The sequence below is a fragment of the Lissotriton vulgaris genome, chromosome 6 (genome assembly GCF_964263255.1).
Source record: "Lissotriton vulgaris chromosome 6, aLisVul1.2, whole genome shotgun sequence".
Classification (NCBI taxonomy): domain Eukaryota; kingdom Metazoa; phylum Chordata; class Amphibia; order Caudata; family Salamandridae; genus Lissotriton; species Lissotriton vulgaris.
In genome coordinates this window covers 1,100,347,169-1,100,491,347 of record NC_141694.1, presented here as the reverse complement: position 1 = coordinate 1,100,491,347, position 144,179 = coordinate 1,100,347,169, and the positions used below count along the sequence as shown (strand labels likewise).

The following is a 144,179-nucleotide window of genomic DNA, read 5'->3' as shown; positions in this document are numbered from 1 at the left end:
ATGATGGGACTTCACCCATTTAAAATCACTCCATTGCGTGACCTGTGTGTCCCACTATGATTGTCTGAATTTGGCCTGCAGATCGATAATTTTGGTCAATTGGCTACCTCCTTCACCTCTTTTTACATTGCCAATGGTGTTGGCCTCAAGATGTCCATGAGGGTGGGCACTCTTTAACGCATACATGTGCACGGATGACCCATCCAATACAGTACCTACCTTCTGGATGCTCTGCGTGAAGTTGTTTGGGACGGCGCCATCGCCAGTCGCGAGGCCACGCCCACCGAATAGGCCACGCCCACCCCGCCCGCCTATAAAGCACTGAACACTAGTGCGCCCTGCAGATAACACTACCTCTCAGGCGGAAGCCGGAGGGATTGAAAAACGATTTTAAAACTGCTTATTTCTGATTTATGTCATTGTTTTAAACTTACTCACTTACCCTGAGCTCTTGTTGAGTTTTCTGACTACCGCTATCTCACAAGCAGCGGATTTAGCGCTGCTTCGTGAAGTTGTTTGGGACGGCGCCATCGCCAGTCGCGAGGCCACGCCCACCGAATAGGCCACGCCCACCCCGCCCGCCTACAAATGTGCCTTCCACGCAAGCGCAGCGGACGAGCGCAGCGGGAGCGCCTAAGTCAAGCCCGTCTGCGCCCGTCTGCGCCAGGACCCGCCAGGGGCCTTGCAAGAGGCCTGAGGCACGGTCTACCTATTCGGGGGATGCTCTACGCCATCTCAACAGGCCCGTTCCATCTTCATGCTCCCAAGTACTAAAGGGAGACTCCCGCCTTACTCACTGTCCACATTGCTCCTTTAAATACACCCCCTCTATCATCAAAGTTCCCACTCAAACGACTATAAACATGGCAATGATCAATTGCAGATCACTACCCAAACACGCCCTTGAAATAAATATGATTATCGAAGACCTTAATCTTGAAATACTGTTCCTTACAGAAACGTGGCTGACACCCAACTCAGACGCCGACATAGTCCAAGCACTTCCCCCAGGATTCAGTATCCAACATCTTGACCGTCCCAAAGGTAGAGGTGGGGGCATTGCTGTCATCTCCAAGGATTCAATACCATGCCGTTTCCTTGACAGTCCTCTGATAGACTGTGAAAACGTTAATTTTACCTTACAAATCTCCCCTTGTTCCTCTCTTTCTGGACTCCTTATTTATCGTCCCCCTGGTTCCATGGGAAAATTCCTTAACTCCCTCCTAGAATGTTCCTTGGCCAGATCTAGCGCTCGGACCAACTTCCTCATTTTAGGGGACTTTAATGTCCACTTTGAAGACAGCAAAGACAACACGGCCTCAGAACTGATCCAAGACTTGGCCTCCCACCAATTGCATTTACAGAACTCCCTCCCTACTCATAATCGGGGGCATTTGCTCGACCCCATATTCTGTAATTTCCTTGACCTTGTGACCAGGCCCCCCACTCCTGTGCCATGGTCCGACCATCTACTTATTCCTTTCAGTTGGCACATCTACCCCACACCGCCGCAAACCCAAGCCCCCGGCAGACCATCCAGACCCTGGGCGAAATTAGACTATGTTAAATGGAATCAAGCCCTCGAGGACACAGTCCCTACCCTTAGCTCAACCATCGACCTTGCTGATAGGGAATTTGCATCCTGGATTACCAATTCTCTAGACTTAGCTCTCCCAAAAAAACCTCATTGTAAACCAAGGACAAAAGCAACCTCTCCATGGTTTACCCAAGAATTACGCCTTCTAAAGAAAACCTGTAAAAGAGCAGAAAGAGTCTGGAGAAAAGACTTTAATCCCACCAGCAAAAATAACTATAGACTGATGATTCTCAATTATAAAAAAGCTCTGAAAAACGCACAAATCTCCTTTTACAGCGAGAAAATTAGCGAAGCGGCAAATTTGTCGAGAGAGACGTTTCTCACTCTGAAAAAGCTTCTAAAACCCCCCACTCCCCCAGCTGTGCGAGATCCTACATTCGAACACTGTAATGAGTTAGCCAACTTTTTTGACTCTAAAATTCAAACTATACTCAAACAACTTCCGCCTCTTTCCCCCTTAGATCCCTCCACCCTCCCCACCTCCCAACATCAGAGCAATGGCATGGAGCTAAGCAAATTCCAACCCATCAACGCAGAAACTCTTGGTGTTTTACAAAAAGCCCTCAAAAGCGGATCGCCCCATGATCCAGCCCCGGTGAGACATTTTAAACAGGTGGCCCGAGCATCTTACCTCCTATGACCAACTTGCTAAACACCTTCTTTGAAGCTGGTATAGTGCCCACAACCTGGAAAAAAGCGGTGGTGAAGGCACTCATAAAAAAACCTAACCTTGACCCGGACAACCTGGCTAACTTTAGACCTATATCTCTCCTCCCAGGGATTAGTAAACTGGCGGAAAAATACATAAATTCCCAGCTTTCACACTATCTAGAGTCCAATGAGTTGCTAAAAACCTCCCAAACAGGCTTCCGCCCGGGACAAGGGACAGAAACAGCTATGGTGGCGGTAGTCGAAGAAACCAGGAAAGTCATCGATGCAGGAGGATCAGTGGCAGTGATCCTCCTGGACCTAAGCGCAGCATTCGACACCGTCAACCATAGCATCCTTGCCCACCGCCTGGAAAACCTCGCCATCACTGGGACGGCCCTCAAATGGCTAAAATCCTTCCTCCACAACCGCTCCTTTCAGGTGGCAGATGGAGACTGTATCTCTAGGGAAACCCCGATACGTTGCGGAGTGCCTCAGGGCTCCTCTTTGAGCCCTACACTCTTCAACGTATATATGGCACCCCTTGAACAAATTGTCGTCCCGTATGGCATTAAACTTCTGACCTACGCGGACGACACACAGCTGGTTGTCTCCCTGAGCCAGTCTGAACCCCCCACTATCGATCTGTATTCCTGCCTGGAGAATATAGTCAGCTGGATGAGCGACTCCCATTTAAAGCTCAATGGGGAAAAAACCGAGCTAATGGTACTAGGCAACCAGTCCCTCTTCCGCCCGGAGTCCCTATGGCCTCCCAGTATGGGCCCACCACCAATCCCCAAAACTGATATTAAAAGCCTGGGGATTTGGTTGGATGACAAACTCACTCTCAATACTCAGGCCAAGAAAACCGCAGGAATATGCTTTGGCCTGCTCCGCTCCATCCGCAAAATTCTTCCACTCTTACCATTCCAGTCAAGAAAACTGGTCATGCAGGGCCTCATACTGTCCAGACTGGACTATGGCAATGCCTTATATCTTGGATCCCCAAAGAAAGTCATCTCCAGGCTTCAGGTGGTGCAAAATGCGGCTGCCAGAATCCTTACTGGCACCAAAAAACGCTGCTCTGCCAAACCTGCACTCAAAGAACTCCATTGGCTCCCTGTGGAACAAAGGGTGCACTTCAAGGCCATGTGCCTAACCCACAAAATCCTGCATGGAAAAGCCCCTCCGGTCCTGAAAGACCTCGTGACTCCCCACACGACAACCAGAACCGTACGCTCTACTAATGCCCACCTGACCAAAATACCCATGATTAAAAAATCACGTTCTGGAGGTCGACAATTCTCATTTCAGGCTTCAAAGATGTGGAATACTCTTCCACCGGACCTTCGGTCCCAACCTAATCTCCTAGCATTCTGCAAATCCCTGAAGACATGGCTGTTCCCTTGATCTCTTCCTTCCCCTCCGGTCCCCTCCTCTGGAGATCACAGTGGATTTCTGTTAGCGCTGGGACGCTCTCGGGCAGCCATGCGCTCTATAAATCTCCAAAATAAATAAAAATAAATTCCACGTTATGAGATGGCTGCCTTAGCTTTAATCAATAGTTTTAAGCTTCTCCCCCCTTCAGAGATGGCTGCCGTATATTTATAGACCTGTGGATGCCACATGCATTCAACGTTCTAAGATGGCCCCCACCGTTTTGACCATGAGCTTGTAGCTTCAACCCCCTTCAAATACGGCCACCGCATGTCCCCCGACCTTCCACTTACGGGTCGTTTCCCTGCTACTTAAACCTACTGGCTTCACACACCTCGCTTTCTCCCAACAAGGCAGAGCGAGGGGTAGGTTCCCAGCACCTGGTTCCAGGAAAACTGTCAGTAAGCAGTCCCCACTGTTCTTCCCCTTCCATCCCCCCTTTGGCACCAGAGACCTATGCTACTTTGGCAGGATGCTCATCCTTGGGCAACCTTCCATCTTTGCTCATACCCATCGTGTTTTTATCTTCCCCCTTTCTCTCCTCAAAACCAGCATGACGTTAACTTTTGTAACAATCATTGCTCTGCCTAACTATTGATGAGGCACGACTTGAACCTGAATTGTGTGAGTTTCATCGCGCCATTTCCTACGGCGGTTGGTTACCACCAATGACACCAGTATATTTTGTATATGTCACTTATGCCACAAGTCTGCTTATTATGTTTGTCTGGCCATGCACCTCTTGAGTTGCACTAACCACTTGGGCATGTGGTAGTGGCATGTTTTTAATTTCATTATTGAGGCATTATTACTGTATGTGCATACCTTATTCATTTACCGTTGTTTTTCTCTCTCTGTTTTGATTCTCATTAGGTTGGTCCCATGATGTGTATTATTAAGGTACCTCATTTAAAAGTCATCAGAGTGATTGGTTCATTTTCCAAACCCAACCACCCATTTAGATAGTGCACGAAGATTGGTCCTGAAGAATTTCTGGGTGATTTAACCACATAAGGCAAGAAACAGGTTGACAGTGACTACACACATATAGACAACTCCGACCATTATAATCAGCGTTATCCCTATTCAGGTTTTAATTGAGACGAGTGGGCTCGCAGATTAAAAAATGTAATGTCTTTTTATACACAAACACCAGCTTAGGGAGTTTATTTCTGTAAAAGAAAGTGTAAGTGTTTGGTGAATGGTCTTCAAAATCAATGACGGGCCATGCAGTACACATATTGCACCTTGATGGGAACCACCATGAAGGTGGTTGCTACAAGGTACAGAGATGATAGCTGGGCTTCTGGCCATCTCTGAAATTAGTATACAGTAGTTTCTCAGGGTGGCAGAGGCAATGTTCTCAGCCACCATGACAGATGGTGAAACATGTACTAAAGCTTATAACAGGCCCTTCTTTTCTACCCTTGTAAGGGCCATGTGGGAGTATTGTTGGCTAAATTACAGTTTCTCCACTTCGCAGTGGTGGCCAGCATGGCTCGCGGGTGTCAGGGCAGTTGCGAGCACTGGTGAAGGGGGTGCGAAGACGGGTGACGAAGGGAAACGGTGCGCAATATGAACAAAAAAGTTACCTTGCCGCGTCAGATCCTGTGTCTCTGCTCCTGCTCTCCTCGTCGGACAGAGGCGACTTGCAAAATTGTGAAGCCAGAAATACCAGTTTTTTAAAACAGGGATCCTAAAAATAGTTGCAGAGTACTGTGTTGGGTTCACCGCATGGTACATTTGCATGTGAATTTACCATGACTGTGCTGTAAGTCTGACCCAGTACCATAAAGTTAGAAGTTAACTCAAATGGAATCGGTAATTACAGTGTGGGACCGCTTTTCTGGTTGGTAATGTCACACAGAATTTGGATACCCATGGGGTTTAATATACACATGTACCACCTGCTCTGAGGAGGAGGTACATGTATCTGGGGACCACTAGGTTAAATGGAGAGTGAGGAAGGAGGGATGGGTGGAGTAGGAAGTGAAACGGAAGGCTATTTCTGATAGGGGAAAGCATTGCATGCATCCCTTTCTAAAAATAGAAAACTGAGAATGAGGCTTGTCTGCTGCCACAGCAAAAGCCTCATGCAAGTTTACCATGGAGAACTACTGCACAGTAAAATCAGGTCTGGTTCTCCCCTTCCAAGAAAATGGATGTGGAAAAATGGACCCACTCGGAATCAAGCAGAGCTCAAGTCCATTAGGTAATTCTGCTCTGCCAGTGTGGTAATAAGGGCCAGAATATAATGTTTGCACCATTATTTAAGCAAGTATTTTATTACTGCACCCTATGCACAATCCCAGCTAGGATTATTCCTCAGTGCCACCTGGGCACCAAGATTTCAAGCCTGAGTTACATATACAGCGATACAAAAGGGGATGATGGACGGAGCGTTTGAGCAAATCAAACACTCACCCCCAGTCAATGATCTGGGTTTAATCCATCACCATTCTTTAGCTCACTCAGCAGCCCCAGTTTAGACGTGGCCAATTGCAAATCAGTCTGACCCTGTGTCTCGTGGGAACAGTCCAGCCCGAACTGCCAAGCCATGTCTTCCCTGGACCGGAAACAAGCATCCTGAAAACGGTTTCGGATTCATAATCTTTATCAGCCAGGCTATCTTGAATCCAGTGGCCAAGTGAGCAAGGGACTCACGTCCGAGCATACCCTGCCAATTTAGGGCGAACAAAGCGATACAAAAGGGGATGATGGACGGAGCGTTTGAGAAAATCAAACACTCACCCCCAGTCAATTGATCTGTGTTTAATCCATCACCATTCTTTATCTCACTCAGCCACCCCAGTTCTGACATGGCCATATGCAAATCAGTCTGACCCTGTGCCTCATGGGAACAGTCCATACCGAACTGCCAAGCCATGTCTTCCCTGGACCGGAAACAAGCATCCTGGGACCGGTTTCGAATTCATAATCCTCATCAGCCAGGCTATCTTTAATCCAGTGGCCAAATGAGCAAGGGACTCACGTCTGAGCATACCCTTCCAACTTAGGGCGAATAAATCGATACAAAAGGGGATGATGGACGGAGCGTTTGAGGAAATCAAACACTCACCCCCAGTCAATTGATCTGGGTTTACTCCATCATCATTCTTTAGCTCACTCAGCCACCCCAGTTCAGACATGGCCATATGCAAATCAGTCCGACCCTGTGCCTCATGGGAACAGTCCAGCCCGAACTGCCAAGCCATGTCTTCCCTGGACCGGAAACAAGCATCCTGGGACCGGTTTCGGATTCATAATCCTCATCAGCCAGGCTATCTTGAATCCAGTGGCCAAGTGAGGAAGGGACTCACGTCTGAGCATAGCCTGCCAACTTAGGGCGAACAAAGCGATACAAAAGGGGATGATGGACGGAGCGTTTGAGCAAATCAAACACTCACCCCCAGTCAATTGATCCGGGTTTAATCCATCACTATTCTTTAGCTCACTCAGCCACCCCAGTTCAGACATGGCCATATGCAAATCAGTCTGACCCTGTGCCTCATGGGAACAGTCCAGCCCGAACTGCCAAGCCATGTCTTCCCTGGACCGGAAACAAGCATCCTGGGACCGGTTTCGGATTCATAATCCTCATCAGCCAGGCTATCTTGAATCCAGTGGCCAAGTGAGCAAGGGACTCACGTCTAAGCATACCCTGCCAATTTAGGGCGAACAAAGCGATACAAAAGGGGATGATGGATGGAGCGTTTGAGCAAATCAAACACTCACCCCCAGTCAATTGATCTGGGTTTAATCCATCACCATTCTTTAGCTCACTCAGCCACCCGGGTTCAGACATGGCCATATGCAAATCAGTCTGACCCCGTGCCTCATGGGAACTGTCCAGCCCGAACTGCCAAGCCATGTCTTCCCTGGACCGGAAACAAACATCCTGGGACCGGTTTCGGATTGAAAATCCTCATCAGCCAGGCTATCTTGAATCCAGTGGCCAAGTGAGCAAGGGACTCACGTCTGAGCATACCCTGCCAACTTAGGGCGAACAAAGCGATACAAAAGGGGATGATGGACGGAGCGTTTGAGTAAATCAAACACTCACCCCCAGTCAATTGATCTGGGTTTAATCCATCACCATTCTTTAGCTCACTCAGCCACCCCAGTTCAGAAATAGCCATATGCAAATCAGTCTGACGGCTGATTAATACATTGAATAATTCTAAAACAACAGAGCTTAATTGCTTTTATAATGCTGTCTTGATAGTAAAATCAACTTCTTGGGACCATGTATTGCTTCATGTTTTTTTATTTATTAAACTTTTTATTAAAGCAAATCGCAGAGACATTCTTGCAGATCAGAATACATATCAATTAGAAGGTACAGTTTCTTAATACGCATCAGTTACAGATCATAACCAACAAGAATTTCATTGTTCCACCCGTCTATGCATCGCCTTATCTTCTGTTGGTGATGTGCAAATCTTGCCCCTGAACGAGTTCCACCCCTTCCGGTCCCATCTCTTAGGGCATCCCTGCATTTTATAGCCTCCTTCTCCACTGTCATGCAGCGATCCATTTCCGCCATCCAGTCAACCGTTAAGGGCCGTGTGGCGAATCTCAGGACATTGCAATGGCTCTTTTTACTAATAGGTACCCCAGTGCCACCCACTGTTGCTCTATTTCAGTCAAATCTGTGGCCACCCATATGTTCAGGATCCCCTACTCTGGCATCAGATTGATTTATTTTCTTAACGTGTCCCTCATCTTTTTGGTTGCGCTGTCCCACAAGGGGCGTATCACGGGGCAGGTTCAGAGGACATGGTAGAAAGTGCCATCCTGACCACATCCTCTGAGACATAGTGCATCCGCCCTGCAGCCTATCTTAGCGAGGAGTACCCCGGAGAGATAGGAGCGATGTAAGATTTTTAGTTGTATACAACAAAAGCAATGATTTATCGCCGTCTCTCTAGGGGACATTAGTGCTGCTGCCAATCTTCATCAGTTATGGGCCCTAAGTCGACCTGCCACTGATTCTGGAGAGTCTGGAAGGAATCAGGCAAATTATTACAAAGCTTACGTTATGTACAAGACACCGGCTTCTTCAGGAGTGGTTTGGAAAGTAGGCGGTCCTCTAGAGGAAAAGAGTCTGGTATGGAGGACAACTCTGGGATGGTAAAATACCGTCACTCCGCATTTTTTACTCCGCATTCCTTTACTCCTCATCCCATAATAACGCAGGTACCTTTACTCCGTATTTTTTTACAACGCATGCCTTTATATATTATATGCTTTTATCACGCATGCTTTTACAACGAAAATCGTTGTAAAAGCATGATTTGTAAAAGTATATGTTTTAAGGTAAGTTGTAAGGTAAGTATATGGTTTTTGTTTGGGGTTTTGGAGTATATGTTTTTTGGGTTCAGGGGTATTTTAAGGGTGGGTTTGGGTTATGGGGTGCAGGGGTATTTAAGGGTTAAGGGGTACAGGGGTATTTTTAGGGTTCAGGGGTAGGTTTGCGTTTTGGGGTACAGGGGTATTTTTAGGGTTCAGGGGTATGTTTGGGTTTTGGGGTACAGGGGTATTTTTAGGGTTCAGGGGTATGTTTGGGTTTTGGGGTACAGGGGTATTTTTAGGGTTCAGGGGTTGTTTTGGGTTTTGGGGTACAGGGGTATTTTTAGGGTTCAGGGGTAGGTTTGGGTTTTGGGGTACAGGGGTATTTTTAGGGATCAGGGGTAGGTTTAGGTTTTGGGGTACAGGGGTATTTTTAGGGTTCAGGGGTATGTTTGGGTTTTGGGGTACAGTGGTATTTTTAGGGTTCAGGGGTTGTATTGGGGTACAGGGGTATTTTTAGGGTTCAGGGGTAGGTTTGGGTTTTGGGGTACAGGGGTATCTTTAGGGTCAGGATGGGTTAGTGTTTAAGGGTGCTGGGGTATTTAAAGGGACTAGGGTGGGAGTCGTTTTTAGGGTGTATAGGGTAATTATTAATTAATAAAAAATAAATATATCTATATTTTTATATATATATGTATATATACACATGTGTAATATTAATATAGTTCTAAATATAATGTAATTTTAAAGAAATAATGTTTCATTTTAATTAAAAATATATATATGTGTATATATATATATATATCCATAAGGTACCTTTATCCGTTAGAATAAAACGTCGCCGACACTCAGAAAGTTGCTGTGCACAATAGATTTTAATAAGGCAGGAAAACAACGAGTTTCGCTTTACAGCTTGATCACGTTTACAAAGTGAATCACCAAACAATTGTCCTTTTACGGTTTCTCTAAATCTAGAAAGAGGACAAACCACCAAGTGTCTAAAACATAGGTAACTTCATGGCAGACATGTTTGAAGGAGCAAAAAGAGTTGTGCACGTATTGTATTCACGATATAACTTAAATTAATTGCAGTTGTCATCAAAAACATAATATAAGTGAATGACAGAAAAGCCAAGCAAAACACAAATAATATAGTTGTTAATTTCATGTAATATAATTGCGTTCTAGCGTTCGGCCCCATGATTGTGAGATACAAAGTTTTAAAGCTTTATCAAATGCACAGAAACATTTTGCTTGAGTGATAGTAATCTCAGCGAATAAATCACAAGAGGCCATGCCCGAGTGGGCAGACGTCCCCGTCAGAGCAGCACACGATATTCATTCTAGTGTGAAAAAGTCCAAGCCCCAGTGGGCGACTGAACACAAATTATTTACAATGACTGCAATTAAGGTTCTATGCAAAGTCCAGCACACGATGTTCATTTTAGTGTGAAAAAGTCCAAGCCCCAGTGGGCAAATGAACAAAAATTATTTACAATAAATGCAATTAAGATTCTGTGCAAAGTCCACGCCCCAGTGGGCAAATCATATATATAACCAGTCGTGAGATGTATATCCATCAGAGGAGTGTTTCATGACCAACGCTTCCACTAGTTTTCAACGCAGTTTGCTTAGCTAGGTTTACTTACTCCAAAGTCAGTCACATCAAATCATGAGGTACCTAAGCAGAAAATATCAGAGAGGGGAGGGGAAGTTAAAACATTTTAACTAAAATGCTATGCAGACAGTATAATCATTTCATATTTACAGATTCATTCAGCAAGATGTACTGCTAATTCTTCATGCAAATTCAATCCATTGGGGGTCATACTCTCAAAGTCAATGATGTAACGAGACTCGAGTTGTCGTAATGCAAGTTTGTTGTTGCCCCCTCGTGTGCCAAGGGCAACTTTATCTATAACTACCATCCTCACTAGATTTTCGTTCTGAAAATGATGGCTTGCAAAATGGCGAGCAACCGGGTACTGTAGGTTGAGATTTTTAATCGCCCTTAGATGCTGAAGGACTCGTTCTTTTGCTTTCAGAATAGTACTGCCTACGTACCAGAGGTTGCATGGACAGATGAGTACATAAACACAATAGGTTGTGTTACAGGAAAGGGTCTTTTTGATCAAGAAAGTATTGCCTGTAGTTGGAACTGTAAGTTCCTTGCAGTTAGTGCTATTCCGACAGGCCTTACAGGATCTGCAACATCTGAATCCTGGAGTGTCTATTGGCTCTATTTTATCCACCACAACATTCTTGCTCAAGTCGTCTTTCAGGGATCTGCATTTCCTGAAAGTGATCTGGGGGTTGTGGCCCAGATAAGGTTTCAAATGATGATCTGTTAAAAGAATACTCCAATGTCTGTTCTGGATTTTACGGAGATCCTGTGACTGTGCAGAGTAGGTGGTAATGAACCTCACTTTTTCATCATTTTCCTTGATCTTGTTGGGATTGAGAAGTTCATTTCTAGTTTTGGCATCTACTCTTTTACAGGCTTGGGTGATCGTTTTGTTTCTGTAAACCCTTTCCCGAAATCTGTTACACATGACTTCCTTCTCCAGTTCAAATGTTGCCGCCGTGCTGCAGTTCCTCTTCGCCCATAGAAGCTCACCGTACGGGATGCTGTCTACTAGGTTTCGAGGGTGAGCACTTCTGGCATTCAACAGACTGTTGCCACCTGTAGGTTTGCGATAGAGGCTGGTAGTTATAGTATCACCCTGTACCTCAACTTTAATGTCCAAGAATTCAATCGAGTCTTTCTGGATGTTTTCTGTGAACTTCAAATTAAAAGTATTTATGTTTAAGGTCTTGACAAAGTCCCTGGCTGCATTGATGCTTCCATTCCAAATCATAAAAATATCATCGATGTACCTAAGCCACAGGGCCACTTCGTTGTTAAATTCGGCTAGTTCATTGGACACCTGCTCCTCCCACCAACCCATAAATAGGTTGGCATAACTAGGGGCGAAGCAGGTGCCCATAGCCGTGCCCTGTGACTGTCGGTACATCTTGTCATCACACATAAAAAAATTGTTGGTCAAACAAAATTCAATGAGAGTGACTAACATTTGGGAATGGCCAATGTAGGAAATCGATCAAGTCACCCATGTTTGTTATGCCGATAATGTCCCATTTATCGAAGCCCACATGGTGGCAGAGCAGCCCCAGTTTCTGCGTGGACCAGAGTGGTGTAGATTTTGTGAGTTTATCTGCCCATCCCAAACAATTAGTTGCTTGGAGCTAGATGGCCACCGTCTGTGCCATGGGTCCGAGGTAACGGCCCTTACTATAGAGGGCGCCTAGATAGCCCTCCCTCCTCATCTGATACTTTTCTAGGTGAAAGGTTGCGTTCAATGGGGAGCCGTGAATCCAATGGTTCGTGGCTACCAGTTGTGTGACTCATTAGTACAAGCAGAGGTCTGGAAGGGCGATCCCTCCATCATACCACCTCTTGTCAGCTTGCGGAGGGAAATGCGAGGTGCCCCGCCGTCCCACAACAGAGTCCGGATCTCACCCTCTATAGCAGTGAAGTATGTGTCGGCAATGGAGAATGAGCAGTTTTGGAGGACATACAAAAATCTAGGGAGTGCAAGCATTTTAAATAAGGCCGCTCTACCCAGGAGGGACATGGGCAGTGTTCTCCAATGCTGGACATCTTCTTGCAGTCTTCGGAGAATATTTTGGGGTCAGCAGTAATATATATCCCTAAATATTTAAAACCTTCAGTAGGTACTTCAATTTCATATCTACGCGGTAGTTTGGGTGGGAGGCCATGTAGCACATACAATACCAAAGTTGGTGATGATATTAAATAGGCTGTGAAGTGAGGCTGGCGAGATGCCAAATAAATCAAAATATCATCCGCGTACAGCGATATTTTATCCACTATGTCTGCACTACATCTCATGCCACGTATGGGGACATCACAACGAATCCAGTGCGCGAGCGGTTCCAGGGTCAATGCAAACAGGAGGGGGGGCAGGGGGCAACCCTGTCTAGTCCCTCTCTGTAAATCAAACGTGCGCGATGTGCGGTTATACACTCGAATTTGGGCCTGTAGAGCGGTATATAACAGTGCCACACATTGTCAAAATCGAGGGCCGAAGCAGAACCTCGGCAGGACCTCAAATAGATAGGGCCACTCTATCGAATCAAACGCCATGTTGGCGTCTAACGTCAGTATAACCACATCCTCTTGCAAATATGGTTGTCAGCTCAGGACGTTATGGACTCGACGAATATTTAGGGCCATGTTACGGCTTGGTATAAAACCGAATTGGTCCTCGTGAACAAAGGAGGGGAGGACTGTAATCAAACGTCACGCAAGGAGTTTAGCCAATACCTTCGCCTCCGAGCTGATTAAAGATATGAGTCGATATGAGCTGCAATTTGTCGCTGGTTTACCAGGTTTATGTATGACGACAATAGTTGCTAGCCTTTGATCCAGGGGAAGGACGCCCTGCTCCAGACTTTCGTAATACATATTTTTGAGGTAAGGAGCTATTTTGGGGGCCATACCCTTTAGGAATTCAATTCGGATCCCATTGGGTCCCATTGCTTTCCCAGAGTTAATAGCAAATATAGGCCTCTCGGTCGCTATCTGAGATTGTGGGGAGAGTCATTTCTTCCAAAAGTTGACGGGGATCGCTAGCAGAGGTGGTAGTTTTTGAGGAGTGTAACTATCCTCCCACCTTCAAGCAAGAGTTCTGGGACCCACCTGACCGCTTGATCCAACCACGCCAACATCTTACCGGCTCGTTCACCTAGTTCATATACTCTGTGGCGTGTATGGAGGATTCTAGCCTGAGCTTTTTTCCTAGCAAGATCGTTATATTCTAATTGTCTGTCACGGAGAGCAAGGGGTGTATGCTCAGAGGGGGAGGTGTTATGCATGGTTTTGAGATTCAGCAAGTCACTTTCTAAGTGAGTCAGGTGTGCATTTTGATTCCTAATGTATCCTACTTTTAATGCCCGTGCACTGTCTTATAAGCATCCCAGATGGTGTTGGCGGAGTCAACAGAACCAACGTCCTCATTAAAATATTACTCTGTGTGTTCGATCAAGTCATCCCTAATATCTGGAATCGTAAGGAGCCATGGGTTAATAATTATAGGGCTTGATCCTTGTGACGATAAAACATAAGGTCAGTCACGAGGGGTGAATGATCAGAGATACCGCGTGGGAGGCCATGAGGGTGCCTAAATAGTTCGATGTCAACCAGGGATGTAAAAAGATAGTCAATGCAAGACATGCTCTTATGCGCATTAGAGTGGTGAGTAAAATAGGCAGCACTAGGGTTCAATGTACGCCAGATGTCAGCGAGACCTAATGCATGAGCGAAGTCGGTCATATATGTGGGTTGTCGGGGGAACTGCCTTTGGGGGGTGTCTATCTAGTGTCTCGTCCATTACCATGTTGAAATCCCCTCCCAATATAAGAATACCTTTGGGGGAGATCCAAAAAAATTCTGCCCAGGTCTTCTAATGCAGTCCTACCCAGTGAGGGTGGAAAATAGACTGATATTATGTTAAGTGGTCTGCCCATAGCCCCTCGAGCACTGCAAATCTACCCTGCGGATCACTCCACATCCGAGTAGGTGTAAGGGCGAGGTTTTTATGTACGAGTATACCCATTCCTCTAGATCCCGATGTAAATCCTGCGGGGACCAGAAGTGTGTATCTCCATCTATTAAGAACCTTGCAATTGTTCCCCACTAAGTGCGTTTCTTGAAGCAAAACGAGATCTGGGAGATGCTGTCTGAGGTATTGTAGAACTATTCCCCTTTTTATCTTACTACCTAACCCATTAACATTCCATGTCATAATGGATATCTTCGTAGTTCTCGTGTATGTCATGGCGAGCGGTAGTGGAGAGCCAGGGGGGTAAGTGAGGCACGTGTTAATGCTACAGATAGCGCCCTCCAGCTAAAGGGCCAATATGACCCATGCTTATCAGCAAAATTCTTCCCACCCCAGTCCCCAGGGCATATGGACCTGTGGCTGAATCAATTTAAATTACATATGTGTTCGTCTGAATGCTCTGTTGAAAAATAACCATAACAGCAAACAACCCAACTGTCCCCCTTCCCCCACCCCTTTCCTCCCTCCCTGCCCCCCAGCCCGTGGAATTACAACTTCCCACACCCCAACATGGCAGAGTGCCTGTTGCCCACCCTATCATTGGAAGGGTGCCTGGCCAACCGCAATCACCCCTTGCCTAATGCGAATTAGTGTATTTCACAGCACATTGGAAACATTGCTTAATAGACCGATCAGCTGCCAGGTAAATTTTAGGAGAAAGGCAAAATACAAACTGTTATGCGCTCAAGTCACTGAGACGCGGCCCACCACGAAACGCGGTGCTTCATTAGTGTTCTTAGTAGAGTCCTGGGTGGTTCCCACTTCTAAGCCGTAGAGGACCACGGAAGGGTGTAAGAGGGCCTCCCATAGAGTCAGCAGGAATAAATAGGAGGTCAGTGTGGTGGTTCACTGTCACCCCGTGGGATCATCTTCCAGGTGACGGTCGTTTGATACCAGCGGAGCCCGCTGGCTGTTGCGTAGATCCTTAGTGTCGTTACCATCCAACGATTTCCCAACTCGGCGTCATCCTTCAAGCTATTCCCATTCGTCTTCTGGAGAGAGGAAAAACCACGATTTCCCCTCGGATTCTACTCGGAGTTTAGCCGGGAATAACATAGAGTACTTGATCTCTTTATCACGTAGGGCTTTTTTGACCGCAGAGAAGCTGCGTCTCTGGGCCTGGACTTTGACTGTAAAGTCTGGGAAGAAGGTGACATATGCGTTATCAATCCTGATCGGCGGGCCCGCTCTTGCTGTTTGTAGGCTGATATCCCTATCTCAAAAATTAAAGACCCTCGCGATTATAGGTCTAGGAGGGGCATGTTTTATGTTTTTGTCTGTATAGGGCATATATGTAAATCTTAGATCTGTGAAACACCATTCTGTTCACCTATCAAGTTGGCCAGACCATGAGAATTTGATTTCAATTTTAGAGTTGTGTATTATTAAATTGGTTTTACTGTTACAAATTGCACTACATTTTAATATTCAGGAAGAGTGGTTGTACTCTTAATTAGAGGACCAATATTTTATGCTCTATTTATTTTCTAAAGGCATATGACATGATGGACCATAATCACCTTTTGTCTCATTATTTAACATGGATTATTGTCAATGTTCTTTTGTCTTTAAAACACTCTCTTGATTTCCTCACTTGGCGAAAAACTCTATTCACAATACAGTACAGGTCAAGTATTAATCTGTTCCTCCCACCACACAACAAATAGGATAGTGAACATGCAAAGTATTTGTTCCATAGATATTGGTTCTCTCTTGATAACCAATGAAACCAAACCAAATAAAAGAGATTTTGTCCTACCAGGGCTAAAAAAAAAAGATTTTTTCAAGATATTGTTTTCTACATAAAAGGGTGTGCAACTGAAAGGGATCCATATTTTAAAAATCTAGGCAACCGGATGGAGCATACAAACCAATCCAACAGTGCATTGTCTGAAGCGCATGTGAATTTCCACACTTGGTGTCAGACTAGGTCTCTATATGCTTTTGGTTAATCCTTCTAGCAAATATTTGTATCTTGTCCCTGGAATCTGAGAACTAAGGTATAACCACGTGTCCACAGAATGGCAAAAATACTGTTTTCGTGCTTTGACCCTAGAGATAGCGAGGCTGAGTATTCATAGCATACCTTTGAAGTGTATACAGGGCAGGAAGTCAACTGTAGGTAACACTAGAGTTCACCACAAGAAATAGATACATATAGTGGTGTTTTGCTTTCACCTATGTAGAGACAGGTCAGAAGTAATTCTTTCACCTTCCTTTTCAGTATCAAGAGGGAAAACGATGTGCATTAATGTCAAGGTGAATCTGGTATGATAAAGAAAATCAGAGCTTGTGCCTCAGCTCTAAAGTGGCAAAGAAGCAAATGATAACATTATCAAATGTGAGTGAAAGTAAGACAGAATGTAATGCCCTCAACATGTCAGCGTGGAAAATAAAGACTTGGAACCTCTTGAACCTGTATTTATCAGTCAGGATGTTTGTTCATTTTGGTGTATGTCTCCCTACGAAATAAAGATGGCTAAGACAGCTCTGAGAATCTAATTTCAGAAGAATTAAGGGCCATATTGTCAAGAAAGGGCAATACATTATCGCCACTTTTATCAGCAGGAAACTGCCGCTAAAGCGGCGATAATGGGCTTGATAATATGCCCTTGTGAATTCCCATAGAAGCCCAGGTTCTGGTGTTAACCTAGGCTTCTATGGGAATTCACAAGGGCATATTATCAAGCCCATTATCACCGTTTTAGCAGCAGTTTCCTGCCGATAAAAGCGGATATAATGTATCGTCCTTTCTTGATAATATGACCCTAAGTTACCAACATTTTGCATTGTTTTAAAAATACCCTTGGGTTGGCAATTCTTCTGCACCAAAAATGAAAGAGTCTGCGGCACAATAATTAATAATTAGAAAACCTTGCCCACCTATTTTTTTCCAGGGGAAGAAGTCATCATCCCAATTGACTGCTAAAAGGAGGGCAGAGGCTGAAGCCTTGATAGAATTCCCATTGACCTATACAAGCTCTGTCTAAAAATTACAGGCTTTAGATCAGCAGACTAAAATCCTGTGGTCTCAGGATATATTCTGCTAATTCTGCCTGACGGACGTGATCAACAGGTCCTTATCACGGTACCCGATGCTTGCCCGTAATTCTGTCATCCTTATAGGAAATTTTGTTGTGCAATCTCCATTGCACTCACATTGAGAGCCAGCGAACATACAAATATAAGCAACCTGTCCTCAAGGCTCAAGATTTTATTTTTGGCATGAATCTTTCTAAGACTGGTTGACCTTCAGATCAGTCTTTTCTACTTACCATCATATAGAGTGAAGTCCGTAGTCATAGACGGGCTGCCACATTATTCAAGAAGTACTCAACAATTCTATCAGCCTGTTTTGCCGATTTAGCTTTGCATCCCTGGATCCCCCATGTAAACCCCTTATCGGAACCACAAGAGATATATAGTTGATTTGTTTTTTTTGGCTTTCCTGATGAAGGCGCTGTAGTCACTGAAACACACGTAGAAACGATACAACAGGATCCATTCATGATTAGAGCGACTTAATTGTCTCTCAATTTGGACATATAAGCTATATCATTACTCCTTCTGTGGTTTATTTCAAATAAACCATTGATTTTTTCAGACATTGAAGGGTTTCGTTGTTATAACGGTATGTCAATATCTTCTTCAATTGCATCATCTAAGTTATATTATGTTAAATGAATTCTATCTGTGAATATATCTACACAACATGAATATTTGATTTAAATTGTCCACTTAGAGACATGTATGCAAATAGGAACTTCTGTCATGTTCTTCTTTGTGTTTTTAACTTTTGCCATTTAATATTACAGGCAGGACATAAGATATATTTTTGAATGATTTGTATTAATAAAATACTTTTTTACACTGTTCAATGGTGATCACTTAGCCCTCTTAACATTTCATTGTAATTATGTTTCATAATGCAAATTAGAACAGCAATTGCCTAGGGATTTGTTATTGACAATTGTATTTTCCCTGCCCTAGGAATAAGTATAAATAGCAGGGGTTCCTTATATACGCACTGGTATATTCTGCTATCTACATGGCAAGGGACTGTGATGAGCCAAATAAGCCTGATTTACTAAGCGCAGAAGATGTATTACAAGGTAATTCTGCATATTTTAGAAGACTTAGTCAACATCTTGTGGGCTATCTCACAGATCCAGGCTGGTTTCCACTAACATCATAGTACAGTTAATTAGGCCTCTTGAAACAACATGTTTATTTCAAAATGCATAACACTAAGGAAATTTCCCATGCACATTGCCTTTGTTGACTTGAAATGTGTATATTCAAAAGCATCCTTAGGAAACAACTAAAGCATTTTCTCAGGACAGTTGTAGTGCTCCTAAATCTTCTAGATGTTATTCAGTTAATTTACACAGATAATCTCACTATGATTAGTTATGGTGCAGGTGGAGAGAAAATGTGCAATTTGAATTCTGTTACAATAGTTAACCGTTTGCTGCTGGCGTCGGCCAAAGGCCGTTGCAAGCACTACCTTCGTAGTGCTGCGCATGTCCGTTGGCCGACGCGGCCCCGCCTGCGCACAGAATCGCCCGCACCACGGCGGATTTTACGCCGCGGTTAACGTGTTAAGAAAAGATGTAGCCTTGGCCCCTGCTCTTTTATTTATCAATGAGCTTCCTTTACGATTGTCCACTTTGTTAACCTTAAGACCCTAGGAGGAAAATGGAAGACTACCCTGCCTTTCGCCTATGTCTTGGCTATATATTTTAAAGATGTTTGCAGAATTCTCTGAGGAAAGTGGCATGATAATAAGTGTAAATCAAAGTTTAGAGCCCTCCATAGATTGTTCAGACCTACTTTGACTCTTATTAAACTATCCGGAGCTATAGCGGGAAATCACCAGGCCTCCCTCCTCTCACAAATTATTCATACAAAAAAGGCCTGACTACAAGAGAGTATCTTCAATATAGCTCTTGGAGACTGCATCAAACGTGGGAATATCACTTTCAACCCACTATTTGGCACCCTGTCCACTTTTTCGGGGTCCCAGTACATTCTTTACTCATGTGTTGTGGGAAAGGATTTGCGTGGTTGGACACTTTGACTAACAGCGGTTTGGGTGTTTTTAAAGTTTTTTTCAAGGACTTTATTAGATTGAGAGTACTGGGACTGCGAAAAAGTGGACAGGGTGCCAAATAGTGGGTTGAAAGTGATATTCCCACATTTGATGCAGACTCCAAGAGCTATATTGAAGATACTCTCTTGTAGTCAGGCCTTTTTTGTATGAACTACTTTGACTCTTAAACAAGTTACTGTTCAAAGAATATTCAAATTTGATTACTTAAGGAGCCAACTGAAAGATAAAACTAAGAGCTTGATGCAATTACAGATTTTTAATCCAGTGTCGCAATAGAGAAAGGATACATTGTGATTTGTAAATGTTGTAATATAAATTTTGTGACCTTTTGCGAATCATTAGGAAAAGCAGCTTTGGAATGGGTATCTCCCTTCCTAATGATTCACAATGGAATATAACAATGATTTGCTTATGCGGTTGTGATTGCAAACTATTGATTGGATACTGGCGCTTGTATGAGTGGAAGCTGTCCATGAGAAAAAGCTTCCACTTTGGTAATGGGGGCTGAAGATTTTGAGACAGCATGCTGCAGTCTGAGGTTTGCTGTATGCTACCTCTGTATTCTTGACATCATCTCTGCATTTATTTTCTATTGCAACCTGTTAAAGAGGCAGAGATCTCCAAATAAAAATGGCAGTTTGTGATTTTGAATGCAAGGCTGGAAGTCTGCTGTCCCTCACAGGCTTCTATCCTTGCATTCTGTGACATTTCAGTAAGATACGCAAGTAGAATGGTCAGTGTGCAAATCGTTCTTAAATTCTAATTCCTGGAGCGAGCCAAGTACTAGGAACAAGAGTGGTGTTGTCCTGATACAGACTTTGATGTTTCTTTTCTGGAACTATCACTCTCTTTGGTTAGGAAAATGCATATAATCACGCTTAAACATTCTCATAAGAATGACAGACAAGTATTTTCAGTACAAAAGCGTTATATAAGGAATTAATGAACAATTTACAATACAAATGCCATGAGCAAGTTTAGCAGCAAAGCACAAAGATCATAAGTACAAACAACTCAATACAGTTCTAAATAAAATCTGGCATTGATTTGCCTTTTATGGTGCAGGAATGGGGGTCTCTCTAGTAACAGAAATCCACATAATTTTGTAGGATTTTAGACAAGCACGTTTATACATTCTGTGAGAAAACATAGTTCTCAGGTTTTGGACCAATCGGAGACAAGCTAGAAGAAACATTTTACTGCCAAATTCATTTGAGGATTCTCTCAGAATAGCAATACATTGAGATTCAGTCATTCTCACTGCCTTAGTGGTACAGTTAACCTGATACATTGTTTTAGCATGAGCTGCGATGCCGAGAAGTGCCCTTGATTCAGTTCAATGGGAAATCTTTCCTGAGAACACAGTCTGCTTAGTCATGGAAACATAGCACAGAAGATGGTATTAGTCCTCATGTGGTATACAGTTATGTTGAAACAAGATGGAGAACAATGTAAACACAATTTAATGTTAACATAAGCTCAGTTTATAATGCTCTATATTGACAGCGAGTCAACTCTCACAGTCACCCCTCTGATGATTTTAATAATCACTCAAATTCTTTATTTCAACACATCATTCATCAGCTTTGGATTCTTCTGATTAGCTTCTCCCAGGTCCTTCAGGGTGTCAGAAAGTTTGATGTGTATCTCAAGTCGCTTTGACTTTCTACCTCTTGTTGCTGACAGCTTCTTATACCGACAATTCATCCCCATCTGTGAGGAAATTTCTTTGCAAAAAATGAGCACACATGCATTTCCAATTAGTATGATCAAGAGAGGGGTTAGTAGCATCTTCACTACCAAGCCACTCTCCTACCTTATCAAATCCCTTACCAATTGATCCATAGAATGATCCTAACACTTCCCAGGCACCTGATTCTTCCAGTATGGTTAGTTCCTGTGTTGTGTTCATGATGTTATTAATATAACTACCAAGCTGCTTATTTATACGAGGAATGTATGCACAATATTCCCAAACATGAATGACTTTCCAAACGCTACCTTACTTTGTGAGGAGCAAATCCAACTCAAGGCAATTTTGCATGATCATATCTCTCATGGCAAAAAATTCTTTATTGATCACTGTCGGTGCGCCGGTGGTATTAGTTGCAAGTCGATCAACTAAAGTTGTGTGATAGCTGGAAATAGGCTGATTTATCACACACATAATAAATGCTGTTGATGCTAACTTCTGGATTAGAGAAAGTTTCCCTTTTACCAAATAATTATGTTCACACTCACTTCGCCCTAACTTCTCAACTGCCTCATTCCCTCTGGCTGCCATATTATGCATAATGATCCTCTTTTGGTGACTTCAATGCTTAATCTGGGATGCAGTTCCTTTAAGATCTATTTACCTTTTCCATTTATGTGTTCTGCACTCGTCTTCCCTTCTCCTCTTTCTTCACCTATCCTTTTCCATTTGTTCAATTTATCTACAAATACTCTACCATCTTCGTTAATTTTGCAAGTTACTTTATGCAAGGTATGATTAGTAATGCTCATGTTAGTCAGAGTGGTAAAGATTTTCATAATATACTCACACTGATGGATTAATTTCGACCCTTTGTCGGGGTGAGAAATGTGTTTAGTAGCCCACAAATACATTTTTTTCCATCAAAACCAGAAGAAAACAGTTTAATTGAACTTTGCTGATAAAACAGATTTTTGAAAACAGAGCAGGAAAATGAGTATGACAGAGGTGGGTGAAAGTAAGCTGCTCCTTCAGCTTCAGAAGCGGGAAGATAAGACCAGACAAAACCGTCATCAACCTCCATGACTTTTACATAATCAGACAACATTTGATAACACACATTATAACTGTATAGGATCTCATGCTGTGGGATATGTGAAACCTTGCTCTCGGATGAGGGAGGGCTGGCTACAGGGGTGAGGGTGAAAATGTTCAAAACGTGAGATTTGTGCCCTCCCAACAAGTAAACATCCAACAGCCTTCCAATCATATAAAGTTAAATGACAACTGCCAAATGTATAATATAATTGTAATTTTTCAGTGTGACTGCACCATGTTTATCTTGAATCAGATCAAGTAAATCTCCAATAAAAGGTTAGTCCTCTACGTTCTATCCTATTTTCTCTACCCTATCTCAAAATCTACCAAGATTTGGATTCTGCGTTATCTGGAGGCCTACGGAGCAATCGACCTGTGACCATTATCCTAGCTCTCTATTCATCCTTTTGGCCTTTTGCCAATTGTTGGTGTAAAGAGGTCTCATAAATCACTTAGGGAAGGATCACTTGTCCTGCATAACCTGGGTATACAGGTGATATATGTGTATGTCCCAAGATAAAAAACCCTTATGCACGTGTGAATTGGATCGAGTTAGCGGTATATCTTGGTTCTCCGCTGTTCATTCACGTGACTGCATAATCATTGGGTTAGTTGTTATGCAACCTCCACCCGGAGGTATTTACCCTTGGTTAAAAACAGTAGTGATCAGTGATGAGTGGTAGGTGAATTAATCTAAAATACTCGGACAGCCAGACTTCTTATTTATTATTTCTGGATTCGAGGAGGTTGTCAAAAAATGTATAGATGTGCGTATAGGGGATGATTAGGATTCTTACGCACTCAATTTTCGTGATTATAAAAAGGTCGACATGTTTCAGCCCTTGGTTGCCTTGTCAGGTGATGTGGGCTTTTTTCAGGACCATCTGAAGTGTAGTGGTGTCTCATATATAAGAACTTATTATGATGAAAGGTGTAGCAAAGTGACATAATAGTCCTTCACCTCAGGGAGGTCTCGTAGTACCTGTTAAAATAAATGGTATAGAAAACAAAGGGGGAGGGAAAGTGGGTTATAGGACACTAATAACACTTAAGTTACTACAAAATTTCATTTCACAACTGGAAAATGGCAATACTTTATAGAGCACATACCAATCTGGCCAATGACACACACTCATTACCTGCTTTCACCCATGGTAGTCGTATTGTTTTGTCGTAGTTGGCAAATTTTCCCTACTTATTATGTTTGGTTAAAATTGTTCGTATTCTATAAACCCTATTAGGGCCTTATACATTAGCCAGTTGTCATCTCTTAATAATGGGCATTCGTTTGCACTTTCACTCAAATCATTCGATACTCAAGTGGTGTCACCATATCAGATGCACAATATTTAAATACGGATATTCACATTACCGTTTTTTTCACTTTTTTCTTGGGCTCCTACTAAGCATTCATTCACAATTTCCATAATGCCCAAAGTATCAAAAATATTGTGTGCTCATGGTTAATGCTCTTGAGGCATTCTATATGGTAAGCGATAGCGTATATAGAGAAAGGTTTGCCTGCTCTTAGTATCGGGCGTAGCCATACGTGTATATTCTCACCCGTATCATTCAGCATTGAGATGGTTATCTTATCATCCACTGTTACAGACATACAGATATTCATGTATACGTTTGGCGTAACTCAATTTAAAGACGTTTGGGCATTGGGTCAGTTTTAGAACCACTTTCCCAATTCGCGGACCAGTATTTGAAACCTCTGACACAAAAAACTCCCATCTACCTGAGAGACACAAGAGATCTTCTCAATCATTTACAACAAGTAGCCTACTCAGAGGAAAGTATGATCTTGGTAGGGTTAGATGTATAGAGTCTCTACACCAGTTTTCCACAACAAAAAACTCTGGATTCCCTTGAGAGACTGATCTTTAACATGGCCTGGGACTATAAGACTCCAAGACACTTTGTCCTTGAATGTTGCAGGCTTGCACTTACGGAATTTTCTTTTCAGTACAATGACAATCTATACAAACAGTGCCACGGAACATCGATGGGCAGCACATTTGCCGCTAGTGTGGCAGGATTATACGTCAGTAGCTTCAAAGAAACATATGTCAACAACACAGACAATCCTTTTCAACATCACATACTTTTTTGGAAACGCTACATTGAGGACATTATCCTCATATGGGAAGGAGATATGGAAAGTCTGAAAAGTTTCCACTCATGGATCAACACCAGGGATGAATGGCTGAAATTTACATACACTGCCAGTAAACAGAGCCTTGACTTTTTGGATATCACCATCTATGTGGAGAATAATACCTTACACACGAAGACATTCTTCAAACTCACTGCAAAAAACAGCTTATTGTCCTTTAATAGCTTTCACCCTCACCCACTAAGGGAAAATCTCCCTTATAGTCAGTTCCTAAGACTGCAAAGAAAATGCAGTAAAATAGAAGAATACAAGATCCAAGCCAATGAGTTGTGCAAGAAACTTGAGGCCCATGACTACCCCAAAAAAGGTGATCAACAAATGCAAGAAAAGAGCAAGGAACCAGAATAGAGAAGGCCTACTGGAGAAAACAGAGAGAGCCCCACAGGAAGACCTAATGACGTGTGTGACCACCTATAGCGCTGCGTCGAAAAACATAAAGAAAATCATAAACAAAAACTGGCGGATCCTTACTTCTGCGACAATAACCTGGCCAAAACCTAGATTTGCGAACAAAAGAACTCGTAACTTAAAAGATATACTTGTCCATACTAGACCTCCACCAGCAAAACAAAAACAGAATGTCAGCCTGTGGCACCATCCACCAGTGAAAGGACATTTCCCTTGTGGCTCGTGCTCGGTCTGTAAACTAACAAAAACAACAAAAGAAATACAACTCCTACCGAACCTGAAATGGACAATGAGAACTCATACGAATTGTAATACAAGCCATGTAATATACATGATTACCTGTCCATGTAACATGTACTACATAGGAATGACCTGCAGAAAGGTAAAAGAGAATCTGCGAGCATCGCAGCAACGTAAAATGCAGAAAGATTACAACAAAAATGTCCAATCATTTTTTGGAGGCAGGCCACACAGTTGATGACTTGAAATGGATCGTGTTGGAAACACTGCTTAACAAAGACCACAATGCGGAGCGTACCCTGTTTGAAAAGGAACAGAGATGGGTTCACAGATTGAAAACAGACCAAATGGGATTGAACGATAATATCTTGTGGTTGAGCCTGAACAGGTTGTCTTGTACTAATTTCTGCAATTTAGAATCATTAAGGTTCACCAGTTATTGATTTACATAATTCATTTATGCCCAAAAGACTATTGCGTCATTAATCTCATAAAACCCCTCAATCAGATCGTGGATTTATTGGTTTTTAATAGCCAAAATGTCCTTAAAGCGTTAAAAAACGCCACCATAACTGCTGTATAGAATTATTCCACGTGCTGAAAAAAGAAGAGAAGCTATTTAACATGCAAAGACTCCCCTTTTACAAATCCTACTTGTGCCCAACAACATCGTATGTTTACAGTGTCATTTCCAATCGCCAAAAAATGGGAGATTTTTTTTGCTGATTTACTTGACACAAAGAAAATATTCTCAGCATAGTTTTTCTTTCATTGTTCACGTCACAAGAATATTGGTCTAAAACACGGCCCCGGAAAGCATTCCTTTATCCGGGTCCAGAAAGGCAGTGTCAGCACAAGTCGTGCTTGAGGACTTAGCCACAGGTAGCAGGAACGCGATGCTCCAGGTAACAACAAACCGCAATGTATTACCCATGCTTGACTTGCAATGTGTTATTAATGCTTACAGCAGGCTTCCCTGACCCCCTGGATCCAGTTGAAGCTTGAACCAGCGCAAAAGAGGTATGTGTAAAATCGTGCCATATAAATTCAAAGACGCCTGATTTTGAACGCAGATGAACCTTCTCATATATACGCTATTAAGAATGTATGGAAGTAAGGAACACAAGAAACTTTGAGATAACTTGCAAACAATCCCCGAGTATATTCCCAAGATGCTTATCAGCATCTTGGGAAAAGTGATACCAACAGGCAGCGTGTGTCTTTAAATTGAGTTACGCCAAACGTATACATGAATATCTGTATGTCTGTAACAGTGGATGATAAGATAACCATCTCAATGCCGAATGATACGAGGGAGAATATACACGTACGGCTACGCCCGATACTAAGAGCAGGCGAGCCTTTCTCTATATACGCTATCGCTTACCATATAGAATGCCTCAAGAGCATTAACCATGAGCACACAAGATTTTTGATACTTTGGGCATTATGGAAATTGTGAATGAATGCTTAGTAGGAGCCCAAGAAAAAAGTGAAAAAAACGGTAATGTGAATATCCGTATTTAAATATCGGGCATCTGATATGGTGACACCACTTGAATATCGAATGATTTGAGTGAAAGTGCGAATGAATGGCCATTATTAAGAGATGCCAACTGGCTAATTTATAAGGCCCAAATAGGGTTTATGGAATACGAACAATTTTAACCAAACATAATAAGTAGGGAAAATTTGCCAACTACGACGAAACAATTCGACTACCATGGGTGAAAGCCGGTAATGAGTGTGTGTCATTTGCCAGATTGGTATGTGCTCTATAAAGTATTGCCATTTTTGCAGTTGCGAAATGAAATTTTGTGGTAACTTAAGTGTTATTAGTGTCCTGTAACCCACTTTCCCTCCCCCTTGGTTTTCTATACCATTTATTTTAACAGGTACTACGAGACCTCCCTGAGGTGAAGGACTATTACGTCACTTTGCTACACCTTTCATCATAATAAGAAGTTCTTATATATGAGACACCACTACACTTCACATGGTCCTGAAGAAAGCCCACATGACCTGACAAGGCAACCAAGGGCTGAAACATGTCGACCTTTTTATAATCACGAAAATTGAGTGCGTAAGAATCCTAATCATTCCCTATACGCACATCTATACATTTTCTGACAACCTCCTCGAATCCAGAAATAATAAATAAGAAATCTGGCTGTCCGAGTATTTTAGATTAATTCACCTACCACTCATCACTGATCACTACTGTTTTTAACCAAAGGTAAATACCTCCGGGTGGAGGTTGCATACCAACTAACCCAATGATTATGCAGTCATGTGAATGAACAGCCGAGAACCAAGATATACCGCTAACTCGATCCAATTCACACGTGCATGAGGGTTTTTTATCTTGGGACATACACATATATCACCTGTATACCCAGGTTATGCAGGACAAGTGATCCTTCCCTAAGTGATTTATGAGATTAGATATACAGGAAACTGGACGGATCACAATTTCCTTCTACCTCCTGATTTGATTCAGTAATGGTGTAAAGAGGTCTTCATCACAACAAGTCTTTAGTGTCATGAAAGCTCAACTGAATCAGTCAGGCAGTCATCTGTGTCAAACTTGATTTTTGCGACATATGTCCAGTCTGGACCTGAGTATTTTCGATCTACCTGTCTTTCTTTTTTAGGTTGTTTAGTATGGTTCAACTTCAGGTCTGTGTCAGCAGTGTCAATCTGTTCCAACTCTTCTTGTCCTTCTGGCTCACAGCCTTCCCTAATTACCTCTGGTCTCATCTTGGGCGTTAACAGTTACTATCTAAGGATGGTCGTTCTTGGCCAACCTTCTTTCGAAGTGTTCAAGATTTCTGGCTCTGACGGAGCTGCTTCACCTTGAGGTGGAGCCTCCTGGTTCTGCTCCAACTTCCAATGCTCTTCGAAGTTGATTTGATAGGTTAGTCTCAGCCTTCCATGAATTTGTTGTAGCCTATGCATATCCTCAGTTCAGTGATGGTATCACAGTGGTTGCTAGAAAGACAGCATTCCCATTAGTCTCAGGCTCTGTATGCTGCTAATCTGACGGAGATGATGGATCTCCAGTCTAGTCCTCCTCCTCTTCTTTCGAAGCCTCAGACACCTCGAACCTAGGGCAACTTGAGAAATTTGCAGATTTTGACTCTGCTTCTTAACTTTCGTGTTTTGCTCTCTTGATATGGGAGGCATGTATCCAATTTGGCAGACCAGCACACTTGGCGGCAGTGTTGGTGACCAGGATCACCTAATACGCAGGGGCGTAACTTCAGAGGGAGTCTTTGGGGTATTACACCCCTGAATAAATGTATTTTTTAAAATAGGTTGGGTACAGGGGCTTTGAGTTGGGTATTGTGAGGTATCTGTCAGATTTCACCAGGATGTTTTACATACACAGACAAAAACATACACGCAGTCTCTCTCTGTTTTGAAAGTCCTAATTTTTTTTTAGCAATTTTACAGAAAAATATTTTTCTCTCCCTTAGGTCTCCTACCATCATCATCAATTTCTTCATTCCATTAAAAAAAAAAATCATAAAAGACAAATGAATTTAAAACAGAGCTCAAAGATTAACCCCAGGCATCATTTTATGCTAGCTTTAAGAACCCAGTAAGATATTGTAAAAGCATACTGTAGGTGTATTTAAAAACGGTAAATATAATAATGCAGGCCTAACTTGGGAAAACTTCCTTGTCTTTAAAAGTGGTCTTAAAAACTTGTATTGTAAGTTATAAAATTTCGCACAGATCATGACAGTATGTAATGTATCAATAAACGAAACGTTGTCACAATCACATAGGGCAACTTTGAGCCCTTGATTAACCATGATTAAAAAGAACTAATCATGGGAATAGGTTTAACCTGAAATATATCAATAAGCCTTGCTGGTGGCGGGACAAGTTTCAGGTCAGGTATGGTTCAAAATTGTTGCGGTTTTTACTAATATTGCGTGTCACACCAAGGGGGTCATTAGGATGTCGGGCGGATTGCCTCCGCCAAGCTGGCGGTGGCCACCGCCGGCATGGCGGAGGCAATCCGCCCGACATCGCTGCATGGATTACCCCCCGCCAGATTAGGATGGCGGGGGGGAAGGCGGCGGGGGGGAAGACCTTCCGCCGCTTTACCGCCGCGGTCGCCTTGCGACCGCGGCGGTAATAGGAAAATATGATGGCTAGCCATATTACGATGTCTGCATGGATGGGCCTTTCCGTGGCGGCAATGCCGCCACGGAAAGGCAGGCGGTGATTGCTGTGGGGGCCTCCTGCGGGACACCCTTTTGATGCTAGTGTTGGGGGAGGACAGGGGGGTACCTATGGTACCCCCCCCTACATTTGCATATGCAAAGCAGCAGGCACCACGCGGTGCCTGCCGCTTTGCATATGCAAATGCGTGCACAAATGTTTATCATTGTGGCGGGCGGTGCAGAGTGCACCGCCCGCCACAATGATAAACATGTAGGATGTGCCCGCCACTGTGGCGGGCACATCCTAATTCCCCCTACGGGACCCCCGCACTTATGGCGGGCGGTCCCGTTCTCCGTTAGGGTGGCAGGCGGACAAAGTCTGCCCGCCATCTTAATGCCCCCCCAAGAGTTTAAATAATGCAGTGTCCTCGCGATCTGCTGCCATCTTGTCCCTAAACGCTTCTGCTACCCATTTGTGATCAGATCAGACATATAAATTGGGCATCCCTAGGGTTATCATGTTATGGGAGATATAAGCCAACCATGAGATCAATGAGGGCTTGTCCATGTTCAAACAGTCTTGTATAATTAATCTATTGAGACCAAATTGAAAGCTAGAGTTTTAGAGGGCAGAGTCGGAGCTGTTCAATGATATCACCTAATCCCAATTCTTCATGCACAAGTTCATAGGGTACACTTTGTGATACTCCCAAAAGGCCCCTTAGGAATTTATTTTCCGCTATTTTAATTTGGCACTGAGCCACAGCCCCAATATTCCACTGCAATAACTGGCTATTGGGATGCACTGAGCCTTGAAAATTTGCACAACAGATTTCATGTGGGTGCGCCTTGACTGGCGTGAAAAGTCAGCTATGCTGAACATAGCTCTATTAAAAGACATCACAATATAAGTTATAAGTGGATGCCAATCAAAGACAGAATCCAGTTGAACCCCTAGATATCTAAACTCGTCTACCTGACTAATATTTTCTCCATCTACTATGAATTTCATGGTTTTTGTTTTAGACGAGCCAAACTTCATCACATGTTATTTTGCGAAGTTGGTGGAGAGGTCAAGGCTGTTCATAAAATCAGTACAAAGGATAGGGAGTCTTTGTAAACCCTTGGCCGTCTGGACAATTAAAACTATATCATCTGCATAAAGCAGAGGCGGAATTGAACGGCCTCCCACTTTGGGAACAACCAAACATCAGTCGCTCAGTGCTTTTTCTAATTGATTAATATAAAAAATAAATTTAAAAAATGCTAAAATACGACCCTGACAAACCCAACGCAGCAGTTTAAAGGTCTGTGAGCATTTCCCATTGGGCCCATATCTTACACTAGCTGAGAGGCCCTTGTGTAGATCCTATAAAAAGTAAATTAGTGCAGGTTCTACTCCCATCATGGTCCACAATTTGTATCGAGTAACTCTGTTGAAGCTAGTACTCCTACCAATCCACTCTTCTCTCCCTTTCCACTGCCCCTTAGGGCCCTCTCATGAACCCTGCTAGTGGCATAATGCATTTTAACAGTATATGTCAGCATGATTGTTGGAAAATCTGAAGCCCCCCCAATCTTACTGACCATGCTATGCCCCTGCTAGTAGGGTCCATGCCAGTGCTCTTCCAGGCAAATCTTGTGAACATGTTTCTTGATTTGGACCCTGTCACTTGTGTTCAAGTCATGCCCTGGAGATTCTCGGACAGCTGGAGTAGCGATTTTTAGCTTATGAGAGATAGAACCCACCACGTCAGACAATCGTTTGCAGTTCTCGAGGTTCATGTCATCTATGATATTCACTCGGGTAGTTGCCGGGACAGAGGTTATTTGCATGGCTCTCCACATCAATGCTTCATGTGGCAATAAACCAGTTCATTTACAAGGGGTACTTCAGATACTCATGAGGACTAAAGGAAGGGGGCCAGGACAGTTAAGCAATGTAGAGATGGAAGCTTTAGTCAGTTTAGCTTTGATTGTCCCATTCAGTCTTTCTACAACTCCTGTGGTTACCGGTCTGTAGAAACATTTGGTCAAGGCCTAGGGCTGTAAATATCAGCTGTATGACCTCATTCTTAAAGTAAGTTCCTTGATCTGATTCAAGATGAACTGGCTTCCTGAATTGCGGTATTAACTCCTGCAACAATAGATTGGAAACTGTTAGACTGTCACGTTTCTGGGTGGGATCAGCCTCAACCCAAAGTGAATACAAGCACAAGGTTATACTTCAGCTGATTGCAGCATGGCATGTCAACAAAGTCAATCTGAAAACCATCAGATTTTCCAATGTTACCCATGGTCAATGCAACTTTGTTGCCTACAATTTGCCTTTAACAGCTCATACATCTTTCACACAAATCTTTTGCCATCATTCTGAAGCGGAGATTAAACCAGTGAGGACGGAAAGTAGATTTCATTCCGTCTCTTCCTACATGAGTTGGACCATTCATGTGTCTCATCATGGCAGGTAAGAGAGAATCTGGAAGAACTGGTTTTCCTTCCGTTGGCACCCAAATATCTCTGGCATCCTTTGCGCATCCCATCCTTTCTCACTTAGCCTTTTCTATCTCTGGGGCAGCAAGTTGTAATTCCCTCAACTCACTGAATGTGTGCACAGTACTCAGCAACATATTGGTCACAGTCTCTACCTCTGTGTTACATGGTTCATCTAGGTGAAAGGTATTGGACTCAAGAACGCAGTGTCGGGCGACAACACCCGCATAACAGTTGCCGCTGGTGACAAATCATTACAGCTCTTATATGTAGCACACTTAACCACGGCTGTTTCCTTCTGCAATTTGAGGGCATTTAGCAAATGTGAAACATACAACCCCTTTCAGAAATCCCTGCTCTGACCATAACTGACCGAAGTCATGCACAACACCAAACTCATATTGGCTGTCAGTATAAATTGTAACTCAAGAGTCTTATGAAGTATAGCAAGTTTCTGTAAGGGCTATCAATTCATCTGCTTGCGCAAAAATTACATGGCACAAATAAGAGGCTTCCACTACTTTGCTCAAAATACATACAGCATAAGCAGCTTTTTGGATGCCAGGTCGGTCTCTTAGAGAAGACCCATCAACAAAGAGGGTAAAGTCTGATTCAGAAAGTGGAAAATCCAGTATGTCAATCCTTGGTTTTGTGCATAACTCAGTTACACTGACGCAATCATGGTGACAGTCACCCTCATCCTCTCCCTCTGGGGATGGTGATAGAGAAGCAGGGTTTAGTGTGTTACATCTCCAAATGGAAACACTCTCAGCTGCCAAGATGATTCTCTCATAGTGGGTTAGGCAGCTATTGGCAAATGCTGAGATCTGGTGTGAGTCATGAGGATCTCAATACAGTGAGGTATCATCACAATCAAAAGATTGCCCATCTCTTCTGTTTGCATACGCTAAGGCTAACCGCTGCAACCACTTTGAGTCAATCAGGCAACACTGTGGGTACCAGATCAAGAGTACCTGAAAAATAGCAGATGGTACGCTAGGTGTCTCTATGGGCTTGTGTTAGTACAGACTGTGCACACCCATCTCTTTTGTGACAAAAGAGCACAAAGTCTTTCATATAGTTGAGAATTTCAAGAGCGGGTGAAGTGCCAAGCAAATTCTTAAGCTCCTGGAAGGCTTTCGTGTTTTTTTCATCCTTTGGTACTCAGGTGAGACCTTATGCCTGTTTTCAGTCAAATAGTTGAGTAGAGCAATAGTGTCCTGTTTGCAAGCTTTAGCCATTAAGGCGATCAGGAGATCATCTATGTATTGGATTAGTGTCGAGCAACAGGGCAATTACAAGTGTTCTGGGTTCATTTTAAGAATCTGGTTGAAATAGGATGGTTTCTCTGTGTACCCTTGTGGAGAGCCATACCACACAAGGGTCTTCCCTTGGAACCAGAATGTGAAAAGAAACTGACTCTCTTCATGCAACGATCATAAATCACCCTGCTTCTGGAGGGATTTGGAAGAGAATCACGTCAAGGTTTGGAACGCATTTGATAGCATGGAACGAAGATTTGGTTAATCTTTTAAAGGTCTTGAACGATTCTCCACTTTTTATTTGATTTCTGTAGGGCCATAATTGGGGAGTTACATGGGCTCCCGACAACCTCCTTAAAGGTCCCTTGCTCTGTCATATTCTCAATGACAGGGGTGATGCCTGCAATGACCTCTGGGGTCATCTTGTATGGGCGAGTCTGCGAGTCAGCAGTATTGGGTCAAAGGGGAATCTTTAGAGGTTTGGCATCTATGATCAATAAAATCTCTTTTCTGGTAAAATCCCAGATCTCTTCCTTTACTGACCCCTTAAGTGTATTGGCAAGCAGTGGAGGCTCCTCCACTAAGGCGGAGGAGTGTTGCCCCGCTGCGCAAAATGGAAAAATAAAATGACACTAACGTATCGTTATTATCATTTTCTTTTTCCTATTGAGTGCAGTCAGTGGCCTTGTTCAATGTGGGGCAGGGCAGGGCTGGCCAGAGCAGAGGAGGAGTGGTTTACACTCCCTAAGTGTGCATGAACTGTTTGGCCTGCCCTCTTGGGACGACTAAGCAATTCATGCGCACTTTGCATGTTCCCCACCAAGGCGATCAGACCAATCACAACGCTGCATTACTAATTCTTAATTAACACCCCACCACCCCTGTCTGGTAGTAGCAGCTTCCGTTGGCAAGTCCTCGGTAGTGAGGAATGGGTATAGCCTGATGACAGGTTCTGATGACTGTAACTTAAAGTCAGAATCAGCCACTAGGGTCTCAATTCCAACCCTATTCTGTGTGGAATATAACGCAATTGAGTTTAGAGAAAAGATCTCGACCCACAAGGTTTACAGTACTAAAATCACAGATTACAAACTGGTGTTGCACTCTAATGTCTCATATTCTTACTGGCACTGGGATAGTAACTTGAATTGCGTTGCTGATTTGTAATGCTAACAACATTTCCCAAGAGAGGTAGGTCAGGGACCTTAACAATTCTAACTGAGAACAAGTGCATATCTCCAAAGTTTCCAAGTCGTCTTTCAGTTGTGCAAAATTCCTGTATCTTGTTCTTGGCCCTTTTTGGCTAAAGTTCCTTAAACTTTTTTTTTCCTTCCTCATAGACCTTTTTCTGACATAATGTTGCCGACTTAGATGCTTTGGGCACTTTGCCGCTGCTGATCAGTGTCAAAGTGCAAGTGTTACCTGTATAAAGTGTTATGGTAATTGGTTGTCCATAATTAGTATGTTTGTCTTACTAGTAAAGTCCCTAGTAAAATGCACTATGTGTGCCAGGGCTGGTAATGCAAATGCTACTAGTGGACCTGCAGCAATAATTGTGCCACCCACACAAGTAGCCCTACAAAGAGATCTCAGGCCTGCCACTGCAATGCCTGCGCGCAAGTTGTTAACTGCCTTGTTGTCCTGACAAGTCCCAGTCCTTACCTTTCCTTTTATGAGCTTCAGACACCCCTATAGTAGGCCCAAGCCCTCCCTTGGCAGGGTGCAGTGTATGTGAAAGGTAGGACATGTACTGAGGTGTGTTACATGTACTGACAGTGAAATAATGCCAAATTCGTTTTTCACTGTTGCAAGGCTATCCTGCCCATAGGACAGAATGGGGAATGCGGTGTCACATGTTTCCAGCATATCTTCCCATAGGCATAAGATGGAGAGATGTAGTTTAGTGTGCCTGAACTCAGAATGTAATTACACATCTTTTTGTGAAGATGGTTTTTAAACTGTGTGCTTAGAAACCACGCTTTTAGAAGTGGCTGATTTCTTGTCCTACACCATCCTGTGTGCTTCTGACTGTTTGTGTATTGACCATCTGGGTTTGGATGTGACAGGTTCTGAGTGTCCTTACCTCAGAGAAGGGTAGGTGACACAGCAACAGGCTGGCCTGCATTTGATGTGAGGGGGAGGAGTAGCTCCCCTGGATGTGAAGGGGCATTGTTGCTGCCACAAAAGGATGGTTCCACCTCCTGCTGAGCGTTTGGGGCCCAGACCTGCACTATCAAAGGAAGAGGGTGTGCACTGACAGGAAAATACCCAGGTCTGGTTTGGACTGGGGTCAGAGCCTCCTGCACACAAACACTTCAAAGGCATTTAGGGGTATAAGTATGAGAGCTGAAACAGCTGAACTCAAGACTGAAATCCAGATTGAAAAAGGATTGGACCTACTTTGTGATTAAGAGGAACCTCTGCCAAAGAACAGCTGAAGAGACTGAAGAGAAGTACTGCCCTTGCTGTGTGTTCTGGGGCTGGCCTGCAGTTTGATGATTTGACTAAAGAGAGGACAAGGGACTTTGCTGTGTGCTGTTTCCCCCTGCTTGTGAGGACTTTGCTGTGTGCTGTGTCCTGAAGTAGCGTGTCTCCAAAGGCCCGAGGAGAGCTGGTCACCTGTTGTGGAAACTCAACCATGTCTCAGCGACGCTTTGTGCATGGTGCTTTTGCATGCCTGAGACTGCCGTGTGGTCCGGGGTACTGTTTACGAGCTGCCACATGATCGCATTGCCCCCACAGCGTGAAACATCGTCCACGCTGCTGTGTTGCTGTTTGTGGCCCGAGCCGACCCCGTAACTGAGGCTGTGAGTGAGGATCACTGCTGCCGGCCCTAGCTGCAACTTTCTACAGGATTTCTGGAAGACTGTCATGCGTTTTCCATGGTACTGTTTACAAGGTGCCCCATGATCGAATTGCCCCCGCAGCATGAAACATCGTCCACGCTGCTGTATTGCTGTTTGTGGCCCGAGCCGTCATCGTAACGGAGGCTGAAAGTGAGGATTACTGGCGCCGGCCAGAGCCGCAATGTGCTAAAGAATTTCTTGAAACTAAGAGAGCTGCAAGGTGAAAGGGATCATGATCGTTGTTCACCTAGAGGAATCTGCCCAAGATAGTCAACTACAGAGAAGGTAGCGCCGTAACCCGTCCAGTTACAGCGTCGCCTAACTCGGGACCTGCAATGTCATCGGGGCCACCCAGCAGGACGTACGATGAGCGGGGAGAGAGAGCGAGGCAGCGCCCCCCACCAAGGTAAGACTTGGACTCCGAATGGGAGCCGCAAGTGTGTGTGGCCTGGGAAGGTGTGCAGGAGGAGTACAGGAGTGCTCCGAGCTCTCTTCCGTTGCACCACGTTAGACGCGCTGAGTCCCCGAGCAGCCCGTACCTGCCCAGCAGTACCAGGGCCGCCCCTTTAAGCTCATGATCGTTGTCTTTGGTATTGGGGCCTAGTAGGGTCCTGAGTTGACCGCGCTGATTGGCGTACGCTTTATTCCTTGCATTACGAACTGCCTGATTGTTGCATTACGGATCACTGACACAATATCGACGGAAAAAATATCGACCTACACAAAAATCGACGTTGGAATATCGGAAGCAAGAATATCGACAGCCTATCTCCAACATGGTAAGTGCAAAAATATCGAAGTTAAAAATATCGTAATTAAAAATATCTGGGTTTTTTTTAAATAAAAAAAATGTAAAATAAAGTCAAGTCAAGTCAAAAGATCTTTATTCGGATTGTAAAAACATCCATAAAGGTACATGACAAACACAGCAGAAGTATTAACATGGTCTTAAAAGGTGAATGAACATAAATAAATAATCGCTGGCAAAATTACAAGTTCATAGCAATAATTAGATTTATCATGTGCAAATAAGCATACGCTAGTGCAAAAAATACAATGTGCAAAAGTGCGTAGTGCAAATGTCTCAATCAATAAGTAGAGAAGCACGAGACCGGACAACTGCTTTAAGAAAGCTGCTCACTCTAAGAACTGCTTCATCCGTCTTTAACATCAACAAGTCATTAAAAGCTAGTTTAAAAACCAACAAAGCATTTTTTTCTACAGTACGGTATTAAAAAGTGCTTAGTGTACATTCCATAAAAACCACAAAAAAAGGTAAAATTAAGCAAACTTTGTTTTCCGCCAAGGTTACAGGGACAGCTTAAATTTTCCACGTGTTTGTTATAGCCTAGTGGGAAGCAAAGTAGATTTATAATGCTTCCATCCCTGAACCTAAATAGCAAACTCCTATTCCACCTACCTAATTTTATACGAAGATAACCCTGAGGCAAGGCATGAGGTTTGTCGCACAGCTCCATAAGGGAGATATACCTTAGTGTGGACGGCTTTGCCAAGTCTCACCTTTCCCTCTCTTTACGATAAGAATCGTACAAAGCCCTTTTTATTAAATTCTTATGCGAGCAGTTAATTAGTTGAGGGGAAGTAAAAAGATGTCCCTGCCCCACGCTCGCTAGGTTTTTTTCAACAACCCTAAGCCAAGGTATAAGGTTAGCCCTCTCACAACTTAGGCAGTCCAGGATGATGTCACGAGTCAAAGAGGCAGCGGAATTAATCCAGATTTTTACCCAAAAGAGGGCAGGTCTTGATCTTACACAATCCTCTATATATGGCAGATTTAATTCCCTGTGACACACATAAGTTAGAGCTGTAAAAATTCCCCCCAGAACCCTCTGACAGAATCTGTTTTCTTCAAACTGTAATTGAGTACAGTTCGAGTAACCCCACACCTCTGCGCCATAAGTTCCTACAGGTAGGCATTGTGTTCTGGAAATTTGTAGTAATGATATAATCACATCTGCCTGGAGAGGTTGACGGAGGGAAGTTTAAGAGTGTATGGCTTTACTTAGTTTATTCCTTCCCTGGGCGACATAAGGCTGCCAAGATCCAGTATTACAGAACAATGAACCAAGATAGGGAAAAGTGCAAGTGCTTTTTAAAATATTGTCCCCTGATAGAATCTGGGTTATTTTATAACTTTTAGGGCCACGTGACATAATGAATGATTTCTTAAAATTGGTACACAGGCCCAAATCAGCCATATATGTTACAAATCCAGAGATTAAAATACGCAAAGCATTGGGTGTGCGGCCCATAAGGACCGCATCATCCGTAGCAAAGGAGTGCGGGACAGGATTGCCATTTACTTGCGAAACATCATTAGTTTGCTTACTCAAAGAATCACTCAATTCATTAATGTATAAAATAAAAAGCAGGGGGGCCAAAACACAACCCTGTCTGACCCCCCTGCCAATTAAAATATCGTTAGACACTTTGCCATCATTGTTAATGCGGACGCGACCTGTCAAATTACTATGAAGATGTGCTGAAAAATAAACTAAGGATTCGTCTAAACCATAATTTAACAGGACTGACCATAAACGAGAGCGATTAACAAAATCCAAAGCAGAACTTAAGTCCATAAACCCAAAATATAAAGGAGATATTTTAGCAATAGTGTATTTGGCCATGAGTAAGTTTAAATTTAAACATTGCTCTACCGTACCCACTTTACTTCTGAAACCTAACTGGCACGGGTGTAGAATGGTTTTTTCCTCCGCCCAGGTTCTAATTCTATTGAAAAGGACCCTGCCTAAAACCTTTAACGTGTTGTCAATTAAAGATATGGGGCGGTAGCAGCCAGGGTCAAGTCTATCGTTTTTTTTGAATATAGGCACAATAGTGCTGCTAGACCATGTTTCAGGAACAGGGGTACAGGATAAATTGTTAAAAACATTGAATAGCAGGGGAGCCCAAAAGTCAGGTTCAGATTTGATTTGGTTGATGGCTAATCCATCGGGTCCCGGGGCTTTATTCCCAGCACTTTCAGCGATGGCATCTTCCACCTCCAACAGTGTAATAATCATAGGCCTGGCTAGTGGGGCAATTTCTGTGGGGTGCCGGGAGCATCATAGATCTTGGAGAAATGTTCGACCCACACATCCCCTGTTATGTTACAATTAATAGGCGAGATATTAGAGCCCAGTGATCTTAGGTTTTTAACCGCCCTCCAGAACCCAGCGACATCTTTTAAGGCTGCAGTGCAAACAAGAGAGTCCCAATGGTCTTTTAATAGCTCTTCAGATCTGATTTTTAGGGTGTATTTATATCTAGATCTCAGAGTCCTAACCAGGGCCAAATCACGCGGTTCAGCAGTAAGAGCATGAATTATCAAACCACCTGGGATTAGTGTTGTTATGAGCTGGGGCCGGTTTAGAAATGTCATTCTTTATGGCCTTACAGAGTTCACAAAATGAGGTAACGATGTCTGGCCCGGGGATGTCAGTTGATAAGCAAACCGGGGCTAGTGTTGGATGTTTTTTAATGACTCGAGTCAAAACGCCCTGGTTGTCTATCCCCTTCCAAACCACCCTCAGTCTGTCTGTTGATGCTGTCAAATTTTTTGCTCCAATTTCTACTATCTTCCCCGGTTTTTTGATTGATTTAAGACAAATTAAAATTGGGTAATGGTCACTGTAGGTGGTCCTGATTACCTCCGATTTTAATAAAAGGTCCCCAAGAATCGGAGAAATAAATACATAGTCTATAGTGGTTGAGCTCCCACGCCCAATATAGGCGGGAGCGGGCACATTATCCACACCAATAGCTGTTATCTCCATTATGTCAACTAGGTCGCGTGTGGATAACAGATCAAGTAATTCGTCCCCTCTCTTACAGGGTGGGATTCTAGGGTGAATATGTGGTTGAAATCACCACCTATGCAGATGCCATCAAACCTACCATGTTTTTTTCCCTCCACGACTTCATCAATAAAATTAAAAAGTTTTAGGAAGTTGGTATTGGGGTGGGTTGTAAAATCGTTATTATAGAAATTGATAAGGCATAACCTTATCCTGCCAATATATCTCACCGCCATAAAATCTTTATTGTTTGTCTGTAATGGATCAGTTTTGGCGGCAGCCGTAATTTTAACCCAGATAGATAAGCCCCCACTAGGGCGCCCGATGGGAGGGGCGGGTACAATCTGGTTATGGCAGCTGTATCCTTTATGGAGTATGGGACTCGTACACCAAGTTTCCTGCAATATTAGGACATCGAAGTTGGATATCCAATCAATCCAGGGCTTGATTTTGGTTTTTGCATTAAGGCCTGCAATATTCCAACTCAGGATGGACAGATCGTCGGACACTGTGGGGGAAATATGGCTAATGGTACCAGTTGTGAGAACAGGTGACGCCCTGGGCCTACCAGATGAATTAGGCAATATAGCGATAAGGCTGGTTGATGGGTTTCCTTCAGGAACATACATGTTAGTATAATCGCTAACTACGTTATCAGAAAGAATATCTAATGCTCAGTCCAGGCTGCATGTTTCAGCTAGTGCGGTGTATCTACTTAAAAGTGGAAAGGGCGGAGGGCCTGGGCGAAAATGTCTTAGTGGGGGCCTATAAAAATATCCCAAAGGCAAGGGGGTCACAACAGTGGATGGACCCAAGTGGTTGTTGTTATGGTTGAGTATGTATTTAACAGTGCCAGGGTGCCTGAAGTTCACAACAATACAATCCCAGTTGATGTTTTTACGTGAAGGGCCAACCCAACTAACTCGGCGTGCAGATAAAATTTCATTTGAAATGTCATGGCCCACCCCCTTATGTTTGGTCAACCAGTCGATGCACTTATTGTTCAGCTGGACCCAAGACTCACCCAGTCCATCCTTAAGGGGTGGCACATCTGCCAGTACTAAAACGTATGGGCAGGCATCAGGTGGTAAATGGAGGGTGGGTTCCTGGTATTTTATAGGTCTGCTGACAACCGGTTGTCACTTACCCCCATTGCTTGTGCTTGGGGCCACGGTTTTTAAGGTAGATGTAGTAGGGGCCTCATTCCGTGTGCTACCAACTGTCGTAGTGGTATGGGAAGGACCAGCTACTGCGGGAGCAGTGGGCTTAGGCTTGGGCTTAACTATTGGGGCAGACTGTAGTGTTGCCTCTAGATGTGTTGTTAGTGTTTGGTGTGCTACTAACAGTTTTTGGCCCACCCTTTGAGCTGCTGCTGATAATGGGTCCACCACACAGGATAGCCTTGCTAGCGGACTCTAAATCTTGCAGAAGACGGTCACCCCTCATCTGATCGAGGCTGATCACCCCTTTCCTTTTTACCTCTTCCTTTTTCACAAAATTTTCGAGTTTATCTAGTCTTTAAAGACAGTATTAAATTGTTTGATCAATTGACTTTCCAATTGTTTAAAAATAGTATTGACAATAGTCTCAATAAAATTCCCATTGGGCTTAGATTGAATGATGCTTTCAGTTAATGACTCATTCTGTGTGCCCAATGAGTTATAGTCTGCTGTAGAGTAATTTGGGGAAAAATCCCCCTCAACAGGTTGCGAGTTTCCTATATTAGCAGTGGTCCCCCCGGGCTGTTGCTGTTGCTGCTTCCCTCTGGTCCACATACTCTGGGGCGTTGGTTGGTTCTTGCTGCTGGTAGGTTGCTTCCTCTTATTTGTTGTGGATTTCGACGGGCCCCTTTTCCTTTTTCCATCGACATTCTTATTACTCTGGGACGGGGAAGCAATGACAATCTGTGCAGAGGAGTCAGGCTGGGAGTCAATAGTTATAACTGGGCTACCACCCCCTGGCGGTGTGTCCAGCGAAGTCACCTGAGTGGTGGGTTTCAAGATGGTAATTACTGGTGAAAGCGGTACAGTATTGGGTGGGCTTGTATATGAGGGCTGTAAATGACTATTGCTGCAGCCCAAAGACATCCTCCTTTCGGTGTTAGCAATTTCCTCCTGGACCATGTTAAGGGCGTTCTCCAGAAGACAGTCAAAAGAGGGAGGCAGAGATGGGGGATTTATAGAGTCGGGCAATATGGAAGTAATATTACGTTTGCCCATTGTCACTTTTCCCGAACTCACCTCTTATAACAAGACTTAGAGGGGGGCCCGCCCGACCTCTGATGTCCTCTGAGGGCCACAGAGGGCCCGCCCTTTGCCCGGGCTTAGCCCGGCGCCGCCCGCGCGCGTCCCGCGATGCGAGGGCCCCCGCTGGTTATGAGCGCCTCCGGGCGCGGACAGGGCATCGGCGGCTTCCTGCTGCAAGTGCTGCTGGGACCTGTAGTCCCCCCATTCAGCGGCCGCGCCAGATGTCAGGAGGCTAACGGCGGCGGGGAGAGACCGGTCCAAATGCAGGGAGCTGGCTGCGCAGAGCCCAACACGGAGTAAAGCTGTCCCCCGCAGTCTGCCAGCAAAACACGGTATTTCCAGCAGCAGCGGCCCCCGCAGGTAAGTGGCAGCATTCGTCGATGTAAAACAAAGTAAATAATACTTATAAACCAAATAAACTAAATAAACATAGTTAAAAATATTTAATAATGTTTAAAATTTATAAATAATACATATACAATAATATACCATTAACTAAACATATACATAAAAAATGTAATATATACTTACTTAATAATAAGTTTTAATAATTATTTTAATAACTTATAAATTATTAAAAACTATTATAAATTACAAATACATCTACACACATCAAACAATAACATAAATAAAAAGTAAATAATTATATTTAATACATTTAATAAATTAAAAAAATTAAATATACTTTCAATATTTTACACATTAATAATATACTACTTTATCAAAAATAATAATACAAATATTATATAGCTAAATAAATAAAACTACTATTCAAAGTCCCAAAAAAACGACAGTAATGATAACATTAGATAGCGTAACACTTAAAATTACTATTCCAACTTCAGAAAATGCAACAGTGGGGAAAGCGTTGGATAGCGTAGGGATACAAATTACTATTCCAACTACAGAGGGGGCAAAAGTATGGAAAGCATTGGATAGTGTAGAGGTAAAAATTACTATTTCAACTCCAGTGGAGGCAACAGTAGGGAAAACGTTGGATAGCGTAGAGGTAAACATTACTATTCCAACTCCAGAGGAGGCAGCAGTAGGGAAAGCATTGGATAGCGTAGGGGTTAGAATTACTATTCCAACTCCAGAGAGTGAAACAGTAGCGAAAACATTGGATAGCATAGAATTTAAATATAACATGCTTATAAATTTTTTGCATTTAAATAATAAATAATTAAATTTTTAAATAACTCTACATCATTTACGAATACCCATTAATATTTATTAAAAACATAATTATAATTGAATAATTAATTAACAATAAATTACCAATAAATTCACAATAAATACCAATAAATATTAATTAATAAATATTAGTCACCAAATAATAATCATACAACAATAAAACATCTTTCATTACAAAACAACTGTCATCATTTAAAATTAATTCACAATTAAAAAATATTAAACAATTTTTTTTTCATACCAAAAAATTCTTTTTATGAAACATTGATTACCAATTAATTAAAAATAATTTCCAATTCATAGAGAATAATTACCAATTAAAAACATTAATTGTCAATTAACAAAATTCATTACCAAATAAAAAATTCATTACCAAATAAAAAATTTGCCAATTAAAACCATTAACTACCAATTAAAAAAATTAATTATCAATTAAAAAATTAATTACCAATTGAAGCCAATTTTTACCAATTAAAAGATTAATTACCAATTAAAATAATTAATTATCAATTAAAAAACTTAATGGCCAAATAATTAATTAAAAATAAAATATTTACTCATTCCAATAAATAAAAATACATCATTAATTATAATTAAATTACTTCCCACCCAATTCCCCTATAAACCCACAACCCGCTACAGAAATAAACACAAACATTAATTAAAATTAATTGATAATTCCTAAAAATTAATAATTAATCTAGTATATTTAAATCACTTCCCACCCTATTCCACTATAAATCCACAACCTGCTCCGGTACTAAAACATAACATTTACTTAAAAAAACATTATTAACATATAAAAAATAATACACATATAATTTAAAACAAGTAAAATACTTAACAAAAAAAATTACAAATACATAATAAAATACATAACAATAATACAAATATCGATAGTAGTAATTTCGATATTACTTACATCGATATAAAAAAATCGATATTACTTACCTTAGAGTCGATATTCTGTCCAACGATATTCTTGACCTCGATATTATGTACCTTCGATATTTGCAACACAATATTTTTGTAGGTCGATATTTCAAACTCGATATTTATACTGTGCACCTTGCATTACGAATCGCATTATTCTTGCATTAGGAATCGCATTATTCTTGCATTACGACCTGCATTTTTCCTGCATTAAGGACTGTGTTATTACTACATTACAAACTGCATAGCATTGCAGTAGTACTGCATTAGATCATTGTGAACTGCTCATTAATACCGCAAGAGCCTATAAGTGATTGCTGGCCTAATAACCGGCAGAGTGATATATTACGAATATGCATATGTTAGATTTCTATCATTTGGTCTCATCGTATTACTTTTGATAAAGATACCGCTACTTTTATACAAATCGGTGTGGTGCCCATTTGTGGTGTTATCACTGTGTTACTGGGGGTGTAGTTGCAAATACTTTACACATTGCCTTGGAGATAAGTCTGGCTGCTCGTGCCAAGCTACCAGGGGGTGAGCAGGGGTAATCTAAGAGTATGTCTCTCCTTTCCCTGTCTAGAAGCAAGGGTCCCTATTTGGACTAAGACACCTAGCTCAGCCAACTAGAGACCCCCAGTTCTAACACTGTCATTAACATTTTCCCATTGAAGATTAAAATCCCCAATCAGAAGAAAGTGTTCAATTAATTATATGACATGTTAGGGTCTCAAGCAATTATAAGCTTACATTCATTTTTTGCCAGGTGGCCTGCACCAAGCTTGGTGGTGATGTAAACTCCATAAAAGTCACAATTTTACTGTACATTTAGTACTTAGGTTTCAGTTCAAAGCTGTTTTGTTTGGATCAAATCCACTAATCCTCTGGGTCACGATATAGCTATCTGAAAGACATTTGGCATATTCTGGAAAAATCCTAGACATCCCTGGAAGATCCTCTGTACAGTGCTATGCTGCCTTTTGGCTAGGATTGCAAACATTCCACATACATACATACATACATATTCAGAGCAAGACACTTACCACAGTTAACCTACATCTAGACATCATTGTTGAATCATGGACGGGTCTATTTATAGAGTGCTACGTCAACTATTACACATTTGATTCTACTCACACTTTTCGCGGAATGTCGGTGATAGTTCAGGCATCAGTTGCTAGGTAAATATTTAATTGTCCCCTAGTGAAACAGTTTTTTTCTGGTTGAGGGTGTTTGAACTGCTGATCCCAGCTTAAATTGGTTTAGTAAGTGACAAAAGTCAACCAGACTTCACCAAATTCAACTAAAAAACTAGGGTGGCAAATTAAGTGGCCCCAAATCCTGCACATTTTTCTCTAAAGCTCAGGAAAACGTATTGCATAATCTTTTTTATACATCAGATGCAGCAATGTGTTAACAATGGTGTGTGCCTGTATAGACACCAGATATCTATGGGCTTCTATAATGACTAACGTTGTATGGCCAATGTTAGTAGTGTTCCCATTGTCCTAGTATTTGAGAAACTTGTGGAGGTGCATTCAACATATGTGATTGATAAGGTCTTTTGTGTGACTGAGCAAATTCTGAAATCTATCTTCTTTTGTCTTGTGAGACTGTTTGAGAGGACAGGCATTTTTGAAATTTGGGAGGGGTATCACCCCTGCCTCTGTATATAGTAATACCGATTTAACTTTTATGGAATCAACTAACTGTTTTGCTTTTCTGATAATATGTAATTATTGTAGAGTTGTTTTTTATACCATAAGTTTATGTATATTTTGGAAGCCCTAATTCAAGTATGTCCAAAATTCTCAGCTTTTGTTATCATTATCTTCTGACCATGGAATGCAAGATAATTAATTGTCAAAAATTGTGAGTTTCACATAATAATTTTTGTCAAGGTGCATCCAGTTTGGCCTCGGTGTTGACCGGCAGCCAACATTGATTACATATGACCTACTTGGAAGAGGTTAAATTGGCTGTCTTTTTTACACATCAAGTGTTACGAGAACATCAGAGGACAAGATTGAATTGGTATGTCCCAAACACAAGCCAGAGGTGTGAATCATTGGACTTGCTAGTGGTTTTAGGATACTGTGGGAGCAATCTGGGATGTCAATTGCACCATGCTATTGGGAGCAGTAGTGAAACAACATTCCCTTTGAAATAAAACAATCACAGGTTTTCAGAATAACCAAATTAGGTTATGGACCATCTTCTTCAATGTGGCTTAATGTCTCATGGCCAAATACAAAATGAAAAATCTATCGACAGAATGTTGAATAATGTCATACATTCAATCAATCAATCAATCAGTGACACTTATAAAGCGCGCTACATACCCGTAGGGTCTCAAGGCGCTGGGGGGGGGGAGCCGCTACTGCTCGAACAGCCAGGTCTTCAGCTTCTTCCTGAAGGAGAGGTGGTCTTGGGTCAGGCGCAGGTCGGTCGGGAGGGAGTTCCAGGTCTTGGCGGCCAGGTAGGAGAAGGACCTTCCTCCTGTAGTCGCTCTTCGGATGCGGGGGACGGCGGCGAGGGCGTGGTTGGCTGATCGGAGGTGGCGTTTGGGAGCGTAGAAGTTGACTCGGCTGTTGAGGTAGCTCGGGCCTTGGTCGTGTAGGGCTTTGTGTGCGTGGGTGAGGAGGCGGAAGGTGATTCTTTTGTTGACGGGGAGCCAGTGAAGGTCTCTCAGATGTCCGGAGATGTGGCTGGTTCGTGGGATGTCGAGGATGAGTCTGGCTGAGGCGTTCTGGATCCGCTGGAGTCTCTTCTGGAGCTTGGCGGTGGTACCGGCGTAGAGGGCGTTGCCGTAGTCCAGTCGGCTGGTGACGAGGGCCTGGGTGACGGTCTTCCTGGTCTCGGTGGGGATCCACCAGAAGATCTTCCGTAGCATGCGTAGGATGTTGAAGCATGCCGAGGAGACGTTGTTGACTTGCCTGGTCATGGAGAGGGAGGAGTCCAGGATGAAGCCCAGGTTGCGTGCATGGTCTGTCGGTTTGGGTGCGGTGCCCAGGGCGGGAGGCCACCAGGAGTCATCCCAGGCGGAGGGAGAGGAGCCCAGGATGAGGACCTCCGTCTTGTCCGAGTTCAGTTTCAGGCGGCTGGTCGTCATCCACTCGGCTACCTCTTTCATCCCTTCGTGCAGGTTGGCTCTGGCGGCGGCGGGGTCGTTGGTCAGGGAGAGGATCAGCTGGGTGTCATCGGCGTAGGAGATTATGCTGAGGTTGTGTTTGCGTACGATGGCCGCGAGGGGGCTCATGTAGACGTTGAAGAGGGTGGGGCTCAGAGATGATCCTTGGGGGACTCCGCAGATGACTTCGGTGGCCTCTGACTTGTACGGTGGTAGGCGGACTCTCTGTGTTCTCCCGTCGAGGAAGGAGATGATCCATTCCAGCGCCTTGTCCTGGATTCCGACGTTGCTGAGGCGCCGTACTAGGGTGCGGTGGCAGACCGTGTCGAATGCCGCGGAGAGGTCTAGGAGGATGAGGATACATTCACCCTAGTGCAGAGATCTGGGCCTAAATCCATAGTTTTGTTGCTCCCCGTTGCATGCCAGTTTAAACCCAGTATATTGTTTTGCGTAAGTTAGCATTTGCTGCGCCATTTTGTGTCCAGGCGCCATTTTGTATTATGATTGAAACTTATTCTTTGCTATTTCCGAGAAACGGCCTTCTCTAGGTTATGTTTCTTTGGAGCTGAGTTCTTCCACACTAATGAATGCACTGTTCTTATTAGTGCATACCTTTCCTATAGATGTAAGCCTTCTCCCACTTTTCTAGTGGCGGGCACAGGCGGAATGACCTTGACTGGTAGATAATGTTGTAGTGTAGTTCCTATTTTCCCTATAGGCCCTGCGCATTGGAATAACATAAACAGCAGTGTAGACATAGGACTGCGGTCTTCTAGGTCTCTACTGACTATGTTAGACTTAATTTAGGTTTGCGCCAGCTAGCTCAGAGGTCACTGGAAACTTTCTTGACTGAATAGGAAGTGATCAGCTTCCCTGGCTCAGACAAGGAGTGATTCAGCTTCCGACAACCGCATAAACATGACAACTTTGCTCCTCAGAATAAGAGTCAATCTCTAGAGTCGTGTGAAACAATAGACAGCTATTTCACTCAGTCAGTTGTGCAGATTTTACTTTGACCAGGATGCAGAGAATAGAGAGACGGGCGTTTTCAATAAAAGATATTATTTATTGAGCAGTCTTCCTTCTCATGCAAGAGAAATGAATTGCCACAATTGCAAGACTTGTTATTTTGAAAAGTGCGTACAGTAAAAGGAGTATTACGAAATAATACTGTAAAAGCATTGATATGGTTTCTTAGCCATAAGATGGTTAAAATGAATAAAATATATACATTCATATATACATTGGCTAACGACCTCAACTGGTGCTTCTAACTACGCCTACCCCAGTGTACCTGACCTAAGCCTAATACATGTGAGGGAGTAAGTAGCAGTTTTAGTTAAGTTGATTTTGCCAAGAGTTTGTTTCAAGAATTCTCTCTAAGGGTTTAGTCAGCCCCGTACCTCTGGAATAGAATGCAGGAGGTCTGGTATCTCCTCTCAGGACCCGATATCCCAGTTACCCGCAAGGGTAGGCTGGAAACGCCGGAGCTGGATTTTCTCGGCAGGAGAAAAGACAGCGTCTTTCTCAGCACGTCAAGGAGGAGGGGCAGCGTCCGTGGGCTTCTCGCATCTGCTGGGCTCTGCAAGGGACAGCTGTTCTGCTCCAGTATTCACCACCACCGTGTGCTTGCTTAAGGCAACGTTGGTATATTTATACCTGAAAGGTGCCGAGTTTGACGTACGTTTTTGGACATAAGACGTCAATAAAGATGTCACTAAGAACTGGTCGTTCTTACAGTGCTCGCAGGAGTTCTATTACTAATCAAAACAAAGCAAGCAGGGCTTTCCCAGGTTGCTGGGGGGTTTGAGATGTCGAAATAACTCAGTGTTATCTAGGAATCTAAGGAAGTGGCTTCTGCTGTGTCATGGACTGTCATGAGCTGCAGAGACGAGTTACTGAAATATGGCTCTGATCGTTTATGCCATTATAGGGATATGTATTGATTATAGCCGTATAGGGGCATGAGGTCACAATATTGATCGGGCTCCTAGATAGAACACAACACCCACTCCACAAATTTATGTCCATCAAATTACTAAAAACTAAAGCAATAAGAAGCACGTGTATTCCTACCCACCCCAAAATACATTTTGCATTTGAAATGGTGTATATGAAATACATGGAAATGAATTGGTACTGTACGTTGTCAAGCATAGTAATCATTCAAAAAAAATATTGCATATGTAATCATTTGAACGATTCTGCGAAGAATTACACATGAAAATTCTCTAAATACAGAAAAGAAGGGCGAGACTATTTCATCACATATAAATGCAATTGCTGTAAAATGTGCTAGAGGCTAAGGTAAAATTTTGTCTCTAGATCTACTAAAAATAGAAGCTCTGTTCTTTATGAATAGTTCTACTTTAAGCAAAGGACGTGTGCCAGGAAAAACAGGTAAATATTTTGGAAAAATTAATTTCATGGTGAGCGGGGAAAAAATAGTTCAAAACGTTTTTCAGTAGCTTTTGTTTATCAAAGCTGAAGGCCGAATTCAGAGTTCATGGGAACGCCGTGTGCCGGAATGTTTTTCCAAAAAGCTATTGTTTCTGTTCAGGGGAGAACATCATTTCAGACCGGCTCGCAAAGAATTGGTCTATATATTCAGGTGACAGTTCGACCAAGTTCGATAATGCTGTAACTTGGCAGTTGTGAGAATGATTGCTATCATCGATTTCAGGATCAGCAATGCTCACAGAAGGTCATACCTGGGTGATGCTGCTTTCATTTCTTGCTTCACTGCCACCACCTAGTCGTAGTGCAGGAGTCTCAACGAATGCCTTCATCAGGATTAGTAACCGCTGGGGACAACACGATGCGTGAGCCATTACTGGACTTAGCAAAGTATCGACGTCCATTGGTATTGCTGATGGTAGTGCAAGACAGGTGTCTAACACGCATTCCTCTCCGCATAGTATACATCGAAGCACAGGTAAGATGCAGGTCTGCCATATAGGTCTGAATGAAAGAAACCAGGTCATATTCAGATCTCGTAGCCGAGCTATCCCAAGGACTCTAGTTATGCGGTCCCGGTAGCGTATTGCTAGGATCGTTTCTTCCATCCCTGCCGGAGTCATGTCTGCGTTTTGGTTTGCCATATCGGAGCAGGAGAGTCAAAAATAAAATGCCTGCTACGAGTCCCAAAAGTAGTGGTACGCCGCCAAAAATCGAATGTACAAAATTTGGAAAGATACCCAGGATCGCTTCAAATGGTGTTAACAGTCCCGAAAAAACTGTATTAAATACATTCGAGATACCACTGGCATTCGACATATTTAGTATTTGGCTGAGCATTTCTTTGAAATGCACCGGGCAATTTGTTGATAAAAGTGCATGTATCTCTGCCGCCGTCCTAGCAACTTGGAGATCATACGTCTCTTTTGATGACGAGATGGGCACTGTTGTCTGCAAAAGTACAGACTTCATTCTGCTTAAAGTATCAATTCGTATAGAAGAGATATTCAAATTAGGCCAAATCGGAGTCACTGAGTCTCCAGGGCCGTTTGGATACAATGCTTGCATACAGCAAGTGACCATGGAACTCACGCTTAAGAGATATGCTTTCCCTGGCACCAAGCCACAACAGCTGTGATCCGTTATTAGGACGTAACTCCCGTTAGAAAGTTGCCTAAAGAATGGCTCTATTTGTGCTGCAGGTGTGCCATGTTGGTGGCATGAAAGGTTGTTTGAAGTACCCTCACAGGCCCCATGTAAGTTAATACCTTGGCACAAAAGTATACCGCTTAGTGAATGTTTACACTCTTTACCACTAAGAAATACATTTTTGTTGTTGTTACTATAACATGTGTGTGTATAAGGTAATTTCCATGATGACTTAATGTATCCTTTACCCAACTTTTCATATTGGCCTGCCGGTATATATTCAAGGCAATTTTTAAATTGGAAAGTTGTTATCGGAATTTTGATAATCCTGTGTATTATCCATTCAATGACAGGTCTTTCTGACATTGTCAATGGTAATCTCTCAAGTTTTTCGATGCTCAGGATTGTATAGTCTGCTCCTTTCTGTGCCAAACTGATTTGTTTATCAGTAAGGTTAAAGATAGAAAACAATGACATTGTGTTGATTAAACGCCATGGCACATAGCCTGAACGAAGATTTTGCAACGTCCAGCCTAGCTGTACAATAGAACGTAATTGGGACTGGCCATGTTGTAAAATTAGCAAGTCCTGGTCTATTATATCAATAGCAGATGATACAATACTGTCCAGTGAATATATTCTGGAGGACAGAGTCATTAAACCATTGTCCACAACAGAAAGTGATTTTTCCAAATTAATACGATCAATTTCTCGTATTTTCTCGGCTGTTTCAATTTGAGTTTCTTTCCAAGCCTCGTTGTATGCCGCATATATGCTGGTCGCTATGAAACGTTTTTGACGCTGTTTGCGTGGTCCCATAATGAAATCGCGCAAGTCAGCACCATCTTTAAGTAAAGACAAGTGTTGCTTAATTTGTGCCAGTGTGGATGTTTGTAGCCATTCAAGGCAGAGTTTCCCTACACTGTATGTTGTTACTATCCCTGGATGTTGTCTCTGGGAGTATCTAGGGTCTGGTCTGGACATTTTTAACCCCTGTATTTTGTTCAGGAATCTATCTTGACAGTTATTCGTGTCTGTAGGCCAGATTAACCACTTTTTCCAATCAGGATGTGTTCTGTTTTCGTTTAAAATTTGGGATACGTCTAATTCAATATCTGTGGTTGCATTATCAGGTATTGGCTTTGGAATAGACGGTTTGTTAAGGTCTTTAATCTTAGCTAGGCCAAGACATGTTGTTTGTTGAATTGTGTCATTCAAGAACATTATTTGTTCTGGGATTATGCAGGCTCGAAATAATGCTTCTAGGCCTTGTACCTGCCAATCTTTTGTACCCCAGATGGTTTTTGTTTCAATGTTATTTTTCCAGAAATCAAAACCAAATGTAATCATTTTTTCATAAAATGCTTCTGAATATATCAATTTAGTATTTGTCAGCATGGTTTTCGTCCCTGTTTTATCCAACAGTTTATAATAAAATGTTTCTGCATTACTCGTGTTAAACCCTGAGAAGTATTGGAATTTCTCATAGAATGTTATTGAACTGCTTTTAGGTGGAGTAGCGCAATGTTCCCATTGGTTATATTTAAAAACATTTCTAGGTTGGTCAGATTTATGTAAGTAGTGGTCTGCATAATGAGTAAAACAGTACATCTGTTCATAATTAGATGAACCTTGTAAATAATCATGTTCTGTGAATTTTGCTGACAGCACCAAAGCTGACATCATATCATTTATACTTTTAAAGTCCCAATCATCAGAGAATGTACTTGGTTTTACAAAGTCACTTAAAGAAACCTTGAACTGGTGAGGATATTTCAAGATCGCGACCGGGCCATATATTTCATAGTCTGTCTTGTCCCAAACTACCCCGCCGGGTATTGGAATGGCTGTGACATTTACTGATGATAGTTCTCTTTTCTTGACGTAAGATGATCTGTAAGGTTTCAGAACTAAGTTGATGTTCTGACTTGCTGTGTCCATTGAACTGTATTTTCCCTCAATGAATTTTCCCAAACAAAGTACCATGATGAGCCAAAGCAGGAGGAAAAATACACCTAGCCCTATCCAAAATTCTAACCATGGAGAAATAAGATAGGTTTCTTTGAGTTGATGAAAGAGTTCTGTTGCTTTTTCTTTAAAAGTCTTTGTTTCTGGCGTCACTTCAGGGTCGCTTTGATCTTCAGAAAAGTTGTCGAAATTGATGAAGTAGCCAGATGAAGTTCTGTCGATTGTTGGAATTGTTTTTCCCATTTGGCTTTTATTAGCACATTCTGATGCCACATCATTGTAGACTGGTGTTTCATGACGAACTGTTTCAATCTGTGTTTCAAGAGGCACAAGTTCCATGGCGTTTCTGCATAGTCCTTTTTTATTCACTGTAGGTTTATCAAATGCGATTAGTCTTTCAGTTTGAACCTCTTGGATACTTGCAAATTTGGGTATTCTGTTACTTCTTGGGAGTCCACTGGGCCTGCTGTTGATTATAGGCCACATGATTGTGGTTTTACCAGGTCGATTGATACAACTCTGTTCTCCTTTTTACCAGCAAGGGGCGGTAGTACTACTGATCTTGTTCCGTTGATTGCTAAGACAGGTACTGCTTTTCTGTAAGAAGGCCCAAATTCCTTCTTCACCGCTATTTTCTCTCTGACCAGATCCCCAATCTTTGGAATCCAGACAGGTCTTGCTGGGACAGGTGGTGTGTCTTCAGTGGTGATTGGCTGCTGTTTTAACTTTATGTTGCTCAGGGCTTTTCTTGTTTCATTTAAGTCCTGTAAAACAGCCAAACGATCTTTGATATCAAAGTCTTTATTCTTATCTTCTACCACTGAAGCAAGACTATCTAAGTCCTGAACATGCATTCTAGTTCCGAACAATAGTTCGTGCGGGCTGAAACCTTTTAGAGAATTTCTTGGCAGGTTGTTAAGACTACGTTGGACACTTATTAAATGTTTGACCCACCCATCACCCGAACCTAATACCTTTGCTGTTATAGATTGCTTTATGTCTCGGTTTTTTCTTTCCACTATGCTATCTCCCTCAGGATGAAATGGACAAGAGAATCGCAATCCAATGCCCATGCTGGTCATGGCCTCCTTATAAGCTCGAGAGCTAAAAGCAGGACCCTGGTCAGAATGAAGCATGGCAATTGCGTATGTGCCGATAAAGACTCGCAGATCTTTTATAACAGTTTTGGCGTCAGTCGAGCGCTGGGGCCACATTTTTAAAGTGAGTGTAGTCTTAAACAATTAATAGGACGCTGGATTGCATGTGTAGATAGCTCTATGCTACCTTCATACAAGGTCATGGCATTACTCCGCTTGACTCGTTACTGCGGTCTCTGTCGCAGTCTGGACAGCTCTTTACAAATTTATAATGGTGCAGGCTCATCCCCGGCCACCAGTATGCTGCTTGTAATTCGGTCAGAGATTCCTTCATCTGTTTGTGCCTTGGACCCAATCCCATATGTGCGTCTGCTATTAAAAAGATTCTCTGGTTCGTGTTTGGAATTACCCTATCTCCCACTCCAGGGATTCGAGCAAAAGGAACGGAGTTTGCATCAATTACGTATGCATAATTGAGTGGATAGTTCACAGGTAGTGCTGCACAGTTGCCTTTTGGAACTGCCAGCATGGTTTCCCCGTCTATGTATTTTTCTGAACGCTTTTTTGTGGCTACGGAAGCCGGTTTACTTGCTTCCGCATGTGGCTGTATTAGCCAATGATTTCCCTGCAACGTGAACGCCATCACGTCGATGACTCAAAGTGTGTATCACGTGAGTCTTTTGTAGTTCTTTATTTAAAAGAACTACTTGTTTCCAAAGCATCTTATGCTTGATTGTGGCACCTGTGTCATCCTTGTAATCATTTTGAACCCAGCTCTGCAAATCATTATTGTAGGAGTTGACGCAAAAATGTGAATCGCACACGATTAGTGTCGGGAATTCACGTTCGGCATTTTCAAGCGGCATCTTTAAAGATCTGATTTCAGCTCACTGAGACGAACATTTTCTCAGTGATTCAGTTTTTGTTATTTTCGGTCTGAATTTACCGCAGAGCCAGCAACCTTTAACAATCGCGCAGGCTGCATCGTAGGATTTATCTTCTACATTGTAATGCTGTACAAATCTGTCTGTATACATTATACAGGAGTACTGTTCTTGTGGGAGAATTTCGATTGGCAGAGGATATTCTTTTTCATATTTTAAATCATTCAGTTTTATCATGTGCAGGGCAAAATAGTATTTCACGTCTTCTGCAGCAAGAGAATTTTCCCACTGTATCCATTTCGGATCCAGTGACACTGTAGGCAGGTTTACTGGACTGAATAGTGCCTCGAAGGCGGATTCCGCTGTAAGAACAGTGATCCTTTTCCCTTGTGCTAGTTCTCGTTCCTTTGCTATAGCAGTTTGCACGGCCTTCACAGTATTTTCTGTGATACTGAATGTTTTTTCTGCTTGTGTGTACAAATGTGATTTTATAAGCCATTGGTACCGTTTCTCCCTCATTAGAGGTCAGGTACGTGAATCCGCATCTTCCTGGGATGACTCGGATTACAAGGTTGCTTGTATTGTCACGTGTTTCTAATTTTGTTTTTGCTAACATGTCTGTTTGCAGTGACCTCAAAATTTCTGTGTGTTTTTGAGTCCAGTTGATTGGTTTAAAATCAGGTTTAATTAATTAATGCGTAGTTTAGAATGTAAGTTCTTCCGAAATTCAGGAAGCCTAGAATCGATTGTAAGTTCTTCAGCGTTTTTGGTGCTTGGAGTACAGCGCACTTCTCTAAGAAGTTGTCCGCTAGGCTTTTTCCTTCACTTTATAATTCGTATCTTAAAAATAAGACTGTTAGATGGGCAATTCTTGACTTTTTAAAGTTGAATTTGTAACCCTCTGCTGCGAACCCAAGTATTATGGTGTTCACTCTTTTCAAGTGAGTATCCAAGTCGTCGTCTGTGAGATAGATGTCATTGACATAAGATAATGCCTCATCATCATAGATTTGTAGTAACTCCGTTACTCTGGCTGAGAATAGTCCTGGGCTGTTCTTGAATCCCTGTGGGAGCCTACAGAAATTTTTCTGTGACCCCATTATTGAGAAAGCGGTCAAGTATCTGCTTTCTGGTGCAATGTTTTGGCAAAAGAAACCATTGGATATGTCTAATGTCGTTTTGTATTTTTTGCGAACTATGTTATTCATTAGTGCCGCACTGTGCGAATTTTGTACCGCAAATGTTTTGCAACATGAGTTAAGGTAACTGTAGTCCAAGACTAGACGATATGAATCGTCCGGTTTGGAGACAGGAAACAAAGGATTGTTCATTTGAGAGGTGCATGTTTCAATTACCCCTTGGTGATCAAGTTGATCTAAAATCTCCCTGACCTGTTTTTTAGCTTCTTGCTTAATTGGGTACTGCCTTTGTGCAGTCGGTTGACTTTTTAACTGGATTTTATGAGGAGGAGAGTCCTCATCCCATCCTACATGATTTTTATATAATGCTGGTGCCTGGGCTACTGCCCATTTCCTTGCATATATATATTTAGTGTGAATTGGAATGTGATCTGAGAAGGCAGGCATAATCATTTCTTCGCCATGAGGGCACTCCCTAACAAACTCTGGGGGCCAATCTTTCTCGGCTAACAGGATGTCATAGCCTTTTGAGAGGTTATCCCAAAATAGACCCCTTATTCTTCTAGTCTTATCTCCCTCTATACGCAGTGTTATTTCGTATATCTTATGAGGTTCACTAACTCTGGTGTCTGTAGTTTCTACTTTAATGTATTCATTTGTTTCCACTGTCTCCAGATGACTCATCAGGATCTTGCGAGCTATGGTGATTTCTGCTGCACTGTCTAGCATTGTCTGTGCCCACTCTCCGTTTTTCAGCTGTGTCCTCAGTATTCTCGGCATGTTTGATTACTCTAATACTGGCTACCTTCTTCCTTGGGAATTGTAATTGTTTACTTTGAGCAGGTTCCTTGTCTTTGGACTTGGTGTGCTCTTCCCTTGGGTCTGACCGTCCTCTTCTTTCCGATTTCTGCGAAAAAGATCGAGAGGGACGTGTATCAATACTTTGGTATCTATCAGGCTTTTTCAAGTTATCCCTATTTCTAAGGTTATATCTGTTCTCAGAGTGCTCCCTCTGGGGAGACTGGTGTTCTCGAGTCGGAGTTCTTTCCCTCCGTCGAGGAGACCTTCCTCTGGACTGGAAAACTTTTTCTTTGGGAGTGGATTGTTTATTTCCATCCCAGCTCTTTTTTAGGAGTGTTTAGATTATTTTTAATAAATAATTTTTCAGGATTTTCGAGTAGTTGGGGTTTTACAGGTTTCCCACCCAAACTATCTCTACCTAATTCTTCATAGCATTTTTCTATAATTCTGGCAAGCTCAATTGGTTGATCTGTTATATCTGTTTCTTTCGATTTCTGGCGGATCGCCACAGATGCTGCTTCTCCTTGTATATTGGCTAGTAATATAGCCGAGACCTGCTTGAAGTCTTTCAGTAATTTCATACCAAGAGTTAAAGCAGGTTCTGGACCGTATTCATTCTGAATTTGTTTTAGCACATCCGGTATTACCGCCATGGACGGAACACCATGTGTTTTTGTGTAAATGGAAGCAAAGACTGTACCTTTTTGTAGGAAAGGTTTGGGGCCCCTGTCTTAAAGGATGAACCCTGGCAAGGTAAAGTATTTTTGGGAAAGGAAAGAACACACCGGGTTATGTGTACTAATTTTATCTGAGTATCTTAGACATGTATATAATAACTCATTTTCCACTCATAGAGATCTATTTGATGTTATTTATTTTTTGAGTATCTTTGATATTCTTTTCTCTTTATGTTTCTTTTTTTATCTCCTTGTTTTATCTTTTTTATATATATATTCTGAATTATTTAGTTTACAAAAGACATTTTCACATACAATACATTAGAATAATTTCACATAAAATTTGAATTATATAAAAAACATCATTCCTGTTTGTAACTTCATATAAACGCAGAATTAAATCCTTCAACGCGTTTCGGCGGTCGCCTTCGTCAGGAAATCTGCTTTAGTCTTTATTATCATACCCGTGGCTTAATAATGTGGGCATCATGGCTTCCAATAGATTTGCTATTTAGGTCTGTGTCAGAGTTAGCATGAAAACAGGCTTTATTTCTCAAGCTTGGGTTATCATTAACTGTTTATATGTATATATCCGTCTTGAATCCGACGTGGCAACTCTCTTCCTAGTTTGCCAATGCAGGTGCTCTGGATGTCTAGGTTATTCCCTTATTGTGATTAAATTGATCCAATCAATATGCCGCTTCTGTTGCCTACGATAATTTTCGGATTATGGTTGCCACTGAAAACGTATTTTAACCTTTTATAAAAAGTTGTTTACTTATGCTGGCTGAGCCGGTTAAAAAGAATGCTCCTTCTGATAGTGCAGGATTTTATTTCTGTGTGAACCGTTCTGATTTTTTGAATAACGGTGGTCCTTGTAGTTCCTTCGGGTCGGGATTGGATTTCCAAGCATTTTTCTATAATTCTGGCAAGCTCATTTGGTTGATCTGTTATATCTGTTTCTTTCGATTTCTGGCGTATCGCCACAGATGCTGCTTCTCCTTGTATATTGGCTAGTAATATAGCCGAGACCTGCTTGAAGTCTTTCAGTAATTTCATACCAAGAGTTAAAGCAGGTTCTGGACCGTATTCATTCTGAATTTGTTTTAGCACATCCGGTATTACCGCCATGGACGGAACACCATGTGTTTTTGTGTAAATGGAAGCAAAGACTGTACCCCAAGTGTCACAGTCCTCCATTGGAAGGCAGATAGTCAGAATTCTGTGTTTCTCAATAGGGGTAGTATTCGGAAATACTGCCTCTATTTGAGTAATTTTCTGTGCTAACCAGAAAGGAATTTGTTCCCGTTTTGCGGGAGTTTTTCCAAGACATGATGTTTGTTTTGTGGTGTAATTTTATTTGTGTTCCCCTGATGAGGGGTCAGCTGTGGAACATTAACAGCTGTTTGGACTGTTGCAGTCCGCATTACATATTGGACTAACTGTCTATGTATTTTAATCAGTACTTTTAGCTGTGTTAAAAGTTCTTCTCTTGACATTTTTTCAATGTCTGGATGTGATGTGTAGCTGGCTAGAACCGGCCACGTTGCTCCTGGTCTACCTAGTGGACAGAGCCTGGTGATGTGATCATTATGTTTTAGGGCGCCTTTAAACCAGAGCAGGTGCTCTTGGTATTTTAATGGGATTTCAATCTCTTCAAAAGGAGCGTACTCCTCCGGTGGTTCCTCTATTTTGTAATAGTGAAACTCGTGTGTTGTAGCGTCTGCCGCTGGAAAGTTTATCCAAGAATAGAATACCTCTGTCTGCCGATATTCGTGTGCCTCTATCACGAAAATGACTGTACCACCTCGTTATGTCAGTCCGTTTTCTATAAGTTTTGAAGTTATAGATTTTCTTATGTTTGCCAGGATGATAATCGCACCCGGTTCATTAATCCCTGTAACATCAGGACCCTGTTGATTCGCGTCTACTGCGACTTCATTGGTTCCGTTGTTATTGCCATTTACTGACATTGTATTAATGAAGGTTTGCAGAGCAGGTTTCCAAGGAAACAAAGATTAGGTGCACAATATTTTGGAACACTGTATCCTTCAACGTTGACTGCACCAGAAACTTTACATAGGAATCTCTTCCTACTAAGTTCCGGTGGATTTTAACCTTTGACCCACTCCAGACGTCTATTGGAGTATTTACGGGAGAAAGGGTCTGTGTGAAAAAGTACGACTGAGTTACTCTAACGTCTTGCGTTAGTTTTATCGCCTTACCAAACGTTGGGCACCATGTAGTGTAGTTCCTATTTTCCCTATAGGCCCTGCGCATTGGAATAACATAAACAGCAGTGTAGACGTAGGACTGCGGTCTTCTAGGTCTCTACTGACTATGTTAGACTTAATTTAGGTTTGCGCCAGCTAGCTCAGAGCTCACTGGAAACTTTCTTGACTGAATAGGAAGTGATCAGCTTCCCTGGCTCAGACAAGAAGGGATTCAGCTTCCGACAACCGCATAAACATGACAACTTTGCTCCTCAGAATAAGAGTCAATCTCTAGAGTCGTGTGAAACAATAGACAGCTATTTCACTCAGTCAGTTGTGCAGATTTTACTTTCACCAGGATGCAGAGAATAGAGAGACGGCGTTTTAAATGAAAGATATTATTTATTGAGCAGTCTTCCTTCTCATGCAAGAGAAATTAATTGCCACAATTGCAAGACTTGTTATTATGAAAAGTGCGTACAGTAAAAGGAGTATTACGAAATAATACTGTAAAAGCATTGATATGGTTTCTAAGCCATAAGATGGTTAAAATGAATAAAATATATACATTCATATATACATTGGCTAACGACCTCAACTGGTGCTTCTAACTACGCCTACCCCAGTGTACCTGACCTAAGCCTAATACATGGGAGGGAGTAAGTAGCAGTTTTAGTTAAGTTGATTTTGCCAAGAGTTTGTTTCAAGAATCCTCTCTAAGGGTTTAGTCAGCACCGTACCTCTGGAATAGAATGCAGGAGGTCTGGTATCTCCTCTCAGAACCCGATATCCCAGTTACCCGCAAGGGTAGGCTGGAAACGCCGGAGCTGGATTTTCTCGGCAGGAGAAAAGACAGCGTCTTTCTCAGCACGTCAAGGAGGAGGGGCAGCGTCCGTGAGCTTTTCGCATCTGCTGGGCTCTGCAAGGGACAGCTGTTCTGCTCCAGTATTCACCACCACTGTGTGCTTGCTTAAGGCAACGTTGGTATATTTATACCTGAAAGGTGGCGAGTTTGACGTAAGTTTTTTGGACATAAGACGTCAATAAAGATGTCACTAAGAACTGGTCGTTTCCTACAGTGCTCGCAGGAGTTCTATTACTAATCAAAACAAAGCAAGCAGGGCTTTCCCAGGTTGCTGGGGGGTTTGAGATGTCGAAAGAACTCAGTGTGTTATCTAGGAATCTAAGGAAGTGGCTTCTGCTGTGTCATGGACTGTCATGAGCTGCAGAGACTAGTTACTGAAATATGGCTCTGATCGTTTATGCCATTATAGGGATATGTATTGATTATAGCCGTATAGGGGCATGAGGTCACAATATTGATTGGGGTCCTAGATAGAACACAACAATGTGTGCCCGGCTTTAGAACCGAATCTTACTCCTTTGTAATTTACTGTCCAGCTGCATCTCTCTGGAAAATTGAATGGTGGGCATGTTTTCATTTGTTCTGAAATGTACATAATGTATCATTATACTTGCTGATGTCAGTCCCTCTGCAGCACTCCTTAGCGGAGGCAGATTGGGCTCCGCTCTGAGTGTACTCTGAATAAACTATTATTAGTTTATAGTCGCTACTGTCTGACCGACTCTTCATTCGTGACCTGAGTGACCCGAATCAGGCCACTGCCTTCACCAGCAATATCCAAATCAGTCTTGACCTTGCTCCCAATGGGAACAGTCCAGCCCGAACTGCCAGGCTAGGTCCTCCCTGGACTGGAAACAAGGATCCTGGGACCGCTTTTGGGGTTTCACCCCTCATCAGCCAGGCTAGATTGACTGCAGTGGTAAGGGGAGCACGGGACCCACATTTGGGTATACCCGTCCCGCTCGGGGTGACAAATGCAAAAAGAACAATTGATCGACAAAATGTTGAACAATGTCAAACATTCACTCCAGTAAAGAGATCTAGACCTAAATCCATTGTTCATTTTGCTCCACATGACATTCCAGTTACAAGCACCAAGTTACTCTCCACTTTAGGTACAATCGAAATTTCACAGTACCTTTGGGTGGAGTTCTGTTGAGTCTAATTGATGTAGTTTGTATGTAGAATCCTTGGGGTTTCCATGTACATGGTGCCTGAGCCGGCAGACAAGGCTGGAAAGAAGTATGTGACCTTGGGTGACCATACGAGGTAGGACATGAGCTAAATATTTCAAATTTGTTCATAAATATTTATACCTGGAGTTAATACTTACTTCTTGATCGTGTGTGTGACATGAAATAGTAAGGTTGAATATTGTGCGTGGCATTGAAAGCTTTTACATATTTTGTGGAGTTATTTGTGAGAGTTCTACCACTCAGCCCTCACGTACAGTGCTTGAAAAGTGAAATGAATGTGCAGTAACAGGATTGCTGCAAATTTATTGTATGTAACATATTCATATATGGATGTGTTATTACCACAGATTTAACACATGGATCTAAAATAGGCCTTGTATCTTTGTTGGTTGTGGTGATCTGCTCCTTTATAGGTTCCTTGTTAGGGTCCTGATCAAAGAGCATGTTCAACGCTACTTTGTGTCTTTTTGGTTCTGCATGTTTCCTTTCCTTTTTTGTCGAGAACGAGAGAACTTATACACTAGCTCTTTTACTCTTTTAACTCTCCCAGAGCTCTCTTTCATCATTCCTTCTTTACCGTTGCTTCACACCTCAATTTTACTTCACTCTTCGGCCGTCCAGCACCTTTTTTTCTGGAGCATGCCTTTTGCCTAATTTACAGTTATGGAACCTGTTGAGTTCATTTCTATTGGTATGACGAGGTTATGATCTACAAAGATTTTTGCTTTCCTTACAATAGTAATATTTTCTCTTTGCCTTACAGTTAAGACATGAACCAATATGCCAAAAAATCTTCAACAAAAAGCGTCCTGTATTCAATTCAAAGAAACAACGAACACGGGACTACCCAATAAAGACAACAACAAAGGTAATTAGAACTACAACCACTCTACTGTGCACATTGATGCATGTTTTCATTTATCAAACCAAGGTTTTTTTTTCTCGCAAATACACCAATAAGCCACGAGATATCCATGTCCCACCTGCAAGAAACTCGTAAAATAAACAGAACATCTGCATGTCTTTTGATATAGATCAGGGTCTCCAACCTTTTTAGGTCGAGAATTCAAGACCTCTTGTATATACTTTAGTACATACTTATATGTGTATGTACTCTGTGTAGCGCTAGGACTTGTCTGTTTCCGCTTAGGGTTCTTCTTTTTCTGTTAAACTGCCTCTATTCAACTGTCTTGATAGAAAACGACCAGTAGAGGTCAGTAAAATACCAGAATAACTTTCTGCTGAGGAACTTTAAAAAAAATAAAATCTGGCAACTGCCTCTGTTTAACTTTTTGATAGAAAACAACCAACAGAGGTCAGTAAAATACCAGAATCACTTCCGCATTCTCTAGATTCCAGTCCATAGAAATTGTCTTACACAAGCACCCATAGACAATAATATTTTTTTCAAATCTTGTATTTTCAGTGATAAGGCCCTGATTTTATATTAAAAACAGAGTTTTGCACTATACCATTTCCCGCTGAAAGGCAGTATTTCTCTCCATGTGTTCCCATACCTGGTGTGTCACTCAGTTTGGTGCTTACTTTCCCTCCATGTTAAAGAACAGTAGATGTTTCAGCACCCAGGCTAATGTGCTGCATAGCTAAATACATTTAAGGTTCCGGAGGCAAGACCAATTGCATTGCAAGTGCTTGTTTGCAGTGATAGCCACTTCTGCTCAGGGAAAGTCCAACTGAGCTACTTGCATATTTTATCACTATAAAAGGGTGACAACGTGTTAACATTGTACTATGAGCAGACTAAGCAAAATTATCAGTTGCAAAAAGCCAAGAATTCCAGACGAGGTTGCCAGTAGAAATGCCATGAAAATGTGCAGCAATTGTAAATTCCTTCACATGAGTAGTGAAGTAACATTCAAAGCATTGCATGCCCTAGCACAAAGGATATAACCACAGTACTACATCTTTCCAAATCAGCTATCAACTTTGAATGTGTTTTTGAATTGCAGTATATCGTCTTTTTCAGCATATTGGTTTTTGAAAATGCACATATTTTTCAAGCAATTACTACTTTCCAGTGTGGGCCAGCAAACTCAATTTTCCAAAAGAGAAACTTTTTCTGAAAACGTACATAATGTTTGCTTATAAAATATAAATTTTTATTTTGAGAAAACACACAATCCTTAGGCATCAGCTTGTCATTGAGTACTATCATGTAAAAATGCTTAAGATGGACAGATTCTGATTTGAATACTCAGGTATTACAATCATAGGCCATGGATGCTCACCAAAACACACAGGATGCCTCTTTTATGCTAAATATACTAATAATGCCCACCATTGTACCAGTGATATGCAAACAATTGATGGACGAAATGCTCAATACCAACACGCCGGACCAGTGTTCTTCACTCAGAACCTAACCCCCTACTACCCGTCCAGAACACTGCGCTCCTCCAGTTCATTGGAACTAGTGATCCCCCGAACTAAATCTGTCAATTGGGGCGACAGAAGATTCCTTGTGGCCGCTCCAAAATTATGGAACACACTGCCTCACTCAATCAAGACCAGCACCTCCCTCTGGTCTTTCCGCAAAAGCCTGAAAACCTGGCTGTTTAATCAGTGAACTCTCAGTCCCCTTGTTTGTTAAGCATTGCAGCTACTTAGCGCCGAGATGCCCACGGGCCTTCGTTTCGCGCTTTACAAATGTTTTTATAAATAAATAAATAAATTATAAATAAATCATACATTCACCCCCAGTCGAGAAATCTGGGATAAATCTGTTGTTCTTTTGCTCACTACCCCACCCCAGTTTGGACCCAGCGATATGCAAATCAGTCTTGACCCTGTTAATCATGGGAAAAGTCCTGCCCGAACAATTTTCAAAAAACTTCTCAAAACCTGGCTTTTCTCTCAAGCATATTAGATTCTTGCTCTCCCAAATGGCCTTTGGTCTACGTATCTGGAGTCTGGACTTTCTATGTCTGTTCGTATTGCGCCTTGATGCCCCTTGGGGCTAAGTTTTGCGCGGTATAAAAACGCCATTCATTCATTCATTCAACTGCCAAGCCAGGTGCTCGCTGGACCGAAACAAACATCCTGGGACTGGTTTTGGGGTATTACCCCTCATCAGCTAGGCTAGCTTGAATCACGTGGCAAAGTGAGCAAGGGACGCACCTACCTATCCCACTTAGGGCAAAAAAATGATATGCAAACAAATGATGGACGCAATCCTGACTAAATCATACATTCACACCTAGTCAAGAGATCTGGGATAAATCCATCGTTCTTTTGCTCACTACGCCACTCCTCTTTGGACCCAGATATTTGCAAATCAGTCTTGACACTGTTCCTTATGAGAACAGTCTGACCCGAACTGCCATGCCAGGTCCTCCCTGGACCGGACACAAGTATCATGGGACCGGTTTTGGGGTATTACCCCCTCATCAGCCAGGCTAGTTTGAATCCAGTGGCAAAGTGAGCAAGGGCCCAACTCAGGGCATACCAATCCCACTTAGGGCGAAAAGTGATAAGCAAACAAATGATGGATAGAATGCTGAATAAATCAAACATTGAATGTTTGATTAATTCAGCATTCCGTCTAGCATCTTTTCTTTTTGCATGTGTTGCTCTAAGTGGGAAGGGTATGCCCAGACGTGGGTCCCATGCTCACTATGCCACCAGTTTCAAGCTAGCCTGGCTGATGAGGGGTGATACCCTGAAACCAGTCCCAGGAGGCTTGTTTCTGGTCCAGGGAGGACCTGACCTGGCAGTTCGGGCTGGACTGTTCCCATTGGGAAAAGGGTCAAGACTGATTTTCATTTGGCCAAATCTATACTGAAATGGTGTGGTGTGCAAAAAAGTGATGGATTTAACTCAGATCTGTGACTGGGGTTGCATGTTTGATTAATTCAGCATTCGGTCCATCATCTGTTCATTTTGCACCATTATACCAGTGCCATCGCTGTGTAAAGGCTAGATGCCAGAAAACCCAGCATGCCCACTGTATATCAGGCATGAGCATTCTGCCACGGATTGCTAAAGGTAGACTTGTCATGCTTTTAATATGTCAGTGATGGCAGCCTATATTGCACAACTAAACCAAGAATGCCCAAAATAGTCAAGAATGACTCTCATTATGCAATTGGCAGTATTGTACCATGAATTGGCGAATTGTGCCAGCGATTGAACCATTATGATGGTGGCCTGCATACATATTTGACAGTCCTTGACACTAGGTGTAGCTTCCAGGAAACAATATTAATTATTAGGAAGGGACATACTGTCAGAGAACTTATTAAGGAAGTGAGCAACCCGGAATACCCTTGAGGGCTTGGGTAAGTAAATATAGAAAGGTAAAGATGCCTTCAAGGGACTTTGTTCAATCTAAGTTTTGTTATTTAAAATTAATATGAGAAGAACCAATTTATCGTCCTTACAATGAGTGAATCAAAACTGATCAAATTGTGTTGTCAACATGAAACATATAAACAAAGACACAGGGTGTATACGAAAAAAGTGTTTTTATCAAATAATTCATTAAGAAAAATCAGCTTCATATACAGACAAATAAGCGAATAAGATTTTAGGACTGTGGGTACACATAAAAATAAATTGCTAAGTGACTCAACAGAACCTAAAAGACACCTATCCCAAAACACATTGAGTAAAACAAAGCAAGGGATGAAGTGCAAAGTCGACGTTTCAGTTTCTTAGCAGTTATTTGATGAAACCATCCTCAGGACTGTAATCAGTTCAGATCTGTATATGATGACACGCGTTATTGACTTCACCTCGCTGCATCTTAAGACACTGCAGGATCTCTGACTGCTCACAGGCTCGTTTAAGCGCAAATTATGTGCATCGACCCCTGATTTGTCTCAGAAATTTGATAATAATTCACCTAACATACACTGGATGAATTCTACTGTGTATGAATACGTGAACCCTATGTGAGTGAAGTTCAGACGCTACATCCCACTTGGATGAGCGATCTCCGCATTGGATAGTCAGGTCCCTAGGATACTGTGATCCTTCCAAGATCTTCTTGCGGATGACGATAATCCGCAAACAGACTACAATATTTCTATACAGATCTGAACTGATTACAGTCCTGAGGATGGTTTCATCAAATAACTGCTAAGAAACCGAAACGTCGACTTTGCACTTCATCCCTTGCTTTGTTTTACTCAATGTGTTTTGGGATAGGTGTCTTTTAGGTTCTGTTGAGTCACTTAGCAATTTATTTTTATGTGTACCCACAGTCCTAAAATCTTATTCGCTTATTTGTCTGTATATGAAGCTGATTTTTCTTAATGAATTATTTGATAAAAACACTTTTTTCGTATACACCCTGTGTCTTTGTTTATATGTTTCATGTTGACAACACAATTTGATCAGTTTTGATTCACTCATTGTAAGGACGATAAATTGGTTCTTCTCATATTAATTTTAAATAACAAAACTTAGATTGAACAAAGTCCCTTGAAGGCATCTTTACCATACTGTCAGAGAGGCACACACATAATGTGTGCTGATGAGGCTCTTAATTTTCTCTGCTTTGGTTCCATACCCTGCCTACTCTCATCAGTTCTTGGGCTGATCATGCTCCCAACTAACAGATTTTCACTCTGGCTTCTGCTGTCCAACACTTTGGTGGGTCAGCACAGGTTACTGTTGCCACTTTGCTTGTTGGCTCACACATGTGATGCAACATTTAGGGCAAGGTGTATAACATGACAAATCTCCTTGTGATTTAGTTTTAAAATGGATACAGATGGTCATGTGGTAGACCCCATAAGCTAACACAGTATGTGTTTCAGTGTTATCATGAGGCCCTGCCAATGGTTTGGCTGGCTGTCACTATGAGGGTCTTGAGATGAGAACTGCTTCCTTTTTTTAATATCCAGAGACTCACTGATATTGGCTTGGATTTGCTTCACCTCTGAAAGCTGCTTTTAGGGTGCTGATTAGTTACCAGAAGCTCCAGAGCTACTTGTTGGAGACCCCAGATAGTATTTAAGGACACTCCTTCCTCATTATGTCTCTTTAGGTGCACATGGGGAACAAGAACATTTTACATTTGAATAGATTTATTTTTTGAGCTGTCACTGTTCAAAATATCTGATGGTTGCAGTAAAATCGAATAACCTGTTGCAGTTCAGTATTATGAATGAGAAGTTGGGAAATGTATTACATTCAGCCCTCTAGTGGCAGAATGTTCTAATAGCCTTATAGCCCTTCGTAGCTGGGCTATATAGGCTATTAAAGTCCCACCCCCTTGTTAAAGGTCCTCGCCTTCGGCTCGGGCCATTAACGCTGGAGCGGGCATTTAATAGCCAGTATAGCCCGCTACGGCGGGTTATAAGGCTATATTAGAACATTGAAATGGTGGGAGTTCCATTGAAGACAATGAAGTATCTCTGGGCTTATAATGGCTGTGATAAGCCTGGAGCGCCAACATTCCAATGTTTCTCTTCACGTTTTTCCCTTTTTAATTTAGAACATTCTAACCTTGATTGAGTGGAATGCTCTAATAGCCTTATAGCCCTTCTACCTTGAGATATACTGCTTGTTAAAGGCCCTCTACCTTGTTACAGGCCCTCTCCTGTGCCTCGGGGTCAAATCCTTTACCAACTGGTATAGCCCTCTGCCGCAGGCTATAAAGGTATATTAGCTCTCAAAACAACTTTGGAGGTCATTTATACTTTGGCTGGTGGCCCGCCTGTCTTCCAGTTTAGTGGAGACTATGGTCTCTGCTCCCATGGTGTAGCTCTGTCTGCCATATTGTGAGATCCTCATATGCTTGGTGTGGATCTCATTGAATTTACAGTAACCCCAGGTTAGGCAGTTGCTTTGAAGGCAGGGAAGTGTTTTGGAACCAGACCGGCAATCATACTGTTTTTGAGAGAAAGAACAGACGCAAGGACTTGCTTATGGAAATTGCTGACAAACTATGGGGCCGATTCCGATCCGGTAAAATAACCGTCCGTACGATTCGCATCCGGAGCCGTCTCCGTACAACTCGTTAAGCAGCATGAGAGATGTGCCAGGACTGATTATAGTGGGCTGTCTCAGCATTTCTCCAGGCTGTGAGTTCGCCGTTTTACACCTCTGTTTTGTTTCATTAGTTTCCCCTCGTTCCCCCTTTGCCTTCTGTTACCTGTTTTTGTTTTAATTGTTATTGTTAATTGGTCTTTCCCCTCGCTCCCTCTTGCCGTCGGTGCCCTCCCGCCTCCCGCCCGGCTTCCCGCCACTGCTCCCTACGGCCCGCCCCCCGCCGCTCCCATTCGCCACCCTGCTCCTGCCTCCCAGCTGCTACTCCCTTCCTCAGCCCCTCATATGGAGGCCGCACGGTGGTAACGGGAGCGACCGTTGACCCTGTCACCAGGTAGGTCGCCCCCTAGCCACCGCGTGGTCCTCCTCGTGCTGTGTGCTGTGCTCTGCCCGCTGGTTTCCTTCTGCATTTCTTGTCTTCCCTGCGCCTGTGAGTTCGCCGTTTTACCCCTCTGTGAGTTCGCTGTTTTACCCCTCTGTTTTGTTTCATTAGTTTCCCCTCGTTCCCCTTTTGCCTTCTGTTACCTGTTTTTGTTTTTGTTTTAATTGTTATTGTTATTTGGTCTTTCCCCTCGCTTCCCCTTGCCTTCTGTGCCCTCCCGCCTCGCCCTCGGCTTCCCACCGCTGCTCCCTGCGACCCGCCCCCCCGCCGCTCCTATTCGCCACCCCGCTCCCGCCTCCCAGCTGCTTCTCCCTCACTCAGCCCCTCATATGGTGCGCGGATTGTGCGCCGAAGGCGCGCCAAAGGCAAGCCCGTCTGCACCCGTCCACGCCTGTCCCGCGCCCAGCGCCATAACTCCTGGTCCGCGTCGATGACAGCGCTCCCGACGAACTTACGACGCCGCAACCCTCCACGCACTCAATGCCGGCCGGAACCCCGCCTGCTACCGAGTCACCCCGATACGCACCCAGGGACCCTTCACCTGCCAAGACTGCTGATTCACCTGCTCCGAACCTGCACCGCACCCACCAAGCTGAGCCCCAGCAACAACCACCTCAAGTGCATTCTGCTCAACTCCCGCTCCGTCCACAGGCACGCCGTCGAACTTTGGAACCTCCTCGACTCAACATCACGTCGCCTTCCTCACAGAAACCTGGATGAACGCCTCCTCGGCCCCGACATCGCCATAGCCATCCCGGATAGCTACAAGATCAGCCGGAGACACCGCGTCAACCAAACCGGAGGAGGCATCGCCATCGTCCACAAAAAAAACATCCTCATCAAGACCAACTCCGACGACACCCTCACCACTGCCGAACACCTTCACTTTCAGATACACACCGACCCCTAGACCACCCTCAGAGGCACCTTCATCTACAGACCCCTGGGACCACGCACACAATTCAGCGAAGCCATCGCAGACTTTGTCAGTCCACACGCCCTCACCTCCACAGACTACATCCTCCTAGGGGACCTCAACTTACACCTGGAGAACAACAAGGACTGTAACACCGCCGCCCTGCTGGACAACCTCGCCAACCTTGGTCTCAAGCAACTGGTAAACACCCCCACCCACTACGCCGGCCACACGCTTGACCCCGTCTTCTCCTCCTGCAAACATATCTCCTTTAGCCACTCCATCGGACTACACTGGACAGACCACAGCTGCGTCCACTTCAGCTTCAGGAAAACTACGACCCACCACCACCCGCAACAGGTTCCACGCAGAAGCTGGAGCAAGATCACCGTCGACCAGCTCACCACCTCCCTCAGCCAGAACCAACCCACCAACACAATGGACCCCGACGAAGCAACCTGCAACCTCACACAGTGGCTCACCAAATGCGCTGACGAACTCGCACTACTGAAGAACCCTCCCAGCAGACCCGGCAGCAAGAAAGCCCAGTGGTTTACCAACGACCTCAAAAACTCCAAGAAAACCTGCCGCACCCTCGAGAAAGCCTGGCACCACGACCAGGCAGCAGAACGCATGACCGCCCTCAAGAACGCCACCCGCATACACCACCAGCTGATCCGCACCACCAAGAAGACAGCATTCAAAGAACGACTGGACAACAACACCCACAACAGCAAGGAGCTTTTCAGCACCGTCAAAGAGCTCTCCAACCCCAGAGCCTGCAACACCCGACATCTCCCCCTCGCAAGACCTCTGCGACTCTCTCGCCTCGTTCTTCCACCGCAAGATTGCCGACATACACAACAGCTTCGGCGCACCGACCACGCACCCAACCACCGCACCAGCACCCCCCACCACCACCCTCCGTACCTGGACCCCTGTCATCACCGAAGACACCACCCGCATGATGAACACCATCCACTTCGGCTCCCCTACGGACCCCTGCCCACACCACATCTTCAACAAAGCCGACGCCGTCATCGCACCCCAACTCCGGAACATCATCAACAACTCCTTCGCATCCGCCACCTTCCCGGAGAGCTGGAAACATGCTGAGCTGAGCGCCCTCCTGAAGAAACCAACCCCGGACCCCACGGACCTTAAGAACTTCCGCCCCATCTCGCTCCTCCCCTTTCCAGCCAAAGTCATCGAGAAGACCGTCAACAGACAACTCTCCACCTTCTTTGAGACCAACGGTTCCCTCCACCCCTCACAGTCCGGCTTCTGAGCAAACCACAGTACCGAGACCGCCCTCATCGCAGCCACCGACGACATCAGGTCCCTGCTTGACAACGGGGAAACAGCTGCCCTCATCCTCCTGGACCTCTCAGCAGCCTTCGACACCGTATGCCACTGCGCCCTAATACAACGCCTCAGCAACACCGGAATCCAAGTAGCGGCCCTGGAGTGGATCATCTTGTTCCTCCCCGGAAGAACCCAGAGAGTCCGCCTCCCCCCGTTCCGATCCGCGGCCACCGAAGTCATCTGCGGCGTCCCGCAAGGATCCTCACTCAGCCCCACCCTCTTCAACATCTACATGAGCCCTCTCGCAGCCATCGCCCGCCAACACAACCTCAACATCATCTCCTACGACGACGACACCCAGCTGATCCTCTCCCTCACCAACGACCCCGCCACCGCCAAAGCCAACCTCCCGGAAGGAATGAGAGACGTCGCAGAATGGATGAAGGTCAGCCATCTGAAACTGAACTCAGACAAGACGAAAGTCCTCATCCTCGGACCTTCTCCCCTTGCCTGGGACGACTCCTGGTGGCCCCCTGCCCTGGGCAGCGCATCCAAACCAACGGACCACGCACGCAACCTGGGCTTCATCCTGGACTCATCCCTCACGATGACCAAGCAAGTGAACTCCATCTCATCATCCTGCTTCAACAACCTGCGCATGCTCCGAAAGATCATCCGATGGATCCTCACCGAAACCAGGAAGACAGTCACCCAGGCCCTCGTCACCAGCCGTCTGGACTACGGGAATACCCTCTACGCTGGAACCACAGCCAAACTCCAGAAAAGACTCCAGCGCATTCCGAACGCCTCAGCACAACTCATCCTGGACATCCCTCGCCGCAGCCACATCTCTGCCCACCTGAAAGACCATCACTGGCTCCCTGTCAACAAGAGGATCACGTTCAGACTCCTCACCCACGCACACAAGGCTCTCCACGACATGGGCCCGAAGTACCTCAACATCGCCTCACATTCTACACACCCACCCGCCAGCTCTGATCCGCCAGCCTCGCCCTCGCCTCCGTCCCACGATTTAGGAAATCCACCATCGGAGGAAGATCCTTCTCCTACCTGGCAGCCAAGACATGGAACTCCCTCCCCACTCACCTTCGGCTGACCCAGGACCATCTCTCCTTCAGGAAACAACTCCAGACCTGGCTGTTCGAGCAGTAGCGACCCCCTCCCCTCAGCGCCTTGAGACGCTTACGGGTGAGTAGCGCGCTATACAAATTTTGGTGATTGATTGATTGCTTGATTGACTGTGCCTGCTCTCCATCCATCTGTCTAAGACAGCTCGGGTTGGAAAGGTTTGAAGTATGCATGTCAGGCCAGCCATCGCAAGACAGCAGACCAAACCAACATGCGCACTTCAAACTGAAGTGGCCACTTTTACCTGCTGCCAATCAGCAGTAATGGCCCATTGGCCCACCCCGCCTTCACACTTGGCACGGGCTGGCAGGGAAAAAAATAAAATGGTAATAAAATTATTCTAGACTCACAGAGAGTAGGTCAGTTGCACTCTGCGCACCAACTGGCAGAGTCGGTCGCGACGCCACTGCGCATCTCGTGACTCCGGAGTTGTTTGACTCCCTGTATCTTCTGATTTTGGTCCCCACAAAAGAGGGAACCTGCTTTTTGATGATATACTGACTGCTGATGGTGTGATTAAAAAGAGATGGTGAGCGGACTCTACTATATAGGTATGTACCACCCTTTTTCGAGTAGTTAGTAGTTGTTTTAGGTCCTGAAAAAATGCCACAATCATTTTTGGCAATATAGGGTTTGAAACATGTTGACTGTCACTTGCACTGAAATACTTGATGAGACTAGTAGTGTTGTTATTGTTAATTGATATTTATATAGCGCTAATCACTGGCAGGTCTCTAAGCGCTTTAAGGGGAATAGCCAGAGGACATGGGCAGACTTATGGCCCAACAGTGTGGTGTGTTTAAACATTATCCAGTGCTTCCCTAAACAGGAACATTTTAAGTTGTTTCCTGAACAGGAAGAGAGCCCGTTCTTTGCGCAGGTGGTCGGGCAGCTGGTTCCAGAGTTGTGGGAGCAGCACAAAGAAGGCTCTGCCCCCTTTAGATGCAGTGTTGCATCTTGGGGTGGCCAGGTGGCAGGCTTCAGAGGACCGCAGTGTGCGTCCCGGAACATAGCTCCTCAAACATTCCTTGATATAGGCCGGGGCTTCGCTATAGATCGCTTTGTGGGTAATGCAGAGGCCCTTGAAATGTACTCTCTGCTTGATGAGGAGCCAGTGTAGTTTGTGCAGCGGAGGGGAGGCGTGGCCCCCTCTTGGTAACTTAAAGATCAGCCTAGCTGCATTGTTAAGTACCACTTGTAATTTGTTAATAAGCTTTTGAGGGAGGCCTAAATATAGGGCATTTCCGTAATCGAGTCTGGAGACAATAGTGGCCGACACAATCATTTCTAAGGAGGCAGTTGGAAGGAGAGGGACAAGTTTCCGTAACTTTCTCAAGAGCCCTATGCAGGTGCCTACCACTGCGCTAACTTGGTTAGCCATGGAGGGCTCTGAGTCAAGATTAATGCCTAGGCTTTTCACGGCAACTGCTGGGGTGGGAGTGGCACCCAGTTCCTGGGGCCAGAATTGATCGCTTCACGGGTTGCCTTTTATAGGGATGACAAGAACTTCCGTTTTCTCAGGATTGATTTTTAATGAGTTTGCAGTCATCCAGTTTATGGTAAATCTAAGGATATTTTGCGCTGATTCCTGGGCGTGGGTGGAGTTATCAATCCGGAAAATTGAGCTAGGTGTCATCTGCATAATTGAAGACACGGCAGTCCATATAGACAAGGGCCTACATCAGAGGCTGCAGGTAGATGTTAAAGAGGAGCTGGGAGAGGGCAGAGGCCGGGGGATGCCGCAGGTGAGGGCACCACAATCTGATACCTGTTCCCCCAACTGAATCCTCTGGGATCGCCCCGTCAGGAAGGATTCCAGCCACCGGTGTGCCGGCTCCTGGATCCCCAAGGCCATTAGTTGATCCAGTAGCCGGGCATGGCTGACCGTATCGAACGCTGCCGATAGGTCTAATAGGATCAGGGGGCTCGTTGTTTATTATCAGCCTTGGTTCTAAGGTCATCCAGGACGCAGAGCATCACCAGTTCGTTGCTGTGGTGAGCCCTAAATCCCGCTTGTTGTACTTGAAGTAGTTGGTGTTCTTCCAGGAAAAGTGAGAGAGTTTTGAGAACATGTTGTTCTACCACTTTCGCTAGGAAGGGAATCTGGAAAATAGGCCTATAATTTTTGAGGATGGCTGCGTCTGCTCCCGGTTTCTTTTGAAGGGGGATTACTCTAGCCTCCTTCAAGCTGGAGGGTAGGTAGCCAGCCAGCCTAGAGGGAGTTGTTCAGTAGTGAGAGAAACTGGGGAAGGGGAACCTGATTTGATACGATTCATTAATTGTGTCAGTGAGGTGAAATCAAGGCGGGGGAAGGCGGTGAGTTGGTTATCGAGGGCAGGGGGCCTTGTGTAGAACTCAGGGGTTCTGGTTGGTGGGGGAGTTGTTGATCTCAGATATAATATCCCTGACTTTTTGTAGGAAGTATGTCTGAAAGGTATTGCAGTCTAGCAAAGCATCTGTAGCTTTTACTTCAGATTTTTGGCTAAGTTCTTTCAACATTTTTAAATTTTCTTTCTGCTTGTTTGGAGCAATGAAAATTCTCGCCTCATAGTATTCAGCCTTTCTGCCAATAATGGATCTTTTATAAAGAGTTAGTCAAGATTTATATATTGCCAGATCCTCTGGTTCATAGGCTGTCCGCCATCGCCTCTCGGCATGGCGGAGGCTTTGCTTAAGTTCCCTCAGGGTCTCATTAAACCAGGGAGCCCCCTTCCCTTTATTTCTCGCTCTAACTCTATCCGGGGCCACTTTGTCTATGGCTCGGCGTAGGGTATTGGTAATGGCCTTGCTCTCCAGGTCTACATTTCCTGATTTAAGCGAGGGTTTATGGGAGAAGCTAAGTAGGGTTTCTACTAGGTTGTCGGCGTCGACATTCTTCCAATTATGCACCTTATTCCACTCTGAGTGTGGTTGTGAAAATTTGTTTTCAACGGGACCCAACAACTAAGAAGCGCATGGTCCGACCAGGTGCAGGGGCTGATATCTGTTAAGCTGGCCGATGGTTGCGAATTCCAGATGAGACCTAGGGTATGTCCTTTTGAGTGAGTGGGGGCATCCACTAGTTGGTGAAGCCCCATTGCGCGCAATCCTATCTCAAACTGGCTAGCGGGCGGCTCTTTCGGGGCAGTGTCCCAGTGGTAGTTGAAATCACCTGTCATAAAAAGACGTTTGTACCGGGAGCAAAGATCAGTAACAATTTCCATAAACAAATCATTGAAGTTAAGGGTTAGCCGCGGGGCGCTATACGACCTCAAGAACTTCAGCCCCATCTCTCTTCTTTCCTTCCATACAAAAGTCATCGAGAAGACCGTCAATTAACAGCCGACCGCATTCCTTGAGACCAATGACTCCCTCGACCCATCCCAGTCGGGATTTCGAGCCAACCACCGAGACCGCCCTCATCGCAGCCACCGATGACATCAGGACCCTGCTTGACATCAGGAAAACAACCGCCTTCATCCTCCTAGACCTCTCAGCCACCTTTGATACAGTCTGCCATCGCACCCTTATAACCCGCCTCCACAACGCTGGGATCCAAGGTAAATCCCTGGACTGGATCACCTCGTTCCTCTCCGACAGAACCCAGAGAGTCCACCTCTCTCCCTTCCGCTCCGTGGCCACCGATATCATCTGCGGCTTGCCCCAAGGCTCGTCGCTCAGCCCAACCCTCTTCAATATCTACATGAGCCCACTCGCCACCATCGCACGCAAACACAACCTCAACATCATCTCATACGCTGACCACACCCAGCTGATACTCTCCCTCACCAAAGACCCAGCCACCGCCAAATTCAAACTCCAGGAAGGAATGAAAAACGTTGTTGAATGGATGAAACTTAGCCGTCTAAAACTGAACAAGATGGAGGTCCTCATCCTTGGACCATCCCCGTTTGCCTGGGACGACTCCTGGTGACCCACAGCACTGCGCACCACACTGACACCCACAGAACAAGAACGCAACCTGGGATTCATCCTGGACTCCTCTCTCACGATGACCAAGCAAGTCAACGCCATCTCATCCTCATGTTTTAACACCCTGCGCATGCTCCGAAAGATCTTCCTGTGGATCCTTACCGGAACTAGAAAAACGGTCACCCAGGCCCTTGTCACCAGCCGACTAGACTACGGGAACGCCCTATACGCAGGAACCAGAGTCAAACATCAGAAAAGACTCTAGCGCATTCAGAACGCATCCGCACGACTCATCCTCAACATCCCTCGCCACAGCCACATATTTGCCCACCTGAAAGATCTGCACTGGCTCCCCGTCAGCAAAAGGATGACGTTCGGGCTCCTAACCGACGCACACAAAGCGCTCCACGACATAGGCCCCGAATACCTCAACAACCACCTCACGTTCCACACTCCAACCCGCAAGCTCCGCCCTGCCAACCTTGCCCTCGCCACCATCCCACGGATTTGCAGAACCACCACTGGAGGAAGATCATTCTCCTCCTGGCTGCCAAGACGTGGTACTCCCTCCCCGCCCACCTACGACTGACCCAGGACCATCTCACCTTCAGGAAACACCTCAAGACCTGGCTCTTCGAGCAGTAGCAGCACCCCGCCCCCTCCCTTTAGAGCCTTGAGACCCCTACGGGTCAGTAGCACGCTCTATATATGTATTGATTGATTGATTGATTGACCAACATTAGTAGGCAGGATGATTTAAATTGGAATTTTACCCCTAGTAATTCTGCCTGGTCAAGGATCTATGCCACTATTTGAGTAGCCTTTATCCGCTTATGAAAGAGAATTGCTACCCCCACCTCCTCTGGCATTTCCTTTTCTATTGTGCCAGAAAGCATTGAAGTTCTTTGGAAGGGTAGCGATGATATGCGGTGTGAGGTGTCGCCTAACCAAGTTTCAGTGAGGGCTAACATATCTATATCACCATCCTGGAGTAGTGAGAAGACTTCTAGGTGATGTTTATGTAAGGATCTAGAGTTTAGAACTGCCACATTCAGGCCGGGGGGATTTTTAGTTACATCTAAACAGATTTTCTGTTCTCAGCTGACCTACAATTTTTTCAATGAGGGTGTGGCTGCATGAGGCGAGAGTGTGCAGTTCTACCTCTGAATAGGTCTGTATTTGACCAGGGGGTCTGGCCCCAGGCCCCGGTCGGCCGCGGACGGGCGCAGACGGGCATGCGCGTTGAGGCAGGCATCAGTATTTTATGGGCAAGATGTGGAGCTAGACCGGAATCTCCGCCTTGTTTACCGGAAGTATGCTAATAGCACTTCCTGTGTGCTTCAGTTCCCTCCACACAAACTGAATATTCCGCGGTAAACCGAGGAACAAGCAATGTAGCAGGTAAGGAGGACAAGTTATGGCAGGCAGTTAAGGGTTACAATTTGACCGTATCTGCATGTGCTAAGCCGAGTGACAAATTTAAAAACAATGGTGTTTCAAACACAACTTCACAGGAGCCCTTCACCAGGCTCTCCGCAGGATGTGGCAAATGGTTAAAAGATTGCAATTCGGCGATGTCTGCGAATGTGAAAAGCAGAGTGACTGATTTAAAATATACAGTAACCAAACACTAACTAAAAGGTTTGTATGTTCAAGGCAGTAAGTGCAGCCTGTAAGGCAGAGGGTCAAACCGGCCACCCTTGTGTTGTAATCACGCTATTACCGTCTTCCATATTCCTAAAGTAAACTGGGCCTGGTTGGATTTCATTGGCACACATCAGCTTTACACCAGCACTACTAGTACAGCACTAGATCAACAATTGACTGTAACATGGGGGCACTGTTGAGCCAATGGCACAAGGGCCGCGCTCTAGCATTGCTCTGCCGGCTGTGGACAACAATCCGACAATAATCCGAGCCTCGCATAAACATCGATGGCTTAAAAGACACGAATTGTAAGGCAGACTACCCCTGTGCCCACTGATCTGCAAGAAAGCGGGGAGGTACCCCTATATGAGCCGAGGTGTGGTGACTTCAGGGATCAACATGGCGGATTCACAGTGAAAAATGTGAGCAGCGCTGCCAAAGAGCTGAACGTCTCACATAGCTCCGCATACCGATATTGTGCTGGACTAGCGACCAGAGAGAGCGGTGACTGAGGGGTGAGAGACTGCTGGCGTAAACTTCTGTGATTGCCGCGGCTGCATGGTGAGGCCCCGTGGTCTGAGGCAGTGATTGTGGCGTGGGGGCGGCCCTGCTTACCCACAAGGCGGAGAAGTGCTGAGGCTGTTTGCGCGAGACCTCCCTGGGTCCTGGAGCTGTGGGGCGGCTTGGTGGGGACCCACAGTCTGCGATTTTCTGAGATGAGAGGGCGCTGCTGCACTCGCCCCCCTCCCTTCGGTACCTGCTAGCAAGCCGGGAGCAGCGGAGCACGGGGCGGACACAGTGTGCAAGCTCCGGGTGGCGCTGCTGTTCCCTTCTACCCTTCACAATCGATTCCTGGGTGTCGTTGAGTCGTGCTCTGGCTGCTGGGACCCTCGGGGAGTCTCTAAATGTGGCAGGCAGGGTAAAAGAAGTGCACTGTTGAGACCCACACAAGTACATGCTGTGAAGGCACAACACCATAAATAGAAGCTGCCACTCGCAACCAAACAACAAATACCCACAACCCGGCAAGATAACAAGACTGGGGCCTGTGGACCAGCTCAAGACCCCTCACTCTGGTGCAACAGGAGAGAGGCATCTCCGATAGACCTTGATCTGGGGTGACAGACAGGAGCCTACCAGGGGACAATATATTAAGCTGAAGTGGTGCAGAAAAGAAGAATTATGTTGTACATAGTAGCGTGCCCTCAGCAGCACAGTACCAGACTCATTGAGACAGAGAAATAACCTCGACTCCATTTTGAAGAACTGGTGGGCCTGAGGCTTCCGACCACGCTGCCATATTTACAACAGCGCAACTGGTACCCTTAACACGCGGTTTCAGTCTCACATGCCCAGTCAAGACATGGGGAAGACAGACAGGCAGCAATCGCGCCTCACTTTCGAATCTAAAAATGCATGTAAGCTGACGCAGCATGCTCACTTCGCAACTGAGCAGCTCATTGGAAATAACCTTGCAAGCCATGCAGCAAAGTCTTGTTTCTATAGATGGAAAAATTGATGCCCTAAATGCACGCATGGACACAATGGCATCTAAGCTGAAGTAAACATGATGGCAGGCTCACCGAGGAGGAAACACGTATTTCAGATACAGAAGATGAGGTTCAAAAGATGTGCAGCAAACAGCTAAACAATGATAAGGCCATCATTCACACCAAAAATGAAGATTTGGAGGCGCGCTCGCTCCATAAAAACCTACGTATACTAGGTGTCCCGGAATCCACGAATACTGGCTGTGTGGAACACTATATGGAGGAAATGATACAGCGCATATTTGGCAGCAACGACCTCTAGACGGTATTCGTGGTAGAAAGGGTGCATAGATCCCTGCAAGCGAGACCTCCACCTGGAACCCCACCACGTCCCATAATAGTGAAACTCTTAAATTACAGGGAGAGGGACACCATGTTACGCTTATCCCAAGAGAAGGGTAACATTCACTTTGAGAGGAGCAACGTTTCTTTCTACCCAGACTTTACAGTGGCGGTGCAAGCGGTACGGCCTCAATTTGGACCTGCCACAAAGAAGCTTCAAGAGATAGGATTGAAATACGCCATGCTATATCCGGCACAGCTCAAAGTGGAAAAGAATGGCTGTCCTTTGATTTTCAACAGCCCTAAAGACGCCATGGAATATGACAAAAAGGCAAAACAACAGAGGGCCCCTCAGACAAGTGAAGATGAAAGCGCTGATGCCTGCTGCTCCCAAGATGAATAAAACTGATATGGCTTTGTATGGACAGATAAGTGAAACCATTACAAATGCATATCTTATGATCAGTGTTCCCAATAAGCCACGCGGTCGCGCGCCCGCGCACCTCTATAATCCTGAGCGCACAGTGCCATGTGTGGCGCGCGCACTCACACATCACATCCCTTGAGAGTGTTCGCACCACCACTTTTAGAAGTGAGTGGCACGAAAACTGGCATTTCCTGATTGCGGAGGGCAGCAAAAGTGATCACCTAGAAGGAAACAATGGGGAGCGGCAGGTAAGTTGGTCATTAAGATGTGGGCACTTGCTGTACTTTTGTCTCGGTGATCGAAGAATTAGAAACCTCTCCTCTGCATATTGTCCAGGACCCGAGCTGTTGCTCTGAATGCAATTCCACGATCAGTAATCTCTTTGGACTTTTATTCAACAGGTAAATTAATTAAAAATCAACTAGATGGCACTGGAGACTTTGGCAAGTAAGTGTGCCGAAATCACAGCAGCTTCATTTAATGCACACGTTTATGTCCGCGGCAACGTCACTGTTACCTCGGAATTAAACATGTGCATTATATGAAGCTGCTGGAATTTCTGCACACTTAATTGCCAAAGCACCCCCCCCAGTAGCGATACAAAGACCTTCTGAAAGCAAACACTGCGTGTGCTTTTGGATTGACTTTAAGAAGCATACGCACTGTTTGCAAACTTAATGTATTGTTGTGTTCAGGGCCGGCGCTAGGCATGGGCAGTGTGGGCAGCTGCCCAGGCCCTCTAGCCTTTTAACTACAACAGGCCCCCCTCACGAGCCCTTCATCCTGTTGAAAGTGTGCATGTCATTATACTAGTGGGCAGTTATGGTGAAGCGTGAAAGACCCAAGGCGGGGCCCCCTCTCCTGGGCCACGTTGCCATGGGATGAAAGGGTAATATGACTCCTGCATCCCTTTCAGCTGCTGTAGACTGGGCAGGGCAGGGTTTCCAGCTGTCCTTTACTGACACCTCTTTCTCTTAGCCTAATTGCTGCATCTGCATGATAACAGCGGTTAGGCTGACGCTGGAACTCTTCTGAGGTGTGAAGTGAGCCCTGCCCCTGCATGAAGGAAAAGCAGAGCATCCTGCAGGGCTCACAACAAAAACAAGCCTTTGCAATGCAACAGGTCTCGCGCTTTTAAGATTTAGAACTATTGGTGTTGTATAAGATAACCTGGTCAAGCAAAACATGACTGTTTAGTGCGAGTTATGCTACTTGCTGATTTACCATGGGCCTTCAAGAGTGGATGCAGAAAAGTAGCCTTAGTAGCAAGAAGGGAGCAAGTGATCAGAGATTTAAAAAAAAGAAAGCAGGAGGGGCTGAGGGTGAGTGGAAGGAGGTGGGGGGTTAGGAAAGCAGGGGAGGGCATGGTGGATTATGGGAACAATAGAGAGGAATGATGGAGCTAAGGCAAGGAAGGAAACAATGGCATTTGATAGGAGTTGTAGAGGTGTGAATTGGGCTGCAGGGCAGGGAGAACTTCGCATTTGGTGGGGGGGCAGGAAGACAACTTCAGAGGGTGGAAGGATAATGTGAGAAAGAGGAGGAGTACGCAATAAGAGAAAGGACGGTAGAGGAGAATGGGAAAAGACCAGAGGAAGAGAAGAAACAAGAGAGGTAAGGCAGGAAGAGGTGCATGGGCGTTGGAGTGGAGTTATGGAGCATTATGTTTAGGAGCAGCAAGACTCTTATTGGTATACAAACTGGTTGTCACTCACTGTAAACCAATGCGCCTCGACCATGCAATAAAGTCGAGGCGATCGTCTGTGAAGTACCAAAAGCAACCATCTCTGTACCGGGGTTTCGCTCTCCACTTTCACGCAGCAGGGAGAAGTGGAGGGCTGGGGCAAGGAGCCGGGTAAATAAAGTACAATAGTTTGAGTCAGCTGAGAAAGGCCGTTCCTGTGAAGCAGGTTTAAATGACCAGTCTGCCCTCTGCTTGGATTAGTGACCCATTCACAATAGGGCCCTATATATCCTGTTTTATTTATGCCTATGGCGGCATCCTTCACTGGAGAGGAGCATGGGTACTGTTACTGGCATCACTCTGGGCTGATGGTATACCCAGTTTAGGAGGCACTTGCCAGAACGGAACAGACCCCAATGACTCGCATGCATTAAAGACTCACTGCACTTCTTGCTCTTAGGGGTTGTAGTGAATTCCTTTTTTATGCGTTAACTAATACTGACAAATACCAGTGTGGCTTAAACAGGAATTTAAAACTTGTTGTGGCATCTTAGTTCCTGGCACATCAACTTACCATGTCAGGGATCATTGCATTCCTGAAATATAGTTTAAGGTAAAGTGGGCTGCTGTGCCATTGAGGTGACATTCAAGCTTGTCTCTTTCAAATATGCTCTTTCCTCACCAACTCTGATGGTAGTCGGTTTTGCATAAAAGGATTGCATCTTCTGAATAGGCTTTAATCCATAAACTAAACCCTGAGGTGTAACATGAATTGCTTTAAGGTAGCCTAACTGAGTGCTCAGTGCTAACCACGAGCCCTTCCCAGCCACTTTAACGGCTGTTGTTATTCTCTACCCCAGCAAGTTTTTTTCTTCCCTGCCCCCTTGCACCAAGGTTCTCCATTTCTGCCACCTCCTGCTCTGTGACTGCACTACTTCCCTACCCACTTGTAGCAATGTTGCCCATTCTTGTCATCCCCTGGTCTGTCACTGAACTTCGTCCCTGCCTACCTGCAGCAATGTGTCATGTTCCTGCCAGCTTTCGTTTTTTTAGCTGAAAGCCTTGCACTGTCTGGGTTTCTAAAGACATTTTGGAGACATTCAGAAAGCTAACCTAGAAATGCATTGCTTACTGTTGGCTTTGGGGTTTGTAAGTCACATTTTCATGCTTTCTATTTTCTGGCATTATTTGCTTTAGGCTATCCAGCTTGACTTTGTCCATCCCGTAGGCCCAGACTTTGATTACTGTATTCTTCCACAAATTCACTTTCAGTAAACAGGCCTTTACATCTTGGTCTTATCTTGTCACATTTGCTGTGCATTCAAAGACAGAGGTCAAATGTCAAGCCCTCTCTTCAGACAGAGGGAGCTTGGTGTTTACTTATAATGGTACCACTGTTGGAGTCTTGTGCTTTTCTAAACCGGAAGTGTACTTGCCTGTGTAACCAATCCATGTCATGGCGTGTTTATCCAATTTGCAAACCAGCCTTAAGACCCTTAACGTGGCGCTGTATGTGTGAAAATGAACCATCCTTTCACTTTTTTAAGTAAACATTTGGAGTAACGTTTGGCTCTGCACATGCACGCGGTCTGGTTCCTGGTGCACATAGCCATGGTTGCAGTGCACAGAGACCCTCCACTACCTCACACAGAGGAAAAAAATGAGAGGGAACATTGCATCACTGTAAACCATGTTGTATTATGACCGATTCCTTCGGAATGCGGGGCACACAGTGTGGGTAAAGACTTCTAAGGTGCAAAAGTCGCCTACTGGTCAAGGCTAAGTTGAACGAGATGCGTGGGGTTATAGAAGTCTCTCCCCAGCCCCCTTCGGTTTTGGAAGGGTAAAGTGTTCTGACGCCCCCAAACAAGGTAGACCCCAACTGTGACTGAATGTGTTGGTTCCATTATACTCCTCTGTATTTAAGAGGGCGGTCCCTGTTTAAAGGGAACTGTTTTCTCATTGCTGGGTATGGCTCTGGCACTGTTACTACGCTAGGGTAGGTGGGGGGGTAACTGTGCTAGTTTTTTTAATCTCCAGCTGCTGATTGCATGCATGATTCTCTCAAGATATCTCTCTTGTTGGGTAAGGCTTACACATGAAATGCTGACATACTTAGACAGAGGAACTAAATCATTCCAGAATATAACCACTTACACACACTGACGTTACTCACATGGAATGTGTGGGGCCTGAATAACCCTAAAAAAGTTAGACAGATGTTCGCGTATCTAGACAGGCACCGGATAGATGTGGCCTTCATACAGGAGACACACCTCACGGCTCGAGCGGCAACAAATATTGGACTGCGATGGGCACATGACAAACGAGCATCCTCTTACTCCACCTATTCCAGAGGAGTACTCATACTAATAGGGAAAGGTGTTCCGTTCGTCACCACTCAAGTAGAATCGGACAATCAGGGGAGATATGTTATATGGCAGAGTAACGGCAGGGGCACTCACATAACATTCAAAAATTCTATATGGGTCAACCCAGAACTATACACCGCTATATTTACTAGGCTTTACAAGCTTCAGCCACCCATGGTCATATGAGAAGGGGATTTCAATATACTGCTTGACTTGGCCATGGACAGATCTAATTCCCAATGCTCCCCAACCAAGCAGGGACGTAAAGTTCTCAGAGATGGCATGGAAACATGGGATCTCATTGACATATGGCGTCTTAGACACTCTGACATGAAAGAGGGTACATATGTGTCCACTGCACATAACAAGTTGTCTCGTCTAGACTACTGATTGGTGACTAGGATGGCGAGCACTTGGTCACACATTTACCTAAAATGCTGTCTGATCATAAACTGGAATAAATCTGTAGCATTCCCCCTAACTCCAGCAGCTACGCCGCACAACACAGAATTTCTACTAATGTGGTGTATGTCATCCTTTAAATACTTGGGTAGATAGAGATCCTGAAGTGGTCATCAGGATGAATTATGGTACTGCCATCACCAAACTGAAAGAGCACTGAAAGTGCAATGGATACAGCTTCCTCTATCGTTAGCTGATAGAATAACACTAATAAAAAGGGTTATTCTCCCTAAATTTTTATATTTTTTTGTCAATATTCCCATACCTCTAACACTGGCATTTTTTAAAACACTGCAATCCTGTTTTGTCACCCTAACTAGGGCAGGCAAACACTCTAGAATTATCTGGCAGACCCTCACTTGTCCATACACGCGCCGGATGTATATTTATATTACTTATGTGCCCAGGCCCACTTTGCTCACTATTGGTATCAGCATCACAGCTTTATTGCACATGTGGCGGTGTAGGCCGATGACGCTCACCCCATTTCTATCACCGCTGTGCTTTTACATGAGCGCAAGGTGTTGAATCTCAAGGATGCTAGCCCAATGGAGAGCACAATCATAGCCTGGAACACGCTAGCAGCACAAGCGGGGAAATTACCAACATACGCACATAATTTACCATTACTGTGTCACCCCTCACTATCGGTTACGAGCGAAGCAGGAGCGTTAGCGATAAAACCAAGAGGCAGGTCTCCACACAGCATAGGGGATGCTTTCCCCACCGGGGAGTTCCTCTCACTCGAGTCATTCACCACCGGCCTCCTGGGTAACCTGAGGTAACGATTTGTATATCATAGATGAAGACTGGCCATGAAAACACTATCGGCCAGATTCATCAAGCTTAATTACGCTTGCAAAGGGCCAGATTCTGAGAATCTGGCCCTTTGCGAGTGCAATTTTTGCATTTGGGATTCATCATCCCAAATGCAAAATTCGCTATTAAAGAATTCGCACATTTGCGAGGAATTGCATTTAAGGAATCTCTATTTGAGATTCTTTAAATGCAATTCATGAACTATTTTAAAATTGCGAAATCGCAATTTTGGACCGTTATTTACCGCGAGGTCAAACCACGTGGTAAATAGCGAAAACTTAGAAAAATGCATTTAAACGCATTTTTCTAAGTTGCATGTTACACACACACATGTCCTTTGGACATGTGTGTGCGCAACACTATTGTTGATTACATTTCAAGGGTGCTACAGGGTGTCCAGGACACCCCTGGCACCCTTGAATTCGCTTCCTTATTTGTGATTAGCTAATTGCTAATCGCAAATAAGGAATGACTCCCCATTCATTCCTATGGGCCCATAGGAATGAATGGGGAGTTATTCCTTATTTGCGATTAGCAATTAGCTAATTGCAAATAAGGAATCAGTGGGAATCGCAAATTCAATTGCGATTCCTACATGAATCCCGTTTTGCGAGTCCTTAATAGCAAATCCTTAAAATTCGCTATTAAGGACTCGCAATTCCTTACCTTGATGAATCTGGCTGTAAATACCAGCTTCTCGCGGGAACTGACGGAGCTACTGTCACTGAGAACCATGATTGGGTGTAAAGATAGGAAAAACTTGATAAGTAACCTGTGCAAAACTGCAAAAAAAGAAATGTCTACCTCAATAGACAGCGCCAGAGAAAAATGGAATACTGTGCTGAACACACACATCACGCCTGATGACTGGGAAACATGCTGCAAGCTATTAAATAAACTTATGTGTAATTGTAATTTAAAGATTATACATTTTAAATTCCTACAGCAGGCTTATTATACCCCACAACAATTACATACGTCTGGGCTGCAGCAGGATGCGAAATGCAAACGCTGTAAAGCGGATGATGCAGATTTTATCCACCTTGCTTGGCTGTGCAAACCTACAGCAACGTACTGGATACAGATAACAAGCCTACTGACTGAGATGATAGGGTGGGGATTGCCTGTACACCAGAATTATGTCTATTAGGCCTGCTGAAAACAATACCCGGGGCGCATCGTAAGTTTATAGCGGTGGTCGTACTACTGGCTAAACACCGAGGGGCAGATTTATGATGCCCTTGCACCCCAATTGCGTCACTTTATTTGAAGCAACTGCGGCGCAAACAATGCGCCCTATTTACAACGTGACGCCTCTAGGAGATGCGTCACGTTGTAAAGCCCGGCGCCATAAGGAGTCGTTCCTGCGCAGGGGGGGGCGTTCCTGCGCAGGAACGCCTCCTGAAAGTGGCTGAGTGAAATCTATGAGATTTCACTCAGTCACTTTCTGCCCAATGCTGCGTCAAAACCCTGCGCCTGCTTGAAGCAGGCGTAGGTCTTGATGCAGCATTGTGTAGATGGGGCACCCCCGAGCCTTACTGGAGCTGCGTCGCGCTTGCGACGCAACTCCAGCAATGCGCCACATTTCTGGCACAGATGCGTGACGCATCTGTGCCGTTTTTGCACCATGGTGAGCCGCATTATAAATGCGGCGCACCATGGGTGGCGTAGCTGTGGCGCACGTTAACTGGCGCATCCCTCGGGATGCGCCAGTTAACATAAATCTGCCCCCGAATGTCAATTTGCTGGGGCGGGAAAAAGGCGCAGCAGAAAAAAGACTGGCTACGAGATGTGGCCTATTGTAAAACCCAGCTGGAAACCTATGCAGAAGAGCTGCCTGAATCCTCACGACCACAAGATATATGGGCCCCATATGTTGTTTACATGATGACCGCAAACTCTGTTCTAACGAGCTAAGATGTAAAAAGTGGGGATGGTACAATATACTGTGAGAAATAATGCATGTTTTTATCTCTGTTTATTGTTAAATATAATGTGATAATGACAGCCCACGATAACGAAATGGACTATTCTCAAACCAAGGAGTCATGCAGAATGGAGATTGTTTTTTTGCTGTTATTGTTGATGTTTATGTAAGTTATTTTTTTACAGGGAAGACTCAATGGAGTACGTATGTCAAGGAAAACCAGTAGGTTTTTAGAAAGCCCTCACCCACCAACCTAGTTGGTGGCATGCTTCATCATCGGGCCCACCACAGTGGCACCTAACGTGCCCCGGGTGTGCTTCGACGCCAGATTACTGCGGAGCTGGTATATTTACTGAGTGTGCAGTGTGGTGAGTGTGAAGGTGAAGATTAAAAAGCCATACAAAAATCCCAGCACCCGAGGGTAAAAAAACACTATTTTAATAAACTGGGTCTCTGTTGGCATATTAAAAGGCAGACGGACACGGTGGAGTATGGATTATGACCTCCAGTGTCCTGTGTGGTCTACATGTTTCAGCCTGGCCTTTCTTAATTTAAAACAGGCTTTTCTCAGGACCAAGTGAGTATGTGTGGAGTTGAAAAGGTTAAATTACAGTGAGTGTTTTTTGTTTTTATGTGTAGCACTCCCTAAGGTGCTATATGGGTGAGAAGGGGATTCCCTCTCGCTTTGCTACATATAACATAAAAGGGGAGACAGACAGACGTACAGGGTAGAGTCATATTAGCATATTATTGCAAAAACAGTCGTCATTCCACCGTCTTATAAGGTGAGTGAACGAACTATGCATGGCTAAAGTGTGGTCTTGTCAGTGGCAAGACTCATGTGATAGTTATCTAGAAGCCGGTTGTTGTGGTGAGCTAGAAAACGGGAATACCAATGTGAGGTTCAGGTAAGTGAAAGAAAATTATCCTCACACAGTATTTTGCTGTTCAAAGCCTCCTTGGGTCGCCTGGCAGAGAAAAAGACCGATGTGGCAAAAATATAAGTAAACTTACAGACCACTTCCTGTCCCACAACCACACCCCAAATGACTTCACTTGGACTGTGATTGAACAATTTGCCATAACTGAAAACAATGAAAGATATCTCCTCCAAAAAGAACAACGTTGGATTTACCGTCTATCCACTCATACTGGGGGGCTGAACGACTCCATACCGTGGAATTCCCTCACTACCTGATGTATGATGTTTCCTTTTCTTCTCTTAACAATGCTGTGCATTAACCCAATCTGTCTCACTCTGAGCTACCAACAAACTAAATTTTATTCCTCCCATCCTAATTCCTCCCAAGCACATCTATACTATATTATTTATTCACTTTGCCTGTTTTTCTCCATGAGCAATAATATACTCTTTATGCCCCCAAGCGCGTCCTTGGTAACAGCGAGCGCTCCTACGCTCTCCCACACATGCGCGGCAGCTGTACACAGCCTTTGCTCCTCCGCGCATGCGCGGAGCACCATAACCAAAGGCTCGCGCGCGGAATAGGGACCACTACCCCCCCAAGCATGTGCAGACCATAGATGACATGGCGCTTTTCGTGCAAGAGCACCCCTCCCTCTATTTCTACCCTCACCCAGGTGCAGGCAATCACGGAGGCTTTAAAAACATGCTCGGCCAGGCCCTCCTTTCTCAACCGGGCGCCGCAGAAGGACGACAGGTCCAAGGAGGAACCAGATCGACAGTTTCGTGAGTAATGAGGCTGCGCACTACAGCTACTGTTGGGGTAAGGTGTTGAGGTCTTCCCTTACAGGTCGGATAATTTTATAAACCAATACAACCTTCTTTTAGGGTCTTTTTCTCTGCCAGGCGACCCAAGGAGGCTTTGAACAGCAAAATACTGTGTGAGGATAATTTTCTTTCACTTACCTGAACCTCACATTGGTATTCCCGTTTTCTAGCTCACCACAACAACCGGCTTCTAGATAACTATCACATGAGTCTTGCCACTGACAAGACCACACTTTAGCCATGCATAGTTCGTTCACTCACCTTATAAGACGGTGGTATGACGACTGTTTTTGCAATAATATGCTAATATGACTCTACCCTGTACGTCTGTCTGCCTCCCCTTTTATGTTATATGTAGCAAAGCGAGAGGGAATCCCCTTCTCACCCATATAGCACCTTAGGGAGTGCTACACATAAAAACAAAAAACACTCACTGTAAATTAACCTTTTCAACTCCACACATACTCACTTGGTCCTGAGGAAAGCCTGTTTTAAATTAAGAAAGGCCAGGCTGAAACATGTAGACCACACAGGACACTGGAGGTCATAATCCATACTCCACCGTGTCCGTCTGCCTTTTAATATGCCAACAGAGACCCAGTTTATTAAAATAGTGTTTTTTTACCCTCGGGTGCTGGGATTTTTGTATGGCTTTTTAATCTTCACCTTCACACTCACCACACTGCACACTCAGTAAATATACCAGCTCCGCAGTAATCTGGCGTCGAAGCACACCCGGGGCACGTTAGGTGCCACTGTGGTGGGCCCGATGATGAAGCATGCCACCAACTAGGTTGGTGGGTGAGGGCTTTCTAAAAACCTACTGGTTTTCCTTGACATACGTACTCCATTGAGTCTTCCCTGTAAAAAACCTAGCTAGTCTTTCTTGATTTTTGATATATAAAAGCGGGGATTCAGACTAGCTTACCTAGTCCTCCCTCTCTCCTTTGATTCAGTGATATGTAAGTTATTTGCCACTGAATTGCACAGTGAAACCATATGTTATGTAATTGGAAATGCAAAACCTAGCAATGTGAAATTGTAACAAAAATCCTTTGTTTATGAAAATCAATAAAAAGAAATAATAAACAACTACGTTGCATGCTTCAAATGTAGGCGGTAAACAAAATATGGCACCCTTAGAGTTTTCTAGTAGCCAATCGGAGGAAGGGTTAAAAACTCAGCCCGCTACGGATACTCCGATTGATTTGGTACAACAATACCAAAAACTTGATCAAACCCTATATAATGTGATAACAATTGGAGACTAGTAAGTAGAAAGGACTCAATAGCGTAAGGAAACTTGAGCACCCCCCCCCCCCACTGCAAAGTACATGGAGGCCCCCAGACCACCACCTACCACTTTGCCCCTCTGCCCAAAAATCTGGGGGCAGATTTACATGCCCCTTGAGACACTTTAACGCTGCTATTGCGCCACTTTTGGGATGCAGCAGCAGCGTAAATAATGTGCCAGGTTGTGACACATTTACAATTTGACGCATCTAGGGAGATGCGTCACATTGTAAAGCCCTGCACCACATTATAACTGCGCCAGGTATAATGTATGCAGGGTGGGCGTTCCGACGCAAAAAAAAACTCGTGCCACTTCTACGGCGCCACTGTGTCAAAACCTTTCGCCTGCTTGAAGCAGGCATAAGGAGTGACGCAGCACCATAGGAATAGGCATTCCTGAGCATTGCTGGAGTTGCGTCGTGGTTGCGACACGACTCCAGCAATGCGTTACCTTTACACGAACAGATGCGTGACGCATCTGTCAATCCTTGCGTGACACATCTGTCAATGGCGCAAGGTTTTTTTTGCGTGTCGCAATTAAACTGACGCATCTCTGATGTAATGCAGAGATGCGTCAGTTTCTTGTAAATCTGCCCCTGGTATATTTTGAACTGTTTAATTTGCTGACTGCCCCTCCTACTTTTCTGTTGGGATTGTGCAGTAAACGTGAGACATACGCAGAAATTGCTTGGAGGCAAGTAGCACTTCAGTTCTATCATCTTTGAAAAAGCATTTTTGGCGACAACTGTTATATTGCAGCATTCAACAAAATTGACGGTCTGAGCAAAAAGGTTCGGTGTGAAATCAGTTAAATTTAAAATGAGACGAATGTGCAGGGACAGCGTGATATTGTTGTGGGGTGTAGAGAAGCAGTGCCCCGTGCATGGTAAAATAAATATAACGTTCTTGGACACGAAATGACTTTAAAAATGTATGCAGGGGCGGCTCTAGGCTCATGGCGGCCCTGGGCAGGGAGCGTAGGTAGGTGGCCCCGGAAGAGGGGGTCTGGGCGGGGCGGAGCGCGGATGCCAGTGAAGGGAGGGGGAGGGGGGGGGGGGGGGGTCAGGGTGTTTGGAAGTGGAACAGAGCCGGAGGCCGCCAAATACCTGCCAGGGGCCGCCACGCAAATATGTATCCATCCTCAAAGGATTATTATATTAAGGATATATATTGGCGTGGTGGCCCCTGGGGTTTGGCGGCCCTGTGCAGGTGCACAGCTTGCACATGCCTAAAGCCGCCCCTGATGTATGGATGTGAAATAAACTGGACTAACTGCATGAAAGCAGCGTTGGTGTTCCTTTTCGTAGGTGGTTTTGCATTCACAAGCCCAGACAATGTTTTCTTGCACAGGGGACACTGAACAGCTCAGAAAGTGACCCACTGGTCCGTGCAGCTTCGACATTCAGAGGTGCAGCGCTCAAAAGATCAAGGTTGATTGATGGAAAACCGAAATCAAACGAATAATGCTGAAAATTATCATACTAGTCACTTGCTCCCCTCCCAGCTCTCCATATTGCAGTTTTATCTTACCCTTTATTGTCCCTATCGATAGTAACCTTTTGTTTGATATGCATGTGTGATTTGTTTAGGTTGGTACCCCTTCTGACGATTGTACTGCTACTATTACCTTCCTTTCCCTCAAATTGTAAAGCGCTCTGATATCCTTCGGGAGCATGTTCGCGCTATATAAAACTTTATAAATAAATAAATAAATAAATGAATAAATAAATACACAAAAATATGATTTTCTCTTCCATATTTGATTGATCTGTCCTCTACAGAAGATGATAGTGCCATTCTAGGTATAAACGGAGAAAGTGGGCAAATGGCAAATGGCTAACTTGGAAGTAATGCAAGAAAAATCATCCTTACCACACATTAATTAGGCCCGCTGAGTGATGTACAAACAAATTAAAAGTTGATTAACCCCAATGAATAAAACCTTATTTTCTATGGCCTAATTGCTGGCCAAATTTGTGAGTGATTCTGAACATAATATGGCCACAAATTTGTTAATAACGCAATATCTAATGAAGCAGAAGATAGTCCAGCAGTTAACAGTGAACGCATGGAATTTAACAGTAATTCAGTATAAACAAGGGAGTGAAGGTTAATCTGTCATAAAGAAACACAAACCATTTTTAGTGAAGGCGAAGACTCTCAGCCCACTCAGATACCAGTGGACATATTGAGTTTGCTGCAGGAAGACTTGGATAGAAATGTATCTGTTTTGAACCTTGATAAAGTGAATTCCTGTATCAAGTCTATAGTGGGAGTGAACAGCAGTTCCTCTGAACCTTGATAAAGTGAATACCTGGCCCTTCACGCTTGCCCTTGTGACAGAAATCAAATTAAACGTGCAAGGCAAATGTACAAAACTATTATCAGCCAAAGGAAAGATGAATTGAGGAGATTGGCATGAGAAGATCTAGAGAGAGAAAGTTCCCTTAATGATACCAAGGGCTTTTGGGACATCATTAATCACCCTTTATTTACGGACAAGGTGATGCAGATGGATTCACGCATTTTGGGGATGTCTGGAAATCCCACTTCTCGGCTATATTTAATCTGAACAATCTGCAGTTAGAAGAGAAGAGTGGGGACCTGCCTTTCGGTCTAAGCACGGCCTTCCAATTAAGCTTTTCCATCTCAGTGTCGGAGGTTGAGGAGGCTTAAGCGAAAGGAATATGCATGAAAGCCTTATGCCCTGATGGGGTTCCACTTGATTTGTTGAAAAGGAATCCTAGCCTTTGGGCACGCCTTTTGACTAATGTCTTTAAAGGAGTGGTGATTGGCCCTATTCCAGCAACTTGAAAGGAGGCCATTGTGGTACCTATCTTTAAAAAGGGCAATAAGAATGACCCGGCTTGTTATAGGCCTATCTCCTTTACGGATGCCACTGCACAGGTACTGGAGCTGATCGTCCTTGCCCGACTGGAAGCCTGGGCAACCACCAGAGGGGTCATGTCCAACACCTAATATGGGTTTAGAAGGGGACTGGGTTCTACAGAGCAGCGCCTCAATTTGTCCCTGATTATTAGCAAGTACACAAGGGCCATAAAGGGTTCTATCCACCTGACCTTCATGGACCTGTCTAGCGCTTTCGATACCGTTAATCGGGAGAAATTGTGGGCCCTAATGGGAAAAATGGGTGTTGAGGAAGCACTCATCTCCCTCTTGCGTAGGTTACATACTAACACCACTGGTGCCATAAGATACAGCCCCCAAGGGGAAAAAACAAAGCTGATTAGTTCCACTGAAGGTATCCGTCAAAGGGTGCTTTTTAGCTCCTTTTCTCTTTTTAATCTATTCTAATGGCCTAGAGGCATTTTTATTAGAGAAGGAAACTGATATTCCTAGAATTGGTGGCAATTATTTCCCGCTACTATCGTATGCGGATGACCCACTGCTAATGGCTTTGATAGCAAATAGTCTCCCAAAAACACTCCGGGGCATATTACCAATAACTAGCGATAATTATCGCTATGTTGGCTTAGCGGCAATATTTTTATCGCCGAGCTGCGGCGATTTTTATCGCTTAGGAACCTTGCTATTATCAAGGTTTATCTCCTAAGCGATAAAAATTGGCCGAAATGCATGAATATCGCTGAAAAGTCAGCGATATTCATGCATTACCGAGCTAATGCTCTTAGCCATGTTATCCACCTACCATTGGATAACATGGCTAAGAACTGCTCAGGGGCAGGTGTTAGCTTTTGGAGATATTCGCGCTTAGCGCGAATATCTCCAAAAGTTGGTAATAGGAGATAGCGATGTTAGCGACTAGCACGCCCACTTTGCATGTAATTAGTGATAAATTTCACTGACATGCAAAGCGGGGCCCAAGATGGTCGCTATCTCCTACTAGCTGTCGCTAACTGGTGTTAGCGACAGCTTGGTAATAGGGAGATAATTTTATCTCAGCTTTCTTGGCTTTTAAAGCCAAAAAAGCGGAGATAAACCCCCTTGATAATATGCCCCTCAATGCTTTTATGGATTTTATGTTAGAGCTTGATTTGTAAGTTCATTTTATTAAATTGTATATTAGGGTGTGTGCCCCCAAACTGACCTAAACTAGAAATGTTGTTATGAGGGGGAAAAGTATTGACAAATTGAATAATTTCACATATTTAGGAAACTTATTTAATAATACAATGAATTGGGAACCACTCATAACAGCAAGGGTACAACATAAAAGTAGGGTTTTGGAGGGGTTATTCCGTTTTGCTGGCAGGCTAGGACACAAGCCGGTGACAGAGCTAGTCACCCTCTATAAAGCTAAGTGCTTGTCTGTGGCAACTTATGGTGCAGGGATGTGGAGCCACCATAAAAGTCGTCAACTACAGGTTTTGAAAAATAAGTTCATAAAAAGGCTATTGATGACCCCGAATAGCGACCCCACACTACTTTGTCACCGAGAGCTGCGGTTGGAATTTTTATAGGACCGCATAGGCATTGCCCCTTTGCTCCTACGGGCAAAAATGTGGCTGTCTGATGAATTAATGTTCTCAAGGGATGTGATTAAAGACTGTACTAAAATAGATAGTGCCTAATGATTCCTTGGCTTCGATTTGTGAGAGGTACATTTCATGAGATAGGCCTGGGGCACTTTCATGAGAATCCTGATAGTATCCTCACAAATGCGAAAGCTATTATCAAAGAGGCGAATTACTCCAGGACAAATATGCGCCTACACAATCAGAGGCTCTTATGTTTTCTCCCTGCCCAACAGCAATTTTACTTAACCTTTACCACCAATTTACAGATACAATTTATTGTAACCAGATTTTGTTGAGGCACTCCCAGGTACACGCATTAATGTAGGCTTTTGCGATTCCTTAATTGCGATTATTAAGGAATCGCAATTAAGAAATTGCAAAAGCCTATGCATGTAGGAATCGCTATAAAATTTGCGATACCCAAATATTCCTTAATTGCGACTTGCAAATTGTGAGTCACAATTAAGGAATGCATTCCCATTCATTCCTATGGGCCTACTGGTGTGGGAGTGGGACGCGACACTAGCACCCTGCTCCCACACTGCCAAAGTCGACCGCCACCCACCCACCAGATTACCAGTCATTTTGTGGCCTACCTGGCAGGTGGCGCTGCAGTGCAGTTCTAAGGCTCATGTGTGAGCCTCAGAACTGCAGCCGAAGGAGCACCAAAGCAAGTTCCTGCTTCGCATGGACTGTGCAGTCTATGCCATGCTAGAACTGTGACGCATGCACACAGGGGGACACACCATGTGAGCTCCTGCATACACCCTCATGAACAGGGGCACCAGGGGGTCCTACAGCTTTTCTGACCTCCACACTTTTCATGGTGGGATCGGCGCCATGAAAAGTGCAGAGGTAAGGAAAGTCGGTACGGCACTGCCAGCATGTTGCTGCCCCGACCGTCGCTCTACCACTGAGGGATTGCGAATCCTCGCCAGTTAGGGCAGTCCAATGGCATTCTGACCGCCGTAGTTGTAATACGGCGGTCGGATCACTGTTGCAGCAGTCCCCGACCACCACCGCACCTCCACCACAGGTGGACCACCTAACTCGTATTTAGCCCTTAGTCTCTTTTATGGAAGTCAGAAATCTCATCAGGATGAAGCACCAGGCTGGAGCCAGCGAGGGCTTCACGAGGCCTGACACTCCTGCGAGGAGTCCAATGAACAGGATTGGCTGCTCATAGAAATGTTTGGAATTTCTTGCCTTACTGCCCTGGTCTCAGGATGCCTGGGAGCAAAATAGACTAGTCAGAAGTTCTAAGTGCGTGTGCAGTGGCAGTGTCATCAAAGTGCAAGTGGGGCTGTACACAGCCCTGCCCCCCACCTCCTTTGATGGCCTATCCTGCCATCATGCAGTCTACCTACTTTGTGGTTGTCTTCTCTTACTGTCCTGCTGTCATGCACAGACCCTCGGAGCAGAGAAACACTCTCCTGAAGTATATTTTGATTTTGTTTCTTTTTCTCAGTTTTCTAATATTACTTTTCAATGACTGAATTAGCAAATGCAAACATACAGCCACATCATGTTACACAACTTTTCTAAAATGTTTGTAGAGTTTATCTCATCTTCATCAGATTCCCTAAAATGTCATCAATAACCACAAGACAAATTTGGGGTCTGGTAAAAAATATAGTGAAACTTCTTGTAAAACTTTCATGTGTATGTGGCATTTTCCATGCAGTTTGTTGAAAAGAAATCAAATTGGAGGCAACTGCATAATGAGCTAATCACTGCCCTCAGAGCAGCCAAAGAAGCAACTAAAGCCATGAAAGAGGGCCGCCCTCTCCCTCCCCCTCCTCCACCAAGCATCAATCCAGGTCTGTTGGTTTCCTTTACATTGTAGATAATGTTTTGTTGTTGTAATATTTATTTCTTATAAATATGCATGCTATATTATTAGATATTTTGTCTGTGGACCTTCAATTGAATCCTAAAATGGATGACTAGTGACACTTGATACTGTAGAAAATGGGGAAAACTTATCAGTTTCAGCTCAGGCTGGATCTGTGATCCCTCAGACTATGATCTGGACCTCAACTACAATGGTGTATATCACATTGGTGGACCTTCAGTTGGTGAAATGTTTGAGAGAAAAGGGTATTGTACCATTCTTGAGTTCATTGGTATTCCCAGTTTGTGCACAAACTGAACAATTTTGGCATTTGTAGTGGCCCAATAACTGGGGCAACCCCCAACTACTGGTGATCAATTGCAAATAAGGCATGTCTTAAGGGATCCAGGTCACAGCATGTACCAAATGATCCCCTAAAGTATGTCCTCTTTTGTATGAAAAGAGCAAAAGATAAGAGAATACATTATGAAGAAATCAGAGTATATTACAGTTTTTCTTGATTATTTTGCCTAAGCTCTTGCTAGCTGGACTATAGGTAGTCACAAAAGAAATATGTTTATTTGGTCTTTGTTCTTTGGGAGTGAGGAGGGTGTCCCAAGGGCCATAACATATATGCTTTAAAGATTTTGAAATTTGGGATCTCGGGTAGCCTCTTGCCAACAGTTTCTCAGCCAAAATGGCTGCTTCACGGAAACCGGCTTTACACCATTCACAATTTGTATGAATCTGTAGAAATTCGCCATAGGGTAGACCATCTCACAAACCTCATGGATGGTTCCTAGTATATAGCAATAAGGTATTTCTCTCTGTCAGTTTGCGATATAAAGATGTGCCAATTGTTCCACCATATACTAGTATAGATAGATCAAGGAATTGCAAGTTGTTAAAAAAAAATTTCCCAACAACATTTTTATTGTTTTGTAACAACACATTCATATACCGTGCAGATAGTTCACACTTCATGCTGAGTAAATTCAAAGCGATACAATAACGAAATGGTCACAGTAACAACAAATAATTCTCAATAGCGAGATACAAATTAAAGCTGACTTCAATAAATTCAAAGAGCATACCTCTGCTTGTTCGGCATTTGTATCAGATGAAAACTTTAGTTTTGCCTGATTTACAAGATGTCACGTAATAGCGATGATGTGTTTATCCCGTGGCATTTGGGCTCCGCAACACGAAAGAGAAAGATGATTTAGGGGGTACTATACCACCCGGGGGAAAGACTGATTCCATATGAAGAGATTGAACCAGAAGCTCCACTTTACGCCATTTAAAAATGTAAGAGTTTTGGAATGCACAACCCTGATGAAGTCTTAAGGGACAAAACACGTTGGCTGGGCTAATTGGAAAAAAGTTTTTGTCATGAACATAAATGAATAAAAGTTGGATTCTGAACACATTCGCAAGACTCCTGAAAATGTAATCACATTATTCATATTGGATTTGTTTTTGAACATTTGATTGCTTGAATCTGGGCCAGAAATTAATTGAGTAACAAAGTATTTTTTGTGACACTATTTACACTCCTTTTTAATTGTTCTGTTTGTGTTTATTAATTGTGGGTTCTAAGCAGTGGGGCCAGGAAAAGTAGAGTGCAGGAGTATTCATAATAGTTTTCATGATACTCTACTGTGACATTAGAGCCACACTGCTCGTGCTCATATTTATGTAATAGCGATGATGTGTACATCCGACTTCTCACACAGCTATTTAACAAGCCCCTCCTTGTTTCCCTCATCTTTCCCTGCCTCCTAAATTTCTTTTACATCATGATAAGTTATATCTCCCTCTAGCACGTGTGGCATCTCAAGCAGGTGTAAATAAAATCAAGCCTCTCTGAATGCCTAACCAGTGTGGGCATCCCCAGGATATTCATCAATGTGTATGGAATTGTCTGGTGAATCAGGATCCGGTGATTTCATGCATTCCACCAAGGTATCCCACACTCTTGCTTTATCTATTGTACAGCACACCTGTCTAGCCTCTTGGAGCAGAGTGGGACCCTCATATCCTGCCCATATTAATTGTTTTTCTCTCCATTTGTCTGCTGGGGGCTATTATTGGCATTCTACCTCATTGTGATTTTGCGTTTTGATAGTTTCAGGGCAAGATCCATAAACGTATTTGGCACTTTAGATTTTGGTGGGTGTGGAAATCCCCCAGGAGACATGCCAGGGGGTTATAGGGGATTGTTCTGTCAATGACTTCATTTATGCAGGTCACTATTCCATTTCAGCAATCCTGTACTCCAAAGGGCCTTTTAATCCTCCTCTGGAATTAAACATTCCCTGTGTAGGAAATAAAAGTTGATCAGTTTAAACCATGCATTACGTGAGACCTTGGGTATAGTAGCCACTATCTTAGTCCGAGCCGAGAATTTAATCGGGAGGACCACATCCTCCTCCCATTGTCGCTTCAGTTCCCCAAGAGGCTTATTGATATCTGCCCTCAGTGCCTGGTACAAGAGGGTGGCAGCCCTGCTCCAACTAGTCGTCGTTCAGAGGATTTTTCTGCATTGCTGAGCATGGTCGTTCCGTTAGTCCTTTCCACCAACGTCTTCTAATGATCGCGGTCACCGCTCAATGCAACAGGAATTGACCTGGGGTAAGGTCATAGAGGTCCGACAACTCTTCAAATGATAACATCCTGAAAAGAGATCGCCCACACGGGTCACTCTGCATTCTGCCTAGTCCACCACTCCTCCAAGTGATCCAGTATTGCTCAGCGCTGTTCAGCACTGTAATGGTAAGACAGACATATATGGTAGTCGGATTGGGTGAGCCGCAGTCAGCACACCCAGGCATGTGAGACATCCCTCAGTTCCCCCGAGCATCCCGGTAGAGGACCCTCAGAAGCCAATAGGATCCGGGAGAGCGAATGGAGCTCAGGTGGCAGAACCTGACCTTCTTGCACAGGGTGTAGGCGGTTGGCAGCCACTAGTTGAACCATTGAATTTGGCTACCAGGTGTTAGGCCTCAACGTCCGGTGCTGCTAGTCCCCCATCAGATGTGGGCTGTTGAGTTTGGACCAAGGCCACCCTGCGCTGTCCACTCCCCTATATTAGTTCTATGAAGAGCGACTTCACTTCCACAAATGTTTTGCAGGAAATAATAAGGGGCAATGTCGAGAAGTAATAAAGCAGGCAAAGAAGTGCCACCGTCTTGGAAACTGCCACCCGTCTGGCTACCAACAGTGGAGGATTCTCCAAAAGTTCACTTTGGCACAGAGCGCTTTAACCACTGCTCTTATGTTGCCATCCAGTATATCACTCAGTTCATGTAATATTTTATCCCCAAGGTACTTCATACATGGGCTATCCCAGGTTAATCCATGCAAATGAGGATCAGGTGGGACAGACATAGTATTAGTCGAGGGAATATTATTATTTTTGTCAGTTTATACAGAGACCGTCCCAACAACGATATCGCCCACTGTAGGTCCTCCCTCACACTGCTGAGGAAGAGGAACATGTCATCTGCATAAAGCACTGTTTTTTGGGAAACTCCATGTCCTTCCAGTCTGTGATAATCATTTCCCCTGTGCGTTCCACTGGCCAGGGGCTCAACTGCAAAAGCAAACAGTAACAGGAAGAGAGGGCAACCCTGTCTGGTTCCCCTCCCCGCCATTGCCTTTATTGCTGCCCGGACGTCCTGAAAGGTCACCGGGCCCCCCGACTTCTCAGCAGCCTCATCATCAAGTCTTAGTAGTTCTATTGGGTCCAGAAACCCTGTCAGAGCCCCTGATAATGATGAGGTGGGAGCATACAGGAAGTGTAGTGGTTCTTAAATCTAAGGTTGATATCCCTTTGCCCGTATTGTTTGTCCCCATTTTCTGAATCTATTTTAAGTATCAGGTAGTCCTGGGCACCGGGTTGACCAACCACGCCAACAGGCCCACCGCTTTATTCTGCTCTACATGTGCCCGGATCACGAATTTACAACAGTGGAAGCAACAGAGTTTCTCTGTGCCCAATGCAAGCAGCTCCCTCGCCTCTAGTAACGGGCGCTGCAGGTCTGGCACCTAGGGCACGCTCTTTCTAATTCTTGAAACCTGTCCTCCTGGGCCCCCACCTCCGATACCATGGTACGTCGGACTCCCACTACTTCAGAGAGGCATCTACCCCAGATGACTGCATTAACGGCATTAACAAAGATTGTAGGTGGGACTTGCACTGCTCAGTTGAAAGATGGTGATCCGTATAATGGTTTGTGGCGTGCTGATGAGGTATCGCTGTCTGTGCCTTACAGCGTGTTATGTATCAAAGTCTATTGCAATGCTGCCCCAACAAGGGGGAAGACTCCTCCTCGCACTGCAAGAAAGACTGAACCAGTCTTATTCATCTGTACATATTTAATAAAGTTTTTTTTAAAGCAAAATGATTCACTTTTGTTTCTCAAGTTCATAGTTGCAATTATGACACTTTGTTTTTATAGTTGAAAGAATCTTTGACATAAATATCCAATGCATATATCGTCAAGTTATATATCCCAATGCATTTCGGGCTTTACTTCAGCCCTTCGTCAGGGGTTGCTCTACAGGAAAAAGAAAGAGGTGGCTGTCAGCCTGTGTACTTAGGATGTTACGTGCTAAATAATCATCATGCAAGGTGTGTTGGTAACTCCTAATAGCGAACTGGCTGTGGTTTCTGGTAACTTACATGCGTGTTATAAGAAGTAAAGGAACAGTGAAAAGATCGTGACTAACTTCAGTTTTCGAGTGTTTTAAAGTATTGTGATGGTGTTGAGAAATGAGTATCCCAAATATAAGAAACTTAGTGCTCGAGTTTACAAACAAAACGAGTGCAATAAACTCCATGCTTCCCAGTATTGTGCCAACGTGCTAGTTATTTGTGCGGTAACTCACTTTTACGATGACATTATCCATTCGTGAATCTAAAAGGTTACAAAAGTGTGCGCAAATGATTAGCGCTAATTCGTTCAGGCTCTGTTGATTTACAAAAGAATGTCCTCCTTTCGAGGTACTTACAAAGATATAAGAAAGGCTCTGCATCGATATCCGTGCTGCATCCGCGAGTGAACCCGTTTGGAGAAACTCCGTGTAACTGCAGATATAGACATAAAGGATGGACTGGACCCGTGATAACGGGCGCCATCTTAGAGTGGTGAAAGTGCTCATTAGTATGACTGCTACCTAGATGTTAACACGAAAGCGTAAATACAGAACAAATAGGTGGCCATAGACTGTGTGGATGTTGTATGTTGTGTATGATTGAGACAAACATTAGAGTTACAAAGAATGTGGAAAAAGTTTGTAAATAATATCATTAAGTTAACAAAAAAATATACATTTAAAAAAGCCAAATGTACTGTTCATCTATTCCCTCAAGCATGTATAATCACAGGTAACATGAGAAATCACAAGTAACATAGGAATTCCATCCTATCATTCAGCCCATGTGGTTGCATCGTCGCCATGTAGCGGATCCAGTAGTTTTCACGTTTCAACAATGTGTTTTTGTTATGTCTGGTGGGTTGGATTTGTTCCAAAATCAAGTATTTCAATTGGGCCACTGTGTGATTTTTTTCCATCAAGTGCGTTACCACTGTAGATTTCACATTTTTTGTCCGAATATTGCATTTGTGCTCCAAAATACGTGTTCGGATCTTTATCTCCGTGTGGCCTATGTAACAGGAACCACAGGGACACTTGAGCATGTAAATTACATTAGAAGTGTTACATGTGACATTGACTTTCAGTTTTACTTTGTGTCCTTTCATAGGGTGATTGGTATAGTTCTCTGGTATGATGTTGTTGCAGTTGCTGCAGTTATAACAAGGCAAAAGTCCCTTGTATACTTGTTGTTCTGTGTGATCCCTTGGTCTTGTTAATATTTCTAGAGGACGCAACCTCAAATCTACAGTGGCAACGCACTTTATGGAAAAAAATCACACAGTGGCCCAATTGAATTACTTGATTTTGGAACAAATCCAACCCACCAGACATAACAAAAACACATTGTTGAAACGTGAAACTACTGGATCCGCTACATGGTGACATGGGTTGAATGATAGGATGGAATTCCTATGTTACTTGTGATTTCTCATGTTACCTGTCATTATACATGCTTGAGGGAATAGATGAACAGTACATTTGGCTTTTTTAAATGTATATTTTTTTGGTAACTTAATGGTATTATTTACAAACATTTTCCACATTCTTTGTAACTCTGATGTTTGTCTCACTCATACACAACATACAACATCCACACAGTCTATGGCTACCTATTTGCTCTGTATTTACGCTTTCGTGTTAACATCTAGGTAGCAGTCATACTAATGAGCACTTTCACCACTCTAAGATGGCGCCCGTTATCACGGGTCCAGTCCATCCTTTATGTCTAAATCTGCAGTTACACGGAGTTTCTCCAAACGTGTTCACTCGCGGATGCAGTACGGATATCGATGCGGAGCCTTTTTTATATCTTTGTAAGTACCTCGAAAGGAGTACATTCTTTTGTAAATCAACCGAGCCTGAACGAAGTATCGCTAATCATTTGCGCACACTTTTGTAACCTTTTAGGTTCACGAACGGATAATGTCATCGTAACAGTGAGTTAACGCACAAATAAGTAGCACGTTGGCACAATACTGGGAAGCATGGCGTTTATTGCACTCGTTTTGTTTGTAAACTCGAGCACTAAGTTTCTTATGTATGGGATACCCGTTTCTCAACACCATCACAATACTTTAAAACACTCGAAAACTGAAGTTAGTCACAATCTTTTCACTGTTCCTTTACTTCTTATAACACGCATGTAAGTTACCAGAAACCACAGCCAGTTCGCTATTAGGAATTACCAACACACCTTGCATGATGATTATTTAGCACGTAACATCCTAAGTACACAGGCTGACAGCCACATCTTTCTTTTTCCTGTAGAGCAATCCCCCGACGAAGGGCTGAAGTAAAGCCCGAAATGCATTGGGATATATAACTTGAAGATATATGCATTGGATATTTATGTCAAAGATTCTTTCAACTATGAAAACAAAGTGTCATAATTAAAACTATGAACTTGAGAAACAAAAGTGAATCATTTTGCGTTAAAAAAAACTTTATTAAATATGTACAGATGAATAAGACTGGTTCGGTCTTTCTTGCAGTGCGAGGAGGAGTCTTCCCCCTTGTTGGGGCAGCATTGTAATAGACTTTGATGCATTAAAGGCATCCCATTCAGTCAGGATTGAAGCTGGTGTATGGGTATTATCTGCAAAATAGTCATGAATGGTGTCGCATTTTGTATGCCTGGGTACTCCAAGGTCTCCACTTTGAGATGCCAGTATTATGGTCAGATATCGTGCAACATAGATATTCCAAGTGATGCACTTGTTCCTGTACTTCAGGGGAACAGAGGAAGGTGTCCAGCCAACATGGAGATAATGTATTCCTCAGAAAAAAGAGTAGTCCCTGTCCCCAGGGTGCTTGTGATGCCAGGCGTCAATGAGGCCCCAGCGCTGTTGCCAGTCATGGAAAGTGTGCGCCATTCTCATCACCGGTGATTCTTCTAATGGTGAATGAGAGCAATCCACCACAGTGTCGGCTACACATTTGAAATCCCTGCTCAATATAATAAGGTTTATGAGGTGTGGTGCCATGTTCCTGGCTATGTCTGCAAGGAATCCCCCCTGATCTGAGTTAGGGGCATAGAGTCCCACCATAACCAAGTCCCACCGGCCTGTCCGATACCAGGACATACCTCCCGTTGGGGTCTATGAGTTCTACTGTTTTTTTAAACTAGACCACCGGATGGACCCAGATTGAGACACTCTGGGTAAACGCAGGATACGTAGTGGCGAATAATTGCCCCCTCCATCTCTTGTGCAAAGCATACCTGTCAAGACCAGTGGGATGCATTTCCTGGAGGAGGGCAACATGCACCCCTTACTGCTTGAGGTAAGCATGTATTTAATATCTTTTGGAAATATTATCAAGGCAGCTGACATTCCAGCTAGTGAACATGTATGTTAAGGGGGACGCCAAAGCAGTTAAAAAGAATAGTGTTGCAAGCCAGGCATCTGTTGGTAGTCACCTGGCTTGGTAACTGTAGTTATTCAGCACCGTCCAACGAGATGTGGATCAGAGGCAGAGAAAACACAATTAACATCCCCCAAAACTTAATAATAGCAGCCCAACCTCCAAGCCCAGGACAAGAAGTGAAGCCACCCCCATCCATACTACCCAACAATTCAGCAACATTCGTGCATATCTCATTCTCACAATCAGGAAGAAGTGGGGTGTGTCTTCAATCTCATGGCGCCCAGCTTAGCTCTACACCATCCAAATATGTTGTAACAAGGTTTTGCAACAAGCCTATCTCACCCCTGAAAAAGGCAACTACAATACAGTGCTCCCACCACATGCATTGTAAGAAGATTACATCCATGTAGTAGGCGCACCTCACCAATTTTGTTGTGTTAAAATCATTTCATCTGCAGTCGCTAGTGTGACATGTGGGAGCGAGGTTTTGGTCGTGTGGGATGAGAGTTAGCCATGGTCAGAGTCTGAGTCCCCTTGGTCCCCCTCGTCCTGTTCCAGTGGAGGGTTCGATCCCAATCCACTCATTAGTGCCAATGATTCAACTGCTTTATGGTGCTCCTGCAATGCCTGGGCCAGGGACGGTACTGCCGTTCACTGTGTTTTGCTTTTTTACTCAGAGCTTCATGGTGTCAAGGGGCCAGATGTAGGTAGGCATTTACCGGTCGGTAACGGCCGAATTCGGCCGTTACCGACCAGTAAATGCAATTTGAGATGTAGGGCCCTGTATTTTACAGAATCGGTAAATTTACCGATCGGCAAATTTACCGATTCTGTAAAATACCGAATCGGTATTTTTTCCGATTCGGTAAAATTGATATGTAGGTGGGACTTTTCTGAGTCCCACAAGCATTACAGAATCGGTATTTTACCATCAAATACTATTTGATGGTAAAATACCGATTCTGGTGTGCATGCACATGTGTGCATGCACACCTGTGCCATATGACAGGGAGACCTGCCCTTAGGGCAGGTATGCCTGCCACATGGCCCCCGAACCTTTTTTGGGGGTGCTAGAGGGTGTCAAAGTGACACCCCCTGCACCCTTGTCAGAATCGGTATTTACCGATTCGGTAAATACCGACCGGTAATGCCCTATTCATTCCTATGGGCTTCAAAGCCCATAGGAATGAATGGGGCATTACCGGTCGGTATTTACCGAATCGGTAAATACAGATATTTACCGATTCGGTAAAAGGAACATCTGGATGTTCCTACATATCCACCTCTCAGATTTACCGATTTTTAATTACCGAATCGGTAAAATTCGGTAATTAAAAATCGGTAAATCTCATTTACCTACATCTGGCCCCTAGGTGCTTTCTCCATATTGTTGTTAGTGTTCTGCTGAGAAGTCGATCTAGTCAATGTCACACCTGAGTCGGCGGTGTGAAGAAGTGCTTCCGGCCCTCATAAGTGACTTTAAGTTATGCTGGAAACAGCATTTCGCAACCAATGCCAATTTTTCTGAGTCGCTTCTTAGCCTCAGTAAAAGATGCCCATTGTCGCTGCACCTCCCTTGTGAAGTCAGGAAATATGACGATTTTATTAGCCTCCACACAGATGTCCCCCTTGAGATGTGCCTGGGTGGGGTTATGGTCCCTGTCCTTGAAATGGAGTACTTTAGCTAACATAGAGCCAAAGCCAGCGCCTGGTTGTGGAGGATAGGAGAGCACCCGGTGGGCCAGTTTCACTGCAAAAATGGTGAGAGCCCCTCAGGGGATACCTCTATGCGGAGCCATGTTTCCAAGCATATCTTCACTCTGGCCTTCGATTCGCTCTGGGTGGCCAATTATTTTTAGATTGCTCTGCTGAGCTCTGTTTTAGTGTCTTCAGAGCATATTTCTAAGGTCTGCACCCTGCGTGTCATCGTGGTTATTTGCTCTTTAGTTATAGTAAGGTCTGGTACCACAGCCTCCAAAGTATGCTCAGATGTAGTGATGTGCTCAGACAACTTCCTGTGGACATCTCTCAGCAGGCCGTGGTCTCTAATTTGTCAAATCAAAGTTCAAGCGCTTCATGGGATGCGGCGATAGCTTGTAATATAGAGTCCAACATTATGCCTGTGTGTTCAGCTTGTGATGAATGTCCCGGTAAGGTCTCTGCACTGGACGCAGGAGAGTTAGACTCCCGGGATAGGTGTGGCTTACTAGTGTCTTTTTTTGTAGAGTATTTGCCCATTGTCATTGAGATGGAAAACTGGCACTCCAATGATCAAGCCTACATTGTGGCCCTCAGCCACACAGCGTCCTAGGCCCCTGGAAGGTAGAGAAACCTTAATAGTTTGTCCCTGCTAGCATTCATCTCTCCTAGCAAAGTGGTGTGATCAATCTCCATGGCTACTCTGTACAACAGTGTGGGCCCGCTTGGACCCCGTCCAGGAATTCGGGGGGGGGGGGGGGGAAGCAAAAGAGAGGCTTCCCTAACCCCACACATTCTGCTGGGGGAGGGCAATCAGAAACTCTGCATGTTCATGCACATCTAGCACACGCACATACTGGCAGATGATGGGCAAGAAAGGTAGTGTCTATTGATACTGTACTTTCCCTCCATGATTCAGTCGGGAGTGGCACCAACTGTATGGGTAAGATTCAGGAGGAAGCCTACCCTCCCGTGGCCTTAACTGTGGCTGCACCCCCCCAAGTGCATTCTGCATTCCCAGTCAAGGACACCAGTCACACCAAGCTCTGCAGTTTCTCGGCGGGCCAGGCCCCAAATGGCTGCCGTCGCCCCGCTAGGCCCGGCTCCACGTATTTCCTGCCACGATGCTCCGATGCCAGGTCACTTGTACTCCCCTGATCATGTGGGAGCATCTGGTTGCCTGCTCTGCAGCTCTTTGTCCTTCACATTAAGGGACCTCGTGGCATAGCGGTTGAGAGTAGGGGTGGGCGGAAAATCCGTTCCGCTCGCGGATTTTGCGGATTTTCGGGAAATCCGCAATCCGCGAGATTTGCGAATCTCCCGCAAAATCCGCAAATCCGCGAGCAGCGGATTTTGCTCGCACTGCTCGCACTGTTCGCGTGAGTTCGCGTGAGTTCGCGCCCCGCGAATAAGTGCAAAATTGCAGAAATACGATCTTAGCAAAACTGAAAGTAACTACTTACCAGGTTCAAAAGTTCAGGCTCATCATTAGTAGCCATTTCCTGTAGTGCTTCCTGAGGGGCCCCTCCAGAGTTCAGTTGCCAGTTGAAACTATTATGTGACCCTGCTCTGAACCTCAGAATAGTTACACATATGCCACAAAGGTCCTGAATTACAGCTAAGGGAGACAAGCAGGAGCCAGGCTGGAAGTTAAAATTCATTAATCAGCCCCTAATTCATTATTGTCAGTTGGGGCAGGGCAGGTGTTGTAACTAATTTTGCAACAATGAAAGCACTTAGCAAGTGCAAAAGATCACTAATCAGGGCGCACTAAGGAAGCAGGTGCCAGCTAAAAAAATATTCTGTGACACATTAATCAGCCCCAAATTAATTCAGGTCACTTGAGGCAGGGAAGGTGTGCTTTGCTTTGCCGAAAATAATGTACACTGGACAACCAGAGGGTGTGGTGATGAAACAGAGGGTGGCATGGGTGGGCCAGAGGGTGGCATGAGTAGTCAGAGAGTGGCAGTGGTGACAGAGAGTGGCAGTGATGAAGAAGAGTGTCCCAAACAGGCTGGACACGTAGAAACAACAAGTTCGCGAAACTTGCGACCCGACAGGTAAGTTCGCAATTTGCGAAAGTGTACAAAACCCTCGCGAACTGGCAGAAACACGGGCGAACACAAAAAAAAAAAAATCCGCAAATTCGCGGGAATTCGCGGATTTTGCGGATTGCGAATCCGCAAATCCGCAAAATTCGCGAACGCGAGATCCGCAAAATTCGCTCATGCCTAGTTGAGAGTGAGCTACACACTCAGCAACGGAAGACTTCGGTCCCACACTAGGAACTCAGTGTGCGTCGGGGACTCTCCAGGATAGCCACTGTCTCCAGTCCCTGAAGGACACTGCTCAAGAGGGACCCCAAGGTCTGAGCATCCCACTAATCCTCGACAACGTCATCATCAGCCACCTGGATTATGTAAATGCCCTGTTCCTTGCTTCCAAAAAATCCCTTCTGTCAAAACTACAAGCCGGTCAAAACACCGCCCAACGTATGGTAAATAACCTTCCTCCAAGAACCTCGTCAACCCCCATACTTAGAGTACTACACTGGCTCCCCATTTGGAACATAGCAGTGTTTAAATTGCTCTGCCTGACATAGAAATCTTTCAGGGCCTGGCCCAAAATACCTCCAGTATAGGCTCATCCCTTATGCTCCAAGAAGGAACCTGTGATCAAGCAACCAGTCTCTTCTATGCCCCTGACTGATTCGCACCGCCAAATACTGAGGCCGAGCCTTTTCCGTTCTGGCTCCGCTCCATTGGAACAAACTTCCACTGTTCATTCATGTATGCCCAAGTCTAGCTGAATTCAAAAAACACCTTGAAACCTGATTGTTTTAAATGCTACCTCTATGACACCTATCTGCTGATTCAGCACCGGGATGTTTCTTCGGGGATGAGTTGTTCTCTAAATCCAGATTTAAATAACATGACATAATGTGTTTATTGTTCCCGCCACACTTTCTATCCCCAATCGGGGAGAGGCCAACCACCGGCGCACCACGACATCGGTCTTCTCACCTCGGAGTTGTTCATTGCAGCAGATAGGGTTGGGGGATGCAATCTCGTGGTTGCCATTGCAGTCACCCAACTCCGATATCCGAGTGCTCCTGCACCCCCTGCTTGTTCTTGGAGCTCACTGCTGGTTGCTTTCCTCCTCTCTGTCTATTTTGCCACTGCACTCCGCCGATTTAAAGCGCTCGCTTACTGCATTACTTCGCACTGACGGGCAGTCACTTAATTCTTGCCCTTTTTTTTGTAAACAGATTTTATTCGTTTATCACAGTTACATAGTGGTCAATACCCTGAGGATATGATGCACAGTAAATTACAGTCAGAAGCATCATAAGCAACTATAATGCCATCGTCAAATCCATTTCTTCCTGGTCGATGTCTTCACCTCCTCCCACTTTCATGTGATTGTCCATGTAGCCGACATTGCTTAGGATATTTGTGATCTATGACTCTGTCTAGTTTTTAATTCTTGCCCTCTGTAGTCCCGGTGCACACCGCACGCCATTGATAGAGCTGTTGAGCCCCTGCCACCCGACTGCCATCCAGGCCGCTGGCGAGCTGCCATTTTGTACTTCAGCCTCGTGGCTCGCCACAGGCCTCAATCACCCATAGCAAAAAAACGTGCAGTAGCATGCTTCTTTTTGCACGCAGGGATCGGAGACACAGCCAGCTATTACCCCATTGTCTTTCTGGGGGCAAGAAAGTCCAGGTTGTCCAGAATGCTGCTGGATGTCGGTGCTCGGCTCAGAGTGCTGCAGTTACACGTCTACTTCCATTGGCATCAGGCCATGCCTCCCAAGTTGTTGGATCTTGCATCAAATGTAAAGATTAAATGTGGATGGGTACTATTCAGTCAATTTACAAAGTCCATACTGTCTCTAATGTATGTGTTGGTTAGAGAACAAAATCATTGATCATCAAGTCTAGGTATTTGCCCATTGGTCCCAAGACTTGGAGAACCTGACCTTATGGGCCAGGCGGCGCAGGGCTCGCCTAAGATCTCCGGGTTCACCTGCTTTGGCAGACAGAGACACAAGCACTCTGATAGGCGTAGGAAAGCAGATTTATTAGCTGCAGCTAAGCACAGTTGTCCTGTGAGTAACCAATGGTAGGTTCTCAGGAGACTGCCACTTCATTCCGTGGCGCACAATCTATTATACTACACAAGTTTACAATGCCAACACCCAAAACATACAAAATTGACAAATAGGAATAGTTTGAAAACAAGCTATTGAATGTCTAAAACACACCTTTCTTTCAGACCCTGTGTGCTCTCCTCCCCTCAAGTTAATCAACACTAGTGCCTGTAATTCAATTTGCAGGTGGTAGAACATGTTTGAATGCTTCAAAAGACAGTTTATGTAACAAGAGAACACACAAAGAGAATAGCGAAGGTCAGTTAAACAAAATAAAGTCAAGAAGAATGGTGGGACCCAAACAGTGGAGTAAGACATGGATTAATCAGTCTAGATTTGAATTTACAGACTCGACAAAACCCTGACATCGGTTTCGTAAACATGGGCAAGAGTTACTCTTTAACGAGAGAGACACGTAGCAGCTGAAAAGGCAAAAACATCACGTTCACCACGTCCGCCGTGCTGCCTGAGTGAGGCAACACAAAATGGCGGTTAAACACAAAATGGTGGCTAGATACGAAGCGAAGTCGAAAACCACGTAACCTCAGACCCTCCTTTTGCCATACTCAGGCAAAGCATAAAAAGACTCATGTAAGTCTGAGTCGATATCAATGGTCATGAGGTCATTGAGTTGTTGCTGCAACATCATTCTAATGTTCTCTGTTTTCTGTGTTACTGGCTTAGAAACACACGCAGTGGCACAAAGTCCGCAAATGGCTGGACCACACTGCAAACAAAGACAACAAGAAAAGATGCTCGCTAGAATCGCTCCAAGGAAGGTTAACACTTTCCATACCCAGGTGGACAGTAGTCCCCAAAACCATGCCATCACAGACCAATTTCAAGTGTCCTGATGAATGGACTTGGAGATGACATGTAGCTTAGAAATGGCCTGGTATACTGTAGGGGCATTATCAGGAACGTAAATGCAGCAACTAGACCCAATCAATTTACAGATTCCGCCTCTATCCGCAAGGACAATGTCGAGAACCATTCGGTTTTGCAAAGTCATAAGGCGATCTGCCTGAAGTTCAGCTGTCAAATTACTCAATGCTTCAGAAGTTACGTTTATGGTAGCATCGACCACACAAACTAGGCATCTGATGTTCCTACTATTAACCATTGGACCCCAAAAGTGAAGAAACCCTTTCAGAAAATCTCCTACCTCTTGTCCGGCTGTGTCTTCTGCATCAATAACCTCTCTACCAACTCTTTTTCTATGGTGATCTGCAGGAGCAGTATATCTCGGAGGAAGAAGAAAGGCTATATAACATGTTCCCGAGAAATATGTGGGATGCCATGTATAAGCTCTGTCGTGACAGATGAAATATGTACCTTGAGATGGCACTAACGGTGAAGAAATCAAGGGTGTGTAAATGTATGTGTGGGAACAATTACTCTTTTCTTGCTTCATTTTGGTATTCTTGACATTTATTTGTAAACACAAATTACCTCTCTGGGTTAAAACCCAAATTGGTGCAAATCTCCTTGTCAGTAAGACTAGTGATATACCGAGTCATGTTCCATCCATCATATGCTCTCTGCTCATCCTTGGGAATTTTAACAATATCAGCAATTTTCGCCATGGTCACTATTCCCTTTATCAAAGAACTATGACTGAAATCCACTCCACCATTATAGGACCCACCAGGAGGATATCGGAGTTGGTTCTGGTATGTATTAGAAAACATAGCCAGATAAGCCCAAGCAGAACCCTCATATGTAAATGGAAGGACTAAATACGGCATCCCTTTCTCTGTATTATGTGGTATGAGCCCACAAACCCAACAATCAGTAGTATTTACTACCAATTGATGCTGATGTAACAATTGGATAAATGAATTATTGAAATATTCCATTCTTCTCATCTGCTCATGGTCTTGGAGTGAGTAAAATTTGTGCGGAGAGATAGTAGTAGAGGAAATCAAAGAAGTAGAAGAAGGAACAGGTGTCAGCTGCATACTGTGTACGATCCATCCTACACATGCTAATAAACTACAAAACATACTGAAATACATAGTGCTATGCCACAACGACTAAATAATAATTTCTTATAATGATGTCTTTTCATTATCTTGATATCATTCTCTTTTCCTGCGCTATCCATTACTCTAAAGGCGTTGCTCACGATAATCTTCCTTAATCACTTGGCTCTGATTGTTAGCCGTCCTATGACACTGCAAGTCCTGTTGACCTAGTCACTATTCAGGTCACAGCCTAAGACTCCTACCGTGACCCTGCAACTTGATGGATACTGGAAAAGGAATGTTTTTCTTTTTAATAAAGACAAAATTATAAAACACAGATTTTAATTGTCTTTTGGAAACCTTTTTCTCAGGTTGTACCGTGTCTTGCCAGGTATCGTTTGGTCCTTAAACAAAGTCTCTGGATCCGATGTGTTTAGTCGTAAGTGTGGAGGTACAGCTTCCTGCAAAACGTCGTCGTCCTCTTTCTCAGAACTAGTCCAATCCAGGTGTGCACTGCTGAAAGGTACAAATTTGGGTACCTTTTCACATTCACTATTACCAACGCCTTCTTGGACCTACTGGCCATAAGGCAAAGGTAATGGTACCCTTTTGCAGTGCACGCCGTGGATCCAGTTTTTCTTTCCGACGGCCTTCACTGCTGTACGGGTTGTTAGTAGAACTTGTCTCGGGGGCCCCCAACGAGGTTCCAGATTCTTTTTCCTCTGGAAATTCTTCAGACACACCCAGTCGCCAGGTTGGATGGAGTGTTCTGGATCTGAGGAGGCCTCCGGTAAAGCGTTTTGGACCTGTTGACGAATAACACGCAATTTAGTGGTGAGGTCATGCAAATAATCAACCAACAATGGATACGGAATATCTGAGTATTTCTTGGGTCGAGGGACTCCCCAGACATTGGCTGGGCATACGAAAACAATCTCGTATGGGCTAAGCCCCAAACGAGAATGGACAGTCGTTCTTGTTGAGAGAAGTGCCAAAGGCAAGGCATCAGGCCAGGAAAGGCCTGTGCTGGTCTAAATATTTGCTAACTTAAGTTTGAGAGTGCAATTGCAACACTCTACCAAACCCGCTGACTGAGGATGGTTTGCCGCATGGAATTTCTGTCTAATACCAAGACCCACACACACCTTCTGCATAATCTGACCTACAAATTCACTCCCATTGTCACTCCAGACAATGCGCGGCAAACCAAACCTTGGGAAGAATTCCTTCAGAAGGACTTTGGAGGTAGACAAAGCAGTATTGTCCTTTAGGGGGTAAGCCTCTATCCATCTGGAAAAGGCACAAACCACCACCAGGACATACTTAAGATTGTTGAAACGTTCCATATGGATGTAATCTATTTGTAGTACCTCAAAAGGATACTAAGGGGGAGCAAAATTACCTGCTGGAGTTGGAGTTCCCTTTCCAGGATTATGCATTAAGCAAACAATACAATGCTTCACCACATTTTCTGCACATTTAGGAATACTTTCGTTCTGCCAGCTAGGAGTTTACATATACCCCTTGCATTAATATGGGCTGGTCCATGAGCCAAAGTAACTACAGGTAATACATATGCATCTGGTAACAACCATAGCTGATGCTCTGACAATTCCGTCCAACATCCCATCGTATCCAACATTCCCGTGACAAAATTTTTAATGTATTGTTTTTTGATTATGTATTATGTTTTGATTAATTGAATGGATAAATGCAAAATGTTTTTTGAGAAAAACTATATGTTTTTAAATAAAACTGTCTATACTGAGTATATGAAAGGAACTGTTTTTAAAAAAAAAGAGACAATAAAATATATTTAGATACATCAAATGTTATGTTTTGATTCAAATGCAATGTTCATGGAGGGGCTGTTGATATAACTGATTAAAGACAAGTGTTAGTGTTTTCCTAAAATTTATACACACAGAAAGGAATTTTCTTTTTGGTCCAACAATGGTTTGGCCAGTAGGGAAAAATTCGGAATTCACTGTCTACAATAAGAGGTAATGCCTAAGAAAGCACGCACCTCTCTCTGTGTGGATGGTACAGACATTTGCGCAATCGCATGGATACGTTCTGGGGTCAATCCACTTCCTTCCTTCGACAAGAGATGACCTAAATAGGTAACCTCTTGGCAACAATTTTGCAACTTAGAAAGTGACACTTTGTGGTGTAGGTCAGACAAATGTCGCAAAAGTGACACAGTCGCATTCTTACAGACATCTTCCGAATCGGCAGCTACTAACAAATCATCCACATACTGGATAAGAGTAGCACCTGATGGCAAAGAAAAGGTGTCAAGCTGACATTTCAGAGCCTGACTATAGATGGAGGGACTTTCACAATAGCCTTGAGGTGCACGTTTAAATCGGAAACTTTGGCCTCCAAGAGAGAAACCAAAGAGATCCCTACTTTCCTCAGCAATGGGAATGCTAAAGAAAGCATTTTTGAGATCAATAACCGAAAACCAAGCCGCCGAAAAAGGAATCATAGTAAGCAAAGCAGTAATGTCTGGAACAATGGGAAACTGAGGGACAACAATGTTGTTGACCTCTCGGAGATCTATCACAAAACGATACACAGGTGGCTGAGAAGGATCAGTACGCTTAAGAACAGGCAGAACAGTACTATTACAAATGTTTCCTCTGGTCTCCTCGACCACATCCTTCTGAACCAAATCATGAACAATGGCCAACAAAGCTCTCTCACCATCGTTAGAGATTTTGTATTGTGGAATACGTGGTAACTTAACATCAGGCTTCACAGTAATCACGTAAGATGGAATTTGAAGTAAACCAACATCATTCGGACCCGTAACCCAAAGCGTAGCAGGAAGCGAACGCAGTTCGAGTGGCAGTTGGTCTTTAGATACGTACATCGGAGAAGTCAATTTAGCACCCAAAGTCAGATGTACACCAAAGGGTGAGCAATACAATGTAGCATTCAGACATTTCAATAAGTCCAAACCCAATAAATTCTCTCCGCAACCCGTCGTCAAAAGAAGTGGAGCTTCTAAATCGTACAGACCAATAGAAATAGGCAAAGGACAAGAAACAGGGTTGCTAACTGGGGCGCCAGAGAATCCCACAGAAACATTTGTTAAGCCAGACAAAGGTGCCCCAGGGAGTTTGGAATGCATAATAGAACTTCTCATTGCACCAGTATCCAAAATAAATGGCTCTGTAACACCCAATGCTACAACATTAACATAAGGTACATCCTGATCCACTGGAACTGATACGACTCCCTTACTTTGTCTATGGCTGTCCTAGCAAGTGAGGAAATCAGCATTCTCACTATCTGTGCAATAATCATCATTATAATATTGTGCAGACTGAGAATTCCGCTCGTCAAAGTAATTTACAGAGTCCTGAGGGGGAGAGGGACGTCGTTCCTGAGACGACGCACCACGCCCTCTACCTCTGGATACTGACCTAGAATCTCCACGACCCTGTGGCGCAAATGATCCGCCATAACGTTGCAACAGAATCGGACAACTATTCTTAAAATGACCTTCCTGTTTACAATAAGCGCATTGATTAGGACCCAACGGAAATCGCGGAGCTGAAGATACAGGTTTTTGCAACAGCTTCTGGAACTGTGGAGGCTGTTGAGATTGGGGTTGAGCAGAACGAGGAGGATACGCCTGTTGCAGAAGAACCTTTGTTTTGAATTCTTTAGTCTTTTTCTCCGCTTTCTCCTTATCTTCCTTATCCCTATTCTCATAATATTGAGCAGTAGCTAATATCTGGGCAGTTGAAGAAACAGCCCATGCACTCTCTGATTGTTTCAATTTATGTGATAATTCTGGAAGTAAATTAAAGGCGAATTTATCTACAAATAATAGCTGTCCACCTTCAGTACTCATATCTTTTCCACTATGTTCGATGAAAGTCTCTTCGAAACGGGTAAAGAAATCGGAGACACTTTCATCAGTCTTTTGTTTTCACGCTGCTAACTTATCCCAGTTAACGCGTACTGCGGGCATCATCGTTTTCATAAGATCGATTATTCTACCAGGCAACTCCGTAATCAGATCATCAGGTTTGGCACCACTTACTTGTCCTGCATCTGCGGCTGTAATAGCAGCCCAATCACCACCTAAAGCTTGAGCATGGTCTTGCCTACGGATTATATCCCATAAAGCTTGTGGGACTACATTTCCCATAAGTAAATCAATATCTGCCAAATTCATAATACATGCATTAACAGTTTGAGACAATTCTTTATAATACCCAGCAGGATTCTTACGAGGGTCCGGTAAGGACTGCTTAAGTGCCAACACTTCTGATCTTTTCCAAGGATCGTGTACCCATATGCGCTGAAAATGAGCGGGGATAGCTGGATTAGCGTTTGGGTCTGCCTCTCTCCATATTGGAGGAACTTCTCGCATAGGGTATTGTGCCATTTTATGACGAACCGCAGGATCAGGCTCAAGAGAATTTTGAGAGTAAAAGGAAGATCGAAAAGTAACAAGCTTCTGAACAGCAGACTCTACATCAGGACCCACATTAAGTCCCTTATCAAATTGATCCCGTACTTCGAATAAATCCTGAGGAGGTGAATCCAAATCTATATCTTTCCACCCTTTAATAAGAGTGTTGCACATAGTATTAAAGACATACCTCTGCGTAGGCGCGTTCCATTGCAGAAAGGTGTCTAAAATATCACGCACACTATACTGTAGACTCCTCGTGATCCAATTACGAGCAAGAGAATCTAACTTAGTCCGTTCTTCTAAATCTGGAATCTGACTACGAGATTGTCTTCGAGACAAAGCAGGAGAAAAGAAAAGAGGTGACAGAAGAGGTGACAGAAGACCAGAAACAGTTTCAACTAATAGTTGTCGAGCTGTAGGGAAATCTGACACTAAAACAGGAGACAACGTATTCTGTAAGAAAGGGGAAGAACCAATAGCAAAAGAAGGTAAAGGTAGGGTTGACTGAGGCACAGGAGATTGGGGTACATAAGTCGGTGGCAAAGGGGGCGGAGGTGGAATCACAGGAAGAGGCAACTGAGCAGGAACCAGAACAGCTGGATTAGCAACAGGTTGTAATGGAGTTGCATTAGCGCCTAACACATAAGTTGGAGGTAACGTCAATAAATGGGACACAAAAGGATCTTTGTCAGAACCCTTACTCTTTGGGACAGTAGATAACACAGGATAACATCTGTCTATCGCCATACGATGCTGTCTTTCTGAAACCTCAACCATCTGATCAGCTTTATCGTTTTTAAACTGTTGGGCAGCCTGTAAAATCGTCATATTCTGCTCTTTCTTATCCTTCTTCATTTGCTTAATTTCTTTCTGTTTGGCTTCTTTACGCCAGAGGCCGAAAGAGTCAAACATTGCCGACCGGGCTTTTCTCTTAAATAAAATCGCTTCCAAATTATCTAGTATAGCAGGCTCAAAGGTGCCATTTTGTGGCCACCGTAAGACACCATCTTTTTTAGTATATCGAATCCAAGTTTCATTAAAAATAATAGGACCTAAACCATGTTTTGAATAGAGCTCATAAGTGGGAGTTCCAACCTGAGGAATCGGACAAGAATCCTCCAACCGGGAATCCCGAATACAACCAAAACAACAAAATTTCTTAAACGTACTAAATCCAGGCATTTCGTAATGAACTGGACTACTTAACAAACATCAAGGGATTTTAGACAATACTGTCACAGCACAAACGTACTTACCCCTTGGCTTCGGTTAGTGCACTAATCGAATAACAAAAACAAAAAGTGGGCGCTACCCACGAATATTTAACTAAATGTTTTCTCACGCCAACAGATGTCCGTATAACGTCTCGCGATACTAGTCATCACCAGGGGCCAAAGCAGGTTGACAGTCAAGGCAGCAGTCGTCAGCAGCCGTCGGAAAGGAGTAGCTGCGCTTCAAAAGACCTTCGGTCCACTTCGGCATACAGGGGTCGCTCAAGTGGTTCGCAAAATCCTCCGGAATTTTCTTGCGAAGCTCCTCACGACCCTTGGGCAAAACTACTACCACTGAAGTCACCCCATGTTGGGCGCCAATTGGAGAACCTGACCTTATGGGCCAGGCGGCGCAGGGCACGCCTAAGTTCTCCGGGTTCACCTGCTTTGGTAGACAGAGACACGAGACACTCTGTTAGGCGTAGAAAAGCAGATTTATTAGCTGCAGCTAAGCACAGTTGTCCTGTAAGTACACCAATGGTAGGTTCTCAGGAGACTGCCACTTCATTCCGTGGCGCACAATCTATTATACTACACAAGTTTACAATGCCAACACCCAAAACATACAAAACTGACAAATAGGAATAGTTTGAAAACAAGCTATTGAATGTCTAAAACACACCTTTCTTTCAGACCCTGTGTGCTCTCCTCCCCTCAAGTTAATCAACACTAGTGCCTGTAATTCAATTTGCAGGTGGTAGAACATGTTTGAATGCTTCAAAAGACAGTTTATGTAACAAGAGAACACACGAAGAGAATAGCGAAGGTCAGTTAAACAAGATAAAGTCAAGAAGAATGGTGGGACCCAAACAGTGGAGTATGACATGGATTAATCAGTCTAGACATGGATTTACAGACTCGGCAAAACCCTGACATCGGTTTCGTAAACATAGGCAAGAGTTACTCTTTAACGAGAGAGACACGTAGCAGCTGAAAAGGCAAAAACATCACGTTCACCACGTCCGCCGTGCTGCCTGAGTGAGGCAACACAAAATGGCGGTTAAACACAAAATGGCGGCTAGATACGAAGCGAAGTCGAAAACCACGTAACCTCCGACTGAACCACAGCCGGAAACAATAGGGCATCCTGGATGGTTAGATGTATGTTTATGTAACTTTGGGAATACAGAAAGCACAGGGGTATCATTATTAAGGAATAGATATTCATTTTTGGAAATGATCTCCTCATCCATGGCTGCTTTAGTAACCTTTTTGATTTGGGGCTTTTTTTATTTATATGAGGGGATCTCCAAGAAGGTGGCAAAAAGGATCAGTATTGGTATATTGTTGCATAATTTCATAACATTTTCATTGGTCCTTCAAAACAATGCCACCACCCTTGTCGGTTGGCTTGATGATAAAAGGAATTTCTCCCACTGAATGACCTCATAGACCAGTATGGCCTGACCCCTGGCCAGTTCCTGACCTACCACGCCATGGCCTAGATGTACAGGAACCTGTGGCCTGGGAGTGACGGGGAACCAGTCCCTCATGGTGTGTTAGAAGCGCTGGTGACCCTGGGTTTGGCAGGTCACCTTGTGAGATGGCTTTATAAGGCGGAGTTGGACATGGCCATGAGACCACTGACTGGGGTGCGGGAGAGGTGGGCTATATTGGTGGGCAGTGATCTGACTGACCTGGAGTGGAGTCGGGCCAAGGATGGCCGTAGGCGAGTTACCAGAAGCATCAGCTGTCATTATGTCCAATTTAATTACTTACATACGGTATGATTGACCCCCCCATAGGTTGCGGGTCATGTATGGCGCGGAACCACAGGGCTGCCCAAGATGTGGGGAACTTGATGCAGGGCTTAAACACATGACATGGGACTGCCCAGAGTTACAGGACTTCTAGGAAGCAGTGATTCCTTGTACTGCCAAGGTTTATCTTTTGGGCTTATTCTCTAGGCCCAAGAAAAGTAAGGTGCCCACCAGATTCATAGATCTTGCCTTGATCCTTTAAAAACGGTGCACAGCCCTTGGGTGGAGGTGTAGGCCAGGTCTCACTGTCGCAACCTGGGGAAGGGATGTTGATGTATGGGCCAGAGCAGGGAAGATGGCCCTGCTTAGGGACCACACGGTGAGTTCCGCACCAACCATTGGGCCATTGTGGACGGAGGTTCTCCATGCCTGTGACACCCAACATAATGCTACACCAGCTGCCGCTATGTTGCACATGCAGCTAGCGGAGGACACTGTGGAAGCCCCTGGCTGAGAGATCAACGTAAGCTGTAAGATAATTCAATTGCACTGATAGTGTGAGGTTCCACCCTGCGTGAGACTCCTACCCCCGACAAGTTACTTTAATCCTCTGTTAGCCTCCTATTATGATTCTCTCTTGGTAATACACCCCACTGGGTCCATGGGGTGACTGTTTGATTTCTTTTAGATTTTACGTTTTATTATAACTGCTCACATGTTTTTGCCATTATGATTGCTGTAATCACTGAATGTGGAATAGGTTATGTTACAACGCGTAGTAATACCACGCATGCCATTACAATGCAGGTATTACGATACACTAATAAATTTACCTTGACTATCCAATACTATCTACCATCACAATGCAAACTTTTACCACAAAGATGCCTTTACCATGCATACCATTACAATGAAAAGGTATGCTTGGTAAAGGCATACACCTTGTAAAACTGATTAAGGTAGGTAAATATATACATAATCCTAAAATTTCCTTTACTACCCCGACACCCATACCACCCTAAAGCCCCACAATTACGCTTACCACCTCAATACCCATATGCCCTAAAACCCAAAATTTCCCTTGGCACCCCAAAACTCATACCCACCCTGAACCCTAAAATTACTCTTGGCACACCATACCCCTATACCCACCGGGAACCCCAAAATGACCTTTACCACCACTTAACCCATACCCACCCTGAACCCTAAAATTACCATTGGCACCCCGAAACCCATACCCACCCTAAACCCTAAATTTACCCCATCACACTCCAAAACCCATACCCAACCCTGAACCCTAAAATTTCCCTTTCAGCACCAAAACCCGTACCCACCCTGAACCGTAAAGTTACCCATGGCACCCCAAAACTCATGCCCACCCAGAACCCTAAAAGTACCCTTGGCACCCCAAAACACATACCCACCCTGAACCCTAAAAATACCCTTACCACCCCAATGCCCATACACACCTGACCCCTAAAATTACTCTTACCACCCCAATACCCATACCCCCTAAACCCCCAAATTCCTCTTACCACCCCAAAACCCATACCCAGCCTGAACCCTAAAATTACCCTTGGCACCAGAGAACCCACACCTAACCTGAACCCTAAAATTACACTTCCCATCCCAAAACCCGCACCGCCAAGAAAACGGCTTTCAAGAACCGACTGGACAACAACGCACACAACTGCAAGGAACTCTTCAACATCGTGAAAGAGCTCTCAAACCCCAACGCCGGAAACAACGACATCACCCCATCGCAAGACCTCTGCAACTCCCTCGCCTCCTACTTCCACAACAAGATCGCGGACATACACAACAGCTTCAGCACTCAACCGACGCACGCCACGACCGCAGCAACGCCGCCCACCACCACCCTCCGCGCCTGGACCCCGGTCAACACCGAAGACACCGTCCGCATGATGAACTCTGTCCACTCCGGATCTCCGACCGACCCCTGCCCTCACCACGTCTTCAACAAAGCCGACGCTGTCATCGCACCCCACCTGCGGGACATTATCAACACCTCATTCGACACCGTCACCTTCCCCGAGAGCTGGAAGCACGCCGAACTCAGCGCTCTACTCAAGAAACCTACAGCAGACCCCACCGAACTCAAGAATTACCGCCCCATCTCTCTACTCCCGTTTCCAGCCAAAGTCATCGAGAAGACCGTCAACAAACAGCTGGCCGCCTTCCTCAAGACGAATGGATCCCTCGACCCATCGCAGTCCGGATTCCGTGCCAACCACAGCACCGAGACCGCCCTCATCGCCGCCACCGATGACATCCGAGCCCTGATGGACAACGGAGAAACAGCGTCCCTCATCCTCCTAGACCTCTCCGCGGCTTTCGACACGGTCTGCCACCGCACCCTAGTGCAGCGCCTCAGCAACGTCGGAATCCAGGAGAAGGCACTGGAATGGATCGTCTCCTTCCTCGACGGAAGAACACAGAGAGTCCGCCTACCACCGTACAAGTCAGAGGTCACCGAAGTCATCTGCGGCGTCCCTCAAGGATCCTCGCTGAGCCCTACTCTCTTCAACGTCTACATGAGCCCCCTCGCGGCCATCGCACGCCAACACAACCTCAACATAATCTCCTACGCCGACGACACCCAGCTGATCCTCTCCCTGACCAACGACCCCGCCGCCGCCAGAGCCAACCTGCACGAAGGGATGAAAGAGGTAGCCGAGTGGATGACGACGAGCCGCCTGAAACTGAACTCAGATAAGACGGAGGTCCTCATCCTGGGCTCCTCGCCCTCCGCCTGGGACGACTCCTGGTGGCCCCCCGCCCTGGGCACCGCACCCAAACCGACGAAACACGCACGCAACCTGGGCTTCATCCTGGACTCCTCCCTCTCCATGACCAGGCAAGTCAATGCCGTCTCCTCGTCGTGCTTCAACATCCTGCGCATGCTTCGGAAGATCTTCCGGTGGATCCCCACAGAGACCAGGAAGACCGTCACCCAGGCCCTCGTCACCAGCCGACTGGACTACGGCAACGCACTCTACGCCGGAACCACCGCCAAGATCCAGAAGAGACTCCAGCGCATCCAGAACGCCTCAGCCAGACTCATCCTCGACATCCCACGACACAGCCACATCTCCGGACACCTAAGAGACCTGCACTGGCTCCCGGTCAACAAGAGAATCACCTTCCGTATCCTTACCCACGCACACAAAGCTCTCCACGATCAAGGCCCGAGCTACCTCAACAACCGCATCAACTTCTACGCTCCCAAACGCCACCTCCGATCTGCCAGCCTCGCCGCCGTCCCACGCATCCGGAAAGCCACTACAGGAGGAAGGTCCTTCTCCTACCTGGCCGCCAAGACCTGGAACTCCCTCCCGGCCGACCTGCGCCTGACCCAAGACCACCTCTCCTTCAGGAAGAAGCTCAAGACCTGGCTGTTCGAGCAGTAGCGGCACCCCCCCCCCCCCCACAAGCGCCTTGAGACCCTACGGGTAGGTAGTGCGCTCTATAAATGTATTGATTGATTGATTGAAAACCCCGAACCCACCCAAACCCTAAAATTACCTTTCCAACCCCTTGGGGACAGCTTCCTTTTTGCGAATCAAATACCACTCGCTCTGAGGTGTCGGCATCTGATTAATGGTTTATAACCACAGTTGTGGCCACAAACCATTGATATATCACCATACGAAGTGCAGATAGGGAGTGGTGTGGCCCTTTCATGCTTTCTTCTTTTTGTGATTTGGATATGGTTTCAAAACCTCTTTCATGTGTCGGACATACTTTTCTGACACATAAAATGGCTTTTGTAAAGAGTAAAATAGTACTTTGCATTCGCAAATCCTCAGAGTTTGCGAATCGCAGGCCTTGCAAGTGTAATATATCTTTGTGCAAGGTCCTACACCCGGGGTCACTTTTCGAAATATCTGAAGTACTCCTCTGGCCTGATTCAAATGGCACATTATTCAAGCAGTGACTGAAGGGGATATGTGGGTCCTTGTGTTGCTCACACCCCGAGCACTGACAGAAGTTTAGGACAGTAAATTGAAAATTGAGTTTATTTACATGCATTGGAAGAGTAATATTGGTCAGAACTTTTGAATTTATAAATTTTTTAATAGTTGTGTCTGGGGTTCTCTTGAGGGACTGCTTTGACAAAAATGTGGGCAGCAGTTTATATTTATTCTGCATATTGGCCAAGAACGATTGTAAAACTGATAAAATGTTAAGAGAATTTTACTGGCTAGGGAATTATGTTCTCCTTAGCGCAATGAGGTTTTGAAAATCAAAACAGCAAATTAAATATTTTAATGATTTTAGAACTGTTACACTGGTCTGACCTTGATAGGATCTAAAACTCATTTTCCAGTAGGGTGTGGTCACCTCCTGGTAATTTTGTTGAAATTAGTTCAGATAATTAATACTAAAGCACATTTGGTAAAAATACTAAATGTGGATGTTTTGTAAGATTAATTCTAAATATGGATTTAGCTTAACAGATAAACAGTGTGTGTGTAATTAGTATCAGACAGGTTCTATGCAGCAGACTCACAATCAGGTTTAGCTTCAGGCAGTGATAATTTCCCACATTATGGCAGGATTTGGAGGTAATAAAGAAGTGGGCGGCATATTTACAAGCCCATTGTCGCCGCTTTAGCGTCCGTTTTCGGACGAAAAGAAGCGATAATGGCATTGCAGTATCAGCAAGGACACGCTAGCGCGTGTTTCCTTGTCGGAGCACCGGTTTTGCTTACGCCTTGCATCGTATCTCTAATGATACGGAGCACAACGACAGGAAATAAGTCATTAACCACACATCGCGGTACTTACAAGGCCTGCCTTGACACCCATATCGATGTCAAAACCGCTCCAACCGCGGTTATCGCTGAAAGCTAATGTCTGCTGGAATTCAGACTTAGCTATATGTGTAATGGGGGTGGAATCTCAGGCTACAACCACCATGGACAATTTACAAGTAATTCCCTATTGCTACAAGAATATCGCTGGATTTCCAGCGATATTCACACATTTCGCCGGCTATCGCTGGATTTTTATCGCTTTGATGATAAGCGTTGTTAGTAACTCGCTTCCCGGGCGATAAAATCCAGCGATAGCCGGCGATAATTAAAATCGCACTACTCGCACATAGCGATATTTAGCGCCCGTTGTTGGTAATATGCTCCCAAATTCTCCGAGCTAGTTGTTTACCGACCTGGCTTGTGGCTGTTCTGAGGGTTACTGTTTAGGCACATTGGGACATGGAAGAGTAATGACGATTTTTACAGACAAATACAGACAGAAAACCATTTATTTTTAAATGTGGATAAAATTGGAAATCGGGTGATTTTTGAGTGATTCTAAATACACTTTGGCATGACTGCTAGGCCAATAACTGTGAGGATTTATCGGTAAAGTGGTAGAAAAGAAATGGATTTTAATGAAGAGGATTAAACAGCAGTGGATATGCACAAGGCTGATATAAAAAATGTGCATATTTTCATATAAGTACATTGATTTATCTTCTGCAGGTGTTCATATCACTGAAATCTGACATTTAAGCATGATTGCATATTTATTGATTAAATAAATGCAGAAATATACCAGGTTCAGCTCTTTTGTTTTTCACAAAACCCATAATAAATATGGATAAATATAGAAAAACATGACCAAAAATAAATATGGATTAAAACAGGCGGAAATGTCAAAAAAAGAAATACGATAAAACCGGGATCCCTAATTTTTTTGCTATACCCTGGCTAAATTGAACTAGGCACTACAATCCAATACCTCGATGTGGCATCTTTTGTAGGAGTCCTAGGAGTTCAGTATGTGACAATCATGAACTATTACCACTAGTGCCTTTGGGCTTAACCTTACTATTGACCCACATGAACCCCAAGTACCCACTTTTAGCACTTGACCTTCAGGGTAGCTAAGTCGAGCAAAGCAAGGCTTGCTAAGGTAGGTCTTGTGGAGTTAGATACTCAGATATCAATAAGACAATCAAACCAAGTCAATACATCAATGTCCAGCCATTGGCTGTTCTTTAGTGCAGTGGTAGTTTTAATCAAATCACGCGTAATACTGTCCATAATATCAAGAAGTTAACACTCCTCACAACTTCATGGATGGCTTAGCATCTGTTTTAGTGGGACAGTCAAGCAGCTACTGTCTATGTAAAATTACTGTGATCTTTGAGGAAATTCCTTTAAGGGTTCTGTGATAAACCCAAACAATGGGTACCAAGACAAATGGGGCTGCTCCGCTTAATTACCTGTTAATTGTTTGGGGCTAACAACGTAAATAGGACAATTGGCTAGGAAAGGGCCTGGGGAAACTCTCTATCTTGAAAAGGACCATTTGTCTGCTTTTCTGATCAACTACTAAGGATCCCTGTACAGTTCTGGGGGAAAGCCCTGTAATTCACATTTCCTCTATGGGCAATTCCTACAACCCTCCATTTTAGGTAGCACTAGAATGTAGCAGAAACAAAATGAGGGAGGCCACATTTTCCATATGCCCTCTCTGCAAACTTTTAACAGTAAATGCACGCATTTCCATGTCCTGCAGTAAAGGCAAAGTATCCGGATGCAGGCGGGGATTGGCAGACAAATTTAAAACCACAGGGGTAGGGAGACCATATACAAAAAGTCTGACATGTGATTAAAAGCCCAGTGCTTGAACTGTGTTAGGCTGTGGTATAGTCCTTATCACAATCAAACAAAGAAATTCCTTTCTGTGTGTTCACTCGGGATACCAGGGAGACCGGGAAGGCGGACCGCTGCTATTTTTACAAAAGGCACTGACTATTCCCTCAAAGCATAAAGAGGAAGTGACCTTGAAACACAACAGAGGAGAAAAAAATACCCTCGTGCAAGCAAGGCCAAGAACTAATAAAATTTAAGAATTGAAAGACAAATAAAGCTCTAAACTAAGCGCGGCCCACCATGCAATAAATTCTCTGATGGAATACATTGTTGAAGTGGAGGTTCATCATTTACTGGGACCCCAGGGATACTTATCTGGTACCCGAAAGATGGAAATTAACAATAAAAAGAAGATTTGATGTTTTTAAACCATTTCGTCCTGAGGAAGGTGTTCTATAAAAACGAAGCACCGAAACGCGTTGACATACGGATCTTTTTTATGTGTATATAAAAATTGTTTTATTGAAATGATGTATTGTGAAATATGTACTGATTTACTGTGAAATTCACCAAAATTGAACATAATGTTGTGATAATGAATAATATGTGTGATTGATTTTAATGGATTGTTAACAAATATGCATATATTTATGAACTTCTTTTAATAAAAAGTACTAAGATACATACATTTTTATGTTGTGATCATAATGTCTGCATAGGGCTTTATATAGTTTGAAATTGGTCTAAACAAATGTTTTTTGGAAAGTAATGTGAGCATATGAATTGGAACACATAGAAAGGAATTTCTTTGTTTGATTGTGATATTTCCCGGTCCTTTCTGGGTTTGCTTGAGAAAACTCTCTCTTTTTAGAGTATAGTCCTTATCAACCATTCAGTGAACTCAACTATTTTGTCGTCTTTCAATTGCCCTGTAATCCATTGGATCCTGTAGGAATAAATACATTTTAAAACTAGGTGGATGCTACATTATACAGTCAACTCGTATGGAGCAAAACTCTTACTTGACATAAATAACAATGTATTTATTGTTGCTTGCCATTATGTAAACATCAAATTAAATATGTACCTGTCTAGCCTAATCAGTAACTTTGTTTGTGTTTAAACATACACCAAAAGCCACTGTTTTAGATAGACAGTTTGTCTTGAACATTTGGGGGCTATGCTCGCTTTCATAAGTAGATTGCAGATTTACCACAGGACCCAAGGGCAAACAAATGCAATTCTACTGCAACTGGATAAGCAAGTTACTCCCTTTAGACACCTGACAATGTCTAGCCTGTTAGTGGTAAACATTAAAAGCAGATAAAAGTTTAAGACTGCAAACCAATATCCAGAGAGTGCTGTAATTTAAAAAATAGGATTTGTATTTCCAATTAGGTGAAAAAAATTAAATATGCCATACACAAAAAAATAGAATGTGCTGGCACTTTCTGAGCCCATCATATTTTCCATAATTATTTTATAGCACCTTAGCCCTAAGTGTTATTTCTATAAAATTGGCCGTAGGGCCACTGGTTTCCTAAGAGTAGAATTTAGGGTATTCTGGGATTTTGTGAACATGTTTGGCTTTACCTTGTGCAAGAGAGTTTCCTCATACAGGATACAGACTAGTGGTATAAATACAGGATGAAGTGACTTGATCAAGTTATTGAAGTGGTCTAGTTCCAACAGCGGGGAAGTATGAGGCCACTTAATCCCTCATGTCTCAGACCCTGGCTACTGTGCACCATTGCTAATACATCACAAGATATAGGTTAGTGTTAATCTATGACTTTTCTCCTAGTTCTCCTGCCTCTGGAATATTGGTCGTAAGAGGTATAACTGATGAGAATTGTAGCAAGTCTCTGATAGTTCTTGTGAGATTACATTTGGAATTTTCCTCACTTTTGTGTTCAATCTTTTATCCAATGTGTGCCCTCAATCTCGACAGGTAGGTTGTGAGTTGAGGTTGGCCAAGATTGTTCTTCGGACTCAGTTCTGCCACTGGATTTCGGAATTGGCGTATGCTGGTTTGAAACCAGGGAGTAGCAGATGTTAGTCTTATTATTTATTTATTTATTTATAAAGTTTTATATAGCACAAACATGATCCCGAAGGCTATCAGAGCTGTATGCCCACTTCCTATATTTTGTGTTGTGATTGGTATTGCGTTTAATACTTATGCCACAGAGAATCAGTTCATGTAATTAGTATTTTGTGTAGCTTAATCAATTCTTGTAATTTCCTATATGTAAATAATGATGGCCACAGATTTTATGCCAATTTACTATGCTATAACTGGAGGCAATATTGCCTGATGCTACAGCTCTTAAGTCTTTCATGAACTGCAATACGCAACCTAACTTATGTCCAAAGGTTGTAAGAAGGTTGTAGATGTGGTAGCACTTTTTCATGTGAAAATACTTTGCCAAAATAGAAAGATCTGGCTGCTTACTTGTAAGTGTGAGGACATTTCCACAGTGCTTGCTCTCTTTGTTGCTTTGCAGACTGTTAGATCTTGGGGTCTCTAGTTGGCAGAGGTAGGTGCCAATGTCCAAATATGGACCCTTGCTTCTAGTCAGGGCAAGGGGAATATACTCTTTAGATAACCCCTGCTCAACCCCTTGGTAGCTTGGCATGAGCAGACAGGCTTATCAAAGGCAATGTGTAAAGTATTGGTACCAACACTCACAGTAAAACAGTGAAATCCCCACAAATGGAATCCACACCAGTTTAGAAAAATAAAGTATCTTTATCTAAACTACACAAGACCAAAACGACAAAAAATCAACATACACAGTTCAAGAATATGATTTTAAAAGAGTTCAAGGGTTTGCGTTAAAATAATCCACAGTTGGGTCACTTTTAGCCCAAAGTACCTGTAGATGCAACAAAAGTTTTTGCGGCAACTGCAGCGTCGAAAAACAAGTGATGTGCCACTCCTGAGACCCTGGTGAGGCAATGCGACAACCCCGCTGCAGGCAGCGGGCGTGTTGCGACAAATCCGGTCTGTATGGGGAGCGATGCGATACATTGTGTGGATTCCGGCTCACACATTTCTCCAGTAGGATGCTTCTCACACAGGCATGATGCGACGATCCTCGGGCCGCGACGATCTTTGGTGCAGCGACGATGCGCGGTGCAATGCGTATCCTCTTCTGCCGCGGCTCCTCGATTGGCTTGCGCTGGACTCTGCGATGATGTTCGCAGCGATAAGATGTGGCCCCCAAGCAAGCGGTGCAACGGTTTCTCTCAGCGACGACAGGCTCTGCGACGATACTCACAGGAATCATTTCGCACCGGGGTGATGCGCTCTGCAAGTGAACAATGCATCGGTTCTTGCAGCAGAAACAGGCGCTGCGATGATCTTCGCGGCGACGGTAATATTCTCGCACTGTTGACAATGCGCTCCACAAGCAAGCTATCTGTGCAAATTGTAGATTTCTTCTTTTCTTCTTGTCCAGCTCCCCAAACAACAGGAAACAACCTCCAGAGGCCCCACAAATGGATCAAGCACTCTAGGCAGGTCAGAACGAACACAGCAGAGTTTAGGGGGGAAGCTGGGGGTGAAGTCCTTTTGTTCCTGGGACTTCTTAACAGGAGGCCAGCTCTCCTCAGGCCCTGGAGATCACTTCAAGCAAGTGGACACATCAACAGCAAAGTCCTTCCCCTCTCCTTGGCAGCAAAGCAACTGCAGGTCAGCCTTACAGCAGGTCAGTCCTTCGTCTTCAGTCTTCCAACTTTCTCCTTAGGAAAGGTTCCTTCTTGATTCCAGGATGATCTAAATCTTGGAGTCTGGGTATCCCTTTTTATACCAACATTTCCTTTGTTCTCCGAAGGCAAAGAGGCCTTTGCCTATGTCCAAACCAGTTCTTGTCAGTCCTGGAGCACTCTGTTTACATGACTCCTTCCTTCCTTTGAAAGAGAGGGGCAGGGTCGTCAGCAGGAGGTCGAGCCAGCATTGTGGAAGGGAGGCACAGCCCTATTCAGTCCCAAGTGCTATCTCCTTCCATCACTCAAGATGCAGATGGAGCTATTCAGCCCGGTGCTGACTCATCGAGTCTCCTGAAGCCACCCCAGCCCCTGACACTCACAAACCAGACAGTCAGTTCACAGAAGGCAAAGGCACATGGAAATGTCAGACAAGAAAACAGCACTTCTAAAAGTGCTGTTTTCAAACACAGGATTTAAAAACCATCCTTCCTAAAAGATGGGTTATTAAATTCTGAGTTCAGAGATACCAGACTTCAAGTTTCTATCTTGCTCCTATGGGAAGATATGCAGGTAAACTTTATACACAGCATTCCCAATTCTAGCCTATGGGCAAGATAGCCTTTCAATAGTGAAAAACAAAAATGGCTGTAATTCACTATCAGAGAATGTCACCAACACTAGTACATGATCTACCTTTCACATACACTGCACCCTGCCCAGGGGGGGTACCTAGGGCCTTCTATAGGGGTGTCCAATGTGCACAGAAAGGGAAGGATTAGGCCTGGCCAGTGTGGACACTGGTCAGGTCAGCATGGCAGTTAGCAACTGTACACAGGCACTACGGTGGCAGGCCTGAGACACCATTTTAGGGCTACTCATGTGGGTGGCACAATCAGTGCTGCAGGCCCACTAGTAGCATTTGAATAACCAGCCCTGGCACACACAGTGCACTTTACTAGGGACCTACTGATTAAACAAATCTGCCAATCATGGATAACCAATCATAATTACAATTTATATAGAGAGCATATGCACTTTAGCACTGCTCAGCAGTGGTAAAGTGCCCAGAGTCCTATAGCCAACAACCACAGGTCAGGAAAAATAAGGGAGGAAGAAGCAAAAGGTTTGGGGATAACCCTGCAAAAAGGGCCATTTCCAACACAGACACATTTGATAGAGTGGGACTACTTAACTGGGAGTAGTTTTACTGCTGCTTGTTTTTGAAAATCCATATAGATATTGTTTTACCTTATTCAAACTCAGTCCAACTTTGCAGAATTTTGCAATGAAAGGAGGCTTAAGATGAAGCATGTGCTAAAGAGGCCTCTGAATACTGATCCCATTTGTAGCAGCTCATGCAGTGTGCCAGTCCGAAACGAAAGAGTGCAAATGTATAAAGCAAGTGAGTTACTTTACAGATACAGTTAGCAAAAATAGGAAAAAGTCTGTACAACATGTTTCATTTATCATGTAAACACCCAATGTGTTCCACCAAGAACAGACACAATAGCAAGTAATGGATATTTGCCAGAAGCCATCATGCCATTATGAAAATACAGAGGGTCACTACTGGACTGAACAAGGGTGTGAGAGGAATTGGGGAAGCCCTAATGCCCTTCTGGCCTTTTGTGTTAGTGAGGTAATCAGTATGCCCTCCAGGTTGCTGTTATGCTTTGGAAATATTTTAATTAAATGCATTTATGAAAAAGCAGGCTGCAGTACCAAAGGCATTTCATTGTTTCATTGGGTTTTAGCAGCCATGTTGAACGTATGATTGTATTGTAATGCTAGAGATGGTAAGTTACAATTCAACATCTGGTCTTGTGAGAGTTCAATGCTTCAGGTTTAGATGACTACTGCATATTTAATGACAGCAGCTGACGCTTGATTGATGGACTTCCCTTTTCAGATTACATCCAGTGCCCCTACTGTGGCAGAAGATTTAACGAGGCAGCAGCAGCAAGACACATCAGTTTCTGCAAAGAACAGGCTGCAAGACGTGCAATGATAAAACCCTCAACACAGGCGGGGACCAAGAGTTTTTCAAGGCCGCAAGTAAGTAAAAATCTTTGTCTTTATTTCCAGTTTACATCCATTCATTGTAATTGTCTAAGGTATCCCATATTATATTGTACGTGTGGTAAATTACTTATGAGTCTTCTTCATTACTCCTCTGTTGGATCCATCCACAAGTACACAAAGCTGTCTGCTCTTCATTCAGGTGGTTGTTGATGAGCTTGGTCTCTGACAGGAAGGGCCTTCACTGGAAAGGTTTCCTGTGAGTGACAGGAGTAGAGCCAGGAACAATAAAACAGAAGAGAGGCCAAGGTCACAGGTTGGACAGAGGAAACGTTGTACCTCTGATTTGTGAACAACGGGGCTAGTTGTATCAGGGTGAGGACCCGCGTCACCAATGTGTAGTCTGTGACAGGAAGTACAGACAATGTGGTAAGCTGGCTTTCATCATGACCTCACAAGGATCCTGTTAGGATCCTTGTGCATTCAATTGTGTAACAATACAAGGGAAGGAAGAACCAAATAGGTTCAGAGCCGTGAAGAGACGTTTGGCTACAAGGTCCATCTGTCTCCTTATCCTCAAGGAGCTATAAATAGGACGCTACTAAAGAAATGCGAACATAGAGTCCAAACGGGTTGATATGTATGGCAAGTTTGAGTATGGTGAATGGAAGTTTCACACTTGAATGCACACAAATAGGACACTAACTGGATGCTTGATAGGTTCTCACGAAAGCCAACCAGCCCGGTGAGGCATTGATGTGATAGCGAAACATATTGGCCCATGGATACTGAGGAGACAAAGGGGACCATTATGATGGCAGTCTGATTTACACCGGCTGCCACCATAGCAGAGATTGGCTCCGACCGCCATGCATGCGTCACTTCCACTCATCTAATTATGATGGGTCGGCCACCGCTGTGGTCGGATTCTGCCCTGTTAACATTGTGGCGGATGGTGCAGGCAGCAGCATCGTCGCGATGCGAAAAAGAGCATGTTGTGCATTTCACTGCACTACGTGGCAGGCACTACACTGTGCCTGCCACTTGGTGCCGTGAAATGTAGGGGGTACCATGGGTACTCCCCAGTGCACCCACACTCCCCCCAACACAAGGGGGACCCGCAACAAGCCCCGGAACCAATCTCTGCCAGCCTTCCAATGGCGGTTCAACCGCCACGGAACGGCTGGCTTCCAACGGCATCCTAATATGGCGGACGGTGCTTGCTAGGCACGGCCACCATTTTAGTGGTCCTGCTCCACCCAGCAGGCAATGGTAACGATTGCTATCAGCGGAAAAGCGGCAGACAGACTTTCCCTCCACCGAAGTATCCACCGCCATCATAATGTGGTGGGGATTTTTTCAGGTTACGGTGGCTGAGCGGTCACCACCGCCGGGCCGGCGGTGGCGATCGTTCCACCATCGCAATGAGCCCGTAATTTCCTTATTGTATCCCCACCTGTTTGCAACACCATCAGAGTGCCTTTTGAAAATAAAACTAATACTCAGGACACCCTAGACTATTTTAAATGCAGGATCCCACTTAATAACCAATGACCTCCTTTGGCGACTAAGGTTGAGCCTGTCCAGATACCCTTGGTATCGGGACGAGGACACTATGATGAAGCATGCCACTGGGAATCCCAATGAGTGAGATTCCTTTTAACAGGCGGGATAGAGAGATAGGCTATGCATGGTAGGCATTCCCCCCTGTTGCTTCTGATTTGTAAATGCTTATACACAGCCCTGAGAGCCTTACAGTCCGGAGTTCTCAAATCGAAAGATTTGTCCCAAATCAGGGCCACTTCATTTATGTGATTCTGTGGATGTGGAATGTTCCACGTATGAAGCATTACTGCACTTGCCATTAATCCACCATCTGTTAAATAATTTGAACATTTCAACAAACATTAAATGGGTAACTGTTGGTCAGGCACAGTGGCTCATCCTTGGGAGAGGTTAACTGGTCACCTTTCAGTTGCTGATTCCTGTGGTCATATGCTAAGCAATACTAATGAGACAAAACTATTAAAATAAGAATTTACCTCTTCTTGATGTGTAATTTAGTCAACTCTGCCACATAGTTTAGCTCTTCATTGCCACATAATTCCAATTGTCCTACCCTAAACAACTCTGAAGTAAATGTACTGTTTTTTTGTGTAAATACACCACATTGTCCAGTGCTGTATGTATTTTTAGTCATCTCAGCAGTTTAGGCACCTCCTAAGCTTTTAATCAACAGCCTTAAAAACTGTACATTTGCAGGCTTATCACAAAGATTCCACAATACAAAGTGTAATGTGTAAGAGGTATGGAACTAAGGATTATAATGAACTTAATTTTTAGTACTGATATTGTGAATATGCTTAGAGGTCTTTGACTAACTTGGTTTAGTTTCGGTATTGAACCTTTCAATCAAATGCGATTAAGAGTTAATCGTTCTTAGATGATTATTGCTGGGCTGTGGTTATTGATTTGTAAAGATTTTAATAAATCTAGCAATCAAGATAAGTATGTATCTATGCACATGGTGTACAGTATATTCAGTGCACTAGATAGTTCCGTTACATTTTTAGTTATAACTCCGTCAAAGCAGGCAAGAAATAACCTAGACCTATTCCGACATTGACATAATACAAAAGATTATGAGATAGAATTCAATTGACAAAATTGCATCGTGAAAAAAATTGTGAATGGACATACAAAGGGTTTTATGTCCAAGAAACAATGAACAATCCAGCAAAACATGCTGATTTGAAATTTTGACACACGTAGGACTATTAGAATTCCATTGGTTAAAGACTATGGGGCAGATGGATCAAGCGATTTTTTTTGTCGCAAACGCTGCGATTCGCAAAATAGCAGCGTTTGCGACAAAAAAATCGGAAAATGCAATGTATTACTGAAATCGCATCGCAAAATTAAGGAATCGCCAAATTGGCGATTCCTTAACTTTGCGTCAGCATTTAAGGAATCGCAAATTGCGATTCCTTAAATGCTATGTTTGAAGCACCCAAGTTATGCGATTCCTAATTAAGAAATCGCAAATTACCACCAACTTGAGGTTGGTGGTAATTTGCGATTTCTTTCACAAATGCACTTTTTGCCATTTGTGAAGGTGCCATGTGGTGCACATACATGCCCTTAGGGCATGTATGTGCGCCATATGCTCACACATGTAAATTTCAGGGGTGCATCAGGGTGTCCTTATGACACCCTTGCACCCTTGAAATTATTCTTAATTTGCGATTCGCAAATTGAGAATCGCAAATTGAGAATAACTTCCTATTCATTCCTATGGGCCTCCTGGCCCATAGAAATGAATGGGAAATTATTCCTTAATTGCGAATTTGCAATTTGCTATTGGCAAATAAGGAATATTAGGAAATCGCTGAAAAATTGCGATTTTTTAGATACATACCATTTTGCAATTCTCAAATAGCGATTCTCAAAAAATGGCTATTTGAGAATCGCAAATAGGTATTTTGATACACCTGCCCCAACATCTTGACTAGGCCCTGTTATTGGCCAATCCAAATTAAGAACTAGACAAATCTTTCAAATTGCTCTGTGAGGTTTAACATCTGACAAACAATATAGACAATCCAAAAACATTATTCAGTTATGTTCCTATTATTCAAGTATAGGCGAACATGTGTCTAAATGTAAGCAGAATGTAGCCTTATAATGTGTGTCTTAAAGCAAGGGGTGAAAACCGCACTGGAACATGTAAACATAATGCACTCACATGTACTCCTTAGCTCTTCCAGTTTACTCACAGTAGTTCACACTGAGGAATTTCGGGGCCTATTCACAAAGACATTTTGGAATATATAAACTAATACTTCCTTTTAGAACTCACACGTGCTTTGTGAAATACCTCAAAACATCTAAAATGGTAATATTCAGGGCACACTAAAACACAATTAGTACAGACAGAAAATACGTTGATCTGTTTGCACTTTTACTAATAGGGTTTCTGAGCTTTCGAGTCCAATCCACAAAGGCCTGTATGAGTTTGTAAAACAATACTCGTGTAGTACTAATTCCTGTAACCGTAAATGCATTTGTGAAAAATGTAAACATTTTTGCCCAAAATTCCACTGAGATTAGCCCCTTCACTACAGCGGCTATTCCGCCGCAGTGCTAAGGGGGCGGGGCGGCCGCGCGGCGGGGCCGTGCTGGTGACGTCACCAGCCGCGGTTGAGCTGTGCTCATGACGGAGCGGTTCCATCATGGCCCCGCCCGCTCAATAGAACGGGCGCGGCGCGAAATCAGCGCTGCGCAGGCGCGGCAGCAGGGCCATGACGGAACCGCTCCGTCATCAGCACAGCGCCACCGCAGCTGATGACGGAGCGGTTCCGTCATCAGCACGGATAGGGTTAATAAAATCTGCTTGTGCTGCCCCAGACCTAATGACGTTATTTTTTCCAAATGTAATTATTTGCATTATATTGACAGTATCCTGTATTAACTGTGTATTATTTACGTTTAGATTAATCATATCCAATGCAGGCATGCATTTTAAAATGGCTTACGTCTGGTTGCCATTGTGTTATATAAATATGGGACTTTTTATTTCTAATTGTAGCTGAATTTACAATGAACAAGTGCCTTGTGTCCATGCCATGTGAAATGTTTTTGTTATTTGATAATTACAAAATATCTTAATTGAACTTTGAAGACCGTTTACAAAAGCTGTATTGTAGAGCATCCTGAGAAACTAATGAGCTAGCTACTGTATCTTTCTATCTTAACGTGATAAGTGTGTTTATAGGAGCCATGTCTAGCTGTAGCAAATTTCAGAACTCTATAATTTAAGCTAGTGAATACCAGAATTTTTCCAGAACGCATAGAGTCATGCTTTTGTCCACTTTGAGACAATTTAGAGCAGAGTATAGTGTTGTCTTTCTGTGAGAATTTATTTGCTTAATATTTTCCTTTGTGACAACTTTATACTAATTTGTCCTTTGCTTATATGATTGTGATTGATTTGAACCACGTATTTGCGAAACACATTTACTTATTGATTACTGATTGATACTAATTTGATGAATTTTAATTTGTAAACTTGTTAATCCTTTAGTAAGCCTTTACGGTTTGAACACTTGACTACTCTCTTCCTTGTGGAGCCAAACGTACTTTGCGTTATTTAAATGTATTGAGTTGATAACTAACCTCAACCGTGAATTTTGATTAATCAAATAGCGCTTTATGGTACACGAATTTGCATGAAGAAAAGTGCTACAACAAAATTAGTATTAGAGGATGTTTCCCACTGATTCTTAGATTTAAAATCACCCTCCAAATTAAAAAATTGCCCGATTCAATCTGCATTTCCGATTTTCCATGGTCCCATTCGGATTACTGACAGTGTTACAGTATTTCTGCTGCGATTGCTGTGTCCTAGGAGAGTCAGTATAAGTAGGGTTATGCAATTTTGATTGATTCATTGCCTTTTAGTTTTATAAAGCGCTCAAATGCCTGGAGGCGTCTTGGCGCCTCTGCTCAAGTGGAAGGAAACCTTAACTGGATCTGTTTAATGATTAAAAGCAGGGTCTTTAGTGATTCCCTAAAAGACAGGAAGACAGTTCTTTAGGGCAATGGGGGGAGAGTTCCGAAGCTTTGTTGTCCTCAACAGAAAGCTCTACCACCCCATGATGCTTGTTTGAACCCTGTTAGCACTGTACACTCAGTTTCCAAGGATCTGAGGTTTCTGGATGGGACATACCAAATAAACCTATATTGAAAATAACCTGGGCAACTATTGTGTAGGGCCCTAAAGGCCAAGCAGAGGGCCTTACACTATATACTCTTCGCCACTGGTAGCCAGTGTAGCTTGATCAGGGCCTGAGACACAGACTGATATTTTGAGATTTCTGACAACAGTCAGACAAATGCATTCTTTAGCATCTGTAATTTGTGAAGAAATCCTTTCTGCATGTCCATAAATAGGGCATTCCCATAGTCTAGTTTAGATAGAGCCAGAGAAGTAACCACCGTTTTCTGAAAATCTGTGAGTCTGAAGGGGTAAATGTTCTTAATTATGTTTACTGTGAAAAATACTGATGATGCAAGGTCTGGCCTACAAAGTTAAGTTTGTTATCAAAGTTAAACCCCACATTCTTCACTTTCCGAACTGGTAAGGGAAGAGCCCCCATTTCCTGAGGCCACCAACTTGGTGACCAAAATGAAACATCTGAGCACAAGATAGGAACCTCAGTTTTCTTGAAGTTAGCTTTAGACAATTTGAAATCATCCTGTTACCCATTTGAGACATGCAAGCATTAAACCTTGAGGCAATATCTTTGGGATTGCTCGATATTGCCATCACTGAGAGCCCAAATGATTTGTTCAACCTGGCCAGTGGGGTGATGTAATGTTTAAAAACAATGTATTTTGATTGTGAGTTGGCGAGAGTTGCAGTGTTTGCAGTTTTTGATGATTTATGATGTTTTGATCTATAGTGTCAAAATTGAGTTCAAGAACTCTCTGTGCTGAAGTGGACAATTGAAGCGCTATGTTTGAGTATATGGTATGTGCTTATGAAGATTGAGTTTGCTGTAAAGAGTTGAAGCTTGGTCATCTGATTCATCATAATCCAAGATCTTGGGATAGTTATAGAGATATATTAAGATGTATTTGACTTGATTTGACTACAGTTGAAGTGTTGGACCATGAAGTGTCATTGACTACCCCAAGATATGGGCTAATTAAACTTCTATTGTGAGATTGTACTATCAGAGATTGGTGTCTGGTTGATCCATTGTGCACAAGGTTAAACCGCACTAGTCACAGTTAGAATGTGATTGAGGGCATAGGGATTTACCCTATTATAACAACGAAAAGAAGCAAAGGAAAGAAATCATGAAAGGGAGGTGGGGGTGAGAAGGGAGAGGATGTGAGCAACATTGATATAGACAATGAATTTTTGGAAGACTTATTAACATCTTGACAACCTCTATGCAACCTTGTTTGCCAGGCTGGAGGAACTCAACAACCCCTATTGGAAGCTGTGGGAGGAGGATCAAACATGGCCATGAGTGTGAGTGTGCTTTTGAACCATGGTGCTCCAGAAAGAGGTTTACACCTTAGCACTCCAGATTCGTCATTGAGAGCCACTTGTACTACTGTTATCATTGCTGCCTCAGCTTTGGCATACAGATCCCAAAGCCTGACTCCATTTTGAGCATAGTAAGTTAGCCTGTCTGCCTTTGGTATATATACCGTATGTCATTATTTTTCACTGACCTTGTGAAAGTGTCAGTTCATCCAAACAATAACTTTGCTAACACCTAAGGGGACACACATCTACTACAAGTTCCATGCTGTCTACATTTCAAGGACTGACAATTAATGTGCAAAATAAATATGTAATCTGAGTTGACATATTTGGAGCATGCTGGTTTGTACTGGTTATGACTTGGTTTATTGAAAAGTCCATCAATATAGGGTAACAGTCAGTGGGCAATCGCATATATAGCTCAGGAATTGAGCGCTGACTCAGAGAGCTCCATGTTATTGCAAGAGATCCTGTCAGACTGTCATACTGCTAATGCAAAGCTCCCCCCGCTTGGAAGGAGACACCCTGTTGCACAGCTTGAAACGTAGACAAGGTTGTCTATAAGTTGTTCATCAAAATTGATTCCACCTCATATTGGGGTTCCAAGAGTATTTAATACTTCATCAAAAGTTCAACATAACTCAAAGTTCTTGTATTATATCCAACATCAACATAATCCAGTCATATATCTTCCCCAATGCATTTCGGGCTGATGAGAAAGCCCTTCCTCAGGGGACAACTCTACAAAAAAGGAACAAATCATAATATCACTATGTATGCCACAGATAGTATCTGTACAGTCACCTAGTTGCGTCATTAAATTCATAAAGCCAACTTCATGCGAAGCAGTGAGTACCAAGCTGTCACATCATAAATATATCACTTAAGTACCGTGCACATGTTGTATGTTCTAATCATGCTCTTTACACCACCCCATAAACATTAGTGCGAGAATGTGAATCCTCGAAAGTGCCTGAGAGATAAACGTGCGTCGCATGCAAAGACCTACGTTGAATATATTACCAATCACCCAACGGTGCAACGAAATCAAAACCAGTGTCCATCAATAACGCTCACGTGAGGCCAATACTCACGGACTGTTTTTAAAGGTGTGCGTCACGGTATCTACAACATAATAAAAAAGCGTATCAAACTTTAAGTCGGGCACGTGTGCCGTGAATATAACGTGGTCCCCGATATGGAGTACTCACATGGTAATAAAGCATAGCCGTCTGCGTGTCGGGAACCCCAGGAGTGTTTTCGCTCGGCGGTGCTTTTACCGGCTCGTGTTTGCATGCGGAAAGTGAAGACGGACTCATATGTGAAAACGGGCTAAAGAAAAAAGGTGCGGCCATATTGAGTGAGGCGGGTGAAGCAAAAAGGGTGAGGTTCGAACCTACTGGTGTAGAATGAGTATCATGATCAATGCGAAGTGCGTGCAAACAGATGACATCATAAAGAATTCATTAACATTGACACAACACGACTGTAAAAGCTAAATAGGATACATGTTAAACTGAACAGTAGTATTACAAATAACACAAAAACTCCATCCGATCATTGAGACCGTGTGGCTGCATCGATGCCATGTAGCGAATCCAGAAATTTTCTCTTTTGAGTAAAGTCTGTTTGTTGTTGTGAGTGGGGGTGATTTGTTCAAGTACCAAATATTTTAGTTGAGCTACAGAATGTTTTTGTTCAACGAAATGTGAAGCAACAGTAGATTTCATGTTTCCAGTCCTTATGTTGCTTTTATGTTCAAGTAGACGGGTCCTGATCTTCCTTTCGGTGTGTCCAATATAACACTTGCCACAAGGGCATTTGAGCATGTAGATTAAATTAGCTGAGTTACAGGTAGCGTTCACCTTTAATTTCACAGGATGACCCTTCATAGGATGACTGATGATATTTCCTGGGATACAATTATTGCAGTTGCTGCAATTATGACAAGGTCGTAGGCCTTTGAATGTTGTTGGTTCACTTTCTTTGTTTGGTTTCTTCAGGATTTCTTTTAGGTTGCGTCCCCTGGTATACGCAAACATCGGTGGCTGGTTGAAAATACCTTGGAAGTCCGGTTCTAGACTCAACAATGACCAGTGTTTGCAGATAATGTTCTTATAACGATTGCTCAGAATGCTGTATTTGGAGACCACCACCATTCTGGTGTTCACTGGTTTAACTGTGGTTTGCAACAGTTCTTCTCGCTTCATATCTCCAATGAGGCTGACTGCTGTGTCCAGAGTTTGTTGTGGATAGCCACGATTTTTAAATCTTTCAACCATGTTGGTGACTTCCTGTTGACATCTTTCCTCAGAGGATACTATCCGTTTCACTCGCATCAGTTGAGACAAAGGTAAATTGCGTTTCAATCCAGGTCTATGAAAGCTCTGATGGTGCAAGAGTGAATTCCTGTCTGTAGGTTTCCGGAAGATAGTCGTGTTCCAATTTCCTTTGTCACATTGTATCTCAACATCCCAAAAATGTATACACGCTCTATCCATGTTCCAAGTGAATTGGATTCGTTCGTTGATACCATTCCATGTGGTTAGAAAATCCGTCAACTCCATCTCTGTTCCTTTCCATAAGATGAAAATGTCATCTATAAATCTCAAAAAGAGTTTACCATGTTTGAGCCATGTGCTGTGGTTGAGGATATGTGTTTCCTCAAACGCTTTCATTACAATGTTCGCGTAAGACGGCGCTGCACAATTTCCCATGGCTGTACCATTTAACTGGTGAAACCATTGGTTAAAAACCGTGAAGTAACTGTGGAAAAGTGTGAAAATCATTAGCTCCATGATCAGTATTTTCATATCAGAATCCAAATCAGAGTTCGCCAATTCATGTTCAATGGCAGCTATGCCCATGTCATGAGGTATTGATGTGTAGAGTGAACAGACGTCCACTGTACACAACAATAGATCTTCATCCTTGGATGTTCTGGTGACTTCTTCCAACTTGACAAGAAAATCAGTCGTGTCTCTGATGTGTGATCTGGTGTTAAGAACAAAGGGCTGGAGGTATCTATCCAAAAATTTGCCGATATGTTCATGAATAGATCCTTTGGTTGATACTATCGGCCTAAATGGTGGTCTAGTAGGATGCTTGTGCATCTTAGGCAACATGTATAAAGTTGGTGGTTTGGGATTCTCCGGTGTGAGGTATCGTCGTGTTCGATCATTGATGGTTCCCTTCTCGAATGATTGTTTAATGATCTCAAGTAATACTGTCAAGAATTAGTCTGTGGGGTCGGCCCTCAAGGGGGCATAGGTGTTGGTGTCACCCGTGTGAGCCAATACTTCTTCTTCATAGAATTTGGCGTCCATGATGACCAGGGCGCCACCTTTATCTGCTGTCTGGCACACTATGGTAGGATTGTTGGCAATCTTCCGTAGAGTATTCTTCTCAGTAATAGTCAAATTCTCACGTCTTGCCTTGACTTGAAATGGCATCTTTAATAGGTCATTTTTAACCATGTTCTCAAACATATCGATGATCTTGTGGCTCACTGGAGCCATAAATGTGCTGCGTGGCCGAAGTCCTCGTAACATGTCATCATCCGTGTCTGGTGAGGTCACTATATTTTGAAAATAATGGCGCAATCTGATGTTTCGAACCAATTTAAACATGCTCACCTCTAGTTCCAACGTGTTTGTTTTCGTTGTTGGTACGAATGTCTGTCCTTTCTGTAATACTCGTAATTCTTCTTGTGACAATGCCGTTGAGGAGATGTTAATCACCAGATTGTCATGGGTGCTCACCTCCGACGGTAAGGTTTCTTGACTTTTGGCTGTTCTTTTTCTACCTCTGCGGGTTTTGCCCCGCCTGGATCGGTGGGTTGATTTTGGCCCTCCTCTAAAAAATGAACCGTGGATGTAGAAGTGCTTGGTTGTTGTTCAGTGGGCGTAGCCACAGTTGTAACTCTAGTGGTTTTTGCTGTTCTGCTGTCACCATCTGAGGAGGATGTTTCATTCTTCGAATAGGGATTGTACGCACGATTAGGGCGTCGGCGGGCGTACACTTCTGCCCAAGTGTACACCTCGCCGAGCTTGTAATCAATGGTATCCCTCTTGTATTTGCGTAGCTTACGTTCCTGGGTTTCTCGTGTGTGTTTTTCGAGTTGTATATTCACATCTTCCAACATGGTGGCCAATTCAGTGGGATCCATGGCATCGTCCAGTTCCGCCCTGATGGTTTTGATGTCTTTGGCCAATTCTTCAAGAGATTTGGATAGTTCCTCCATTATCAGTAGTATCAAATCTAGCGAACATTTGTTGAGGATAGCGAACCATCGCTCAACAAATTTCGCATTATTTTTACACAAAAGAGGTTTTAAGGGAACCCGTAGGCCCCTGGGGATCCGCTGGGCACGA

The 144,179-nt window shown here is 43.9% G+C and overlaps 1 protein-coding gene across 1 annotated transcript; it reads left to right on the top strand.

Moving 5' to 3' along the window:
* Positions 1-26,249: 26,249 nt before the first annotated feature.
* On the top strand, positions 26,250-139,932 carry ZC2HC1B (zinc finger C2HC-type containing 1B). The gene is made up of 6 exons (XM_086925742.1): positions 26,250-26,258; positions 62,666-62,770; positions 83,918-83,926; positions 96,980-97,115; positions 132,637-132,782; positions 139,726-139,932. The coding sequence occupies exons 1-6, from the start codon at positions 26,250-26,252 to the stop codon at positions 139,930-139,932; spliced, it is 612 nt and encodes a 203-aa protein (XP_086781868.1).
* Positions 139,933-144,179: the final 4,247 nt, after the last annotated feature.

What these genes read in the sequence shown, in the direction of transcription:
- ZC2HC1B (XM_086925742.1), top strand. An exon ending in TCCACCAAGCATCAATCCAG is followed by an intron (nt 97,116 to 132,636) that starts GTCTGTTGGTTT and finishes TTCCCTTTTCAG; the next exon opens with ATTACATCCAGTGCCCCTAC. An exon ending in AGAGTTTTTCAAGGCCGCAA is followed by an intron (nt 132,783 to 139,725) that starts GTAAGTAAAAAT and finishes CTTGTTTGCCAG; the next exon opens with GCTGGAGGAACTCAACAACC.